This window comes from Aquarana catesbeiana, linkage group LG06 (assembly GCF_042186555.1).
Source record: "Aquarana catesbeiana isolate 2022-GZ linkage group LG06, ASM4218655v1, whole genome shotgun sequence".
Taxonomy (NCBI): Eukaryota; Metazoa; Chordata; class Amphibia; order Anura; family Ranidae; genus Aquarana; species Aquarana catesbeiana.
The window spans coordinates 39,586,993-39,731,171 of NC_133329.1; the positions used below are offsets into that span (position 1 = coordinate 39,586,993).

A 144,179-nucleotide genomic window follows, 5' to 3' on the forward strand; every position below is an offset into this window, starting at 1 on the left:
TGATAGGTAAGAGCAGAATGTCCAAATGTGCTCAAATGTGTACAGTGTGTATTTATATCTTTGTATTAGGGCATTTCTTACCTGTCCAGTGGGCTGCCAATAGTGTAACTAAGGAGGGGCTGTTCAAAGTAATACCCATTATTTAGGCATTCATCTCTCAATGAAGTGAATAGGGTTACCTGTCCAAGATCCCCCCCCCTATAATGTTAGAAATGGGCCATGAGAGGGGGGGGGGGGGAATATGATAGGTGTACCTTATACTTTGGTGTTGTAAAATTCCCCTTAATAAATGTTTTATCTGGATGTTGGCCAAGAATGTTTGTGTCTAATCTGCTTTCCATGTTTATGTGCAAAAATACTAATTTTCTTTGGTTTTCCTCAACAGTTTCCTTCCACGCCACAGGAATGGCAGACTGTGGCCTCCCACTTTGCCCAGCGGTGGGACTTTCCTAACTGCAGAGTAGGGATGAGCCAAACACCCCCCTGTTCGGTTCGCACCAGAACATGCGAACAGGAAAAAAGTTCGTTCGAACACGCGAACACCGTTAAAGTCTATGGGACACGAACATGAATAATCAAAAGTGCTAATTTTAAAGGCTTATATGCAAGTTATTGTCATAAAAAGTGTTTGGGGACCTGGGTCCTGCCCCAGGGGACATGGATCAATGCAAAAAAAATTTTTAAAAACGCCTGTTTTTTCAGGAGCAGTGATTTTAATAATGCTTAAAGTCAAACAATAAAAGTGTAATAGCCCTTTAAATTTTGTAGCTGGGGGGTGTCTATAGTATGCCTGTAAAGGGGCGCATGTTTCCCGTGTTTAGAACAGTCTGACAGCAAAATGACATTTCGAAGGAAAAAACCCATTTAAAACTACTCGCGGCTATTGCATTGCCGACAATACACATAGAAGTTCATTGATAAAAACGGCATGGGAATTCCCCACAGGGGAACCCCGAACAAAAAAAAAAATAAACAAAAAACGTGGGAGTCCCCCTAAATTCCACACCAGGCCCTTCAGGTCTGGTATGGATATTAAGGGGAACCCCGGCCAAAATTAAAAAAAAAAAATGACATGGGGTTCCCCCTAAATTCCATAAGGTATGGATTTTAAGGGGAACCCCGCGCCAAAAAAAAAAAAAAACGGTGTGGGGTCCCCCCCAAAAATCCATACCAGACCCTTATCCGAGCGCGCAACCTAGCAGGCCGCAGGAAAAGAGGGGGGACGAGAGTGCGCCCCCCCTCCTGAACCGTACCAGGCCACATGCCCTCAACATTGGGAGGGTGCTTTGGGGTAGCCCCCCAAAACACCTTGTCCCCATGTTGATGAGGACAAGGGCCTCATCCCCACAACCCTGGCCGGTGGTTGTTGTGGTCTGCGGGCGGGGGGCTTATCGGAATCTGGAAGCCCCCTTTAACAAGGGGACCCCCAGATCCCGGCCCCCCCCTGTGTGAAATGGTAAGGGGGTACTTACCCCTACCATTTCACTAAAAAACTGTCAAAAATGTTAAAAATGACAAGAGACAGTTTTTGACAATTCCTTTATTTAAGTGCTTCTTCTTTCTTCTATCTTCCTTCATCTTCTGGTTCTTCTGGCTCTTCTGGTTCTTCCTCCGGCGTTCTCGTCCAGCATCTCCTCCGCGGCGTCTTCTATCTTCTTCTCCTCGGGCCGCTCCGCACTCATGGCATGGGGGGAGGCTCCCGCTCTTCTCTTCATCTTCTTCATCTTCTTCTCTTCTTCTTTTCTTCTCTTCTTTTCTTCTTCATTTTCTTCTCCGGGCCGCTCCGCACCCATGCTGGCATGGAGGGAGGCTCCCGCTGTGTGATGGCGTCTCCTCGTCTGACAGTTCTTAAATAACGGGGGCGGGGCCACCCGGTGACCCTGCCCCCCTCTGACGCACGGTGATTTGACGGGACTTCCCTGTGACGTCACGGGGAATGCCACAGGGAAGTCCCGTCATGTCCCGTGCGTCAGAGGGGGGCGGGGTCACCGGGTGGCCCCGCTTCCAGTTATTTAAGAACCGTCAGACGAGGAGACGCCGTCACACAGCGGGAGCCTCCCTCCATGCCGGCATGGATGCGGAGTAGCCCGGAGAAGAAAATGAAGAAGAGAAGAAGAGAAGAGCGGGAGCCTCCCCCATGCCATGGGTGCGGAGCGGCCCGAGGAGAAGAAGATAGAAGACGCCGCAGAGGAGATGCTGGACGAGAACGCCGGAGGAAGAACCAGAAGAGCCAGAAGAACCAGAAGATGAAGGAAGATAGAAGAAAGAAGAAGCATTTAAATAAAGGAACTGTCAAAAACTGTCTCTTGTCATTTTTAACATTTTTGACAGTTTTTTTAGTGAAATGGTAGGGGTAATTACCCCCTTACCATTTCACACAGGGGGGGGGCCAGGATCTGGGGGTCCCCTTGTTAAAGGGGGCTTCCAGATTCCGATAAGCCCCCACCCGCAGACCCCAACAACCACCGGCCAGGGTTGTGGGGATGAGGCCCTTGTCCTCATCAACATGGGGACAAGGTGTTTTGGGGGGCTACCCCAAAGCACCCTTCCAATGTTGAGGGCATGTGGCCTGGTATGGTTCAGGAGGGGGGCTGCACTCTCGTCCCCCCTCTTTTCCTGTGGCCTGCCAGGTTGCGTGCTCGGATAAGGGTCTGGTATGGATTTTTGGGGGGACCCCACGCCATTTTTTTTTTTCTTGGCGCGGGGTTCCCCTTAATATCCATACCAGACCTGAAGGGCCTGGTGTGGAATTTAGGGGGACTCCCACGTCATTTTTTTTTTAAATTTTGGTTCGGGGTTCCCCTGTGGGGAATTCCTATGCCGTTTTTACCAATGAACTTCTATGTATATTGTCGGCAATGCAATAGCCGCAAGTAGTTTTAAATGGGTTTTTTCCTTCGAAATGTCATTTTGCTGTCAGACTGTTCTAAACACGGGAAACATGCGCCCCTTTACAGGCATACTATAGACACCCCCCAGCTATGAAATTTACAGGGATATTACACTTTTATGGTTTGACTTTAAGCATTATTAAAATCACTGCTCCTGAAAAAACGTCCGTTTTTAAAACTTTTTTTGCATTGATCCATCTCCCCTGGGGCAGGACCCGGGTCCCCAAACACTTTTTATGACAATAACTTGCATATAAGCCTTTAAAATTAGCACTTTTGATTTCTTCCATAGACTTTTAAAGGGTGTTCCGCGGCATTTGAATTTGCCGCGAACACCCCAAATTGTTCGCTGTTCGGAGAACTTGCGAACAGCCAATGTTCGAGTCGAACATGAGTTCGACTCGAACTCGAAGCTCATCCCTACTGCAGAGGTGCAATTGATGGGAAACACGTCCACATCGTCCCACCACCCAACTCGGGGTCGTACTATTATAATTACAAGGGGTTCAATAGTATTGTGATGTTGGCGGTGGTGTCGGCTAATTACGACTTCTTGTATGTGGACATGGGGAAGAATGGCCGGATGTCCGATGGTGGAGTCATCGCCCAGATGGAGTTTTACAGGCATCTCCAGAATGGCAGCTTGGACTTGCCACCTCCAGAAGAGTATGTGGAAGGACTCCCATTTGTCTTCGTTGCGGATGAAACTTTTGCGCTGGGGGACCATCTTATGCGGCCATTCCCGATGAGGACCCTCACCCCGGACCAGAGGGTTTTTAATTACCGGCTGGCCAGAGCCAGAAGAGTGGTGGAGAACACGTTTGGAATCATGGCCAGCCGGTTCCGCCTATTTCTTACACCCATCCATATGGCGGAGTATAAACTTAATCATATAATCCTGGCGTGCTGTGTTCTACATTACTTTTTATGCCAACATTCTGCCAACTATGCTGGCTCAGTTGGGCCTGAGGCCGGAATTATACATGAAACAACCCTGACGGCGCTTGAAAGTGGCCGTCCTGGCTTGCCCTCCCTGAGTGCCCGTGATGTCCGGTTAAGATACCTTGAGTTCTTTGTGGGTAGGGGGGCCATCAATATGCCAGACAATTTGTGAAGCCTTTATGAAATAAAAAAAAAAAAAAAGCAAATCTTTGGTGACATTTCCTGCTTGTGTTTGTTTTAGCTGACCCTGACAGAAATGTGGGGAGTGCTGAAAATGGCGTGATTGTGTAACCTTACAAAGCACTGTTGGATGTTATTTACTAAAGGCAAAGACACTTTGCACTACAAGTGCACTTGAAAATGCACTTGAAACTGCACTTGTAGTGCAAAGAGTATTTGCCCTCATGAAATAACACCCATTGTCACCGAAAGCACCAATTACATCACCACAAAAGTGTTGTAGCGTTGAGACAATGATCCACACATTCTTGATAAAAACAATCTTTTTAATACCTGCACAATCACATGTGCATTTGTAAAATGTTTTTAAAACAAATCAACATGTTTGTTGTATAACAATTTTGGGGGTCACATTATCAAAAATAGAAATGTCCATTTAAAGCGGAGCGCTGCCGAAAAATTTTTTTTTAAAAGTCAGCAGCTACAAATACTGCAGCTGCTGACTTTTAAAACATGGACACTTACCTGTCCAGGGCGCCCGCGATGTCGGCACCCGAGGCCGAAGCGTCTCTCCGTCCTCGGGTGCTGCCGCCTCCATCTTCGGTAAGGGAATCAGGAAGTGAAGCCGTGCGGCTTCACTTCCCGGTTCCCTACTGCACATGCGCGAGTCGCGCAGCGCAATACGGATGGTCCCTGCTGCCTCTGGGACCCGTGTGTTTCCCAGCAGGCAGCAGGGAGGGAGCAGGAAGTGGCGTAAATAACCGCAGATTCTGCGGCTATCTATGCCGGAAGTGGGTACAGATACCTGTATTATACAGGTATCTATACCCCCCTCCCCCCTGAAAGGTGCCAACTGTGTCACCGGAGGGGGGGAGGAATCTGATGAGTGGAAGTTCCACTTTTGGGTGGAACTCCACTTTAAGCTAAAACAGGCATGTGTAAAACCAACAAGAAAGACACAAATCTTGAACTTACAAAGTTCACATTTGGTAGAACTTGAAGGCAATATCAGACATGATTATTTAGGAACTGTGTTTGATATTGCGTTTAGATGCATGAAGTCACCCCAGGAAAAGCCAAATTTGGAAGATGCACACCAATTTACGAATGTCAACATGTGCTAGCTGCCATCACGGGGGATCAAGGGGCGTGTTTTGGGGGAGAAACCCCTTCCTCACAGCTACTTTATTGTTGAGGAAGGGGTTGCACCCCCAAAACGCGTCCATTGAACTCCCGTGATGGCAGATAACACACTGTGTGTATCCTCCAAATTTAGCTTTTTGAAAAATAGCTAAAACATTTAGAACATTGTAGCACACAAAAGAAGAAAGTGATTTGGAGGGGTTTTAAACTCTCCCCAAAACATCAATTCTTATTTTTTTGAATAACATCATTGATGTTTTTCTTGAGGTTTTCCAATTCTAAATTACACCCCATTATCTCCCCGATCAGGATCTGGGCACTTTCTGATGTGAAAGGATCTGGATCCACAACATCATGATCACCTAAAAAGAGAGAAAACAAACAAAGACAGGTATAAAAAATGTGCCGGCATCCATCTCTTACCTGAGCCTGTGGTCGCAGACACTCACCTGTTGTGGTGACAATTTCCACCACGTCTTCTTCCTCCTCCTGCTCTTCTTGGGTTGGGGGCATTTCCCCTTCTTCCAGAGGTGGGGGGTCTCTGGTCTCCTCGGATGAGGGGTGTCCTCCGAGTCTTTTCTCCCCTATGTAAAACAAAAATGCTATACTTAGCACACAGATATTTGATGGCAGAAATATAAATATGAAACATTGCTTGGAAGTGGGGTACAATTGTCAATTTTAGCAGAGTTCCAAAATGTAGCATTTTCAGTGTCCTTTGTCAAGCTGCAATACTTTACCTGTTTGGTACAAGCTTCACAGATGGAGACCCCCCCTATAGTATACACTGGAGCACCTGTGTGGCCCCCTAATAAAAATGGTGTTCTTGTGTCCCACACTAGTGCTCCAGTGTCCAGATGTGAAAACTGCTGCTGAGTGTCCTCTCCTTACACAGAATCTAGTTTGCATTTCATTCTAGTAACAAACCCATCTACACAACCAAATGAGTTTCATACAAGTAGGGCGTTAAAAATGTGGCCAAATGCATATGGCCAAAACAATGGTGTTTTATAGGCCGAAAGAAAAATGTTTGCTACGAACGAATAATGTGCCCATGAACATGAAAGTTGCCATTTTAAAATGTACACTTTTAAGAAAAGCACATGGAGCAGCACGAACGTAATAAACATAACGAATAGGAACACAGCACAACTACTTACTTTTTTGCAGCACTCTCCGGATCTTTCTGTGCTGCTCATGTTCTCGTAATTTGAGCTGATCTTTCAGCCGAAATTCCGGTGCAGACTTTTGACCACTTTCGCCATGATCTTGGCCTTTCTGACATTGGGGTTGGGGTAAGGTCCATACTTCCCATCATAGTCGGCCTTCTTCAGGATGTCCACCATCTCCAACATCTCCCCAAAGGACATATTTGAGGCCTTAAATCTCCTTCTGGATCGGGACGTGTCCTGATCCGGGCTTTCCTCCTCCTCCTCCTCGTTTATGCAATTAGCACGCACCTGCTGTCTATCCGCCATGTGCTCTTCCCCCACTGCGCAGAACGAAAAGGGGCGGGGAATAGACTAGAAAGAACGTCGGGGGCGGGCGGAGTTACATGCATATGCAGTGTGTATAAAGCATAACACGCATGCGTATTACGTACGATCTGTGAGTGGAGGAAGGAGCATTGGAGGCGCCGATCGTAATAACGAAGGTAAGAGGCAAACTTGGGTCTATACAGCTTCTAGATTGAGGCCTATATTGTACCAAGATTAGGAGAGTTTTGCCTGACATTAGGGTTTGTCTTGTGTTGTGTCTTGCAGTTAAAATGGATATCTTGAATAATACAGACTTCATGGCAATATTCATTGACATGTTCAGGGAGCTGCCTTGTCTGTGGGAGATCAACCACCCACATTATAGAAACCAAACAAAGAGGAAGGCAGCGCTGGATCAATTGTTGGAAATTGTGAAGCAGGTGATCCCCACGGCAGACATCACATATTTGAAGATCCTAATTGGTGGCCTGAGGAGCACATATGTAAGGGAGCGCAAGAAAGTCCAGGATTCACAGAGATCCGGAGCAGCAGATGACATCTATGTCCCCAGGATGTGGTACTACGACAGGCTGCATTTTCTGGCAGGCCAGACTGAACCCGGGTCATCACTCTCCAGTCTTCCTTCCACGCTTCCTTCCCCCCCAGCTGAGGCTTCTGACGCCCAACCTGGGCCTTCCAGGCAACAACATGTGGAGGAGCCCAGCTTGAGCCAGGTATAGCATTCTTCTAAATATTTCTGGTTGTCCAATCAATGATGTTAACTAGATGTTAGTTTGGAGCATGAATTTATGATTGTGATTGATGATGCAAAAAGTAAAACCATGTCCCTTTTTCATACACAGGGAAGTCTCAGCCAGGAGGTGGCCGGGCCGAGCAGGCTGGCTGATATGCAGGTCCCTCCCCTACACCTGCAAAGAGAAAGTGGCAGGAAGAGGAGTACCCTAAAGGAGGCTGCCATAGGCCTCTTTTGGAAGGCTACAGAGGCCCTGGGAGCACCACACACCGTGGAGGAGGACTTTGCTGCCATAATTGCCTGTAAAATGCAGCGGATGGAGGAGGGCCAACAACTCATGTGTGAGTCATTAATGTTGGAAGCTCTCAATAAGGGGTTGAGGGCCCAAATAACATCTGATACCCACCTTTGTGACCTCGCACATGGTCCTCCTCCTCCTCCAGGTCCTCCTCCTCCTTCTCCTCCAGGTCATACTAGTCCTCCTCCTCCTCCAGGTCCTACTCCTCCTCCTGCCACATCACCAAAAGCAGAGCCACAACCAGGAAGAAAGCGTGGAAGGAAGACCAGAAAGTGATGACCCTGGATCCAGTCTGGTCTGGCAAAAGATGCAGGCTCTTGTGGTACCACAGCCTGGGGACACAGATGTCATCTGCTGCTTTCTGGATCTCTGGGACTTCTGGACCAGACTGCACTCCCTTACATATGGACTCCTCAGGCCACCAATTTTGATGTTCAAGAATTGTCTGCCCTGGGGGTCCAAGGCTTCGCTAATTTCTGCTGTTTATCCAGCGTTGCCTCCCTCTTTGTTTGGTTCTGAGCCCTTAATAAAGGATTTTTGGTTTCAATTATACTTGCCTATGTGTGTTTTCCTTCTAAAAGGACAGTTTGTTTGTGAGGATTCAGGTACATTTCAAAAATACAATGTGAAATTAACAAGGGACACCAACACCAAACAATCTCCTTGAGATTAAATAATACAAGATAATAATGGTGTTGTGGTAACTTGACACACAAAACACACACAAAAATATTCTGGAGTAAAACTAAAACTAAAATAAAACAAAGATCAGCCTTTGAAAGAATACAAACCTAAACTAAAATAAAAATCTGCCTTTAAAAAAAAATCAAAGAAAAAAAAAACACAAAAATATTTTTGTCAGATGTGACAAATCAAAATATATTAAGGGAATCCCGATAAATAATAAAGAAAGAAGTTTGTGAGAAGTCTGTGTGAATATGAGCAGCAAAACTACTTCATTCTTGTCACATTATAAAGAAGAAGAGAGTGCGCTGTATTAAACCATTTTTAAAATTGCAGCGTGACGAAAGTGCTGTATCCATTGCGAACGCTAAGTTTACCAGACCCAGCTGTTCCATCCCGAAATTTCTTCTGAGCATGCGTGGCACTTTGTGCGTCGGAACAGGCCACACACGGTCGGAATTGACGCGATCGGATTTTGTTGTCGGAAAATTTTATAGCCTGCTCTCAAACTTTGTGTGTCGGAAAATCCGATGGAAAATGTCCGATGGAGCCCAAACACGGTCGGAATTTCTGACAACTCGCTCCGATCGGACATTTTCCGTCGGAAAATCCCGACCGTGTGTACGGGGCATAAGACTGGGATGCTATTAAAGTTTATGTGTGTGTAAAGGCAGGCGTCCCAATGGTAATGTAGTGTATATGTAAAAAAGGAGAGTTATCGCTATTGACTTATGGACTTAGAGGGAGCGCCAAGTTGTTATTGAAAACTTTGAGAAAACTAGGCTTAAGCCAGACCAGCTGAGCCTGTATGATCGGCTGTTATGAATACCATATTTATAAGGTTTATGACAGATAACGCAAAGGAGTTTAGAGAAAGTGTATATAAATTTGAGGAGATGGGGAGTCAAACGTTCGGTATACAAACAATTAGTAGATTTTATTTTAAATGTAAGGAAATTTGAATAATACCTAATAGTGTCCAGGTGCGGCCATATCGGTCAAAGGTATCATTTGCAAAACCTTGAGCTTTCTCCATCTTTGATACTTGATTAATCCTGCCACACCATTCAGTATGGGTTGGGAGGTTCAGGCCACATTTTTAGAATGAAAATGATGAAGTGTAGTATGGTAGAGTGAGTAATAGTGAAAGTAGCACTCTTTTTATTTGTTAGAAATGGTTACTGTATATTCCTTTAAAAGCCTGCCCCGCCCACACCTGGCTCTTTTTATAGACCAGGTGAAATCTGATTGTAGTAGTGATGGGAAGTCCGGATCTTTTAAGTGAATTGGTTCATTTCGAACTACTCACTGAAATGAACCGATTCAATGAATCGATTCTTCGGTTCACTTGCTGAGTCTACTGACAAGCAAGTGAACCAAAGCTCTCACTCAACCTTCTTGAATGATTAGAATCAAAAGAATTATTCTTCACAGAAGGTTGGGAAGTCCTGGAAACATTTACTTGTATTTAGTTCCTTGCTCAAAGCACAAGCACAATCCTATTGTCCTATTTTGTGCGTGTGAACCTCATTCTGATGGGCCAACTTCACAGTTAACATTGCTAGCCATGAGATTTTTCCAGGGTCTTTACAGCGCATGCACAGGAAAAATGATCGGATTTTACTACTGCGGGCGGGCGAAGTACCCACGGTAGTAAAATCCAATCGTTAGGATCCTTTCACACTTCCTTTCCACTCACACGTTAAATTTTTGCCACGATTTTTACCGTGACTTTGATGCGACTTGAAGCAATACCTATGTAATTTTGAGGTCTCTGCCTCAAGTCGCATCAAAATCGGACCAAAGTAGTGCAGGGACTACTTTGAAGTCGCTGTGACTTGAAGACACACAGATATGAATGGTACTCATTGGAAATCATGGGTACCACATGTCATGCGACTTTGTAGTCCCAAGTTGCAGGACAAGTCACACAAGTGTGAAAGTGGCCTCATTATGCACTGTAAAGTACTGGTGGTGAATCATGGTTCTTTCAGTGTACTGTGTTCTAACAACTCATATGATTCTTTAACTCAGTGTACTGTGTACTCTTGACTCGTTTTAAGTTTGTATCCAGTTCCTGAGTGTCACTGTGCCTTGAGCCGGCTGATTGGTTGCAGGGAGGGGCCAAGCTCTCTCACTCTAGGATCATATTACCAGGCCTGCTCTGCTAGTATTGAGTGCATACTAGTGAACTGTTTCAAACGGATCAGTTCACTCAGAGGAATCGATTCAATCAGTTCACTGAAAAGAATCGATTGAAAAGAACAATTCATTCATGAACTGGACATCACTAGATTGCAGTACAGAGAAGACAACTGAGAGTGAACAGATCATGTTTATGAAGAATAAGGTAAGTACAGTGTATTTTTTATGAATAATAGGGATGAAATTTGGGTTTGGTTCTACCATGGGTTTGAGGAGAACCCTGCATGTTCAAGGTTTGCAGTTCTATTGACCTAATCCAGGTTTTCACTGAGGTCTGAATTCTTAGTAACCATAATGCACTGGATTGCCATTGAACTTGGAACAGCTGGTTCTGGTGGGTCCTTAATGAGGGCTCAGTTATGTGCTGATCCCACTCAGCAAGGGTGTGTTATCAGTGGCTATTTGTCAGTAGGGATGAGCTTCGAGTTCGAGTCGAACTCATGTAACTCATGCAAGTTATTGTCATAAAAAGTGTTTGGGGACCCCGGGTCCTGCCCCAGGGGACATGGATCAATGCAAAAAAAGTTTTAAAAACGGACGTTTTTTCAGGAGCAGTGATTTTAATAATGCTTAAAGTCAAACCATAAAAGTGTAATATCCCTTTAAATTTCGTACCTGAGGGGTGTCTATACTATGCCTGTAAAGGGGCGCATGTTTCCTGTGTTTAGAACAGTCTGACAGCAAAATGACATTTTGAAGGAAAAAACTCATTTAAAACTACCCGCGGCTATTGCATTGCCGACAATACACATAGAAGTTCATTAATAAAAACGGCATGGGAATTCCCCAAAGGGGAACCCCGAACCAAAATTTAAAAAAAAAAATGACATGGGAGTCCCCCTAAATTCCATACCAGGCCCTTCAGGTCTGATATGGATATTAAGGGGAACCCCGGCCAAAATTTAAAAAAAAAATGACGTGGGGTTCCCCCTAAATTCCATACCAGATCCTTCAGGTCTGGTATGGATTTTAAGGGGAACCCCGGCCAAAATTTAAAAAAAAAATGACGTGGGGTTCCCCCTAAATTCCATACCAGATCCTTCAGGTCTGGTATGGATTTTAAGGGGAACCCCGCGCCAAAAAAAAAAAAAACGGCGTGGGGTCCCCCCAAAAATCCATACCAGACCCTTATCCGAGCACGCAACCTGGCAGGCCGCAGGAAAAGAGGGGGGACGAGAGTGCAGCCCCCCCCCTCCTGAAGCGTACCAGGCCACATGCCCTCAACATTGGGAGGGTGCTTTGGGGTAGCCCCCCCAAAACACCTTGTCCCCATGTTGATGAGGACAAGGGCCTCATCCCCACAACCCTGGCCGGTGGTTGTGGGGGTCTGCGGGCGGGGGGCTTATCGGAATCTGGAAGCCCCCTTTCACAAGGGGACCCCCAGATCCCGGCCCCCCCCCCTGTGTGAAATGGTACCTACCATTTCACTAAAAAACTGTCAAAAATGTTAAAAATGACAAGAGACAGTTTTTGACAATTCCTTTATTTAAATACTTCTTCTTTCTTCCTTCATCTTCTGGTTCTTCTGGTTCTTCTGGTTCTTCCTCCGGCGTTCTCGTCCAGCATCTCCTCCGCGGCGTCTTCTATCTTCTTCTCCTCGGGCCGCTCCGCACCCATGGCAGGGGGGGAGGCTCCCGCTCTTCTCTTCATCTTCTTCTCTTCTTCTTTTCTTCTTTTCTTCTCTTCTTCTCTTCTTCTCTTCTTCATTTTCTTCTCCGGGCCGCTCCGCACCCATGCTGGCATGGAGGGAGGCTCCTGCTGTGTGACGGCGCTCCTCGTCTGACAGTTCTTAAATAACGGAGGGCGGGGCCACCTGGTGACCCTGCCCCCCTCTGACGCATGGTGACTTGACGGGACTTCCCTGTGACGTCACGGGGAATGCCACAGGGAAGTCCCGTCATGTCCCGTGCGTCAGAGGGGGCGGGGTCACCGGGTGGCCCCGCCCCCCGTTATTTAAGAACTGTCAGACGAGGAGCGCCGTCACACAGCGGGAGCCTCCCTCCATGCCAGCATGAGTGCGGAGCGGCCCGGAGAAGAAAATGAAGAAGAGAAGAAGAGAAGAAAAGAAGAAGAGAAGAGGATGAAGAAGATGAAGAGAAGAGCGGGAGCCTCCCCCCATGCCATGGGTGCGGAGCGGCCCGAGGAGAAGAAGATAGAAGACGTCGCGGAGGAGATGCTGGACGAGAACGCCGGAGGAAGAACCAGAAGAGCCAGAATAACCAGAAGATGAAGGAAGATAGAAGAAAGAAGAAGTATTTAAATAAAGGAATTGTCAAAAACTGTCTCTTGTAATTTTAAACATTTTTGACAGTTTTTTAGTGAAATGGTAGGGGTACTTTTGTACCCCCTTACCATTTCACACAGGGGGGGCGGGATCTGGGGGTCCCCTTGTTAAAGGGGGCTTCCAGATTCTGATAAGCCCCCCGCCCGCAGACCCCCACAACCACCGGCCAGGGTTGTGGGGATGAGGCCCTTGTCCTCATCAACATGGGGACAAGGTGTTTTGGGGGGCTACCCCAAAGCACCCTCCCAATGTTGAGGGCATGTGGCCTGGTACGGTTCAGGAGGGGGGGGCCGCACTCTCGTCCCCCCCTCTTTTCCTGCGGCCTGCCAGGTTGCGTGTTCGGATAAGGGTCTGGTATGGATTTTTGGGGGGACCCCAAGCGGTTTTTTTGGTTTTTTTTTTGGCGCGGGGTTCCCCTTAAAATCCATACCAGACCTGAAGGGCCTGGTATGGAATTTAGGGGGACTCCCACCTCATTTTTTTTTTTTAATTTTGGTTCGGGGTTCCCCTTTGGGGAATTCCCATGCCGTTTTTATCAATGAACTTCTATGTGTATTGTTGGCAATGCAATAGCCGCGGGTAGTTTTAAATGGCTTTTTTCCTTCAAAATGTCATTTTGCTGTCAGACTGTTCTAAACACAGGAAACATGCGCCCCTTTACAGGCATACTATAGACACCCCCCAGGTACGAAATTTAAAGGGATATTACACTTTTATTGTTTGACTTTAAGCATTATTAAAATCACTGCTCCTGAAAAAACGGACGTTTTTAAAACTTTTTTTTGCATTGATCCATGTCCCCTGGGGCAGGACCCAGGTCCCCAAACACTTTTTATGACAATAACTTGCATATTAGCCTTTAAAATTAGCACTTTTGATTATTCATGTTCGTGTCCCATAGACTTTAACGGTGTTCGCGTGTTCGAACGAACTTTTTTCCTGTTTGCATGTTCTGTTGGGAACCGAACAGGGGGGTGTTCGGCTCATCCCTATTTGTCAGTGTGTGTGTTGGAGTAGTTTAGGGAGAGCTGACAGTCTGTGTATACAGAGAGCTGGATGCTGCTCTGTACCCCCATGTTTATAGTTCACAGACCCAACAGTCGTTTTCTACTACCTTTTAGTAGATAACAGCAAAAACTGTAGTTACTGTTAACTGCTGGGTTCCCCTTGACTTTTTTTCCCCCATTATTTATATATATATATATATATATATACAGTCAGGTCCATAAGTATTGAGACCGACACAATTCTAATCTTTTTGGCTCTATACACCACCACAATGGATTTGAAATGAAACAAACAAGATGTGCTTTAACTGGAGACTTTCTGCTTTAATTTGAGGGTATTTACATCCAAATCAGGTGAACGTTGTAGGAATTACAACAGTTTGTATATGTGCCTCCCACTTTTTAAGGAACCAGAAGTAATGGGACAGATTAACAATCATCCATCAAACTTTCACTTTTTAATACTTGGTTGCAAATCCTTTGCAGTCAATTACAGCCTGAAGTCTGGAATGCATAGACCTCACCAGACGCTGGGTTTCATCCCTGGTGATGCTCTGCCAGGCCTCTACTGCAACTGTCTTCAGTTCCTGCTTGTTCTTGGGGCATTTTTCCTTCAGTTTTGTCTTCAGCAAGTGAAATGCATGCTTAATCGGATTCAGATCAGGTGATTGACTTGGCCATTGCATAACATTCCACTTCTTTCCCTTAAAAAACTCTTTGGTTGCTTTCGCAGTATGCTTTGGGTCATTGTCCATCTGCACTGTGAAGCGCCGTCCAATACGTTCTGAAGCATTTTGCTGAATATGAGCAGATAATATTGCCCGACACACTTCAGAATTCATCCTGCTGCTTTTGTCAGCAGTCACATCATCAATAAATACAAGAGAAGCAGTTCCATGGGCAGCCATACATGCCCACGCCATGACACTACCACCACCATGCTTCACTGATGAGGTGGTATGCTTTGGATCATGAACAGTTCCTTTCCTTCTCCATACTCTTCTCTTCCCATCACTCTGGTACAAGTTGATCTTGGTCTCATCTGTCCATAGGATGTTGTTCCAGAACTGTGAAGGCTTTTTTAGATGTTGTTTGGCAAACTCTAATCTGGCCTTCCTGTTTTTGAGGCTCACCAATGGTTTACATCTTGTGGTGAACCCTCTGTATTCACTCTGGTGAAGTCTTCTCTTGATTGTTGACTTTGACACACATACACCTACCTCCTGGAGAGTGTGCTTGATCTGACCAACTGTTGTGAATGGTGTTTTCTTCACCAGGGAAAGAATTCTTCGGTCATCCACCACAGTTGTTTTCTGTGGTCTTCCGGGTCTTTTGGTGTTGCTGAGCTCCCCAGTGCGTTCTTTATTTTTAAGGATGTTCCAAACAGTTGATTTGGCCACATCTAATGTTTCTATCTTTCTGATGGGTTTGTTTTTTCAGCCTAATGATGGCTTGCTTCACTAATAGTGACAGCTCTTTGGATCTCATATTGAGAGCTGACAGCAACAGATTCCAAATGCAAATAGCACACTTGAAATGAACTCTGGACCTTTTATCTGCTCCTTGTAAATGGAATAATGAAGGAATAACACATACCTGGCCATGGAACAGCTGAGCAGCCAATTGTCCCATTACTTTTGGTCCCTTAAAAAGTGGGAGGCACATATACAAACTGTTGTAATTCCTACACCATTCACCTGATTTGGATGTAAATACCCTCAAATTAAAGCTGAAAGTCTGCAGTTAAAGCACATCTTGTTTGTTTCATTTCAAATCCATTGTGGTGGTGTATAGAGCCAAAAAGATTAGAATTGTGTCGATGTCCCAATATTTATAGACCTGACTGTGTGTATGTGTATATTTGGCGGCACAGTGGCGCAGTGGGTAGCACTCTCGCCTAGCAGTAAGAAGGGTCGCTGGTTCGAATCCCAACCACGACACTACCTGCCTGGAGTTTGCATGTTCTCCCTGTGTCTGCGTGGGTTTCCTCCGGGTACTCCGGTTTCCTCCCACACTCCAAAGACATGCTGGTAGGTTAATTGGATCCTGTCTAAATCGGCCCTAGTATAGGTATGAATGTGAGTTAGGGACCTTAGATTGTAAGCTCCTTGAGGGTATAGGGACTGATGTGAATGTATAATATATATATGTAAAGCGCTGCGTAAATTGACGGCGCTATATAAGTACCTGAAATAAATAAATAAATAAATAAATATAGCGGTGTGGTTACCACTAGTTACTAACATCCACCAATTCACCCCGCTGCCAGACTCCCATATATATCTTGCAGAGACAATGAACAGTCCTTTGCTGTTTTTTTTTTTTGTTTATTTGGGGGGTACAACTTGGTTGGGGAAAGGGGTATATGGGATGCCTATAGGATAGTTCATTTCACCATCATATTTAGAGGTTTTAGCTTAGCACATAGTTTGAGCCTGAAGAAATGATGTGCATTTTTTTAAACAGTTATGATCTTCCCCCTGCATCACCATGCAGACTATTGCTCCTCCTCTGCTCAACTCCCACAGACTATTGCTTCCTCACCCATGACCGTGTATGGATGAGGACATCACTCTTGACTGTGCCACATCTTCTTCTGTAAGCAGAATAAGGACCCACTCTGAATAGCTGAATTCCTTTAGCTGGCTCTAGTTGCTTGCTGCTACTAGGCCTGAGGCCTGCAGTACCTCTCCCCAGAGGCCTAGTAGTTTAAAAGCACATGTTGAGCGGTGGACTACTGTTCCCAGCTAGCCCAGCTTGCAAATGTGCCCTCAGGTCATATCCATTTGACATACATCCCCACAGTCTCTCCTCAGATCCAGGACTCCTCATCATTGACCATGTAATGACGAGGACTTTGCTAATGACCGTGTAGAGGCAAAGTTCGCTCACAGACTTCCTGGCACATCCAGCCCTCCACTGTGGTAACACTCACCGACCTTTCACTGCCCTGAGTCCTCGATGGAGAACTTGACCGGACCATATGTTCCGACAGCTTCACCTGCCCCTCTGCTCCAGGAGTTCTTTATCAATGACCGTGTGATGATAAAGACATTGCCAATGACCGTGTAAAGGCAAAATTCCCTCACAGTTTTCCCCGGGCCTCCTCCTGCAATCGGCACACCCCCATCTGCCCTCCTGCTGCTGTCTAGTATTCCATCCTCCAGTTCACTCAGCTGACAACTCCCCCCAGTGGCATGTTACCTCAGCTTATATAGGAGGCCCGCCCCCTGCCAATTCCAGTTGGGGACTGGTCAGGGCTCCCACATAAGCTGCCTGCCACTCCAGCTCTAGGCCCTGCCGCTCTTCCAGAACATTCTCCTTGGAATGAGGGGAGGCACCTCAGAACTAGAGCACAGGTGGCCACACCCACTGCTACTCTAACCACTCCCAGCCCCCAGATCAAAACAGACAGGCCTAGCTTGCAGCAGAGACCTGACTAAATTTGCCTGTGCTGACAGTCTCCTAGTAAAAAAATATGAATACTAGAACCTCTATTGGTAGAGGGTGCTATATTCATATATATATATATATATGTATATATATATATATATATATATATATATATATATATATATATACACTTGTTGGAAGGTAAACCTTCGGCCCAGTCTGAGGTCCTGAGCACTCGGGAGAAGGTTTTCGTCAAGGATATCCCTGTACTTGGCTGCATTCACCTTTCCCTCAATTGCAACCAGTCGTCCTGTCCCTGCAGCTGAAAAACACCCCCACAGCATGATGCTGCCACCACCATGCTTCACTGTTGGGACTGTATTGGACAGGTGATGAGCAGTGCCTCGTTTTCTCCACACATACCACTTAGAATTAAGGCCAAAAAGTTCTATCTTGGTCTCATCAGACCAGAGAATCTTATTTCTCACCAACTTGGAGTCCTTCAGTTGTTTTTTAGCAAACTCCATGCGGGCTTTCATGTGTCTTGCACTGAGGAGAGGCTTCCGTCAGACCACTCTGCCATAAAGCCCCGACTGGTGGAGAGCTGCAGTGATGGTTGACTTTCTACAACTTTCTCCCATCTCTCGACTGCATCTCTGGAGCTCAGCCACAGTGATCTTTGGGTTCTTCTTTACCTCTCTCACCAAGGCTCTTCTTCCCCGATAGCTTAGTTTGGCAGGACGGCCAGCTCTAGAAAGGGTTCTTGTCATCCCAAACATCTTCCATTTAAGGATTATGGAGCCCACTGTGCTCTTAGGAATCTTAAGTGCAGCAGAAATTTTTTGTAACCTTGGCCAGATCTGTGCCTTGCCACAATTCTGTCTCTGAGCTCTTCAGGCAGTTCCTTTGACCTCATGATTCTCATTTGCTCTGACATGCACTGTGAGCTTTAAGGTCTTATATAGACAGGTGTGTGGCTTTCCTAATCAAGTCCAATCAGTATAATCAAACACAGCTGGACTCAAATGAAGGTGTAGAACCATCTCAAGGATGATCAGAAGAAATGGACAGCACCTGAGTTAAATATATGAGTGTCACAGCAAAGGGTCTGAATACTTAGAACCATGTGATATTTCAGTTTTTCTTTTTTAATAAATCTGCAAAAATGTCAACAATTCTGTGTTTTTCTGTCAATATGGGGTGCTATGTGTACATTAATGAGGAAAAAAAATGAACTTAAATGATTTTAGAAAATGGCTGCAATATAACAAAGAGTGAAAAATTTAAGGGGGGTCTGAATACTTTCTGTCCCCACTGTATATATATAATATATATTCTGCTAGGTCAAAAAACATTTTTTTTTGCACATTTATGTGGTAAAGCAATGAGTACCAAAACACTATATATTTATTTCCCCTATTGCAATATTTGCCAATAAATTTTTAGAAAATCCCCTTTATTAAACATGCCAGGCAGGCCTAAAGTGAGAGGTAGATGTTCTGTATGTGGTGGTAGTAAGGGTCAAGGAGGTTCTGCAGAAGAAAGCTATGGTTGGGCTGTACCATGTAAGGGCGGGGCAGTCTGCCTTTTCTATCTCAGAGTGGCCGTGCTATTCAGCCACAGCATTCAGAGAAGGTAGTTGCCTGGCTGACAAAACCTTCCTCGTCTTCCTCCTCCCAGGCAAAGAACAGTCAGTCCCTGGTGATTGAAAAATAGCACAATGACTATAGAGATTGGTGGCATCAGGCAGGGAACAGCAAGAGCCAGTGACATTCCAGCAGCCTGAACTTACTGCCAGGTGGGCTCCAGCCTAACCCAGGCAGGAAAAAGGATTGCAGCAGATCAAACGTGAAGGTTGTCCATCCTGTAATATTGTTACAATGTGTAGAATTCTCTCTCTCTCTCTGAGGTCTTCTTTAATAGGATAATAACTGATGGTTAAAAGCGTCCGTTGTGCTGCGTTTACATGCTGCATTTACATTTTAGAAGCGTTTTTTGCATTATAAATGGTCAGTAATGTATCTCCATTGAAAACGCCTATAAACAAAACATGGCTAAATGTGAGTTATCGCGTTTAGACGTGTTTGTACGCTGTTACAAGCATTTGGTGTTTCAAATGCCAATAAACTTCCATCCTGAACGCAATTTTTTGCTTTAAAAAAAATGCCACTAAACTCAACTGCCTCTAAAGGACTATAAATGACCCTGTGTACATGTTAAGATAACATAGAGGAGAGTTCAGGGGCTGCTGAAAAAAATGCCCAACTGCTCCTAAACGTCCGTTTATCACTAGCAGTGTACATGAGGCCTTAAAGTGCTTCATGAAAGTCTACAGCTGAACTCTGGGATAAGCAAATATTCTCAAAAACCATTCATCATCTTCTTGAATCTTGGTGTGGTTTGTGTACTTCTTCCAGATCTGTGCAGTAATCCAGTGTGAGACTTTCTCTAATAAAGACCAATCACTGTTGCTCTCTTGGTTGATTTTGTCTCCACCCCTTCCTGTAGTTTTCTGCAGGCATCCTGTAGTGAGTGGGACCTGATCAGCCCCTTCCACAGCTTTACTCCCAACACAGGCTATATACAGCACACTGATCATTTACAAGCTAATATTGGGTTTGTAATGTCATTTGAGGTTTACAAAGTGCTTTTGCAGTATATGCTTTGTGGCTATTGAGCAATATATTCACATGAGAGTTTTTGTGCTCGGAGTTCAGCTTTAAAACATATATAGAAAAAAGTGTGAAAGGAAATATGACTAATGCCCCATACACACGATCGGATTTTCCATCGGAAAAACCATCCAAAACCAATTCTGATCAAGCTTGGCTTGCATACACATGGTCACACAAAAGTTCTCTGAACTTGTGACCGTCAAGAACGCGGTGACGTACAACACTACGACAAGCCAAGAAAATTAAGTTCAATGCTTCAGAGCATGCGTTGAACTGTTTCCGAGCATGCAAATTTTGCGCGTCAGAATTGGTACAGACGATCAGAACTTTTTCCGACCGAAAAGTTGAGAACCTGCTCTCAATCTTTTGCTGGCGGGAATTCCGCCAGCAAAAGTCCGATGGAGCATACACACGGTCGGAATTTCTGACCAAAAGCTCACATCGGACTTTTTCTGGCGGAATTTCCGATTGTGTGTACGGGGCATTACAGTGCCTTGAAAAAGTATTTATACCCCTTGACATTTTCCACATTTTGTCATGTTTACAACCAAAAACTTAAATGTATTTTATTGGGATTTTATGTGATGGACCAACACAAAGTGGCACATAATTGTGAAGTGGAAGAAAAATGATAAATGGTTTTAACAATTTTTACAAATAAATATGTGAAAAGTGTGGGGTGTATTTGTATTCAGCCCCCTTTACTCTGATACCCCTAACTAAAATCTAGTGAAACCAATTGCCTTCATAAGTCACCTAATTAGTAAATAGAGTCCATCTGTAAGTAATTTAATCTCAGTATAAATACAGCTGTTCTGTGAAGCCCTCAGAGGTTTGTTAGAGAACCTTAGTGAACAAAATGAATCCTGAAGGCCAAGGAACACACCAGACTGGTCAGAGATAAAGTTGTGGAGGAATTTAAAGCAGGGTTCGGTTATAAAAAAAATATCCCAAGGTTTGAACATCTCACGGAGCTCTGTTCAATCCATCATCAACCGAAAATGGAAAGATTATGGCACAACTGCAAACCTACCAAGACATGGCCGTCCACCTAAACTGACCGGCCGGGCAAGGAGAGCATTCGTTAGAGAAGCAGCCAAGAGGTCCGTGGTAACTCTGGAGGAGCTGCAGAGATCCACAGCTCAGATGGGAGAATCTGTCCACAGGACAACTATTAGTCGTGTTCTCCACAAATCTGATCTTTATGGAAGCATGGCAAGAAGAAAGCCAGTGTTGAAAGAAAGCCATAAGAAGTCCTGTTTGCAGTTTGTGAGAAGCCATGTGGGGGACACAGCAAATATGTGGAAGAAGGTGCTCTGGTCAGAAGTGACCAAAATTTTACTTTTTGGCCTAAAAGCAAAACGCTAGGTGTGGTGGAAAACTAACACTGCACATCACCCTGAACACATCATTCCCACCGGAAAAGATGGTGGTGGCAGCATCATGGTGTGGGGATGCTTTTCTTCAGCAGGGACAGGGAAGCTGGTCAGAGATGATGGGAAGATGGATGGAGCCAAATACAGGACAATCTTAGAAGAAAAACTGTTATGCCCTGTACACACGATAGGATTTTCCGATGGAAAATGTTTGATAGGACCTTGTTGTTGGAAATTTTCTATAGGAATTTCCGTCACACAAAATTTGAGATCTGGTTCTCAAATTTTCCGACAACAAAATCCGTTGTCGGAAATTCCGACGCACAATTCTGATGCACAAAGTGCCACGCATGCTCGGAATCAAGCAGAAGAGCAGCACTGGCTATTGAACTTCAGTTTTCTCGCCTCGTCATACGTGTTGTACGTCACCGCGTTCTTGACGTTCGGAATTTCCGACCAACTTTGTGTGACCATGTATATGCAAGACAAGTTTGAGCCAACATCTGTCGGAAAAAATCCCATGGATTTTGTTGTCGGAAAATCCTATCGTGTGTACAGGGCATAAGTGACTGCAAAAGACTTGAGACTCCAGCAAGACAACGACCCTAAACATACAGCCAGAACTACAATGGAATGGTTTAGATCAAAGCATATTCATGTGTTAGAATAGCCCAGTCATAGTCCAGACCTAAATCACATTGAGAATGTGTGACAAGACTTGAAAATGGCTCTCCATCCAATCTGACAGACCTTGAGATATTTTGCAAAGCAGAATGGGCAAAAATGTCCCTCTCTAGATGTACAAAGCTAGTAAAGACATCCCCAAAAAGACTTGCCGCTGTAATTGCAGAGAAAGGAGGTTCTACAAAGTATTGACTTAGGGGGGCTGAATACAAGTCACGCCACACTTTTCACATATTTATTTGTAAAATATTTTGAAAACCATTTATCATTTTCCTTCCACATCACGATTATGTGCCACTCTGTGTTGGTCTATTACCTAAAATCCCAATAAATTACATTTATGTTTTTGGCTGTAACATGACAAAATATGGAAAATGTCAAGGGGTATGAATACTTTTTCAAGGCACTGTATTCAGAGAAGGGGCTAGCATGTTGTTAGCCATACTCTGCCACCCCACCCAAGTTCATGCAATGACCTGTGAGGGTTTCACTTTTGCTGCTTTTGCAAACAAACCAATAAATTTGCTGTTCATGCAAACATTCTAAATTTGCCATGAATCCTATGTAGCGGGAACTCAAACCTCATTCCTACCGCTAGGAAGTGGGTGGAGCATCTTATGTGCCTGTTTAAGCCAGATCTTGCTTTCGTCTTTTGCTGGGTTGCCTAAACAGGGTCACCTTAGTGAGATCTGCTATAATACTAATAAAGAACATTTTTTTTTTATTGTAAATTTTAATTTACTGAGCAAAGGACAGAAAAAGACAGAGTTGTGCAGAGACAAGGTAAAAGTAGAATTTGCACATTATATAAGATGGGATAGGCTATAGGACAGGATAGAATGGCCGCACAATACCACTCCTCTTGACTTGTGTAAAATGCAATTTATCAAACTATAGCAAATTCAGGTAACTTTTCTTTGATTTTGCTGAAACATTTTCCTCTTTTTGATAACAAGCTTTAAAACGTTGAGTGTATATAAATTATTTTTTCTCAAAGAATAAACTATTGATGTGTCAATGGAATTATGCAACTTTGTTTAGAATGAATTGCTAATATAAACCTTAACAGAAATAAAGCGTTACTGTATCTACTGATTACCAACAATACAGGCCTGATCACGGATGTGGAAAAACAGGGCAATTTAGGTAACAGCGATCACAGCGATCACAGGTCAATTGGCTTCAGTATAAATCACACAAATAGGAAACATAAGGGGAATACAAAGATACTGAATTTCAAAAGAGCCAACTTCCCTAAACTACGAGCCTTGCTAGAAGGCATAAACTGGGATAAAATCTTAGGAACAAAGAACACGCAGGAGAGATGGGTTTGCTTTAAGAGCATATTAAATAAGGGCATTAGCCAATGCATCCCATTGGGTAATACATTTAAAAGAGTGAACAAAAGTCCTGGATGGCTTAACTCCAATGTAAAAATTCATATAAAAGCAAAGGAGAAGGCCTTCAAAAAATACAAGGTTGAGGGATCAACATCAGCATTCAGACTTTATAAAGAATGCAACAAGAAATGTAAGGGTGCAATTAGGACGGCTAAGATAGAACATGAAAGACACATAGCGGAGGAGAGCAAAAAAAACTCAAGAAATTCTTTAAGTATGTAAACAGTAAAAAAGGGAGGACAGACCATATTGGTCCCATAAAGAATGAGGAAGGACATCTGGTTACAAAGGATGGGGAGATGGCAAAGGTATTGAATTTATTCTTCTCCTCAGTCTTCACGAGGGAATCGGGGGGCTTCAGTAACCAAAACTGCAGTGTTTATCCTCATGACACAACACAGGAAGCACCTCCATGGTTAACAGAGGACAGAATTAAAATTAGACTTGGGAAACTTAACCTTAATAAATCACCGGTGACCAGATGCCTTTCACCCGAGGGTACTTAGGGAAATCAGTCAAGTAATTGCCAGACCATTGTTCCTAATTTTTACTCACAGTCTACTGACTGAAATGGTACCAGCTGATTGGAGAAAAGCCAATGTAGCACCAATATTTAAAAAGGGCCCAAAATACATCCCTGGGAATTACAGACCAGTTAGCCTAACATCAATAGTATGTAAACTCTTGGAGGGGATGATAAGGGACTATATACAAGATTTTAGTAATAAGAATGGTATCAATAGCAGTAATCAGCATGGATTCATGAAGAATCGTTCTAGCCAAACCAATCTATTAACCTTCTCTGAGGAGGTGAGTTGCCAGCTAGATAAAGGAAGGCCCTTAGACGTGGTGTATCTGGATTTTGCAAAAGCATTTGACACAGTTCCCCATAAACGTTTACTGTACAAAATAAGGTCCGTTGGCATGGACCATAGGGTGAGTACATGGATTGAAAACTGGCTACAAGGGCGTGTTCAGAGGGTGGTGATAAATGGGGAATACTCGGAATGGTCAGGGGTGGGTAGTGGGGTTCCCCAGGGTTCTGTGCTGGCACCAATCCTGTTTAATTTGTTCATAAATGACCTGGAGGATGGGGTAAACAGTTCAATCTCTGTATTTACAGACAGTACTAACCTAAGCAGGGCAATAACTTCTCCGCAGGATGTGGAAACCTTGCAAAAAGACCTGAACAAATGAATGGGGTGGGCGACTACATGGCAAATGAGGTTCAATGTAGAAAAATGTAAAATAATGCATTTGGGTGGCAAAAATATGAATGCAATCTATACACTGGGGGGAGATCCTCTGGGGGAATCTAGGATGGAAAAGGACCTGGGGGTCCTAGTAGATGATAGGCTCAGCAATGGCATGCAATGCCAAGCTGCTGCTAACAAAGCAAACAGAATATTGGCATGCATTAAAAAGGGGATCAACTCCAGAGATAAAACGATAATTCTCCCGCTCTACAAGACTCTGGTCCGCCCGCACCTGGAGTATGCTGTCCAGTTCTGGGCACCAGTCCTCAGGAAGGATGTACTGGAAATGGAGCGAGTACAAAGAAGGGCAACAAAGATAATAAAGGGTCTGGAGGATCTTAGTTATGAGGAAAAGTTGCGAGCACTGAACTTATTCTCTCTGGAGAAGAGATGCTTGAAAGGGGATATGATTTCAATATACAAATACTGTACTGGTGACCCTACAATAGGGAGAAAACTTTTTCGCAGTAAGGGAGTTTAACAAGACTCGTGGCCACTCATTAAAATTAGAAGAAAAGAGGTTTAACCTTAAACTACGTAGAGGGTTCTTTATTGTAAGAGCGGCAAGGATGTTGAATTCCCTTCCACAGGCGGTGGTCTCAGGGGGGGGGCATTGATAGTTTCAAAAAACTATTAGATAAGCACCTGAATGACCACAACATACAGGGATATACAATGTAATACTGACACATAATCACACACATAGGTTGGACTTGATGGACTTGTGTCTTTTTTCGACCTCACCTACTATGTAACTATGTTGTCATTGTTTGTGTACTAAACTGTTATAATGGATATTTTTTCTTCTTAGCCATAAATCACAAGAGTCCGACTTTAAAATCGATCTACTTCAGCGCAATTTCAAAGCGGCATGTGCGGCTTCATTTACACAGATATAGATGTAAGTTGTACATGAAATCGCACAGAAATAGAGCAGGAAACTTTTTCAAAGTTGCTGCGACTTGAGCGGCGGAGATTTGAAAGGTTCCATTACCACAAATAGGGTGCAACTTGTCATGCGACTTTGAACTTTCAACTAGCATGACAAGTGGCAGTGGTGTGAACGAGGGCTACATCTCCCAACAGCTGCATGTCATTACAAGGCTGAGAATGAATTTTTTTTTTGATGAAACTGTCACCTAGGAAAAACAGAACAACAGATGTTCTTTGTCCAGAACTTTCACAATATAAGTATGAGGTCGAGTTCACATATGTGTGACCTGGGTTTTCTAAATAATTATCTTACAGTTTTCAGATCCCCCCCCCCCAACACCTCTGTGACTGTTTCTACCTCTCACCCTCTCCTTTCCTTATCTTACTAACTATCCAGGTTTAACCACTTGCCCTCTGGAAGATTTACCCTCTTAATTACCAGGCCATTTTTTGCGATACCGCACTGCATTATTTAAACTGACAATTGAGCAGTTGTGCGATGATGCTGTACACAAATTAAATTTATGTAATTTTTTTTTTTTTTACCGCAATTTTTTTTTCTTTTGATGGTATTTGATCATCACTGCGTTTTTTACTTCTTGTGCTATAAACAAAAAAGACAATAAAAAGAAAAATAAACAATATTTTTTACCTTCTGCTATAAACATACCTAATAAAAAAATATAAAAAAATCTAATTTCTTCATAAATTTAGGCCAATATGTATTCTGCTATGTATTTTAGGTTAAAAAAAAATCCCAATAAGCGTTAATTGATAGGTTTTTGTGCAAACATTATAGCGTCTACAAACTATGGGATATATACTGGAACTTTGTTTATTTATTGTTTTTTTTTATTGTTTTATTTTACTAGTAATGGCGGTGATCAGCGACTTATAGCGGGACTTCGAATATTATTGCAGCAGATAATCTGACACCAACTGACACTTTTGACACTTTGTGGGAACCAGTGACACTAAAACAGTGATCAGTGCTAAAAATATGCACTGTCACTATACTAATGACACTGGCTGGGAAGGGGTTAAACATCAGGGGTGATCAAAGGGTTAAATGTGTGCCTAGCCAGTGTTTGTGTACGGTGTGTGCCGTTTTTACTAAGGGATCTGATGGATTTCTTTCCCTGCATTGCAGGGAAAGTAAATCCATTAGATCCCTGCTGAAAAAACAGAACTCTGTCTTGTTTACATAGGAAGTGCTCTGTTCTGTGTCTCTCTTTGCTGATCAGCGGGTGCTGGTGGACATCCATTAACCGGCACCTGCTGATTGGCTTATGCTGTATCTAATCACAGCACAGCTGCAGCGCTGGTGATGCGTGTACGCGCCCCCTACCCAGAAGTTCTGGATCACGTACTAGGGACATGATTCAGCACAGCATTACTATTACTATTGCTGTCCATGTTTGTGTTTTCTTTTTTACTGTTTAGTACTTTTTTCTCAGAGTTTGTCCTACTTAAAGCAGAGTTCCGCCCAAAATTTTTTTTGTTAAAAGTCAGCAGCTACAAAAACTGCAGCTCTAGTCTTTTAAAATATGGAACCTACCTGTCCTGGGCTCCCGCCATGTCCTCACCCGAAGCCGATCTGTCCCTCAGCTCTCGGGTGGAGGCGCCGCCATCTTCAGTAAGGGAATCAGGAAGTGAAGCCTTTCGGCTTCACAGCCTGGTTCCCTACTGCGCATGCGCGAGTCGCGCTGCGCGATCTTACTGGTCCCTGCTGCCTTCTGGGACCTGTGTGTCTCCCAGAAGACAGCGGGGGGCGGAGGAGGGGCTGGACGTTAGCGTAAATATCTACGGATACTTATGCCCAGAAGTGGGAGCAGATACCTGTATTTTACAGGTATCTGCTCCCCCCCTCCCCCATCCGAAAGGTGCCAAATGTGACACTGGAGGGGGGGAGGAATCCGAAAAGCGGAAGTTCCATCTTTGGGTGGAACTCCGCTTTAACATTCTGATAAAACTTTGAGTATTAGTACTGCTTGGACATTGAAGAAGGTAGTACACCCTGAACATTTAGACGTTAGTGAAAAGAGAAAAAGAATCATGGACAGTACTCAGTTGTTCTTGCTTTATCACCTGTAATTACAGCTAAATGTTACTTTTTGTAGGTGCTTTATTTTGGCATTAAATAAACAAGTCCCCTGGCTCATGAACCGTGAAAGGGTTGGAATGAACAATTATTGGCAGGATCGGTGGAGCTACAAACGTCATAAAGGAGAACATGAAGAGAACTGTGAGAGATATCTTGGTGAATGCTCTGGAGAACCTAGAATCCAGGAGCTTCGAAAAATTTAGAAGGAAACTCAATGATTATCAGGTTGATGAGAATTATTCTGTCATACCAAGAAGCCGCTTAGAAAACACAAACATGGAAACACTTGCTGATCTGATCAGGGATTTCTATGGTGACTCCTATGGGACTGAAATTACACTGAAAGTTCTACACCACATTGATGAGAGGCAAATAGAAGAAAATCTACGAAAAGACTTTGAAAAAGGTAAGAAAAGAGATAACATGGCAAATAGCAGTCATATAAAATGCACCTGGCTGTATAAACTATGATTTCATTAGACTTCTCTGCAGTCGGTTGAGCCAACTGGTAAAAACATTAAACACTAGAAAAGTACATCCAAAGCCTCCTGAATGGTAATCTACATGGGTTTTGTTATGTGATGCACAAGTCTAATTATGGAAATAAAAAAACTTCCTTTATCTTCTCTGGCTATATCCTCCTTCATACTTCCGCCTCGAGCTGGCGACGTCACACGCCGGCTCGTTGGAGGGCTGATTTAAACCGGCTTATCTGGCTGTCATTTCAGCTAGAGCTGGAGGGAGACACATCTACACTGTGGCCATCTTCTGACTTGTAAGCTACCATACAGCCTGACTGGATTATATACAATTGCAAGCTCATCTCCTCAGCCTTTGCCTTCTATCTTTTCTTCACATCACTTACTCGTTCACTGGTCCTCCACCTACTTAGTACCTCTCCCATCATTCGTGCTTTCACCTTCCATTACTAGGACACTTATCATGGGTGTTTTCTCTCCATCCCTCACTGACGTTGTATCCCTTTATTATAAGGGTGCTTTCCCTCTTTCCTTCACTGACGCTGTATCCCTTCACTATAAGGGTCGGTTCACACTAGGGGCGGCACGACTTGCAGGTCGCCTCACCGAGGCGACCTGCACACGACATCCATGGCGACTTGCAAAACGACTTCTGTATAGAAGTCTATGCAAGTCGCCTCAAGTCGCCCCAAAAGAAGTACAGGAACCTTTTTCTAAGTCGGAGCGACTTGCGTCGCTCCTATTAGAACGGTTCCATAGTACAGAACGGGAGGCGACTTTGTCAGGCGACTAGGTCGCCTGAGAAGTCGCCCCTGTGTGAGCCGGCACTAAGGGTTTTTATTGTGGAGTGTTTTTCCCTCCTTTCTTGTACTTCATTGCTTTATTTTTTGTTTACTCACCAATTTCTTTTCTTTGGCTGCTTTCCCTGGTGCACTTTCACCAAATAAATATTTCTTTATCTGATTTTTTATTTTTGCTTATGTTCCCCAAACTTCAAGTTTAGCTTATATAGAACTTTTTTATCTACATTGTCTAGTCTGCCCTTTGCAGCCGAGTCTACAGAGTTCCTTTTCAGACTCTATTAAGTGCACTTCCTTCATCGACGATTAGACTAACACATATTTTTTGTGAGTATTTATTCTAAGAGACGTTTGTCCCTCCCTTTTTCATTTAGTTACCTCTTCATTAGTTTAATTTTATGAATTTTCACTACTCTGTCCCCCTATCAGCCCTCTATGGCCGTGCCTATTTGATTCCCTTGGATCGGGTCCTTTGGGGTGTTGTCTGGGGTCCAGCTTGGTGGTTCGCAGGTGCTATCAGTTATTAGGGTAAGTGTCCATACTCGTGTTCTTTTTTGGCAACCAAGCTCATATTTAATCTAAATACTTTGTATTTATATTCTGATTGCATATTCCTAGATTTATGCTATAACCTGTTTTCTCATTTGTTTAGTGGTTTCAATAAAGTCTTGCACATCCCCTGAAGAAGCTAATAGCGAAACATGTCGGGCTAGTGTGCAATATTTCTATTTACAATCTACCATTTCTTTATTTATGACCACCAAATATCTGTGATTTTATATTGCTTTAAAACGGCATGTTCTTTTAACTATGTTATGTAATAAAATTGTGTTTTATTTTAACTCATAAAAGTCATACTTGTCCCCCTGTATTTGGCACCGCAAAAATCCCCTTATTCTCTTCTACTGCATATACCTTCTTTGGGATGAGGTGTCTAACCTAAGGGTGTTGCACCATCAACCGGACAAACACTATAATTTCTCCTTCATTTGTGTTTCACGTGCGCCCCCTCCCAGACACTGCAGCTCACAGTGCAGTGTCCCTCTGTTTTCACCTGGTAATCTGGCCAGTAACACACCTCCTGTATTAGAGTGCGCCTACTCTGAATGAAGGAGCAAATGGGGCACCTTTGGACAGCAACATAGTCAGTCTGGGAGGAGGGGGAATGTTAGATGGACTAGCAGGTTTTCCATAAATAAAAAAAAAGCTGATTAGATTTGTAAGCACCTCTGTCAGTGGTAAACGTTTTTTCTCATCCATGTAAGGCCCCTTTCACACTGGGGCGGTGGGTGCGTCGGTGGTAAAGCGCCGCTATTTTTAGCGGCGCTTTATCATCAATTTCACGGCGCTATTCGGCTGCTAGAGGGGCGCTTTTACCCCTCGCTAGCGGCCGGAAAAGGGTTGATTGATTTCAATGGGCAGGAGCGGTGGAGGAGCGGTATACACACCGCTCCTTCATCACTCCAAAGATGCAGCTAGCAGGACTTTTTTTAGTGTCCTGCCAGCGCACCCTCAGGGCTTTCACATTGGAGAGACAGGAGGGGCTCTTTCAGGGCGCTTTGCAGGCGCTATCTTTAGCGCTGTAGCGCCTGCAAAGCGCCCCAGTGTGAAAGGGGTCTTACTGGAGCAGAAATATTAGCTCCAAGTCTGGCTGTTAGTGTCCAGTGGGCCTTTCTGACCTCAGTGCAGATGAGTGATACTATCTGGGCTGCTAAAGGAGGTAAAGTTGTCTGTTTTTAAGTTTTTTGGGTTTTTTTTTACCAAATTAAAAAAACACACAATTGTCCCCTCAATACAAGACTCTGAATAATTATCTCTTCAGCAGGCATCGAAGCCAAACTTAATTTTGTTTATGCAATGTAGCCTCTGTCACAGTCTTCAGGGTTGGACATTTCTGGGAGTGTTGAATGGCTGCATACCAAGATGTCTGCAATGGTTCCTCCCACCAGCTCCTATGTCACTGTAGAAAACTGTTGTGACATAGGGGCAATGGGATGAACCATTTAGAACAGAGATAATACAGGCTACCCACACACCCAACAGTGTGTCCAATGTAAAGTCTTTGCCAGAAGCTATATCACTTGAACTCAAAAGAGTTGATATGCTTTGCCTGCTGTGAGATTATTCAGTATTAGGTATTCAGTGTCTTGTATTGCAGGGACCATTGGTTAGATTGTTTTTGGGAAGCATCAGAGAAATTTTTAGGCCTCATGAGCATGGGCAGCATCTGAGTACCATTAAAGGACAAATCTTTGCTTTGCCATCCTGTTTCAGAGACCTTTAGCCTCTCATTCTTTGGCTAAGGCCTTTATTGCACATATTGCTCCACCTATCAGATTCCCAATTACTTCAAAGGACCTTCATCTGGTGCTCTTGGCACCCTTCAGAAACAACCATTTGAGCCTATCAGGGATAGGTGAATTTTGTCATGGCTATCATCTCTGAGAAGTCTCTGAGTTAGCAGCCTTATCCTCCAAGGAACATCTAATGATGTTATACCAAGATAAGGTTGTCCTTAGGCCTAAGGTCTGTTTTCTTCCCAAGGTGGTATCCTCATTCCATCATAACTAGGACTTTGTTCTCAACGCCCTATGTCCTTTACCAAAACATTCCAGGGAAAATTCTCTCCACTGTCTGGATGCAGTACATCCCATGAGGGTTTACCACTGGGCTACAGACTCTTTCAGACAGACATATTCAATCTTTATACTTCCGGAGGGTTACCGCAAGGGTCTTTCTGCCTTTTCCATTCCATTCTTTACCCATTCCTGGGTAGATCAGTCAAATCCCCATTCGAGCCAATGGTCTGAAGGATCACGTTCCACTCTTCCTTGTCAAAGCACACTCTACCAGACTTGTTAGTGATTCATAGGCTTTTAAAGTGGTTGTATACCCATTTTTTCACTTTGCATGCAGCCGCTGATGTCAGTGGCGCATGCGCTGTGAATGCCCGGCTGAAAGTCCGGTAGGCGCTGCCGGACCTTGCCGGAAAGAAGACGTCATTACGGCTCTGGCCACTCTCAGCGCCAGAGCCATGAACCCGAAAGACACACCGAGGGCAAAATGTCAGCTCCCTCGGCGTGGACCGGGATTAGATATCAACGCCTCGTTCTAAGGTAAGTATTTCATAATGAGCTAGTATGCGGTAAATACTAGCTCATTATGCCTTTGCTTTACAGGTTTTTATTTTTTATTACTTTTTTTTTTCTACGGGTATACGACCGCTAGTAATATGCAGCAAGCCCTGTGCTCACATCTGTATCTGTTTGATTTTTCTTTGGCCTACAGATGTGAGCACGGGGCTTGCTGCCGCCATGTTGGTTTGCATATTAGGGCGTCTCTGTGGAGGGTATACACTGTTGGAAGAATTGTCCAAGACATCAGAATCGCTGTTTGTGAGCAAGATAAGGTTCCAATATGATGCTTTGGAAAGACATACTTACCCATACTTACCCTTTCTCCTATTCATTTTGCAATTTTTTTGCACTTTGTTCCAGATTGTTTCACTTTTTGGGACATTTATATATCTTGTGCACTATACAGTTTGCACTTTATATTTTGCACTTTATTAATCCCTGAGGGGATTTCACATTTTTGCACCTTAGTATCCTCTTGTGGATTTCATTTTAGTGTTTGAGTGACTGCTTATCACTGTGCAAGATCACTTTATATTACCGGTACTATTTGTTTATTTTGTGTATTGTGAACACTTTTAGGTTTTGCTGCAGGTTTTGCACATTATTATCACTTGTTTCTGTACTAGGTTACCTATTTATTTATTTATTTATTTATTTTTAGTAGCGCGAAGGACACTTTTACACATTCGCTTTAAGTCTGCCATCTTAGAGACTTGCAGGATTTCCACCTGGTCTTCTGTTCATATGTTTGTTAAGTTTTACCAGGAGAATGTTCAAGCCTCCTCTGATGCCAGTTTTGAGCTTAAAGTGCTTCAGACTGCTCTCTGAGCTTTGAGTCTTTTCTTACCCCATATTTATGTGGGCACGTGAACATTGTTTTTTGCTACGTTGCCCATCCTTCAGTTGAACTCCTTTGGGACATCCCATGGTTAAAGATTAATCAACCCACGTCTTGTACTGTGCGAATAGGAAAATAGGATTTTTGACTTACCTGTAAAACCATTTTCTTGAAGTAGGGTACATAAGAAGGGAGGACGACCACCATGCCAACCATCCACAATAATATATAAAGGATTGAGGCAGTGAATAACTGACTCAAAAAATAAAGGACTTTAGTGGGCACAACATGAGGCAGAAGGAATATATAAAAAAAATATATGTCTTACTTATGATTACAAAAATACAAAATTACATATAAGAATTACTTATAAGAAGAATAAACACTGGGTGACGTGGCCTAACTCCGGTCTGGGATGGACGCTTAGTCTCTTCTCTCCGGCACCGAGGAGCAGATAAAACAAGCCTTAGGGTGAAGGACACGCCGCATAAGCGTGGTGAAAGGTGATCGGAGCTCCTCAGCCTCCCGCGGACCGCTGGATACAAACCAGCAACAAGGAAACAACATCCCCGCGATGTTCCAGACATCGCAGGGAGAAGGCCCCAAAGCCGCTTGGCGGTTTGTGCCCCATAGCGGAAGGAGCGCATGGAGCTCCAAACCAAGCTCTTCAAGTGATGCAATCCTCCCAGCCCTCACAACCTCTGTGTCTCTCAGATCTCCAGGCAGTGGCACACGAGATAAAGGCAGCAATCACAGATCTTAAAGCGGGAGTCCCGCGAAAATTTTTTTTTTAGATGTCAGCAGCTGCAAATACTGCAGCTGCTGACTTTTAAAATAAGGTCACTCACCTGTCCCGGGGTCCAGCGATGTCGGCACCCGAGACCGAACCGTCCCTCAATCCTCGGGTGCTGCCGCCGCCATTCTCAGTGAGGGAATCAGGAAGTGAAGCGTTGCGGCTTCACTTCCCGATTCCCTACTGCGCATACGCAAATCGCGCTGCGCTTTCTCAATGGTCCCCGCTATCTCCTGGGACCTGTGTCTTTCCCGGGAGACAGCGGGGGAGTGCGGGAGGGGGTGTGACTCCCGCGGGAGTCTATTCCCGGAAGTGGGTGCAGATACCTGTCTTATACAGGTATCTGCACCCCCCTCCCCCCTGAAAGGTGCCAACTGTGACACCGGAGGGGAGGAGGAATCCTATGAGCGGAAGTTCCACTTTTGGGTGGAACTCCGCTTTAGGGCTGACATCCGGGGAATTGCAGCAAGGATGGGATCTGTGGAGCAGGCCTCAGCACGCCAGGCAGACGCCATTAAGCAGGTACAGGAAAAATCTGACATGCATCTTTCTCACATAATAGACATTCAGCGTCATTTAGAAGACCTTGATAATAGAGGAAGATGCCATAATATTAAAATCAGAGGAGTCCCAGAAAACACTGACCAAAATCCTCTTGAGCAAACTGCAGCAATGATTTTCAATGACTTACTGGAAAGACCCCATGATTCCCCCATCGACTTTGAGAGAATACACAGAGCTTCCAGACCAAGAGGTAGAGATACTGAACCCCGTAGGTACATAATCTGCTGCTTAGTCAACTTCCCACTAAAGGAAGCCATCCTCAAAAAAGCGAGGGAGAAAAACAAAGTTCTCTTTAATGGAAATGAAGTAAAGCTCTACGAAGATCTATCGAACATCACGTTACAGCAACGCAGGGCTCTGCATCCGATTTTAGATCAATTGCGCACTAGAGACATACCATACAGGTGGAAGTTTCCATTTTGTCTCTCAGCCACATGGAGAGGACACACTGCACTGCTTCGAACACCTGATGACCTCCGATCCTTTTGTGAAACATTGAACATCCCTCAAACTGAAGCTCCAGAATGGTAGGATTCCTTCATGTTAAATGAAACATGGATCGAAGTGACCAACAACTATACGCCAAGAGCTCAGAGAAACAGAGACCATCGACGCAGATCTCCTTCAGCTCCTCACAACAGCAGAGGCATAGTACAAGGAAGCCCTGGATACTCCCCTCCTAGACGCAGAGACCGTATGGATCATCCTGATCAAATGGACACCTGAAATCCTGCAAACTTATTCTCCATCGACTAACAATCGATAAACATCTTCTGACAATTTACCGATCGTTAACTAACCATCTGGTAACCAAAATGGAAAAACCAAATATGGCTGAAACAACAGCAAAGTCTTCTAATGCCGCGTACACACGGTCGGACTTTTCGTCTACAAAAGTCCGACAGCCTGTCCGACAGACTTTTGGCGGACTTTTGGCGGACTTGCGGCAGACTTTCTTACGAGCAGACTTGCCTACACACGATCACACAAAAGTCCGTCGGATTCGTACGTGATGACATACACCGGACTAAAATAAGGAAGTTGATAGCTAGTAGCCAATAGCTGCCCTAGCGTTTGTTTTTGTCCGTCGGACTAGCATACAGACGAGCGGATTTCTGGGTCCGGCGGAGTTACGACGTAAAGATTTGAAGCATGTTCCAAATCTAAAGTCCGTCAGATTTGAGGCTGGAAAAGTCAGCTGAAAGTCCGGGGAAGCCCACACACGATCGGATTGTCAGCCGGCTTTAGTCCGTCGGCGTCCGTCAAACTTTTGTAGACGAAAAGTCCGACCGTGTGTACGCGGCATAACAAGCAACTAACCAACCACTGAGTTCTAAAGTTCTACTCCCAAACCTATCAGTTTGCTTTTACGCCCCCCCCCCCCCCCCTCGTTTTTAACCTTTTTTCATTTCAGATATCCTTCCACAACACAGTGCAGGAACATCACTACCTTGCCTTCCTGAGCATCTGCTGGGCATCTGTTCGATATCTTCAACATAAAGGTATGAGATGTGCGCCCGGAACTACGATAAACCGCTTGTAAGTACCTCACTTGAACTTCACATGTAGACATGCGGTTTGAAAGGAAATGAGGTGCACATTTCTCATACCCACACCTAACCTGAACTGATCAAGATCTTTATACCAGGTACAATAATACCTCTAGCATCTGCAATCTTATGAGGCCATATGCATCAGTCTTTCAATGGTAGATTTAGGACTTTACAAGACTTTGTGGTAGATAAGCCGATCGTCATCTTAGGAAATCGAGAGTTGTACCTCACTTTTTTCCTTTTAAAAGGACTTATTTGTATGGTTCTATTTTGTTATAACCTACAAGGGAAAAAAAAAAAAAAAAAAAAAAGAAAAGAAGCTTTCAGATGATGTTTTACTACCGTTACTACAAGGACTATACAAATCAATTACAAGCGAAAGGCAAACAGATGGCTCACAATAAAAAACAATTCAATAATCAATATATCAAGCAATAAGCATTATGTTAAATTTCTTTAGACTCTCTCTTCTATATACTGTAAATAGAAGATATATTACAGTAACAGCACACTTTCAGGCTCTCAATCTGGTCTTTTTTCACACAACACATTATAATTGTGAGTTGATCACCATACCCGTCATGATGCCTTTCACGTGTACATCAGTTACTTCTGGAGAATATACATGAGTAGATATATAACACTTGTTAATTTTGGCTATTACAGCTTAAAAGAGTTATATTAGGATTATCGCAAGGTCAACCTACATTCAAACTTACTCATAAAATATGTATTATGTTCTCATTTCTCACAGGAAACATGTCTTGTCTTATATGTTGGCTCCCCCTAGTGACTGTTTTACATAACACCCTAAGATATTAAAATATACATACAGTTGTATAGCTCTATTCTGAATGAGAGAAAGAAGCTATTCTTATATGATTCAATTGAAGGCACTACCACATCAGTTAATAGAGTCCCATATATCTCCATCTCACATAATATATTAAAAAAACAGCTCAGTTATCTAACAAGATAATTCTCCCCAAAACTTATCTTACTCTCCTGAATCCTGAAACATTTATAATATATTAAGCTAACTGCTCCGCAGTGCCATTAAATACACAACAAAGAGAGTGGAAAAAGACTAAGGAAAAATAGATAGAAAAAAACGTCTCTTTCTTTGTTTAAGTACTAGATTTTGTTGCATTAGGATTCCATCTGGGCCTCTTTAGACCTCGAACCCACACAAAGGGTCATATAATTCTCACCCTTTGAACCTACCGGATCTTTCTTTTTAGGGTGGACTAGCAGGTCTAAACCTACCTCCAGAACACCTCAACTCCCATCCTACCTCCCCATTTCTTCCCTTGTTTTTTTTTTTTTTTTTATATCCCTCACCCCCCAGCTAAATTTTTGTACTATATTGAAACTAACCCCATAATTGAACAAACAAAACACAATAAGCTCCTAATTAACAAACACCCTAGACATATTCATCAGAAATTATGGATTTAATAAGTCAGACACCAAACTCACATCTTTGTAATAACTAACAACCAACATGCCCCCTGACAAACTCCAGTCCATTCCATTATGATTAAAATTTCTTTCAATAAACGCAAAAGGCCTCAACATTCCTGAAAAAAGAACCAAATTTCCTAATGAATTTCATAAGCATAAAGCCAATATCATATGCATTCAGGAAACTCACTTCAAAGCTGACAAGATTCCAAAATTCAAGGATAAAAGGTTTTCACTAACTCTTCATGCAACCAATCCGGAAAGGGAAAACAAAAGGAGTTTCAATACTAATTTCGAAGCAGACCCTATTCCAACTACTAGACTCTATGTTAGATCCTGAGGGGAGATACATATTTCTCAAAGGAAAAATAGGACCTCATCCCATAACCATAGCAAACATATATGCACCTAACTCAAAGCAAGTAGCGTTCTTCCGTGAAATAAGAGAGTTATTAACCAGTTTCACTTCAGGCATACTCATCATGGGAGGAGATTTCAATACCCCCGTCAACCCACTCACAGACACTTCAAATGGTACATCGAGCCTTCCTTATAGAGCACAGAAACAAATATTACAGAATAAATACAGAATATTTTGAATGGATAGAGGAGAAGTATGTATAATCTTTAGATTGTGGGTTCAGAGTTCTCCAGACATCATGTAGCATTAAATCTTGTAGTTGTATTTTGATGTCTGGAGAACTCTGAACCCACAATCTAAAGATTATACATACTTCTCCTCTATCCATTAAAAATATTCTAGAATCGACTATTTTTTTTATCCCAACCTGACCTCAAATTACTGAAAAAAATCAACAGTTGAAACCATGACCGTATCTGATCACCATCCTATCTCTATGACACTTACTTTCCCAGAAAAAAAATACCAAAACTAAATCATGGAAACTCAACACATCCATTCTGAAAGACCCCATAAACGTCCAACACCTTAATGACACACTAAAGGACTATTTCTCACAAAATGAAAACAATGAAACCTCATCACTTACACAGTGGGAAGCACACAAGTGTGTCTTTAGGGGAGAATTCATTTTCAAATTAGCTAAACAGAAAAAGGAACAACAATCGAAGATAAAGTCTTTGCTTGTTCAAATCCATAGATTAGAAGCAACTCACAAACGTACGATTGCGGCTGCGACTTTAGATGAACTAACAAACGTTAGAAAGACATTATCTGAGAAATTAAGCATAAAAACGAAAAGACAGTACATTCTACGCCATAAGATATATTATGAACAAGGTAATAAAAGCAAAAGATTGTTAGCGAAAGCAGTTCAGGATAAAAAAGTTGCCTCCACAATACACCAAATTAGAGATAAAAACAGCACTCTACATTCATCCAATGAGGAGATAGCAAAACAAATTGAAAATTATTATCAAACCCTTTATAATATTCCATCAAATTCTAAATGCCCCCATAACTCAGAAAAAAGATCAGAATTAATTAGGGAATTCCTACACAAATATAGCCCATCACAAATAGCAGTAAATACGGCCCGGGAACTTGAAGCCCCTATTTCGGGCCCAGAGTTTTATAAAGCCATCAAGGATATGAAAATAGGTAAAGCTTCAGGTCCAGATGGACTACCCTCACAATATTACAAGACATTCACTAGTGTACTAAAACCTAGATTCTTGAAATCCTTTCATTCCCTCCAATCTGAACAAAATCCACCAAAACAACTACTAGAAGCTCACATCTCCGTAATTCCCAAAGAAGGTAAAGATCCCAGTCAAGTATCAAATTATAGGCCAATTTCCCTGATCAATGTTGATGTAAAGATTTATGCCAAAATATTAGCAAATAGACTTCTCCCCCTACTAACCTCCCTTATATCCCTGGATCAGGTGGGTTTCATTCCCGGTAGAGAAGGACGTGATAACACGATCAAAGCAATAAACATAAACCACTGGCTTACAACTAAAAAGAAACAAGGCTTTTTTCTCTCCCTTGACGCTGAGAAGGCGTTCGACAGAGTGGCCTGGGATTATATCGATGCTGTACTAAAACACATTGGCATTCTACCTCTAATGAGAGCGTATGTTAAAGCTTTATACTCAAATCCAACAGCAAAAGTTTGTGTAAATGGCCACCTGTCGAACGCCTTCACTTTGCGCAATGGTACGAGACAGGGATGCCCCCTATCCCCTCTCTTGTTTGTACTTACACTGGAACCGTTATCAAACAGAATTAGATCTAATCCAAACATAAAGGGAATTCAGATTCATAACCAAACTTACAAAGTCGCAACTTTTGTGGATGATATGCTTCTCTTTCTATCAGACCCTCATATCCATACCCAACCTGATTCAGGATCTAGAGCAATTCCAACTAATATCTAACTTAAAAATCAACCATTCAAAATCCAATGCCCTTAATATCACATTACCACCTTGTTCAATTGAACGCGATAAGAAAAACTTTCCCTTCACATGGGCCAATAATTCCATAACATATCCAGGAATAGAAATCCCTACTAATTTGGATGATCTATTTAAGCTCAACTACACACCAATTTTTTAAAAGAATCCAAAGATGATCTAAAGAGATGGAACTAATTAAATGTCTCATGGTTTGGTAGAGCCTTATTAATTAAGATGACAATCTTACCCCGTTTTCTCTATGTAATGCAAACAATCCCCATTAGTTTACCCTTTATCTTTCTTTATTTCCTTTCGCCCAGCATGCTCATCTTTTATTTGGAGAGGTAAACCCCCCAGAATCAAAACTTCTAGACTAAACATTCCAAAAAACAGAGGAGGAATTGCGCTCCCCGATCTACGCAAATATCACCAGGCAGCCACTTCTAGCGAGAATAGTAGATTGGAACATACATCCAAATGTTAAAGACTGGTTTGCCCTAGAACACGCACAATTCTCCCAACCTGTTCGATCACTTCCATGGATACAGCCAAAACAATCACACAATAGACGCCAAATCCCACCCCCTCATTGGACCCACTCTAGAGATCTTTCAAAATACTTTTAAACCCAACAACCCCTCACCACGGATTGGTCCACTCACCCCTCTTAGGGATAATCTGGACTTTCCCCCAGGAACAGAAAAAAATGTTCTTACAACTGTCTGGCCGAATAAGGATATATTGACCAAACATTTCTAGACACTGCATTCCCTGCCACTGGCTTTCAAATGTCACTCCAACAAAAAAAGAGTGGTTTCACAGAATAAATAATATTGAAAAAATAGAGGAAATAATTAGCATAGCTCAGGAAAACATAACTAAATTCACTTCGATATGGTACAACTGGTTAGAGTTTAAAAAAACCCCAGCCTATAAATCACTCAAAATATAATAGATTAAAACATTATAAAGTAGCCTACAATAAAGATTCACTGTCACGTATTTCAACACTCTCAAATCATTGCCACCCCCTATATCGTTATTTTTATTTTCATCCTTCTCTCCCCCCCTCCTCCCCTCTCCCCACAAGCATATATTCACTTATTTATCAGATAACTGAGTCAGGAAAAAAATTAATATATATTTCTATGCTAAACATTCGCATAAACTGTTTATTTTCAATTCACCTGTTAAGATTTAACTGGCAAATCAATGATAACATCTTGAAGTAAAATTTAATACATTACCAATGTAATCTTATTACTTCCATGATACTTTGTCATTGTTACAATGTATGGTTTCAACTGTTTTTCTTTCATGATCTTTCAATAAAAACTTTATGGAAAAAAAAAAAGAAGAATAAACACTAAGATGAGACAAAACAACAACAACCTCAACTGGACAGGGTCAACAGATACCCCAATACCAAAACAAGGAGGCATGGATTATTTCGACGAGTTTTAGAACAGTTCATTTATGGAAAGAGTGCGTATATGAAGGTTTATAGTCCATAAACTCCTCTAAGCTGGTTATGTCAACGCGTTTTGCATTAGATTGCTTCCTTAGGACAAAAAATGGTTAGGTGTTGAATGACCCTGAATATCAGGTAATGAGCATCACCACACAAGACAGACTAAAGATCTAAAAACATTTGTTCAATAAGCTGGAGAATCTATAGATTATCAGCATTAGCATGCCCGTGTAGAGTCCCCAGATTTGGCGGATTCCGCCCTCTCTGGTAACCAAAGCAAAGACATTTGCTAAACGGAGTATAGTGATGAGAATAAATTAGAGCTCAAGGTTGTGCCCAAGGAGTGACTGACTTGAACACATTGGTTCAGATCTGAGTGTCATAGGTAGAGCCGAAATTCAAGGGAGCCATAAAAATAAGAATATCCCTTTAACCAGCACTTTTGGATATCACGTGCTAAATACCAGATATGGCTGAAAAAGCCTTGTCACTCTTATATTTGAAAAACTCCCTCTTGGAGTCTCATTAATGGAGCCAACACAAAACCCGATAGGGTGGAGGCACCAGGAAGTTCCAGTAATATAGGTTTCCCCTGTCGGGTACGGAACACAAGTTTCTCCCTTCTGTTCTTTTTGACTTCCCATTTTTTGCAACAAACCTGAAGAATGTTCAGAGGTGGAAGGATTATAAAGGGGATATTCTCTCCAGCCTTTTTCATGTCAGTGTCCAATCACCTGCCCAGAACTTATAGTTAAAGACTAAAATCCTTTGTCCCATACTATACTCCAAGTAAAAGAATTTACATGTAAGTCAAAAAACCTATTATTTTGCTCTTACCTACCAATATCCTGCAGCACGCCAGCTAATTCTGTCTCTTTTGGTCTGAAGATTTTCTAAATAAAGTCTCTAAATGAACCTTAGTGAAGACGTCTTCATTCCGGTTGTCTTCAGGGGACTGTTCCTTCTAGTCTTTCAGCCTGACTGAGGCATGTTCTATTACTTCCTTTCCTTCAGGCTGGGTTTAGGCGGAGTGGCTCAAAGTAGGGGTCTGGTGCGTCCCTGTTTACAGTTTCAGGTCTGATTTTGGTCCGGATTTTGGGCTAAATTCATACCTGAAACGGACCAGAATATGCACAGGACGCCTGTGCAACTTGCTCCACAGCCGTCCCGGAGCTGTTTGAACTGGCTCCATTGAGAGCCAGTCACAGGCTCCTGACATGCGAATTGGATGCGTGGAAACCTGCATCCAATTTGCAATAGTGTGAATCTAGCCTTAGACAACTTGCCTACTCTAGTCACCCCTGCTTGTAATTCAGCACATGAAAGCATATGCACCAAGACATTTCCTCATACAAAACTCTATTTTCCTAATAGGTACCACTCACTGTAATAAGTTCTCTCACATTCTCCATTTCATCCACTCAACAAATTTTACCTATAGAACTGATCATAAAATCAGCCTTTCTAAAGTACAAGCTTTTTGGCTCCAAGAATCAATTACATGTTTATGGTTACAGACAGAACTGTACATTGGGTCCAGGATTACATTCTTTCCAAGGTAGCATAGTTCTTCCATTTAAACCAAGAGGTTACCCTGCCAACCTTCTCAGATCCAACTGGAGCTAGTCATCCCTTGAACATAGTGTCTACCCTACAAGCATATTTGTAAGCAATGAAACCTTTAACCATCATCCCACATAAGTCAGAAAGAGACCAGGCAGCCTCTTCAAGAACTATAGTTACTTGGCTGGTAAATACAATACAAAAGGCCTATAAGTTAAAAAATCTCCCAACAACAAGTTCAGGCACAAGTCTACAAGAAGCGTGGCTACATCATGGGCAGCATACTGTAAGATTTCTCCCAAAACATTTTGTAAGGCATAAACTTGGTTGTCAATTCACACTTTCATGACTCTATTATAGAGTAGACCCAGCAGGTCTGACTAAAGATGACTTTGGCAGATCTGTCCTGGGCTGCTAAATCTTTCACGATTAATAACTTGTTTTTTGTGTTTTTTTTTTTTCTTTCATTCCTCCCAACTATGTGATATTTAAAATGCATTGGTATGCTACCATGGTGCTTCAGGTAACCAGAACATTGTATATTTACCTTAGGCAGCATCCATAGACTAAACTATTCATTTAGGGGAGTGGAGCCTAACCCATTGGTATGTGCTATAGCATGCACCAGGAAGGGAACATTAAAATTTGGCAATTTTCAGGTTTCTTTTCTTTTGTGCCCTTGTTAGAATAGAATATTACTTGATTTCTGTCCCATTAATATGACAAGGAGTTGTGAGGAAATTTCCATAATGGAAATGCACAGACTGCAAAAAAAAAGAGAGGGAGAAAGAATTTAACTCTTCCACACTTCATCTAAAATAAAAATGTTTGCTGGAATGAGCTTTTCATTTTCATTTTAGGAAGATTTGATGATGATACCCTCTGCAGATTTATGAAAACAATGTTTAAGGTGTACCAATGTTAATGGGGCTTTTACATTTTATCTTTCAGTCTGTCGCCCAAGCTTTTTTAAAGCAGTATTTGCAAGAAAAAACGTGGAGTTTCTTTCTCATCAGCTGTTTGGTTTTATCCTCTCATCCGGTAAGTCACAGTTAAATATCATTATGAATGCCAGCAAAATATATTTTCCCCTCATTGCAGGAAAACATTGAAAATACATGAAAATTTTGAAAATTCACAAATGCTTTATATAACAGGCTTCAGGCATTCCTTAAAGCCTAACTCCAGGTTTCTTTTCACTGTAGGATCACCCCAGGAGGTGCAGCTGAGAATGACACAGGTTCTCCCGAAATAGTACAGAGACTGCCAGTCACAAGCACAGTTCTATGGACATCAACAATACAGGCTCAGTCCAGGGAATGTCTTTTTAGAATGCGTGGCTGAATAATTTGAAAACAGGAGAGGGGCTCAGGTTTCAGGATACTCCAAAAATAATAGTAGCAATCAATAGGAGGACAAACTTCTAAATCCTTTTAGTAGCAGGCACACAAGAACAGGATAGTAGTATGGTTCGGGGAGGGGGGGGGGCTCGCTCGTCCCTCCTCTTTCCTGACCTGCCGGGCTGCATTCTCGGATAAGGGTCTGGTATGGTTTTGGGGAGGACCTCATGCCGTTGTTTTTTTTTTTTTTACATTTTGGCATGGGGTTGCCCCTCAGGATACCATACTAGGGCCTAGTATGGATTTGGGGGGGAGGGCTCTTGCGTTTGTTTTTTTTTCAACTTTGCATTGCTAACATTGCACACACTTGACCTCAGAGCACATGTCACAAGTCAGATCAGTTAAGATGGTGATCAGACTTGGATGCGACTTCCATTCAATTCTATGGGCTGAAATCACACCCAAGTTGGACCAGAGTAGTGCAGGAACCTTCAACCTTTTCGAAAGTCGAACCGATACAAGTCGGATCAGTTTGGACGGCTCTCATAGGGAGACATTGTTTTGGAAATGTCATGTGACATGTGGGGGGGGGCAAACAAACTGAAAAAAAAAACATCAATTGCAGCTACTGTGCCCATCAAATGCAGCCACTGTGCCATCAAGCGCAGCCACTGTGCCCATCAAAGGCAGCCACTGTGCCCATCAAAGGCAGCCACTGTGCCATCAAACGCAGCCACTGTGCCATCAAACGCAGCCACTGTACCCATAAATTACTGCCAGTGTGCCCATCAATTGCCGCTACTGTGCCCCATCAATTGCTGCCACTGTTCCCATCAATTGCCGCTACTGTGCCCCATCAATTGCTGCCAGTGTGCCCCTCAATTGCTGCCAGTGTGCCCATCAATTGCCGCTACTGTGCCCCATCAATTGCTGCTACTGTGCCCCATAACTTGCTGCCAATGTGCCCATCAATTGCCGCTACTGTGCCCCATCAATTGCTGCTACTGTGCCCCATAACTTGCTGCCAGTGTGCCCATCAATTGCCGCTACTCTGCCCCATCAAATGCTGCCAGTGAGTCACAGCGGCATCCTCCACGTCCGCGCTCCTTGATGTCTCCGGTCCTCTCTATCAGGCGTCCAATCACAGCGCCTGTTGTTTCAGCTAATCAGGTGACAGGTAACAAGACCCGAGCACTTGATTGGCTGAGAGGCGGGTCAGTGTTCCTAACACAACACTGAGTAAACAGCGAATGCACAGCATTGCGCCCGCTGTTTACCATTTTGGAAGCCTATTAGAGCCTATGGCTCTAATCAGGACGCCTATTAGAGCCCACGGCTCTAATAGGGCGCTTCCAAAAAAAATGGCTGCTTTAATTCAGGTGCCCGGCACCCGATAAGGGGCCGGACACCTGAATAGGGGGCAGCAGCGGCGACCATAGATAGATTTATGCAATGCATGAATCTATCTATGGCGAGAGAGAGGTGACAGGAGAGAGGGGGTGGTGTTCCTGCGCCCTTTATGGACGCACCGCCACTGGCTCAGTCTCTATCCAGCAACACTAACATATATCAACCACTCCTATTGAAATAATAAACAAAACAAAGTGACTTGTTGCAAAATATCCTCAGATAAATATAGGGCTGTAAAGTTCTGGCAGTTAGCCAGACATCCTTCCATCCACCATATAGTTCAGAGTGAGTGTGCAGACGTTCTGTGGGAAAGAGCATTGATTCTTTTGAATAGCAATATGATTGTGTCACGGGTCATCTAACAATGGCAATCCGATGCCACAAGCTGCAATGCTCACCTCCATAGCTTCACTGTCTCCATGTCATAGTTGATCAGTGTCAGGGCCATCTTTAATATCGATTGGACCCTGGGCAAACATTTACTTGGGCCCTCTCAAATCCACTTATCAACTATTTGCGGGCAGTGCAGGCTCAAGGTGCAGCTGCTTTGGGCCCCATAACAATGGCTGGGCCCGGGGCAGTTTCCCCTTTTGCCCTGCATTAAAGACGACCCTGATCAGTGTGCCAAGAGTGGTTAACTTACATGCCCTTGTGTACTGTCAGCTGTTTGCTCCAGAGTGGATGACGGGTATTAAGTTGCTTCTGTGATCCCAGCAGCCATGACTCCTTGTTAGTGGCCACCTGTCCTCTTTACTCGCCACTGCTCACAAAGAACAGCCTAAATTATAGTCTGCATGTCCGTGACTCTGTGGTGTGTAGCCTGAGGGCTACTATCAATGCATTTTCCCACCTAGTGTGGCTGCAGGCTTCCTCAGGATCAGCAGGGGGCGCACTCTCTCACCTCAATTAATAAAGTCCTATCCCTTAATGGGATCTTTTTATTGTGGGAGGCACCTCCTAAGTCTAATCACTCTACACATTACCACAAGAAATACAAGGATAGTCATGTGATCGCCCCAGTTAGGACAATCTGGCTTTAAACAGCCCCTCTTTTAAAGCAACATTAAATACAAAAAATGTACAAAATAGTACTTAGTACTCTTGAAAAATGAAATAATAATTATACAAAAATCACTATGGAAAACAAAAAAAGTATCAATATTTTTACCTTTTAAGAAAGCTCCAAAAAGGTAAATAAAATAGAATGAAAAACAAAATTAAAGTGTTTCTATATAACCCATTAATATGAAAATAGTTTACCCCCCCGTGCCCACAGCTTATAAATCTTCTTTTTACATTAAAATACTGTCACTATATACCTTTTTGGCTGATCTGTATACCACGGTCACATGATAAACTGCAGGGTCTGTCCCAGTGCTGAGTGTTCAGGTAGGAGGAGATTTCCACTATAGCCTGTGTCCTCATGCTGTTATGGGAGGCTGATCATCCATCAATCAAGATGTGACATCCCACCCACTGTTCTTTTTTTAGTTACTGGGTATGGAGAAGGAGGGAGGGACTGGGCTGTCATTTAGGATCTGTATACACACCCACATGTGTGATGTCAATACCATGGGACCTGAAAAGCTCAGCTCAACAAGGAAATATTCTCTCCAGCAATAGAGACCAAACTGAGCATGTGCAGCTTTACTACCCTCCATGTGTATTATCTGGAATTGCCAAGACATCCTGCAGGATCAAAGAGCCTTTTTACACAATGCAGAGGATTAACCCCTTAAGTTCCACAGTGAGTATAACAAGCATGCTATTCTGTATATACAGACTGATTTTTACTACTGTGGGTTTAGTAACACTTTACGTCTCAGTAAGATGCCTTTGAGAAAGAGGAGATATTTAGTCCTCAAGGAAAACACCAAGATTCAGTTCAGTGTTCAAGCCTACCTAAGTTTAAAATCCTTTAACTTAAAGTTAAAATCTTTTTTTTGATCTAGTGAAGGACCTTATCAAAGTCCCCCCCTCTGTTGTTACAGGTTCAGAGCATAGAAATCCTTTACCTGAAAGCCCTTTGTACTCCCTTTTGTGGACCTCTCTAAAACCATATGGTTAACTTTTTCACCCTGTTCTTCCCTTGGGCGATTTCTAATAATGCGAAGATGTTCACCTATGTGGACTTTTAGCTATCTTTTTGTTTTACCTATATAAAATTTCTTACAGGGGCACTCAATCATATAGCGTATCCAACTGCTTGAGCCTTCCTCTGGATCAACTGTGGGTATAGGATTGGGTATATGGGATTGTATGATATTTTTTTATTTTATTTAAAAAAAAAATTTATGGTTGAACTAGATGGACTTGTGTCTTTTTTCAACCTGACTAACTATGATGAAGCCCCTTATTTGGTAAGATCTGGATCCATCAGCATTCGTGAACATCTTTGTTTTTTTCAATGAACGGGCAGATGGCACAATGTCCACATGGGTGCATACCCATTATCTTTGGTAACCAAGTCTCCGGAGTGCTTTTTGTATATTCTGAATGGACCAATACATCCTTTAACTTATTCATTCTACAGGCAACCACTTGTGGTTTATTCCCTACCATTTTCTCAATTTCAGGATTCGAAGTAAGGACATGCCAATGCTTGTCCAGTATGGAGCTTGCCTCTTTTTATTGTGACCCATATTTTGTGATGAACCTAATCGGTTCCTGTTTCTCCTCTTTCTGTCTTTCTGCTGCCTCTATGTACCTATAGGAGGCTTTGGCATTCGGTACCCATAGCTTTCTTGAGTGCCCTCCTAAGCACTTAATGGCTATATTCATGTTCCCTGACCCTCCTATACATCATAGTTGCTTCCTTTCTGAATTGGGCTCTGCGTGATGACTTGTTGCATGCAATAGGGCATTTGCCGCAGTATCTTTTCTAAAAGTTTGTGTGCTAAGATGACTTTCCCTCCCTTAAGATGTATAAATGCAGGAAGTAAATTTCATAGGGATTTCATAAGGATGGTGCTTATAGGTCAATCTAATATTCAGTTAATTTCTACCCAGTTCACTAATTAACTCATTTAATTGCTCAAAGGACCCATTCCACGCCATCATCACGTCATCAATGTACCTTATCTATGCTACCACATGGGCAAGGTACATTTGCAAAATGGGATGGCTGTCAGGGCTGTTTAAACTGTAGGTAGCTGTTAGGTACCTGGTGTTGAGCCTGTCTTAGGAGGAGAAGACCTCTCTTACGACTCTGGTTCAGGGACCACTGGAGTGGAGACAGTGGTTTCATGAGCACAGCGGGGTAGGAGTGTCTGAGCAGGTTGCAGTGGCAGATGTGATGCTGGATGAGAACTCCCAGGAAGGTAGAACTGCAGCAGATGACTGGAAGGCAGCAGACCAGCGACCACAGGACCGGTGGTAGCCGAAGCAGCGTCTACAAGACTTGGACAGGACACAGCACACTTGGAGCAAGGCAGAAGATTAGTCAGGCAGGCCGGATCAGCACGGGTAGACAAGCAGGCTGGAGCAGCAGGCTGGAGCAAGGTCAGAAGGCAGGCAAGGTTCGGCAACAGAGATCAGGCAGAAGTTCAAAAGCAGGGTCAGACAAGCCGGGGTCGGAACTGGAGAGGTCAGAGAGGTCAGACAAAAGCCGGGTTGGTAATCACAGGAACAACTAGCAGAATCAGGAATGTGGGTGCAGAGCTGCAGATGAACAGCGCCGCACAAGTGTAGCTGAGCCCCTCTTATAGGGCCACTGGCACCAAACAACATTAGCGCACGCCCGTCACGCGCATGCACCCGTTGCGCGTGCCCCCATTGCACGCGCACCCGTACTCGTCGCACATTTGCGTGCGCCCGTGGCGCGCGGCGAGGCTTACACACACGCCGATACTCAGATTGACCAGCGGCGCGCGTGCGCATGCCTGTTCGCACTTCCCGTGCTGGTGGATCCCTGACAGTAGCAGCATACAGTATACAGAGATTTGTTTCAGTAGCGATACCAGGACTTCCTGTCCCATTTCCAGAACAAGACCAAGGTGAGCTGAGTGCTGCTCTTCCCTTCACAGGAAGCTTCGTACAATGCCTTGCAAAAGTATTCACTCCCCTTGGCATTTTTTGTGTTTTGTTGCCTCACAACCTGGAATTAACATGGCTTGTTTGAGGATTTGCATCATTTAATTTACAGAACATGCCCACAACTTTGAAGATGTTTTTTTTTATTGTGAAGCAAACAACAAATAGGACAAAATAACAGAAAAAGTCAATGTGCATTACTATTCACCCCCCTAAAGTCAATACTTTGTAGAGCCACCTTTCGCGGCTATCACAGCTCAAAGTCGCTTTGGATAAGTCTCTATGAGCTTGCCACATCTTACCACTGGGATTTTTGCCCATTCCTCCTCAAACCTTCAGCTCCTTCAAATTGGATGGTTTGCGCTTGTGAACAGCAATCTTTAAGTCTGACCACAGATTTTCTATTGAATTGAAGTCTGGGCTTTGACTAGGCCATTCCAACACATTTACATGTCTCCCCTTAAACCACTCAAGTGAAGGTGGACCTCCGTCCTAGCTTCAAATCACACACAGTGGTACAGGTTTTGCTCAAGAATATCCCTGTATTTAGCACCATCATCTTTCCCTCAACTCTGACCAGTTTCCCAGTCCCGACTGCTAAAAAACATGCCCACAGCATGATGCTGCCACCACCATGTTTCACTGTGGGGATGGTGTTCTTTGGGTGATGTGATGTGTTGGGTTTGTGCCAGTCATAGCATTTTCTTTGATGGCCAAAAAGTTCAATTTTAGTCTCATCAGACCAGAGCACCTTCCTCCATACATTTTGGGAGTCTCCCACATGCCTTTTCCCAAACTCAAAACGTGCCATTTTGTTTTTTGCTGAAAGTAATGGCTTTCTTCTGGCCACTCTGCCATAAAGCCCAACTCTATGGAGCGTACGGCTTATTGTGGTCCTATGTACAGATACTCCAGTCTCTGCTGTGGAACTCTGCAGCTCCTCCAGGGTTACCTTCGGTCTCTGTGCTCCTCCCTGATTAATGCCCTCCTTGCCCGGTCCGTGAGTTTTGGTGTGCGGCCGTCTCTTGGCAGGTTTGCTGTTGTGCCATGTTCTTTTTATTTGGTTATGATATATTTGATGGTGCTCCTAGGGATCATCAAAGATTTGGATATTTTTTTATAACCTAACCCTGACTTGTACTTCTCAACAACATTGTCCCTTACTTGTTTGGAGAGTTCCTTGGTCTTCATGGTAGAGTTTGGTTAGTGGTGCCTCTTGCTTAAGTGTTGCAGCCTCTGGGGCCTTTCAGAAAGGTGTGTATATGTAATGACAGATCATGTGACACTTAGATTGCACACAGATGGACATCATTTCACCAATTATGTGACTTCTGAAGGTAATTGGTTGCACCAGAGCTTTTTATGGACTACATAACAAAGGGGGTGAATACATACGCACATGCCAATTATCAGTTTTATGTATATATTTTTCTAATTTTACTTCACCAACTTAGACTATTGTGTTCTGATCCATCACATATAATTCAGATTTTTAAAAAAAACATTGAACTAAAGGCTGTAATGTAATAAAATAGGTAAAAAGCCAAGGGGGGTGAAAACTTTTGCAAGGCACTGTAGCTTGGCCCAAACAAACTATTTAAAGTAAAATGTAACTTGGACTTAGGCTTTAAAGTTTTACATGGTGTCACGGCACAGTACGATGTTTAACGACAGCCTTATCGACCGTGTACTCTGGCAGCACAATTTTTTTTTCTTTTATACTTAGCTCTGTTTACAGTAGCAGCATCCCAAGCTATCTTCCTAAATACATTAAATACATTAGAGTTATAGCCCCTAGGTTTAGAAAAATTAGAGGGGAGATTGTAACCGAAAATTGAACCCTACTTAAATCGATGAAACCCAAACTTAGCAGCTATCCCCACTATAATCTCTGGCAGGGAATCTTGATTTTAAATGCAAACATTATTTTGTTTAGTTTTAGATGGGGTACAGAGGGATTAGAGCACCTGTAAGTTTTAATTCGGCATGGGGACATTTAGCAATGTGAAAAAAATGAGAAAAAAAAAATAAAAAAATACAGTGAGAGAGGATCCTTTTAATGAGACTTTAAGGGTGACTTGGGAAGAAAAAAACAACCTTTTGGAATACTTGCTTAGGCGATGCCTTTAAGTTGTATGTGGGGTTACAGAACAGTACAACATTTTAAAGATAGTTTCAGCTAATTTTTTGGCATCACATATCTTAGGAGTTTATTGAATTTTTTTAAATGTTTACATTTAGCTTGACTTGCATACAACAGTGTCAGCCCAATATGATTTATTTCAACTTGACAAAAGGCTTCTTTAGCTAGCTTTGGTTGTGGCTCTGAATTCTTATCAAGCGGTAGCAGGCCTGCAATTACCAGTGGAAGTAGCAATAACAACAAATCAAAAAGCCATTGAAAAAGGCAAAACTTCTTTTTTTTCCATTTTGGATAGAGTAAGGGAAGGTTATAACCCTTGCCAGTTTTTCTGCCATCTGTTTCCCATTGAGGAGATTTTCCTTCACTTCAAGTCAAAAACAGGATATGAGACAAAATAACTAAAAAGTTATCACAAGATGGTATCTCCAGCCGGAGAGACTGGCCAAAATGTTCCACTCCACGGACCCCGGCTGCTTCAGGGGCTGTCTGCTCAGGGGTTCCCTGGCACATATCTTCTGGGAATGTCCAAGATTGAGGCCTTTCTGGTGCAGGATTTTCCGCATGATTAAGAAAGTTACTGGAGTCCAGATCCCGAGATCCCCCGCCTTAGCTCTATTAAACGATCACTTACCTAAAACACCTAAACTGGCACGTAAATTGATTCATTTCATTTTGCTGGGAGCTAAGCTATCTATTGCCAAGGCATGGAAACAACCTAGGGTTTCCTTCAAAGCGGCTACCCGCAAAATCTCTTGGATCATGGCCCAAGAGAAACTTGCCAGTACCCTGAACAACACCAAAGAGAAATTTGAAGCTATTTGGGAACCCTGGGCCAACTTCATGGGCATTTCCCTGATTCCAGGGATTCAACCATGATGCGTGGGGCTGCCTCGGGGTTGGGGGGGAGTCCTCCCGCGGATTGGCTTCTGACTACTCTTCTCTCTCCCTTCCTCTCTTCCCCCTCTCATCTCTACTCCTTTTCTTCTTCTTTCTTCTTTTTTATTTATCTGTTTGATTTAACAAGTTGATGAGTTGTCTGTTTTATTACATGCCGCAGTAGGGAACCCTGGGGGTCATTCCCCCAAGAAAAGCTTATGACGTAGGTTTTAACGGCTTTGTTAGACGCCAAGTGCCTTTTTATGTCTGCTGAGGGGGGGGACGGGGATGGGTTGGAGAGCTCCGTTCTAGCACAGTGTGTTCCCATTCGGGGTGCTGTCGGTCTCTCCCTCCCCCCCCTCCTCTCAACCAGCTCAATTCTCAAGGTTCTATGGTTTACGTGCTCGAACTTTGTACTAGAATGGTAGTATTGTACTGTCTCAGCCTAGAATCCTACTCATACCTACTCTCTCAAGTTTGAACTGTACCCCCTAGGGGGTTTGATTTTCCCTGCTGTGTACTCCCTCATTTAATGCTGATGATTTGTAAGCTTTTTCCTGAAAATTCAATAAAATACTTTGAAAGAGAAAATAACTAAAAAGTGAGAGAATCTGAACTTCACAATAAATTTGAGATCCCAAAAAGCCTTTTCTTCTCCTATCTTCAAATTAAGTATTTTTTTTGCTCTAAATCATCATCCCTGTCCTTGGAAAAGCCTAATGCATTCAAATTATTATGTGCTCAGGGCCCATGTCAACCCAGCCTTTTTTCATCCATATATAGAATTCTCCGTGAATCTACCCCGCTTACAGATGTTTCCCATACCTATATGCAGGAGTGGGCCAAAATTATTCAGACACGTCTTTCTCTCCCACAATGACAAAGAATTTGGGACTCAATATCCAAAGCTTAAAGGTGCGTGGAGCAGAGTGAGACAGCTTATAAAATCCTCTTGCTCTGGTACAGAACCCAAGAAGTTCTTCATAAGTATGACCCCTCCATTCCCCAGACCTGTTGGAGATGCCTTAAAGATGTGGGTACGCACTATCACATTTTCTGGGATTGCCCCATGATCCGATCTTTTTGGATCTCGGTGCAATCTCTCCTTCAGGAGCTTTTTGAGTGAGATTTTCCTCTAGACCAAGTTCATTATCTATTGAGTCTCCCAAGCCCGGGTGTCTCCAAACATACCAGGAAATTGGTGACTTTTATTTTACTAGCTGCTAAAAGAGTAATACCCACCTGTTGTTTATTCTCTAATCCTCCTACACAGTCCCAACTATTACAGACCATAGCTCACATACGCAGAATGGAACGTTTGACAGCAGTGCTTCATGACTCTCTATTCCACTTTTCAAATGTGTGGGATAATTCTCGATTTAACTCAGAAGCAATTCCCCCCACCCCTGATTGAACACTCTCCTTATTAGATTATCCCTATTTCTATCCCCTATTTCTATCCATATGACAGCTGTTTTGTCAAAATAAATTGTGTATCCCTTCCCTCTTTTTTTTCTTGATGTTCTTAAATGTTATAGTTCTTTATCATGTTGTACCTCATTGGCCTAAATGATGGAGCCACAATGGGGTTATGAGATATTCCCCTCGCACACTTAATCAGCTCCACTGGTCAAGTGGTAAATGTTCCTTTTATGACCGTTTATACCTTATTGTATTGTGCTGTTACATGTACAGCTTTATTTGATATGACATGCTTTTTGGCTATGTTCCTCTGATATTGTTCTTTGTATTGTTTTGGAAAACCCAGTAAATATACAATTATAAAAAAAAAGTGAGAGAATCCTTGGTTGTGACTATTGGCACCAGAACTAGTTTCCCTACTGGAAGATTTCCTCTATTTCTGTTCTGGCGACATTCCAAAATGTGGAACTTATTTTCACTTTTGGTGCTAATGATAAACAACACAAATAGCCAGGGTGAATCTTCCTAACAGGGAATAAGACAGTGATAAATACACAACAGGGATTCTAATTCATTTTCATTCTATCCAAAGCTTAAAAAAAAAGTTGTATGCATTAAAAAATAATAATTTGTAGAAATCGGGAAGCAACACAATGATAGTATAGTTTGTGAGATTTTTCACAGTACCACACTGCATTGTTTTTAAAAAAATAATAAAATGTCAAAACATAGTGTCCATAACCACAAGATCACAACCTGTCACATACCTGGTAGAAGACTGAAATGACAAGGGTGGGGGGTGGACTTGTATTTTTAGCCCAAGCACCCCTGAACGTGGGACAGATGGTGCTAAGGAAGAGTAGAAACATATGTGCCAAAAGATGTTGCTTGTAGGACCTTTTAGTCATAATGGACCAGCAGAACATAAAGGCTGAAGTGTCAGGCAAGCATTCAGTGAGACCACAGGAAGAACCAGCACTGGTTTAAAGAGAACTTTGTCATCCCAAACTCACTGTTTAGGTAGACAGGCAGTAGAAAATGGTTATCAAAGTCCAAAGCAGAATCTTGGAGCAGACCAGCATAGGCACTGGACAAGTAATGTGGGACCAAATCAGAGGCAATAGCAAAGTCACCGAGCAGGCAAGGGTTAGCAAAGAGTGGGCAGCGAAGTACCTAGTCATGAGCATGATCAAAGGCTGAGATGGAGCCAAAGTCAAAACCTGAATAAGCAATGCTACAAACAGAATCCAAGGGTAAGTCAGCAGTCAACTGGGTCAGGGAGGAAGAACATAGAGAACGCAGGTTGCAAAGTACAAGCTGAAGATCAGTCAGCATTGACAGTAAAGCAGGCTATTTTGTAATTAGGCACTATGGCACAACAGCTGAAGATGGGCGTTGTCACATCTGTTTTGTATCTGGGATCAGGCTTGGAGGCCAGTGGCTGTACCAGTAAAGAGGTTCACACAGTAATCAACTGGATAAAGCTGGAGAGACAGCACAATAACCTGGTAAACAGTAAACAGGGACATGGCCTAAACAGGAAGTTTATGGGAGGAGCAAAGAGTTCAAGGTTAATCAGAGACTAGGTGCCATGCAAGAATGTCCATGGGACCAGACAGGAAGTTGTCCAGCATTTCAGATGGCACAGAAAAAAGAGCCACAGCAAGACACTGCAAAGGTCCTGAGTGTACATTCATGTATATATGTACAATCATGTGTAAGCTGCGAAGTGTAGGTGTCTGCACAGCCTTGACTCTATGCACAGAACTCTAAAGAAAGATATGCACACTTGAAAGCTGGTTAAAAAGTATTCCTCAATATATTCACACATTACCTGAAGCCCCTCCGATTAGAAGTGTTGCAGCTGAGGTCAGGCTGCGGAAACATTGCGTGGTACATTTACAGTGGTGGAATAGACCCAGAAAGATGGTACTCATTGCAGGTGTGTGCTTTTTTTCAACTGGATGACACTCAAAAGTTTAGTCCTATAGCATCAGCAGTGGGTATTTTGTAGTCATTGGTAATCCAAGACTGGTTCATGGTAATGAAAGTCAGCCAGTCCATACTGTCAGTGGATAAGTGGATTAATCTCCTAACAAAACCTCCTGCTGCCCTGTAGGCACTCTCAGAATCCAGTGCATACTGGCCACTGGTCTAGCCTGGAAACTTAATAATCCATGTCTTCCCTGCATCAGCCCTGGACCAAATGTATTCAGCAATTATGTGGTTCAAGTGCTGCCTGTAAAATGGCATGGCCACTTTGGTTTAACCACTTCAACCCCAGAAGGTTTTATTCCCTTAATGACCAGAGCATTTGTTTTGCGATACGGCACCGCGTTGCTTTAGCTGACAGTTGCGTGGTCGTGGGATGCTGTACCCAAGCAAAATTGACGTCTTTTTTTTCCCCACAAACAGAGCTTTCTTTTGGTGGTATTTTATCACCTCTGCGGTTTTTATTTTTTGTGCTTTAAACAAAAAAGAGCGACAATTTAAAAAAATATATATATTTTTTTTTTAGTTTTTGCTAAAATAAATATTCCAAATTTTGTTTTAAAACAAATTTCTTCATCAGTTTAGCTCAATATATATTCTTCTACATAATTTTGGTAAAAAAAATATTGCAATAAGCATATATTTCTTTTTCTTTTTTACTAGTATTGGTGGCGATCAGTGATGTTTTAGCAGGACTGCGACATTGCGGCGAACAGATCGGACACTTTTGACACTTTTTTGGGACCATTGACATTAATACAGCCATCAGTGCTATAACAATGCACTAATTAATGTATAAATGTCACTGGCAGGGAAGGGGTTAAAACTAGAGGGCGATCAAGGGGTTAAATATGTCCCCTCAGTGTGTGTTCTAACTGTGGGGGGATGGGAGTGACTAGAGGAGGAGACTAATTTCTGTTCCTAACTAATAGGAACACACAATCTGTCTCTCCTCTACTAACAGAACTGTGATTGGTGTGTTTACACACACAGATCCCCGTTTTGTTTCTCGTGCCTGGGATCGCGGGTGGCCGACGGTCATTGCGACCGCCGGGTATGCGCATCGTGTCCCCCACCATTGCTGCTCCTTGTTTTAGTGATCAAAGAATTTTAGGCATATTGGTAACCAGAGCGGATCCTGCAACTATAAGGAAATGTGTGAAAGGGGCTCATGCACATTTTGTGTTCCCTCTGGGATAGTGGCAAGATGTCAGTCATATTAGTCTTTTATCAGGGTTCCAATAGGATAGCCACCGAATTGTGATCCCTCTCTTTGATGTCCCGAGTCCTGGAGTCCTTGCTCAGGCATTTGAGCACAAAAGACCCTTTTGCCACAAATTGCCTGTCATAGAGGACCCCAAGATTTCACTGTTTCTGGGGACAACATTGTCCTCAACAATCTCACTCCAACCAGTATAACTCCTAGGGTTTAAAAGGGTGAAATTCCCACTTTGAAGTCTGCCCATTTCCTTCTCTTCCTCACCCCCAGCACCCCAATTCTATTTCTCATATTCCTTTTCTGCCTCTACTTTACAGCAATGAAGGCAATAGGCAAAGGATTCTGCTGGCCCTGTTCTATCAGGCCGCTGGAGTATGTGATACAGGAAAAATATGAGATCAACTGCATCACTAATCCCAACCTCATTGTGACTCACTATTTTAGTTGCCTCTTTAAAAGGTGCCAAAATGTTATATATATTCTGAATGATGAGCCACTGATGTAGCAAAAAACACTTTAGTTAAGCCAGAGCCCGTTCTTTTACCATTGATGGCACGCTGCTGATTACCAACATTCAGTTCCAGTGTGTGGGAGTGTCACAGACCAGGTGTTTGGGCTGCATTTTTGCCAGGCAAACACTGGGGAGGTATGACCACCTAAGTGACCATAAACCCTGCTGACCCATTGAAGGACCTCTTGGATGACAAGGTACATGATAATGAACCACTGTACTGCCTAGTTGAGGTTGTACCAGTTGATGTATGATCTTTCCTTGGTAAAACAGGTTAGTGCTGGTCCTCCACCTTTCAGGCTGGGTCTGGAGAGTTGCTAAATTGTGGTCCTGTCCCTCAAGCATATGAGCATCAAAACATCATGGCAGTACTTGACATAAGAGGTTGCACTTGCTCTGGGGCACTAGGGAAGGACTACTGATCTGGAGGAGTCAGAGGGTAAAGCCACGGGGAAGGAGGGGCACTGGTGACTGCACTGTCACTAATGTACATGACACATGGAAACATCACCATTTCCAGTGGTGTGCCCCATCCTCCATGCTTCCCATCTGCCAGCATGTTGATCTGGTGCACCATGAAGAATATGTAGCATCCCTACCCATGCTTTCTTGATCATGTGTCTGTGGTCATGTGGGTTTTTGGGCAAAATAAGGACCGCTGGGTACCTGCTGCTGTGGTGTAGCATAAACTTGCATAAGTGGGCTAATTCTAGGAGTTGGATTGGGAGCATTTGCATTACCAGCAGTTTTTGCCAAGCTAGCACTAAGACATTGGGCATGAGGGTGGTTTGGGGACATTTTTTTTCTTCCATTCCAGCAGATGGAGAAGAGACACCTGCCCGATGAAGGATGCTGCTGCTGAAGGAGCAAAGTCTCAGAACCTTAGGGCACAACATGATAAGCAGAGAAGAAAGTCATGGGGCTCTCACAGAAGGGTCAAACAGAGGCTTGCAAAATTCTCCTAAACCTATTCCACTGTCTCTAAATGGGTATAGGAGAATTTTGCAAGCCTCTGTTTGACCCTTCTGTGAGTGCCCCATGACCCTCTTCCCTGCTTATCAGGGAAGAGGGTCATGGGGCACCCTCTTCCCTGATAGGTGCCCTAAGGTTCTGAGACTTTGCTACTACTTCTGAGACTTTGCTCCTTGTTAAAGTAGTTGTAAACCCAGTATAACAACTTTTTACTACAGGTAAGCCTATAATAAGGCTTATCTGTATGTACTGTGAATATCTCCTCAGCTTGCACTGTTAAGGAGATATTCATGTTATAGGCATGTGCCAACGTCATCGGCGCATGTGCACTGAAGAAACGGCTTGTTTGTGTCGTTTCTTCAGCAGCTGTGCTGTTACCAGTGGCTCCCGCGTGCATCCGGGGAAGTGACGTCATCATGGCCCCGACCAATCACAGTGCCAGAGCCCGCGAACCCGGAAGTAACATTCCAGAGACGTGGCTGGCCACAGCGGTGTACGGGGACCGCTGCAACAGCTTCATTCTAAGCTAATTATTTCATAAAGAGCTAATATGCAATGAATACTAGCTCATTATGCCTTTGTCTTGCGGGGGGGGGAGGGGGGTTAGTTTTTTTCGCCGGGTTTACAACCACTTTAATATGGGCTGCAGATGATGGGGTGCCTCTGACTTATGATTAGGTGGACTGGAATCTCATCCCTAGTTAACACTAGGGATGGGACTCCTGTGTGCCCCTTTCCCCTGTAGTGTAGTGCTGCAGTTTTCCCTCCGCTCCCGCTGGCAGCTTCTGAGGGCACACAGGTGGGTAATTGGGTTATTTCAGGGTGGTGAGCAAGGGGGGGGACTCACCATCCTCAATGAACACGGTGGGGTTGCAGATATTGCCTTCGTGCCACTAATCGCTTGAATGGGTCTTCTGCCATGGCTGTAAAGCTTAGCATTGTGGCCATTGCATTTAAGCAAAAATATAATTCAATATTTTTGGAGGAATGGGAGCCCTGTAAGGTAGGCTGTACAGGGCTCCCTGATTGCTATCAGTAGCCCTGGCACAACCCATTGCAGTCTATAGGGGCAAATACTTTAAATTGATTTATGCAAATTTTAAGGGCTAATAGGCAAAGTACTGTATAAAAAAAGGCATAGGAATCTAGGCATTGCCATGGGGAACATGTAGCAATGTGACTATTTTTAAATATAAAATTACCTACAGCATGTTTTTCAGTGAAATATTTTTTTTCCTTTTACAATTGGCTTGGCTTACATATGGCAACAGTACCCCAATCTGATTCATATAAGTCTTAAAAAAATGGCCTTATTCAGGTAGTTTTAAAGCAACACATTTTTATCAAGCAGTAATAGGCTGGTCTAAAATCTACAAAATCTAAAAGGCCATGCTACTCATTATGGTTTTCGAAAAATTCTCCCAGGAGAATATGTATATAATGTCCAATATGAACCATAACATATCCAAACTCACAGCTAGCTTTAGACCGCAAATAGGAAGACAATAGGGTGAAGTACTATATGTACTTTGTCCTCTGGGGAACAAAACGCATTAATGAAAAATCTAAGTTAGAATCCTTCTTTATAAATATGTGTTAAGTGTTGAGCACTACATTGTGATAAGGGCAAACGTAAGGTAGAGTTCAGACATGTTTTCAGAAGGGCTAAGACTTCTAAGAGAATTAATTGTAATTGTTAAGAGAATAGAAGTGACACCCCTGAGTACAGAAATGACAGGGTCAAGGAAGAAAAAAAGTAGCATTTGCTATTAAAACTGCCGAATATATATATATTTTTTAAATCATTGTTTTTTAACCACTTCAGCCCCGAGCCTCGTTTTGAAATCTGTTTTTTTCAAGGTAAAGTCATTTTTTTTTTTTTTTGCTAGAAAATTACTTGGAACCCCCAAACATTATATTTTTTTTTTTTCAGACACCCTAAAGAATAAAATGGCGGTCATTGCAATACTTTATGTCACACCATATTTGCGCCATGGTCTTACAAACGCAATTTCTTTGGAAGAAATACACTTTTTTGAGTTAAATAGAATAAGACAACAGTAAAATTAGCCCAATTTTTTTTCCATATTGTGAAAAAGATAATATTATGCCAAGTAAATTGATACCCAACATGTCACGCTTCAAAATTGCGCACACTCGTGGAATGGCAACAAACTTTGGCACTTAAAAATTTCTACAGGTTACCAGTTTTGAGTTACAGAGGAGGTCTAGTGCTAAAATTATTGCTCTCGCTCTAATGATCGTGGTGATACATGTGTGGTTTGAACACCATTTTCATATGCGGATGCGACTTACGTATGCGTTCGCTTCTGCGCGTGAGCTAGGTGGCATGGGGCGCTATAAAAAATTCTTATTTTTTTTTTATTTTTTGTTTTTACACTGTCCTTATAAAAAAAAAGAAATTGGGTCACTTTTGTAAACATTCCTTGTAATAGAATAAAAGCAAGGCAGGACCTCTTAAATATGAGATCTGGGGTCAAAAAGACCCAATAAGTGCAATAAAAAAAAAAAAAAAAATGTAATTAAAAAAATATATATATATTTCTCCTTTCCGCATTGGGCGGAAGTGACGTTTGACGTCGTTTCCGCCATCTAATGTTATGGAGCCAAGCGGGGGCCATCTTTCCCTCACTCGAAATCCAGGGGGAAGGACCCAATCGTCTCCGCCTCTACCGGCAAGTCTGGTAAGCGGCAGAGACGACCTGAGAGTGGCAGGAGGGGTGTGGCTTGCATCGAATCCGCCGCAGAGACTACTTTTATCTTACAGAACCGCACTCCGTTCCTGAAAATACCAGGGTTATGGCAGCTAGCTGTTGCCATAACCCCGGTATTTAACATTAAAGTACTGACATACAGGTACGTTAATTTCCGTGAAGTGGTTACGAGCATAATCACTTGCCTTAAAATATGGGTTTGTGTTGCCATTTGATTTCTAGCAAGTGAAACTGAGATGTTTTTTTTCTATGTATTAGGTACTTCAACAGGTATGCCTTCTCATTTCCATTCACGGTCAAATAAATCAGAAGAAGAGTCTCATTCAAGTTTAGGTAAGTAGGATATAACATTTTTATTATACAATATCTCACAAAATTTTTGTAAATATTTTAGTATACCTTTTCATGTGACAACACTGAAGAAATGACACTTTGCTACAATGTAAAGTAGTGAGTGTACAGCTTGTATAACAGTGTAAATTTGCTGTCCCCTCAAAATAACTCAAAACACAGCCATTAATGTCTAAACCGCTGGCAACAAAAGTGTTACAAGGTCTCAGGTGTGAATGGGGAGCAGGTGTGTTAAATTTGGTGTTTTCGCTCTCACTCTCTCATACTGGTCACTGGACGTTCAACATGACACCTCATGGCAAAGAACTCTCTGAGAATCTGAAAAAAAGAATTGTTGCTCTACATAAAGATGGCCTAGGCTATAAGAATATTGCCAAGACCCTGAAACTGAGCTGCAGCATGGTGGCCAAGACCATACAGCAGTATAACAGGACAGGTTCCACTCAGAGCAGGCCTCGCCATGGTCCACCAAAGAAGTTGAGTGCACATGCTCAGCATCATATCCAGAGGTTGTCTTTGGGAAATAGACGTATGAGTGCTGCCAGCATTGCTGCAGAGGTTGAAGGGGTGGGGGGTCAGCCTGTCAGACCATACGCCGCACACTGCACCAAATAGTTCCATAGTTACATAGTCGGTAAGGCTGAAAGAAGACAATAGTCCATCCAATTCAACCTGTCTCATTGTGTGCCCCCGTGTCCTTTTAAAATCCCTAGGACTGAATAGTTTATTTCCTAAACTGGGATCCCCATTGAGATATTTGTAGATCGCTATCATGTCCCCAATCAAGTGTCTTTTCTCCAGCGAGAATAAATTTAGTGTTTGCAGCCGTTCCTCATAATTGAGGTTCTCCAGTCCCCTTATTAGTTTTGTTGCCCTTCTTTGGACTCTCTCCAGCTCCAGCACATGCCTTGGGAGGACTGGTGACCAGAACCAGTAAATGGAAAACTCCAGATGAGGCCTGACCAGAGCTTTATAAGGTGGCAGAATTATAGTTAATAATTATAGTTTTGTCCCTGGAGTATATCCCCTTTTTTATGCATGCTAATATTCTGTCTGCTTTGGTAACTGCAGCTTGGCTTGCTGTTTCTCAATCTATTATCTATTAGCACCCCCAGATCCTTCTCCATCCTTGATTCTCCCAGCTGTTCTCTACCTAGTGAATGTTTTTCATTTGTTTTTTGACCTCAAGTGCATTTCTCCACATTAAAACTCATTTACCATTTGTCCACCCACTCTTTTATTATATTCAGGTCATTCTGCAAAATTTCTATATCCTGATGCAAGTTTATTACTCTGCTCGTCAAATTGGTCTGCATGGCTGTCGTCCCAGGAGGAAGCCTCTTCTAAAAGATGATGCACAAGAAAGCCTGCAAACAGTTTGCTTAAGACAAGCAGACTAAGGACATGAATTACTGGAACCATGTCCTGTGGTCTGATGAGACCAAGATAAACGTATTTGGTTCAGATGGTGTCAAGCATGCGTGGCAGCAACCACGTAAGGAGTACAAAGAAAAGTGTGTCTTGCCTACAGTCAAGCATGGTGGTGGGAGTGTCATGGTCTGGGGCTTCATGAGTGCTGTCGCCACTGGGGAGCTACAGTTCATTGAGGGAACCATGAATGCCAAAATGTACTGTGACATACTGAAGCAGAGCATGCCCCCCCCCCCCTTGGAGACTGGGCCCCAGGGCAGTATTCCAACATAACGACCCCAAACACACCTCCAAGGTGACCACTGCCTTGCTTAAGAAGCTGAGGGTAAAGGTGATGGACTGGCCAAGCATGTCTCCAGACCTAAACCCTATTGAGCATCTATGGGGCATCCTCAAATGGAAGGTGGAGGAGCGCAAGGACTCTAACATCCACCAGCTCTGTGATGTCATCATGGAGTGGAAGAGGACTCCAGTGGAAACTTTTGAAGCTCTGGTGAACTCCATGCTTAAATGGGTTAAGGCAGTGCTGGAAAATAACCATGGCCACACAAAATATTGACACTTTGGGCCCAATTTGGATATTTTCAGTTAGGGGTGTACTCACTTTTGTTGCTAGCGGTTTAGACATTAATGGCTGTGTGTTGAGTTGTTATGAGGGAACATCAAATTTACACTGTTATACAAGCTGTACACTCACTACTTTACATTGTAGCAAAGTGTCATTTCTTTCACATGAAAATATATCATAAAATATTTACAAAAATTTGAGGGGTGTACTTACTTTTGTGAGATACTGTGTGCGTGCAGATGTGTGTTTGTCGGTGTGATGTCTAATGGTAAGATGAGACAAAGTCTATGCTAGTGTTTCTAGTGTTTACCTGTGTACTAGTTGTAAAACAGATGTTAATAACATACAGTATAGTAACATCTACTGTATCAAGTTAAGATTTTGTACAGTTCAATATTATACTGATGGGTAGACCACCAGTGGTCATGTGAAAATTGAAAAAAAAATATGTGAAAAAAATTTGTGGGTGAGTCCACTGAAAAATATCATGCTTCAGCCTTCCTATCCCACACCCCAAAGCTTTTTTTGATTGGGTGGGGGCTGACTCAGTGATACTGGTGAGTGTTCCGAAGAATTGTAGCTCATTGAGTCTGCTGCCAGAGCAAGCAAAGGACTTATTCTTCCATACAATTGTAGTGTGGTGCAGCAGGGAGTCTGCTACTCAATTCACTATAATGAGGTCAAGTGAGAGTTGGCCTCATCTGTGCATAGTTCAAGTTGAAGTATCCCACTAATCCCTTCTCCTATCCGAGTTCTACTAATAAATAAAAAAAAAAAAAAAAAACAAATACCCTAGACTGGTCGTTGGATAAGGAGTGAGTGGGTGGCCGTGTGAAAATACCCAAGTGTCTGGCTGCAGGATATTTAGAAGGAGGCCCAGGGAAGACTATACTCAACGACCCCCATGGGGGCAGTGCTACATTAGCTTGCCTTTGAACTAGGCAGGACATTTCAAATATTATCAAGACACAATGGGAGAAGATCTGTATGGGGGCAATTAATTATGAGACTACTGGGATTTATAACAGATACAAAGTCAGTCCTCTCTCATATAGAACATTGTTTCCTGAAATGGAGGTCTAACATGGGTGATGTTAAAGCATTATACTCCTCGATCACAAAACAGTTTGCTCTAGTTGCTTTGAAACATAATTTCAGGATTTATAGTTACTATAAAAAGGAACTTCAGAATGTTTTTGGTAACATCAACTGAATTCCTATTAACACAATTGTGCATTTAATACAATCTTGAATGCGACGAGCTGCCATTCATCCCAACCCATCAAAGCCATGGGAGAATTTGTTAGATCCTGTAAAAACTGCATACATACAGAATTGTATTTGAAGGTATATAGAATAGTAAAGGAAAGATTAGGATATAGATGCTACCAAGACAGACTGAATTAACAGATGAGAGATAAGGCTAAGGAAAAAATGTTGCAAGAAGTCATTAGCAGGGGAACGGAGTATCATAAAGTACATTTAGTTACTACTTGTAGTGTTGAATATGCACAGATTATGGTATTTATTAAAAAGAATGTACCGTATATACTCGAGTATAAGTCGAATTTTTCAGCACATTTTTTTGTCCTGAAAGTGCCCCCCTCGACTTATACTTGAGTCAAGCACTTTTCTGCAGCAAAAAATTTTATTTTCCGAAGCGATTTTGGGGCCCCGTATCTCAGGGCCACTTGGTGCTAGAAACCCCAAATTTGGTATGCAAACCCAGTGGACCTGGTTCCACAACATATCCAAAGCTGAAGTTCCTAGCTTTAAGTGGCCCCGAGATACGGGGCCCCAAAATCGGTTTGGAAAATGTCATTCTCTGCTGCAGAAAAGTGCTTGACATTTTCTGAACCGAATTTGGGGCCCCATATCTCAGGGCCACTTGGTGCTAGGAACCCCAAATTTGGTGTGCAAACCCAGTGGAACTGGTACCATAACATATCCAAAGCTGGGGTTCCTAGCACCAAGTGGCCCTGAGATGCGGGGCCCCAAATCTGGTTCAGAAAATGTAATTCTCTGCTGCAGAAAAGTGCTTGACATTTTCTGAACTGATTTTTGGGGCCCTGTATCTCGGGGCCACTTGGTGCTAGAAACCTGAGCTGGAAATTTTGTGGTGCTAGTTCCACTGGGTTTGCACACCAAATTTGGGGTTCTTAGCACTAAGAGGCCCCGAGATACGGGGCCCCAAATTCGGTCAACTGTGTCTATCTGCAGCAATGTCATTTCGGGACCCTTTGGGTTCAGAGACCCCAAATTTTGGCTGCAGCTAGGAACCCTTAACTACTGAGTTTGAAGTTCGGGGGACCTATGGCTGCAAATGGGCACAGTGATGCTGCAAATGGGCACAGTGATGCTGCAAATGGGCATTGTTGACCCTCTTTTTCCACTTACAGTAGCTGTGCATTTCTCACCCTCGTCTTATACTCGGGTCAATACGTTTTTCCTATTTTTTTTGTGGTAAATTAGGGCCTCGACTTATACTCGGAACGACTTATACTCGAGTATATACGGTACCTATATTATATAGCAATTGAGAATTACAACACATTTTTTAGAGAGGCTGCCATTTTTTCCAAGCCGACAAGCACTGATTTTGGCTTCATTACTGTCAATATACAAGTTACAAAAAAGGTCAAACTTGGTTAAGGAAAAATATGGATTCACATGTCGCTGACCATCAAAAACAGACTAAAAGTCCCACTGACTTGAACAGTTTACCAACCACTGGAAATATGGATAGCAGAGATGAAAACAAAAGGGTAGCACTTCAGTACACAGTAAGGACTAATTGTGTAATGGTCCATGCATAAGGAGAGTTTCACCACTGACCAGTAAGGTGAAAGATAATGTTCCAATTTTTGAAATGAGGTACAACCATGGGCCCATGTGGAAATACGACTTGTCAATACTGTCGGATACATGGAGCAGTATTCCCCATAAAACTGTATAATAACTGCAATACAGTGACAAGAAAAAAGTATGTGAACCCCTTGGAATTAACTTGTTTTCTACAGTAATTTTCCATAAAATATGATCTGATCGTCATTTAAGTCACAATAGACAAAACCTAATGTGCTTAACCTGATAACACAAACAATTCTAATTTCTCGTGTCTTTATTGAAAGCACTCATTAAACATTCACAGTGCTGGAGGGAAAAGTAATTGAACCCATAGACTAATTACTTCATTGAAATCTAATTGGAATCAGTAGTTTACACTTGGAATCCAGTCAATGAAATGCGTTTGGAGGTGTGGTTTATCGCTATTATGATTGATAAAAGACACTCAAACATTTTAAGATTTCTGTTCATAAAAAGCATCAGCTGATGTTAACCATGCTTGCAAAAAGGAGCCTGTAAAAAGGATACAAAGCAATCTCAAAGTGTTTAGGCATCCATCAATCAACAGTTAGGCAAGTTGTCTATAAATGGAGACAGTTTCAAATGTGGCTAAACCTCTTAGAAGTGGGCACCCAGCCAAGATGACTCCCGAGGCACAAAGTAGAATCCTTAGTAAGGAAAAGTGGAACCCAATAACAGCTAAAGGCTTGAAGACATCTCTGGAATTGGTAAAAATCCCTGTTCATGAGTCTGCCATTTGTAGATGGCAAAACACCATGGAGGAGGTGTTGTCCAAAAACAAAAATTGCTGCACACCTGAAATTTGCACCTTGGAAAACCACAACACTTCTGGGAAAATGTTTTGTGGACTAATGAAACAAAAGTTGAATTGTTTAGTAAGAATACTCAGTAATATGTATGGCACAACTTATATCAGCAACATCAAAACATCATCCCAGCAGTAAAGTATAGTGGAGGGAACATCATGATTTGGACCTGCTGCCTCAGGACCTGGACCACTTGCTATTATCAAGAGGAAAATTAATTCACAAGTTTACCAACATATCCTACATGATAATGTCAGGCTGTCCACCAGCTGAAGCTTAGAAGAAGTTGGGCGATGCAGCAGAACAATGACCCTAAGCATCAAAGTAAATCCACCACAGACTGGCTTCAGAAAAAGAAAATGTGCCTTTTGGATTTTCCAAGTCAGAGTCCAGACCATAACCCCATAGGTATGCTATGGAATGACCTCAAGAGAACCATTTGCACCAAACATCCCGCAAATGTGTCTGAGCTGAAGCAGTTTTGTAAAGAGAGTACCTGTGGCAACCCTACTTCTCCCATGCCTGCTGTGGTCTCACAGGGTCAGTGTCTGGATACAGCATGCCCTGAGATACAAGGAAGTTCATCTCCTGCTGGTCAGCCCTTAGTGCCCTCTCCATGATGCTACACAGTGTGTGCTCCATCAGGAACACAACTGGAGTAGTGTCTCTGATGCATGCACAGCTCTGATCTCTGATGTCACAGCTCAACATTCCCGTTGCCTCCACAAATGATAATACAGTGCTTGTGTCCTGTATCAGCAGCCATTAGTATGGGGAAAAGAAGCCTAGCTTCTGTAAGCATGTCCTCATGCCATACTCACACAGGTACTCAATAGTCCTCTATTTTATAAGCCTTGCTTGTGTTTGTACTCTGGGTGTTTAGAACCTTTGCTTATGGAATTTCCTGTCTGTCTTAGGGTAGCCTGTGATTTTGCTGATTTTTGTCCAGTTTACTGCTGAACAGAGCCTTCTCATCTCAAGGGGATCTCAAGGGGATCCTACATTAGGCCTACTTCGATATGGTTTCAAGGCTTTTCTGCTCATGACAGTGTGGAGCATGGCTTTTGTTGCACAGCATATTGTGTCCAGAACTCTTTCACCTTTTGAAGTCTTATGCGATATTTGGCTTAATTAGCATTCCTTATTTTCAGGCTCCACTTTATTTGTAGCCACTGTCTCTGTGTTATCTGAACATGATCAAACAGCTCTCGCCACAGATGTCAATGGAAATATTCCAATTGGTACACTTAACTCATCTGCTATCAACGGGTTTTTCCACTGACAGCAGAATGTAAACAAGACAAGTGTCGGTTAAAAAAATGTTTAAAAAATAACAGCAGGCAAGATTTTGGGGGGAACCCCATGCCAAAATGTAAAAAAAACAGAGTGGGGTCCCCTCCAACATCCATACCACACCCTTATCCAAGTATGCAGGTGAGCAGGCCAGAACCAAACCAGGTTAGATGCCCTCAAAATGGTGGGGTGCCCCCCCCAAAGCACCTTGTCTCCATCTTGATGAGAATAAGTGCCTTTTCCCCACAACTCTGGCCTGGTGATTGTGGGGGTGCATGGGGTGACATTTCAGTAACTGGAAGCCCCCTTTAACAAGGGGCACGCAGATCTGACCCTCCCATGAAAATGAGTAGGTGGTACATAGTACCCCTACTCATTCACCCCAAAAAATGTCAAAAGTAAATAAAACACAGACAGGTTTGAAAAGTCCTTTATTAAAATAAAATATGTTACCCAATGTAAATCCAGTGTCAATCACGATGAATGCTGACCCATACGAAAAAAGCCCGCCGAACACAACTGGACCCGGGCCCATCGAGAGACACTCACCAAATGACAGGTTAACATGGAGCACGGTCACCCTGTGGCCCCAGGGGAGCCATTGATTGTATTAGGTCCTTCTACCCTGCACCAGTAATGATCTGTCCTGTACCTGGACCTGAGTGACCACGACACAACTGAGAACAGTTTAAATGGGCTTTAATATGGCAAAAGCTCTGAAATGGAAAAGTTGGGTAGGATCGTACCAAACGATGCAATATTACAAAGTCTGCAACAAATGAAGACCAGCACAATGAAATGTAGATAATATTAGTAACATTAAGGGCATATCATTCAAAAATCCCTGCCTACACCACTGGCCAGTGTAATTCTCTAAATGTCTGCTGGCGTTTGGGTCCTTGAGCTCCATGTTAAAGAGTACTTATAATCCCAAGGTAAACTCAACACAGTCCCCTTTAGGCAGAACTTTTTACAGACAGTGTACATGATAATGGTAACACGCTATGGTGGCCAGGAGAAACTGTGGTAAAGTTTTCCCAGTTGCCATTCAGTCTTGGGTGGTTGTGGAGTAGAGTAAAGTGCAGGCCTTGAGTGGATGAAGGTAATGAAATACCAGAACAACAGGACACAGGAATCACAGAACTCTGGAACAGCAAGATGCTGGAACTACAGGATACTGGAACAGTAGCATAGTTGCAGGAACCATAGCCAACCCCATACTCAGCTATACAAAAACAGCATAAGTAGCCTTAGGGCTCTTCAGAGTACTCACCATAGATGCAGCATGACAACCGCATGGCTCTCATCAGCAAATTTCTCTTTTTCCAGGCAGCAGATGGTCTCTCTGTCCCAGCTGTATGTGAACCTCTAACCGCACAATACCTCAATGCCTGTTTTTTGAAGCCAAAGTCTCCCACAGTGTTCTCTCTCTCATGCGCTCTCCAGCAACAGCTTGGATGGCCACATTGCATATGCCCTTTGTTTTGTATTCTTATTGAGGAGATTTAACTAGGATGGGAATGGGATACTCATGAGATGCTCAACTGATTGCAGAAAGATTTATGGGACCAACTATATACACCTCCCAGTATATACAACCGCTTTACTTCCAGCTCCTGCACAATTCTTGATCTTACACTCCAGCACTTTACTTAACTCTTGATCTCACTCTTCAGGACCAGCTAGCACTGAGAGATAAGACTGACACTGGCTCAGCCTGGCCTAAAGCATATACCCTTTACAGGCAGGGACCGCTGGCCTCTATTGTGTGGCAAAAAGTAGGTAGTCCCAGTGCTAGCTGTCCACGTGGCTACTGAGCTCAGTACTACATCTTCAGGCCCTGCCAACCCTCCTGGCTGCAGGTGCCTCTCTCCACTGCCCATGCCACCACAGTCCACTCCACTGGCTCTGCACCCATCCCAGACTGCAATCTCCCAGTCCTCTCAGGCCTGCCTCCCAGTCTTCCCGACTGTGTGTCACTCACCAGCCCTCCTGGCTGCGACCTGTTTTTCCTCCCTGAAGACTTGCCTGGCAATGTCCTCACCTTGCTCCCATTCCTCCTGTCCAGAACACCTCCATGTTTTCTTAGAAGGCCCTGTCCGTACCCGAGCCCGGGCCCAAGGTCACCCCCCTCCCCAGACTGGGGAACTCCCTCAAGGCCACAACAGCCTAGCACCCCATCTGCAGCTGCCTCCCGAACAACTCCTCCCCAGCTGGGCTGACCCTGGGTATTTAAAGATGCCTGCCCCCTGCCAGTCCAAGTTGGGTATTGGTCAGGGCTCCTCAGAATACCCCAGGCAGCTCCACCTCTCCTCTCCTCTTTCCAGAAGATACCAGAACATTCTTTAAAGAAGTGGGAGGTCTTGGTGATGCTGCCTGTGGGAAAAATGTCTCATGTTGTAAACCCATCTTCAATCATGATGCTCGCCACTCTCTAACTTGCCTGAAAAAAAAAACGATGACCTGGCACACATGACCAATCCCGACTGTACTCATAGCCAAATGCCAGCTCCCGAGCTGTAATCAGTTATATAAGGGAAGGGGAAGGGATGGTGGTGACATCATTGACTAAATATGGCCATTTTTAGGCAGTGATGTCACTGCTATCCCCACCCCTTTGCTTAAGTGGCGGGATTTACAGTGATGCCAGTGGTTCCTAGAAACACCATGGGTGCAAGAACTCAAAGCTTTCTTAGGAACCAGTGATAGCGGGATACCAGGAATCTGTCATATATATAGAACCAATAGAAATACTGCTTTTATATATGATCGGCTCCTGCTGAAAAGGGTGCTGAACTGACAGTAGTACAGATGTTTGTCTGAATGCCTGAACAGCCAAAGTTTTGATATGAACCATCTGCTCATCCCTACCTAGAAGAGGCCATGGCTGTTACATAGGTTGGATGAGTCATTCATTCAGTGCCCATGGCAAGTTTATCTTGAAACTGGAATTTGGATTCAAATTTAGAGAAGTGGGCATATCAGAACCCACTATCATAGGAGGCTGTGCAGATAACCTGAAGTCAGTTACCATGGGTATTACAGTCAGATATCTTGACAGGCCCTATGGCTTGTTTTTATTTGGGAACAGAATGTACTGACTAAAAGTGTAATGAGCAAGATTTCCCACAAGCCAGTAATTTGTGGGTGGTGGCAGTGCAGATATTAGTGTGAGTGTATTGTAGTTGTCATTTATTAGCTGTACCTTCGTCCTAGAACTCTGCGGTTCTTGTAATAATTGCCCGGGGTGCTGGTCAGTTTCTGAGGGTGAGCAATGGACCACAATACTTATTATGTATCTTTTTGCCTCCCTTGTCCCCATAAACTTCAGGATCCCCATCCATGAGCCATGACATTGATTCTTGTGCAATCCTATTTATTTTCTGAAAGTTACATGTGCTAATACTTAACAATATTTCCAACCAGGAAAAGAATTCAGGAAGCAAGAGAAAACACTACCAGGTCAGTATCTGACTAGCTGAGGTATGTAACAATATACAAACAAAAATGGCAGAATATGAGACATTTTGAAAGATTATTTACTATTCTATTGTACTACAAATAAATCCTAAATTAAGAATAAATGATTAGCTTGCAAAATAGCAAGATTCTTAGTGCATCATCAAATATTCATGTTCCCTAAGTGGGAATGGTGAAAATACAATAATGCTATTTCAGTGTTCCCTGAGTGGGAATAGTGAGCCATAAACAGTAATAGTGAAGTCCACACACTCAAAAAATGACATAACAGTCCAAATGAAAAAAACAATCCTCAAAATTTTCTGCAAAATAACATGAAAAACACCACTGTTGAATAAACGTTGAGACTGCAAGTGCTCTCCTCCACCTCAATATCCTAGCCGCTCACCTCACATTCTGACCCCTGTTTCACCAGAAGGTCAGAAAAAGCAGGTTCCCTCTCAGGGATGCAAACGGATCAGCTGATCATGGGGCTCCTATTCCGTCCGTGTTGCCTCCGGCTGATAAGATAAACACCAGCCAGTACAGATTCCCTCAATGGGGTCCGGTGCATATAGGACTAGAAAAGGCAAATCTCTTGCTCTCTGTATTCAAAGCGGTTTATTCCTCATTAAAAAGACATTAAAACATTACTCACAAACGCAGCACTTAAGCAGTGCGGACTCAGGATGCATAGAAACATCAAGATGCTTGCGGGATGATGCTGCCACTATGACTCCTCCCCCCTATACGCGTTACATCAAATGGGCGTGACTTCTTCAGTAAGGGGGCGGAGACTAGGAGTCTCACCAATGCTTATATAGACTAATACTCCCTAATCAGGTGCGCTGCATCACCACTCCCCAGTCCGGCCTACTATGCTAAACCAGGCCGCATGACACACCCATCCGGCTCACACCCAAAGCAGGAAGTGGCGAAAACGGCATCCGTACACATGGGGACATCTGACAAGGGGAAAAACAATTCCTACCAAGTCAGGTTTTTTAAAAGAAAAAACTTATGTGTAAGTGACCATAACTAAACTACACTGCTGGCAACACCATCCTACAAGCATCTTGACCATATTCCAATAAAATAATATAAAATTACACAAATACATCACATTTGCAATAAAAAAATTCCTTATAAAATAATAATATAAAAATGGATACCTAAACTCATAAAATACTAATAAAACAGTTCAGGTCAAAGTCCACGTTCAAACCTCTCGGCCAGAGTACCTTACTTTCATAAATCCAGAAGGATTCCCTTTTACTGAGTTGTCTAATATAATGACCCCCCTCCAGTGTTTATCCACCTATTCTATACCCCAAAATTGCAGTGAACTCAGAGCCTTATGTACTAATTTAAAATGTTTCGGGACACTATGGGGGGTGATACCTTTTTTGATATTAGTAATGTGCTCTCCTACTCTGATCTGCAAGGTTCTCGATGTCTGGCCAATGTACTGCAACCCGCATCCACGTTGCAGCATATAGATGACACCCGTGGATGTACAGGTTACAAAATCACGGATTTCGTTCCTTTCACCTGTACTGGTAGAACAGAATTCTTTTCTCTTTCTTTATATTCTTCATGTGTCGACAAGCCCTACACCTCCCACATGCAAAGAAACCTTTAAAAATGCCAAAGTAAGAGGCAGATGGTCTCTTCTGCTTTTTTGGGGGGGTCAATCACTCCTGGTGCTAATAGATCCTTCAAGGTAGGTGCTTTCCTATAAATAAACCCTGGAAGGTCTGGCAATTCGGGTCCCAACAGCCTATCTTTCTTTAAAATACCCCAATGTTTTTTGATTATTTTCTCCACTTGTCTAAATTGAACAATAAAATACAGAATGAGATTAAACTCACGACATAAGGGTTCATGTACTTTCTTATCTCATAATTGATCTCTATCCATATTCAATACCTCCATTTTATCTTCCTCATCTTTCTCAAAGTCATATCCTTTCTCCTTAAATCTGCTGGTCAGTATTTCTGATTGACTCAAAAAGTCTTCCTTTCTGGTACAGTTTCTAAGAATCCTCATGTACTGGCCCTTTGGTATATTCACCAACCAGGGTTTATGATGACAGCTGTCCATGGACAGGAATTTCTGTCAGTGGGCTTAAAATGGTTCCTTGTCAACAGTTTACCATCTCCCTTAAAGATCTCTAAATCAAGGAAGGTGATACATTCATTACTGACAGTCCAAGTAAGTTTAATATCCTTGTCATTCCCATCCATAGATTCTTTAAATGCTTCAAAGGATGTCACATCCCCTTTCCAAATAATTACAAGATCATCTATGAATCTTTTATATAAAATAAGTTCTTTAGGTCTGGGGTTGAGTACATCCATATCCACCCAATGGGCTACAAAGAGGTTCGCTACACTCGGTGCAAACCTCGCGCCCATAGCTATAGTCCTTATTTGTAAATAACAATCACCACTATACCAAAAATAGTTATGCTCTAAACAAAAATGTAAACATTTAATCAGAAACTTCTTTTGTTTACTGGGGAGGTTGGAACTCTCCAATGCCCATTTCACAGATGCCACTGCTTCATGATGTCCAATAATAGTATATAAAGACCCTACGTCCGCAGTGGCCAAAATGCACTGATCTGAGTGATGTAGTTCTCAATAAGGAAGAGATTACTCTTTTAGACAAAGGACTCAAATTTTCACTAATTAAAAATTTAAATAAGTTTGACACCTATGTCCAAATCCAGAAATATGTACGCACATTGAATTTAAAGAAATATTTTTTGTCAAAACCCGATCCGAGACCCCCACCTTATGCTAGTAGTTTTCACCACTCATCCCTAAAAAATAAATATGTTTTTAACCCCTAAAATGTTGATAATAAATTTTTAGATGTCTTAAAAAATATGGTAGTTGAGGATTTGGTACAATTAAAAAGAAAGAAAGGTTCACTACCCTTATTGGATTAAAAAGGTAATTGGGAACATTGAACAGCCTAAAGACGTGGGCATATGATATGCTGATAAAGGGGGGGGGGAGTCTTGGTCATTATGACCAAACAGTATTGCAAAACAGAAATGGAAAGGCAGTTAGGTGATATGGACACTTACCTCAAGCTCACCAGTAACCCTCTGCTGGAATTTAAAGTGGTGTTCTGACCGAAATTATACTTTTTAAATAAAAATACCCCTATAATACACAAGCTTAATGTATTCTAGTAAAGTTAGTCTGTAAACTAAGGTCTGTTTTGTTAGTTTATAGCAGTAGTTTGTTATTTTATAAACCAACAGCAGGTTGTGACCATCTTAAGTGTGGGCATCTGAAGCCAGACTGTATTTCTTCCTGGATCTCATCCTTGCAGATCTCGCACATGCTCAGTGCAGCACAAGCAGTGTAATAGGTTTCAGGTCAGGTTTCCATAGCAACGGCAGTGTCAGAGGAAGTTGCCGCCCCTTCCCAGAAGGCATTGCAAACAGGAAATGATGCGATGGGCCACGGCCAGGGAGGAGGAAGTGAAAAATGAATACAGCAGATATACAGTAAGTGCTCAGAAAAAAAATTAAAAATATCCAATTCGTTTACAGTGCACAGTTTAGTGAGGGATGCTGAAGAGTCATAAAAGTGGGTGGAACTCCACTTTAAGAACAAACTTGGGGAGGTGGAGGAAAAAAGGGAAATCCAAAGATATCTTGTCCGTTAAGGAAGCACAATATCTGAATCCCATATCTTGTCATACGCTTTTATGTATTTTCTGCCGAAAATGCATAATAGCACTACAGAGCCACCTGGGAGGCCAATTATAAACGGTATAGACTCAGTTTGTTCCCGCTTAGAGCAGTATATAGACACTTTCCTGCAACTGTTGGTGTTAAAAGTGATGCGTATGTCAGGGACACCAAGCATGTGATCCAGTGTCTTGAGTCCCTTGACAATTGTGATCAGTGCATTTTGGCCACTGCGGACGTAGGGTCTTTATATACTATTATTGGACATCATGAAACTGTGGCATCTGTGAAATGGGAATTGAAGAGTTCCAACCTCCCCAGTAAACAAAAGACGTTTCTGATTAAATGTTTATGTTTTTGTTTAAAGCAAAACTATTTTTGGTATAGTGGTGATTATTATTTACAAAAAAGTGGTAGGGCTTGTCGACACAAGAAAAAGAATATAAAAAAGAGAAAAGAATTCTGTTCTACCAGTACAGGTAAAAGGTACAAAATCCGTGATTTTGTAACCTGTGCATCCACGGGTGTCATCTATATGCTGCAATGTGGATGCGGGTTGAGTAGGAGAGCACATTGCTAATATCAAAAAAGGCATCACCTCCCATAGTGTCCCAAAACATTTTAAATTAGTACATAAGGCTCTGAGTTCACTGCAATTTTGGGTTATAGAATAGGTGGATAAACACTGGAGGGGGGTCATTATATTAGACAACTCAGCAAAAGGGAATCCTTCTGGATTTATGAAAGTAAGGTACTCTGGCCGAGGGGTTTGAACGTACACTTTGACCTGAACTGTTTTATTAGTATTTTATGAGTTTAGGTATCCATTTTTATATTATTATTTTATAAGGAATTTTTTTATTGCAAATGTGATGTATTTGTGTAATTTTATATTATTTTATTGGAATATGGTCAAGATGCTTGTAGGATGGTGTTGCCAGCAGTATGTTTAGTTATGGTCACTTACACATAAGTTTTTTCTTTTAAAAAAACCTGACTTGGTAGGAATTGTTTTTCCCCTTGTCAGATGTCCCCATGTGTACGGGTGCCGTTTTCACCACTTCCTGCTTCGGTGTCAGCCCGGATGGGTGTGTCATGCGGCCTGGTTTAGCATAGTAGGCCAGACTGGGGAGTGGTGATGCAGCGCACCTGATTAGAGAGTATTAGTCTATATAAGCAGCGGTGAGATGCCTAGTCTCCGCCCCTTACTGAAGAAGTCACGCCCATTTGACGTAACGCGTGTCCTAGTGGCAGTGTCACCCCGCGAGCATCTTGTTGTTTCCATGCATCCTGAGCCCGCACTGCTTAAGTGCTGCGTTTGTGAGTAATGTTTTAATGTCTTTTTAATGAGGAATAAACCGCTTTGAATACAGAGAGCACTAGATTTGCCTTTTCTACTCCTATATGCACCGGATATTTCCAGTCATCAGTGCTGACAGTTCATTCACAATAATAAAAGATCACTCAGTGCAGTGGGGCTGTGTGATCTATCTGCAGGTGTCCTGGATGTGTACAAGAAACTGCAGATAGACAACACAGTCTGACAGTGCTGTGTGATCTTTTACCTACAGTATATAAAAGAACAATCAGTGTTGTTGGGGCTGGCCCTGTGTACGACTAGGATTGCCACCTGTCCAGTTTTGACCTGGACAGTTCAGGTCTTGACACATGCATCCAGGTTTCAGTCTGCCTGAAACCCAGACACACATACCTCCTGTCCAACTGATCCAATGGGGGTTTCTGTGGGGAGCCCCTGTATTTCTGCCACTGACTCCTGTATTACAAAAGGGGGTGACACTGACCCCTGTATTATGAAAGAGGGGGTTGACATTGACCTCTGTATTATGGGGGGGTGACACTGACCTCTGTATTATGAGGGGGGTGACACCTAGGGTTGTCACCTGACCTAGATTCACCTGGACAGTCCAGGTTTTGAGTCGTATGTCCAGGTTTAAGTCTGCCTAAAACCTGGACACCTTATTCAGACCAGACTGTGGCTTCCCAAGTAACCGAGATAGTCACACACAAATCTGTTGCCATCTGTTAACTCAGTTTGGCAACAACAACCACTGTTCGACGCATTACTACTTTCCATGGTGCACTTAAAGGCGTCCCAGGTCTTTTACAATCCTACTACAACAAAAAATTTGCTACAGTATGCGCTGCTAAAGTGTTCGGGTTTGACTTGAAGTAAGGGTAGCAACCGTATGAATGACACAGCCCTCAATGACACTACAGTAAACAGGGTTGGGTATGACAGTGTGTGCAGGGTAGGAATGCAGTGGTATGAGAGTGAACAGTTTGTGCAAGAGAAGATGGTGGGCAGTTTATGAAGAGGTGTGGTGAAAGCATAACAGGAGGTGGTATGTGCAGGAGAGTAGTACATGGTTGAGTAGGATGATGGATAGCGAGCGCAGGGAAGAAGTGAGGAGAGTAGAATGGTGGGCAATATGTGCAGGAGAGGAATGTGGGATGTATGATGGGGTAGGTGTCTAGGAGAGGTGTGAGGAGGGTATGGCAGTTGACGCTATGTGCAGGTGGTATGGCCATGACCAGAATGTGAAGGGGGAGGGAGTACAGAGTGTTTTATGGTGTGCAATATGTGCCAGGGTGGAGAAGTTGGGTGGGTATAATGGGGGGGGCAATTTCTACAGGAGAGTAGTGTGACATTATGTCCAGGAGAGGTGTGCAGAGGATAACGCAGCAGGCAGTATGTACAGGACAGAAGTGTAGATGGTAGCAGAAGTGCAGCAGGCAGTATGTACTGGAGTGGAATGTGAGGAGTTTGGAGGGCATGACAGTGGGAAATATGTGAAGAAGAGAAGTACAGACAGGAATGACAGCAAGCAGCATGTGCAGGAAATGAGTGTGAGGGTTATGGTGTGGGGGAAATGTGCAGGAAATGATAGTAGAGGATATGTGTAGGAGAGGAATATGGGAGGTATAGCAGCATGCACAGTAATTCTGCGTACATACGATCGGGCATTCCGACAACAAAATCCATGGATTTTTTCTGATGGATGTTGGCTCAAACTTGTCTTGCATACACGCGGTCACACAAATCTTGTCGGAAATTCCGAACGTCAAGAACGTGGTTACGTACAACACATACGACGGCACCAGAAAAGGGAAGTTCAATAGCCAGTGCGGCTCCTTCTGCTAATCTTGTGTTACTAGAAGTTTGGTGAGAGACGATTCGCGCTTTTCAGCCTCATGCTTTTCACATCGTTACTGCTCTTCAGTTTGTGATTGTTGGTTCGTATCTGGTTTTCAGTGCGTGTAGTCAGTTCGCATTTGTTTTTCAGTGCATATTATTATAGTACGTATTTGATTTTGCAGTGCGTTCTTGTCTGCATGTTTCTGATTTTTCAGCTCACTCTTCTCAGGCCTTGCTGTTCTTCAGTGCATTCTGTTAGTTCGTTCTGACCAGCCAACCGTTTTGAAGCCATATTGCGTTTACGTACTCCTCGTAGAGTTTGTGCTATGCAGGGGCATGGTGTTGGGGTTCTTATTACTTTGACCCAAGCCCAGTCCATGAACAGGGCAGGGAGGAGTTCATGGACGAAGAATTGGTTACTCCAGCATGACCAATTCTCGCACATGCCTTTGTTGCGGGAGATCCAGGAGAATAATCCTGATGATTTCATGAATTATCTCCGGATGACGGACCCGTTGGCTTTGCTGTCCCCTTATATTATGAAGCAGGACACCTACATTCGGCAAGCCATCACTCCCGAACAGAGGCTCGTCACCACGTTACGGTGCTTGGTGACAGGGAGAAGTCTGCAGGACATCAAGTTCTCGACAGGTTCTGGGGATCATTATTCCAGAGACCTGTTCTTCCATCATTCAGGTCCTGCAGAAGGACTATATTAAGGTAAGTTTTCTCCTTTAACATCACATTATATGTATTTTAATGTTTGCTAATGTATTGTATTTATTTCATCATTCCCTAATTACCATGATTGTAATATGCTGTGAATGACCTCTTTGTCATCATGCATGCTGGAAGTTTTTAAAGTTATTTTTTGTCCTTCATGCATATTTGCCTTCACTAACCTCCCCAGCATGCTATCCTGGGCCCATACACACCTAGCCTAGTCACCTAATGTATTTTGTCAGCTCCATTGTAGTGCTTTACCCTAAAAACCCCCTAAAATGTGGCCAAATGTTATTTGTGTCCTAAATTCATGCAGAGTGCCAGAGGCTTTTTTTGGGGGTCCCAAAATCATTTGGAACCCTCCCTCCCCGCAACCGCTAAGTCAACCGATACCAATCCTCTATCTGCTGACTTTGCCAAACCCATACACATATTACCTACCTCTTTTGTGTTCATATTTAAGGATGAATTCACCAAAGCATGTAGTGAAAGGGCCTGCCTGAATACTTTCAACTCGTACTGTTTAAAATGTTGTTCTCCTATTATCTTGATAGGTAATTCCAGAATGTAAAAAAGTGCCTCAATTTGGACAGTGTGTATTCATATTTTTGTATTATGACACTTCTTACCTGTCCAGTGGGCTGCCGATAGTGTAAGTAAGGAGGGGCTGGCCAAAGTAACACACATTATTCATGCATTCAGCTCTCAATGAAGTGGAGAGAATTACCTGTCCAAAACACCCCCCCCAAATATTTTACAATGGGCCATCAGAGGGGGTAAGGAATCTGATAAGTGGACCTTATATTTTTGTCTTTAAATACTCCTTAAAATAAATGTTATACTGACATTGGCCAAGAATGTTTGTGTCTAATCTGCTTGCAATGTTATGTGCAAAATTACTAATTTTTATTTTTCTTGTTTGACTCCACAGTTTCCTTCAACGCCACAGGAATGGCAGACTGTGGCTTCCCAATTTTCCCAGCGGTGGGACTTTCCCAATTGCGGAGGGGTAATTGATGGGAAACACGTCCACATAGTCCCACCCCCCAACTCGGGGTCATACTCTTAAAACTATAAGGGGTTTAATAGTGTTGTGATGTTGGTGGTGGTGTTGGCGACATATGAGTTTCTCTATGTGAACATGGGGAAGAATGGCCAGATGGTGAAGTTATCGCCTAGACGGAGTTCTACAGATGGCTCCAGAATGGTGGCTTGGGATTGCCACCTGCTGAAGAGAACGTGGAAGGACTCCCTTTTGTCTTTGTCGCTGATGAAGCATTTGGGCTGAGTGATCACCTGATGCGGCCGTTCCCGATGAGGACCCTTACCCCGGACCAGAGGGTTTTTAACTACCGGCTGGCCAGAGCCAGAAGAGTGGTGGAGAATGCTTTTGGGATAATGGCCAGCCAGTTCTGCCTATTCCTCACTGCAATAAACATGGCGGAATATAAAATCAATCACATCGTTCTTGCATGCTGCATATTACGTAACTTTTTACGAAAAAATGCATCAAACTATGTGGCCTCAGTTGGGACATGCGGCTTTTGAAGCTGGCCGCCCTGGCTTGCACCCCCAAAGCGCCCGCGAAGTTCGCGAAAAGTATCTAGAGTACTCTGTGGGTAGGGAGGCCATTCATATGCCAGACAATGTTTAAGGAACATTTTAAAAATACATTTTTTTGTTAAACTGAAATATTATTTCCTTTGATTTAATGATTGTGTTTCTTTTAGCTGTCTCCTAGGTTCTCCAATGAGCTTTTCTTTTTGGCCATTTTCTTCAATAGTGCAAACGTACCTTATTTGATACATGAGGTGACAATCTCTTCTTCAACGAACTATTATGTTGGGGGTCTGCTACACACACCCCTTGTTTTTGTTGTTAATGTATGTAATGCATTAATGATAAAAAGAACCATCATTTTCAGCACCATGAATTAATTTTTGGGAGTCAAGAAAATGGCGCGATTGTGGCAAATTATAAAGCACTGTGGGAGTTATTTACGAAAGGAAAATCCACTTTGCACTCCAAGTGCACTGAAAAAGTGCACTTGAATATGCACTGAAAGTGCACTTGTAGTGCAAAGTGGATTTGCCTTTAGTAAATAACCCCCATTGCATTGTAAACACCAACTTAGTACCAAAACTGCTATTGAGCATTGAAAGAAGACGCCACACATTGTTGATTTTAAAACTTTTTACTCTGTGCACATTCACATGTGCTTTAGAAAAGGGTTTTTGAACAAACCAACATATTTTTGGAATAACATTTTTCAGTTTGACAGTACAAATAGCCTTTTTTGTGTTAAACAGGCATGTTTAAAACCATAAAACAATACACAACTCAGGAACTTACAAAGTTCAACTTTGATAAATTGAAGGCAATATCAGACATTAGTATGTCCAAACTGTGTTGATATTGCCTTCATCAGATGGGGTGATGCCACCCCTGTGAAAGCCAAATTTTGAAGATGCACACAAATGAGAGTCAAAATTGGGATTTCCCTCCTGATCCCATGCCTAATGTCAATATGTGCTAGCTCTCATCATTGGGGATCAATGGACGTGTTTCGGGGGTGCAACCTCTTCCTCTCAGCTACTTTAGTTGTGAGGAAGGGGTTGCACCCACAAAACGCATACATTGATATCCCGTGATGGCAGATAGCACATGTTGACAAACTGTGTGCATCTTCAAAATTTGGCTTTCAATACACTTCAAAAAGTTAAAAAAATATATATCAACAATTGAAGAATTTTGGTGTGTTTTAGATTCTGCCTAAAACATCAATAATGTTTTTGAGTCTTTTTTTCAACATCATTGATGTCTTCCTTGATCTTCTGTAAATCCGATTGCACACCATGATCTCCCCGATGAGGTCATGTGCACTTGCACTTGTGAAATGAGTTTCTTCTTCCACAACATCTACATCACCTAAAATTCAAAAACACATGATGTATTAAAAATATGCAGGCATACATCTATTACCTGAAGCTGTGGTCTCAGACACTCACCTGTTGTGGTCACTATTTCACCCACTTTATAAACCTTTCCTTCCTCCACATCTTCTGGTTGTGGTGTGGGGATTTGCTTTTCTTTCAGAGGTGGGGGGTCCCTGGTGTCCTCAGATGTCCCAAGTCTTTTCTCCCCTATGTGAATAAAAAAAGGTATACTATTTGAGGGCAGAAATAGGAATCTGAAACATTGCTTGGAAGTGTTGTACAATTGTCTTTATTGTCTTTTTGGGCAGAGTTCCAAACTGAAGGCATTTTTTTCCCTTTCTAAAGCTGGAATACTTCTTTTAATACAAATAGGCATGAACAAATGTAGTTATCCTGGATATGCCCCAAACATCGTATTAGTGGGCGAATGAATGATGTTTACTACGAACGATTACTGTGCCCACGAACCTGAAAGTTGCTATTTTAAACTGTACAACAGTAAAGAAAAGCACATGGAGCAGCATGCAAGTAATAATAATAATAATAATAATAATAGGAACACACAACAAAAACTTACTTGACAACAACTTACTTTTTTGAAGAACTCTCTTGATCTTTCTGTACTGATCCTGCTCCCTCAATTTCAGGTCTGACCATCATTTCCTCAATTGATCCTTGGATCGTCGTACCCCAAAATTCCGGCTCAGACTCTTCACAGCTTTAGCCATCATCTTGGCCTTTCTCACATTTGGGTTTAGGTAAGGTCCATACTTCCCATCATAGTCAGCCCTCTTCAAGATGTCCACCATCTCCACCATCTCTACAAAGGACATATTTGAGGCCTTAAATCTCCTCCGGGATTGGAACGTTCGTGGCTCCGGGCTTTCGTCGTTGCTGCTGCTGTCTGCATGCACTTGCTCTTTCTCCGCCATGTTCTCTCCCACTGCGGCGAAAGATAAGGGGCAGGGAATAGACTAGAAAGAACATCAGGGGAGGGTGGAGTTTCACGCATGTGCAGTATATATAAAGTGTAACACGCGTGCGTCGTACGTACGATCTGTGAGCGGAGGAAGGAGTATCGGAACAGCCGATAGTTAGAACGAAGGTACAATTTGAACTAGGGGCATCAGTGGTCTATACTGCTTCTAGATTGAGGCCTATATTGGGACAAGATTAGGAGAGTTTAGCCTGACGTTAGGGTTTGTCTTGTGTTGTGTCTTGCAGAGAAAATGGATGGCTTCAATGACCCCAACTTCTTCCCCATATTCATAGACAAGTACAGGGAGCTGCCCTGTCTGTGGCAGGTGAAAGATCCGCATTATAATCATAAACAAAAGAGGCAGGCAGCGCTGGAGAAACTGCTGGAGTTGGTGAAGCCGGTGGTCTCCACGGCAACCATTCCCTATTTAAAAGCCAAAATTGGTGGCCTGAGGAGCACTTATAATAGGGAACGCAATAAGGTCCAGGATTCAATGAAATCAGGAGCTGCAGCAGATGCCATTTATGTCCCCAGGCTGTGGTACTATGAGAGACTGCGATTTCTGTCAGACCAGACTGAAGTCAGGCAATCACTCTCCACTTTTCCTACCACGCTTCCTTCCATCCCACCTGAGGCTTCCGACATCCAACCTGGGCCTTCCAGCCAGGAAGAAGAAGTGGAGGAGCCCAGCTTGAGTCAGGTATAGCATTGTTCAACATATTTCTGGTCGTAAAATTAATTATGTTAACTAGATGTTATTATTGATCACTAATTGCTGATTTAATAAAGTGTTTTACATATCAATAGACAGTAGTGGCCAAAAATGTTTGGGACAAGAAGTAAAAATGCTGGGATCAGAATGATAGTCTTTTCTATTTGTTAACATTCAATTTGCAACAGTCATGAGCTGAAAATTGTGTGTGATTGATGACCAAAAAACTAAAACTATGTTCTTTTTTCATACACAGGAAAGCCTCAGCCAGGAGGAGGCTGTGGAAAGTGGCAGCCAGGAGGTGGCCTGGCCCAGTAGCCTGACAGAATCCCAGGTCCCTCTCCTCTGCCTTCCAACCAAAAGGCCCAGGATGGTCAGTAATGTGCAGGAGGCAGCACTTGGTCTGATTCGGGAGGCTAAGGTGGCCCTCAGAGCCACTAATAAAGTAATATAGTGCAGCGCTAATGAAGGTGTAATATACAATGAAATATTTCCAATCAAAAGTTAACATAGTATATCAATGTGCAAATCATATATACACAACAAAATACTCCTGGGTACCATGAATTCAGAGATGTATTGTTCTAAAAAGATTACATCCCACTGAAGGTGTAGCTCTGATGGCATGATATTCTTAAGTCTCAAAAAAAGACCACCTATTTCACTGTCACTATCAATGACCGTGAAAACCCCATCGGTATTAATCGTCCGTGTAGCTCTATGCTCAAAAACATCCATAGGCCGGTATAGCTTTTTTCGTATAGAGCAATAGACTGCTGCAGTTATGAAAGGAAAACAATGTATGGAAAAAATGTGAAAAAAAACGTGCTGTCTTATACAAATAGTGGTAGCTGTCAGCACATCAGATAGTCTGTAAATAAGTGAACGAATAAAGTAATATAGTGCAGCGCTAATGAAGGTGGAATATACAATGAAATATTTCCAATCAAAAGTTATTATAGTATATCAATGTGCAAATCATATATACAGAACAAAATACACAGCAATGGTGATAAAGTTACATAAACCAACAGTGTTAGTGCATATAAAGTGCATATAGTCCATATAATATGGCAATAAATAACGTGACTGTGAATCTCTGTGAACTGGTTGTAGATAATCCACCACCGTAAGGAAAGAGGCTTACCAGACAGGTTGAACCCAACTAGGCGTACGCCTGATGGGTCAACTGAGCTTTTAGTGTAACACACCCAAGGAGAGGTACAGCAACCACGACTTCCAATATAAACCAAATATAAATCTGGTAGGGATCCGTTACAATAGTGACATCAATGGGTATCCACCATAGGTATAGTGACTGAAATTCATGAGCGGTTCCTCTCAATATAACATATGGCAAAAGGAGTAAAAATTGGGCCACATAGTGTGATTCCGTTTTAAATATAAAACATTTATTGAAAATTATAAAATGGTCACTCACATTTGAGAAGACATTAAAAGCATATGGATAAAACGGAAAAAACGGAAAAGTAATGCAGAGGCATCAGCAGAGCCCGTCCCGACGTTTTGTCCTAATAAGACATCCTCTTGGGTGCTGGTCCACTGCAGCCACTGCGTATTTATAGGATAAATGATCACCCCAAATGAGGGCCAGCTCCATGACCGCCAAAAAACAAACTTCCGGTTTGTAAAGATGGCGCTTATGGCTTGCAAGTCAAGCCTCACTCTGATGTGTAACTCAAGCCTCAGTATGGGTGTAACCGGAACTATACACTGGACTGTTCTCTGCTATGCTAAATAAGCAGAGAACGTCCGAAAGCATAAATTGAGTAAAATGAAAATTAAGTAAGCCAAGTGTCGTTATATAGTAATGAAACTTGCTGTTATGATTACTATATAAAAAATAATGCAGCAAGAGAACGGAACCGAGCGCTTGCACCATAGGACGCCGACAAAATGGCGCCCGAGGCAGCAAGCAAAGTCCTCTATTGGACATCCCCAAGAAAATGGTGGTGATACCAAACAAGGATGGTCCAAGCCTCGTTCTGGTCTCCATTGATGAAAACTGGAAATGGTGAGTTACCCGGAAGCAAACCAATCATCAGAATAACAAAAGAATCACCCGGAAGTGAGCCAATCATCAGAATGACAACAGAGTCACCGACCTATCTGAAACCCAAAACCACTCAAAACAAGAGTGAAATGGATATGAATATTATTTAATTTATATATATATATATATATATATATATATAAAATCACCTATATGTGTCTCAGCTCAGAGCCACCCCCACTCCTCAAGAGTCCTTTGGCTGCATGACTACCAGCAAAATTCAGGAAATGGAGCAGGGCCAACGCCTCTTGTGTAAGGAAATAATGTATACAACCCTAAATAAGGAGTTGAGGGGCCAACTCACAACTAAAACACACCTGTGTGAGTTGGACCATCCTCCTCCGTCTCCTCCTCCACCACCTGCCACACCTCCAACACCACAGCCACAGCTTGGAAGCAAGCGTGTAAGGAAGAATGGAAGTAAGACAAAGTGATGGCCTGGGTTCAGTCTGATCTAACAAAAGAAGCAGGGTGTTGTATGACCGCAGCCTGGGGACAGATATGTCATCTGCTGCTGTTCCTGATCTTTTGTAGTCCTGGACAGGATTGTACTCACTATTATATGGGCTCCTCAGGCTACCAATTTTGGGTGTAAAATAGTTGATGTGTACCCTGGGGTACAAAGGCTTTGCCAATATCACCAGTTTCTCCAGCGTTGCCTTCCTCTTTATTTTGTTATGACCCAGAATAAATGGCTATTTTATTTTCACAAATACTTGCCTATGTGTTTTACTTCAAAAAGGACAGTTTGTTTGTAAGTAGACAGGTACGTTTCAAAAATACAATGTCAAATTAACAAGAGACACCAACACCAAACAACCTCCTTGAGGTTAAAAAAATACAAGGTAATTATGGTGTTGTGGTACCTTGAAACACAAAACTAAAAACAATATTATGCAGAGCACTAGAAAAAAAAAAAACGGGAGATATTGATAAAAAAAATAAACACTATAAAGAAAGATAAAATGCATTATTATGGAGATCTGATGAAAACCAAAAAAAAAATAATATTGAGGAGATTACAAGAAATAATTTTTTCTGAACTCTGTGTGAATATCAGCAGCAAAACAACTTCATTAATCTAGCATTATAAAGAAGAAGAGAATTTGCTGCATTAAAAGATTTAAGAATTGCAGCGCGATGAATTTGCTATCTCCATTACGAATGCTAGTTTTACCAGACCGAGCGCTTCCGTCTCGTACTTGATTCTGAGCATGCGTGGAACTTTGTGTGTCAGAATTGTGTACACACAATCGGAATTTACGAGAATGGATTTTGTTGTCGGAAAATTTGAAATCCAGATCTCAAATTTTGTGTGTCGGAAATTCCGATGGAAAATGTCCGATGGAGCCTTCACACGGTTGGAATTTCCGACAACAAGCTTCCATCGAACATTTTCCGTCGGAAAATCCGACTGTGTGTGCGGTATTATAGGGCGTACACACGGTCGGACTTTGTTCGGACATTCCGACAACAAAATCCTAGGATTTTTTCCGACGGATGTTGGCTCAAACTTGTTTTGTCTACACATGGTCGCACAAAGTTGTCGGAAAATCCGATCGTTCTAAACACGGTGACGTAAAACACGTACGTCGGGACTATAAACGGGGCAGTGGCCAATAGCTTTCATCTCTTTATTTATTCTGAGCATGCGTGGCACTTTGTCCGTCAGATTTGTGTACACACGATCGGAATATCCGACAACAGATTTTGTTGTCGGAAAATTTTATCTCCTGCTCTCCAACTTTGTGTGTCGGAAAATCCGATGGAAAATGTCCGATGGAGCCCACACACGGTCGGAATTTTCGACAACACGCTCTAATCGGACATTTTCCATCGGAAAATCCGACCGTGTGTACGGGGCATTAGTGTGAAGGGTATGATGAGGCGCAGTACGTGCAGATGAGATGGGAGTGGAGGGTATGACTGGAGTGTGGAGGATAGTGGAAATCGCTATCCTGTGTCATGGAGTCCAGGAAAAGTGGAGGTGATGAAGTGGGAAATGATGTGGAGCTTTGTTGCTGAGGAGTGTTTAAGCAGGAAATGAGGTAGTGGAGCTGAGATACAGTAACTATTGGACTAGAGTCAGTGAGAAGGAGACTGATATTTGGCATGATATATGGAATAAATGTAAGGATTATCAAACATGTGCTGGAGATCGGATGCTGGGATGGCTAACCCACATGTCCTGGGGATAGGGCACTGAGGGTTTATTTCACATGTAATGACAACTGGCCACTGAGGAGTTAACACATATATATAGTCAAGACTGGGTGCTGAGGGGTTAATATATTTGTTGGAGACTGTCCCCAGATGGGTTAACGCCTCGGTTCTGGATACTGGTGACTGGAGGATTAAAACATAAGCCACAGACTAGGAGACTGAAAGGGTTAAAAAATATGCATTGTGTACTTGTCACTGAGTGGTAATAAACCCCAAAACAAAAATGTATTATATTGCAGTTTACCAATTCGTAGAAGTATAGCCCCGTACACACGATCAGATTTTCCGACGGGAAATGTTCGATGTCAGGCTGTTGGCGGAAAATCCGACTGTGTGTACGCTCCATCAGACAATTGTTGTCAGACTTTCTGCCAACAAATGTTGGCTAGCATGTCTTCAAATTTTCCGCCAACAAATGTCTGTTGTCGGGTTTTTCCAAGCGCGTGTACACAAGTCTGTCGGACAAAAGTCCAAAGTACAAACACGCATGCTCAGAAGCAAGGATGAGCCGGAAGTGGTCGATCTTGTAAACTCGCGTTTGTAATGGAGAATTAAGATTTGTGATGCGGCAAATTATGAAATCCCCAAATGCAGCGCACAATTCTCTTCTTTAATGGGATAATAATGAAGCTGCTTTGCTGGTGATACTGAGGGAGTTATTGCAAACTAATTTTCAAAGACTTTTTTTTTCTAGTGATATCAAGTATAATATTATTATGTTTTTTTTTTTTTTTTAAACACCATTATCCCGCAGTTCAGATCAAAGATACAACTATGTTGGTGTCCCTTGTTAATTTTACGTTGTATTTTTGAAAATGTAACTGCCTCCTCCCAAACTGTCATTTTAAATAAAACACACAGCCAAGTATTATTATCCACAATTTTTTATTGTGCATTAAAAAAAAAAATTAAATATGCTATCTGCCAATAGAACTTGACCAAAAACTGCATTCTATGCATCCAAAAATATAGAAAATATACCAAATCAAATCATTATTATTCAACCAAAAAAATAAGGTCAAAGCAATAACTCCAAGGCCAATAATAAATAACACGTTATCTCCTCCGATTCTGCAACATGTCTGGTTCAGAAACGAATGGAAAAGCACAAAATGAAAAACGCGAAAAGAAAAGCGCGAATCAACACTCGCCAAACGTCTACTAACACAAAATTAGCAGAAGGAGCCCAAAGGGTGGCGCTAAAGAGCTGAAAACCCATGTAGTACGTCTAGTACATCACTACGTTTGTAATTGTTGGCCAACATTTGTGTGACCGTGTGTATACAAGACAAGTTTGAGCCAACACCCTTCGGACAAAATTCCACAGATTTGTTGGCCAACAATCCGATCGTGTGTACGAGGTTTAAGTGTTATTTTTTAACTTCCTTTAACCAGCCAGGCTGTCGAACAAAAGTGGTAGTTAAAGGGTTGGAACAAACAATTTTAGCACTGACAGGGGCAGAGGTGTATCTACCGTGAGGCGAACAAGGCCTTTGTCTTTGGGTGGCATTTTTCAGGGGGGCAGCGCTTGTGCAGCTGCAAGCATCACCCCAGTATTATTTTTAAGAGTCGGCGGTCGGCTCTCTTGTAATTGCAATCGGAGTGGCTTACTAGTCATTTGATTGTTATTACAAGCAGCAAGAGGGGACATCTCCCCCTCCAGCTGCTTCCCGTTACTCTCTCTGGCTCTCCTGTCCCATTGGGAGACCCAAGTGACCAGCCGGTGCGTCCCCCAGCTGGCCAGACAGCCAAGCAAAGCCGGGAATGGCTTTGATGGGCTGTTCATAACAGTAAACCCAGAAGCGCTGTCATGACATCACTTCCGGTTTACTCAGAAACCATCAGCATCAATTTTTACAAATCTAAAGCATTGAAAAACACAGATCTTGGTATTTTGAATGCTCCTCAGACCCCAGATCTCTCCATAAAGAGTACCTGTCACTGTGTCACTGCCTATTGCTGTCCCAAAGACGTTTACATTCCTTATGACAGCAATAAAAGTGCTACTTTTTTTTTTAACCACTTTTTTTAACCACTTGCTTACTGGGCACTTAAACCCCCCTCCTGCCCAGACCAATTTTCAGCTTTCAGCGCTGATGCACTTTGAATGACAATTGCGCGGTCATACAACACTTGATACCCAAATTACATTTTTTATCCTTTTTTTCCCACAAATAGAGCTTTCTTTTGGTGGTTTTTAATCACAGCTGGGATTTTTATTTTTTGCTAAACAAACAAAAAAAGATGGAAAATTTTGAAAAAAAAAAAAAATCATTGTTCATAGTTTGTTATAAAATTTTGCAAACAGGTAATTTTTCTCCTTCATTGATATGCGCTGATGAGTCTGCACTGATGAGCACTGATAGGCACAGTTAATGCGGCACTGATAGACACAAATAAGGCGGCACTGATGGGGACAGATAAGGCGGCACTGATGGCCACTGATGAGTGGCACTGATAGGTACCACTGATAGGTACCACTGATAGGTGGCACTGATGGGCACTGATGGGCGGCACTGATGGGCAGTGATGGGCGGCACTGATTGGCACTTATGGGCACTGGTAGGTGACACTGATGGGCACTGATAGGTGGCACTGATGTGCAGCACCATTGTTGAGGCACTGATTGTGGGCACTGATGGGTGGCACTGTGGGCACTGGCAGGCGGCACTGCTGCCTATTACTAGGTGGCACTGGCAGGGGGAACAGGTGGGCACTGGTGATCTGGCGGCAGATCTCCGTGATAGGGACTGATGTCCCCCTCACGGCCACCAGTGATCGGCTTTTTTTTCCTCCTCACGCTGTCAGCGCGAGGAGAAAAAATAGCCGATTACCAGCTCTGTTGACATCACATGATGAGCCGTCATTGGCTGACAGCTGATCATGTGGTAAGGGGTCGCGATCGACCCCTTAATCAGATCTGTAATCAGGCAAGTCTCATAGACTCGCTGATCACAGAGCACGCCGCACGCGCCCTGCAGGGGGCGCGCAGGCCACTCGTGCACGGAACAACGTCAATGGACGTAGTCCCGGCAAAGCAGGTTCTCGCTGTAGCCGTCATTCGGCTATAGCGCGGATCTCTAGTGGTTAAATGAATAATTTAAAAAAAGACGGAAGCGCCCCCGTCCTCCTGTGCTCGCACGCAAAGGCAAAAGTGCGTGTCAGCCCCACACGCATCCAAACAGCGATCGTCCCACACGTGTGAGGTACCACCTTGAACGTCAGATTATGGACAGTAATTCTAGCACCAGACCTCCTCTGTAAATCTAAAGTGGTAACCTGTAAAGGCTTTTAAAACATTGCCTATGGATAGTAAAATTTACGGTGTTTATCTCTGTTACACAGGCGTGTACAATTTTAAAGCAACTGGGATGGGACAAATTTAGATGGGGGGTGCTCAATTTTAGTCTTGCCTAGGGCACCACTGTGCAGGGGTGCTTACAATGATCAGCATAATTTGTGTTTTGGGAATGAGATCTCATTATTTAATACATAGTTAACAATATTTTCCAACAAAAAAGAATTCAGACAGGAAGAGACAATTTAACCGCTGACAGATCTAGGTCAGAATTTGACTGGTTTAAAGAATAAGTCCAGGTATCAGTATGGACCAGCTTGGACCAATTTAATTATGTATACCCCATACCTGGCCAATGCCCTTGAAAGCTGTAAATCACTGAACTAGACTCTGCTACTACACTACTATCTCCACTAGCTTCTGGGTCACATGTCAAGAGAGTGCTCTCCTGCATTGTGAACACAGAAGGTTGGCTGCTTTGAATGATTGCAAAGTGTTTTCTGACTGGAGGTCAGAGGTGGAAAACTTGACATAACCAGCCTGCCTCTCCACCTCTACACCTCATCTAATCAAACATTGCTTTGCATTCATTCAGAAAATGTAAAGCATTCTCTGAATGGTGCCCTTGCCAAGCAACCAACCTCCTTTGCTCATAATGCAGGAGAGCAGTTGCTCATAGTGGTACCCAAAAGCTAGTGGAGATCATAGGAGCAGTGGTGTCTGCTTCAGTGATTTCCAGCTTCAGGGGGCATAGGCCAGGTATGGCGTATACATAGTTACATTGGTCCACACTGGATCAGTGTGTAACTACTATGTATAATATGCCTATGCTGGGAATTATTTAAGTATGTGAAGAATATGGGAATTTTCAAAAGATTCATTGCATTTGTATCAACTTGCCTCATAGACTGATAATTGTAAGCCTCTTTTCCCTTTTAAAAGTTAAATGTACACTAATAATTTTATTGTTCACCAGGAGAAGAATTTAGAAATGAAAAGTCAACCCAAACTGAACCAGACCTAGGTCAGTATATGAATAGTATAAGTTCAGAATATGAAAACCTTCCTACACGCAGAGCAAAAATACTTTTTTTTTTCCATATCTCTTGTTTTCAATTAAATCACATTAGCAAGGTTTTTTCCACAGACATTTAATGCCCTAGTGACAACCTAAGGTGCCCTTACACTTATAGATTATTTTTTGTTCAGCCCAATGGCTGGATCTAACTAATTCCTCCATCCACACTATACAGTACAGATGGATTGTATTTTGGGAGCCAGCAGAATACCCAAACAGCAACTGAACTCTAATTGGCCAACAATTTTCTACCTGGCTTTGATTCTTCAGGTGAGGGATGTCAGGAGGAAGAAGGCCAACAGGGCCACCCACTGAGCAAATTTTGGCCAGTTCATAAGGAACCGGATGCAATTCAAACAGTGTATGTTTACTCAGTTTACTCAGTTCAGCTGAATCCTTTACTCAATATAACTCTTTCCAATGTCCTGGCACATTCTGCCATATGCATTAAAATTGTGATGTTTTACCACTCTTGGTGCATATTATGTACTACAGTTCATGGTCTATGAAATTTTTGAATGTCTAGTACTCAATTATGGAATGGGGTCATTGAGACCATACTTTAGATTTTTTTTCTTTTAGGTTCTAAAATCTGAAAGCCCTGTATGTAAAAAGAGGGTGACCATATATCTGGCCTTCTAATCTGCCCCCTTATTAGTAAAGGGCCAAACTACCATGGGTTTGGTTCGGTAGAGGTTTGCAGAATTTCAAAGTAGTTCAGATGCTGAACCCTAAACCCACTGAATGGGAGGAATAGAAGCCAATTTGGCCAAATTAAAAATGCCCATTTTCTGGGCTAATAGATACGTGGGTGTTAAAGGACCCCTTGTTTAAAAGTTATCTAAAAGACCCCTGATGTCTCAATAAATAGAACCTGTCACATCAAAATAGTATCTCATAGGGGACTTTTGAACCCCTACTGTATGTGATGAAAAATAAGGTTTAGTGTAAGAAAAAAAGTATAAGTAAAATACATTACCCTAGGCACTTTAACCCCCTCAAAAAATGTTGCGCCCCACACCTACGTGCACATATGAACATAAACACACATTATAGGTACACCTATAAATGAAAACATTGATTGTGCTACACATGTTACATATTGCAGCACATGTTGTGAGAGCAATAGTTTTATGCCCATTACTTATGGTTAGCGCTAAACTAATGTCCTGTAATAACTTTTAAAGCCTATGGAAAACTTAGGGTATGAAGTTTGTTGCCATTTCACAGGTGTATGCAATTTTATTTCTTGGCATGTGTGCCTAAAATTAACTTTAGTACATTTTTTACTACAATTTTGCATGGATAAACCATTGCACTAATATCATGAGATATAAAAAGTTGAAACTACCAAGATTTTTTTTCTCAAGGTTCTCTGCTTAAAAATACAGTGCATCATTTTTTGCAGGTTTTAAGTAATCTTTAGGCTTAATTTTTTTTTGTGTTCAAAAAAACGCAAACATTGCTCTCACATCAGAAGGGTTTAAGGCTTCAAAAAGCTGTTTGGAGAACCAATCTAAAGCCCAGATGAACATGGCCTAATTATCCTAAATGATGTACCTATAACGGACAGAGGAGAATGTACTTATAACAAGGCCAAAAGGTAGACAATTATATATATTTTTTTCACTTGTCTGCTGTGTTTGTCAGTTGGAAGCACAAGAAAACAAACAGAGGAAATGAAAGAAAGACTTCAACAACTGGAACAACAGGAGGAGAATCAGACCCCAACTGAAGAGATGGCCAACCTAAGAACGGCTCTTCAACGGATAGAGGAGAAATTGGAGTTATTTAGAAGACTGAATAATGAACAACCGGAAGTCACCAAGGAGAATGAAAGGGTAATATTAATGAATTTAATCTAATTTATTAGAACATAAATAAAAAAACTAAAAAATTTTACTTCTTAGGCATCTCATATTGGATGCCAAAATGCTTTAAGATTTGGGAACCATCTTAGACACAGAAGTGCTTAAATAGCACCACTCTGCACCATTTATGTGTGCCCACAGTGTGGCAAAAGGAAAGGACCAGAACCCCGCTTGTCAAGGAGAGAACATATTTAGCACCAGGGAAAGGAACCAGGTGAGAAGGGACAGCTGAGGTTTTTCTTATAGGGAAACACTTTCAGCCAGCTACCTGGAATCCACCTCCCACCATCAGCCTAATATACACCATGATCTAATGGGGACACAGAGCAACATAGCAATTCCAGTATCATCTCTCTAGGAAATCCCTTGTGCATCCAGCAAACTGTAGGCCTAGTATTATAAAGTTTTGCCTGAGAAGTGCCATATTTTCAGCCTGTGTCTCTGCCTGTATATGCTTTATATGTGACATTGCCATTTCAGTAGTTAAATGCATTCACCTACCTATATGACCAATAGTGATTGTCCCTCCAAATTATTGTGTTCAGGCATTTCCAGTTAACGTGATATTTAACCCTGCTGGGAAAAATAAATAAAAGTAGCTGCATACTTTGTCACCATTGCTTCTTAATCACAAAAAAACACAATGTACAGCCATCATGTTGTTCAGTGATTCAGATCCACAACAATCAAGATGAACGACACCAAATGCCCACCAAAAGAAAAAGATCCTGCCAACTTACCGATGCTGGACAATGATACTGTCTGATCCTGTCGCTGACAGCAAATGACAATTCCTAGAGCATCGCTGCTAAAAGCAAACAAAGTGGCAGGGTCTCCGGGAAGGCATTATTGACCAAATATGGTCATGGCTATATTTGTTGAATGTCATTGCCCAAATATGGCCATGTGACCATAACTGATCAGTGATGTCATGCCTGCTCCTTTGTATATATACTGTATATATCTGGGGACTCCAGGCCAGTAAATTTATGGGGAAATAGTAACATCACTGGTTGCCAAGGGCAGATTGGATGCCTGCACTCACTGCTTCCTTGGCAACCACTGACAGGAAGTAAGTGGTCATATATAGTAGTGGTAGAACTACCCATACTATATACTGTATGATGGTTGGCTCCAGCTAAATGAAAAGCATGTCAAAGTTTGGTCTGAACCTTGAGCCTAACTGTAAGGGTTTACAGTACATAGCCTTTAACAAATTAGAAAAGAATAGATGCAAAGAATAGGGATGAGCCAATGGTTTAGTCCCCTTTTCAGCGGGAGCCAGAAATCATATATATAGGCAGTATTTATAGTGCAATCCCTGCTACTTAAAGTGGTTGTAAACTCTGAAAAAAAACAAACCTGCAAGACAAAGGCATAATGAGGAAGTATGCAACGCATACTAGCTCATAATGAAATACATACCTTAGATCGAAGCTGCGGCGGTCCCTGCACACTGCTGTGATCCGTGACATGTCTCCTGGAGTTATTTCCGGGTACGCAGGCACCGGCGCTGTGATTGGCCGGAGCCCCAATGATGTCACGGCATGACGTCATGCATGGGAGCCGCCGGTCATGGCACAGCTGCTGAAGAAATGGTACAAGCGAGCAGTTTCTTCAGTGCGCATGTGCTGATGACGTCGGCACATGTGGATACAGTGGATATCTCCTAAACTGTACATGTTTAGGAGATATTCACAGTACTTACAGGTAAGCCTTATTATAGGCTTACCTGTAGGTAAAAGTTGTGTAACAGGGTTTACAACCACTTTAAGCAAAGGGATAGTAGTGATATCACTGTCCAAATATGTCCACTGGCCACATTTAGGGCAATGATATTTACCAAATATAGCTTGCCATATTTGGTCAATCATGTCACAGCCATTCCCTCCCGGTCCCTTGTATAGCTGTTATTCGGCTATGAAGGCCATAGGATTGGTCGTGTGCGTTGGGTCATCTGTAGGGATGAGCTTCGAGTTCGAGTCGAACTCATGTTCGACTCGAACTCATGTTCGACTCGAACATCGGCTGTTCGCCAGTTCGCCGAACAGCGAACAATTAGGGGTGTTCGCGGTAAATTCGAAAGCCGCGGAACACCCTTTAAAAGTCTATGGGAGAAATCAAAAGTGCTAATTTTCCAGGGCACATGGATCGATGCAAAAAAGTTTTAAAAACGGACGTTTTTTCGGGAGCAGTGATTTTAATAATGCTTAAAGTGAAACAATAAAAGTTCATTGATAAAAACAGTCTGGCAGCAAAATTACATTTCAAAGGATAAAAAGTCATTTAAAACTACTCGCGGCTATTAATGAATTGCCGGTCCGACAATACACATACAAGTTCATTGATAAAAACGGCATGGAAATTCCCCACAGGGGAACCCCGAACCAAAATTTAAAAAAAAATGACGTGGGGGGGTCCCCCTAAATTCCATACCAGGCCCTACAGGTCTGGTATGGATTATTGGGAACCCCGGCCAAAATTTTTTTTTAAAAAGGGCGTGGGGTCCCTCTCAAAATCTATACCAGACCCTTCAGGTCTGGTATGGATTTTAAGGAGAACCCCACGGCAAATTTTTTTTAAAAAATGGCGTGGGGTCCCCCCAAAAATCCCTACCAGACCCTTATCCGAGCACACAACCTGGAAGGCCGCAGGAAAAGAGGGGGGGATGAGAGAGCACCCCCCCTCCTGAACCATACCAGGCCACAAGCCCCCTAAAACACCTTGTCCCCATGGTGATGGGGACAAGGGCCTCATCCCCACAACCATTGCCCGGTGGTTGTGGGGGTCATGCGCCCCTTTACAGGCATACTATAGACACCCCCCAGGTACAAAATTTAAAGGAATATTACACTTTTATTGTTTCACTTTAAGCATTATTAAAATTACTGCTCCCGAAAAAACTGCCGTTTTAAAAACTTTTTTTTTGCATTGATCCATGTCCCCTGGGGCAGGACCCAGGTCCCCAAACACTTTTTAGGACAATAACTTTTGATTATTCATGTTCGTGTCCCATAGACTTTAACGGTGTTCGCGTGTTCAAACAAATTTTTTGCCTGTTCGCATGTTCTGGTGCGAACCGAACAGGGGGGTGTTCGGCTCATCCCTAGTCATCTGGGGTTTTTTTTTCCCAGTGATTAACAATGTGATTAATGATGGATGTACAATGAGGGATTTTTTTGGGGATTGTTATTTTTTAAATAAAAGAATTGTCAAACGTTTGGGTGAGTCAGTTTTTTTTGTGATTGAGTACCCCTTAATTTTTACATGGAGAGGATTATCTAGGGTCCCCCTTATTATTAAAGGTAGATTCCAGATTTTCATAAGCCCCCTGCCCGTAGACCACTGCAACCACCTGTCCACCCCCCGCCTATTAGCCAAGTAAATAGGCATTTTTAATTTGACTGATTCAGCATCCATTGATAAGAAAACAAATGTTATAATGCAACCTCCATATATTGTGTTTAATTAAAAGTGCTTTGTCCCCTTTGATAAGAAAGAAACAAAGATGATAAATCATGATATGAGAAAATAATTCATCTGTATTTGGAGTAGATACAGTGGGGAGAATAAGTATGTGATACACTGCCGATTTTGCAGGTTTTCCTACTTACAAAGCATGTAGAGGTCTGTAATTTTTATCATAGGTACTCTTCAACTGTGAGAGGTGGGATCTAAAACAAAAATCCAGAAAATCACATTGTATGATTTTTAAAAAATTAAGTTGCATTTTATTGCATGACATAAGTATTTGATCACCTACTAACCAGTAAGAATTCCGGCTCTCACAGACCTGTTATTTTTTCTTTAAGAAGCCCTCCTGTTTTCCACTCATTACCTGTATTAACTGCACCTGTTTGAACTTGTTACCTGTATAAAAGACACCTGTCCACACACTCAATCAAACAGACTCCAACCTCTCCACAATGGCCAAGACCAGAGAGCTGTTTAAGGACATCAGGGATAAAATTGTAGACCTGCACAAGGCCGGGATGGGCTACAGGACAATAGGCAAGCAGCTTGGTGAGAAGGCAACAACTGTTGGCGCAATTATTAGAAAATTGAAGAAGTTCAAGATGATGGTCAATCTCCCTCGGTCTGGGGCTCCATGCAAGTTCTCACCTCAATGATCATGAGGAAGGTGAGGGATCAGCCCAGAACTACATGGCCGGACCTGGTCAATGACCTGAAGAGAGCTGGGACCACAGTCTACAAGAAAACCATTAGTAACACGCTACGCCGTCATGGATTAAAATCCTACAGCTCACGCACAATGTCCCTCTGCTCAAGCCAGCGCATGTCCAGGCCCATCTGAAGTTTGCTAATGACCATCTGGATGATCCAGAGGAGGAATGGGAGAAGGTCATGTGGTCTGATGAGACAAAAATAGAGCTTTTTCGTTTAAACTCCACTCACCTTGTTTGGAGGAAGAAGAAGAAGGATGAGTACAACCCCAAGAACACCATCCCAACCGTGAAGCATGGAGGTCTGCAAAGGGGACAGGACGATTTCACCGTATTGAGGGTTGGATGGATGTGGCCATGTATCACGAGATCTTGGCCAACAACCTCCTGCCCTCAGTAAGAGCATTGAAGATGGGTCTTGGCTGGGTCTTCCAGCATGACAACGACCCGAAACACACAGCCAGGGTAACTATGGAGTGGCTCCGTAAGAAGCATCTCAAGGTCTTGGAGTGGCCTAGCCAGTCTCCAGACCTGAACCTAATAGAAAATCTTTGGAGGGAGCTGAAAGTCCGTATTGCCCAGCGACAGCCCCGAAACCTGAAAGATCTGGAGAAGGTCTGTATGAAGGAGTGGGCCAAAATCCCTGCTGTAGTGTGTGCAAACCTGGTCAACAACTACAGTAAACATATGATCTCTGTAATTGCAAACAAAGGTTTCTGTACCAAATATTAAGTTCTGCTTTTCTGATGTATCAAATACTTATGTCATGCAATAAAATGCAAATTAATTACTTAAAAATCATACAATGTGATTTTCTGGATTTTTGTTTTAGATTCCGTCTCTCACAGTTGAAGAGTACATATAATAAAAATTACAGACCTCTACATGCTTTGTAAGTAGGAAAACCTGCAAAATTGGCAGTGTATCAAATATTTGTTCTCCCCACTGTAGATCTTTATATTCATCTTTCATTTATCTTTACTGACCTATGTACTGATTGTTTCTGTGTCTACAGGAGCAGGATTTGTACATGATGCAAGAATGTAAGGAGCAAGCTGAGAAGTATGATCACATTAGAGTGCTCCACTATGAGAAGGAAAACAAAGGTATCTTCACAAAACCAGGTGAAACCTTGAACAGGTTGTTGCTAGTGATGGGCAAATCTGTCCAAGTTCAATCCATGAAAGGTTCAGTGAATTTTGTTCAAAGTGTGGCAAACCTAAAATTTAAGCTGGATCCCATTGCATTCTCTGGGGGGGGGGGGTAGTTCAGTTCTTGCCATTTTTAGAGCTAATAGGCAATATTAAAGTCAATAAAGTTATGGGAAGCTGGGCACTGCCATAAGGGATATGTGCCAATGCAGTGTCTGCCCGTGCATTGTGGGCGCCAACCCCCAATCCCTGACACTGCCTCTCTATCCATGCGGCCCCTTTCAGGACGCCGGACACATTAACACAAATGGCGGGGGGTAGGATGGGGTGTTTTTTTTAAAACACCTAATTAGAACCAGAGGCTCTAATAGGCTTCAAAAAAGGGTGGGCTCGGGGCGCAGAGAGTGCTCCCTGATCCCACCCAATTGTGTGACCATAGCAAATTAATTTTCTCTATTTTCACACAACAGTGCCTCTCCGCCAATCAAGAGGCAGGTCAGTGAGACCTGTTTCCTGATTGGCCAAAGTGCCAGGCAATCCTATTGGATGCCCAGCTCTTTAGCAGAAGAGGAGCAGAGGAAACATGAGGAGCGGGCACCACCGCCGCCGCTGCTGCCTGGAGGAGAGGACACCAAAGCCTGGTAAGTGCCGGACCTCCTGTCAGCCACGAGCCACCCGTGGAGGAGGGGTTTGCTGTGAGTGTGCTGCAAGCCACGGAGGTGGTGTGGGGTTGGGGGTGCTGGCAGCTGCAGGCCACCTGCAGGGGGGGGGGGGCGGTTTGCCGCGGGGGTACTGTCAGCCGCGAGCTACCTGCGGGGGGTGCTATATACTATCTGTGGTGCTAATCTATATACTATCTGTGGTGCTGATCTATATACTATGGGGATATGGGCTGGTTCTGCTCCCAGTACATCCTAGGGTAGTGGTGTTTGGGCTCGAAATGCAGCTAATTAACTGATAAAGGTAAATATGTCCTTATTCTGGATGTATTAATATTATATTAGAAGTTATGAAATACACTGAGGTTTTGGGTTCTTTGTTCGTGATACTTTTTTTATTTGCACTAACATAAATTTTTCAGGACAAGCTTTGGGGGTATGTCCCCTTCTTCAAGGTCCAACCTTGAAGAAGGGGACATACCTCCAAAGCTTGTCCTGAAAAATTGTATGTTAGTGCAAATAAAAAAAGTATCACAGACACCTTGAAGAAGGGGACATACCCCGAAAGCTTGTCCTGAAAAATTGTATGTTAGTGCAAATAAAAAAAGTATCACGGACAGTACTCAATTTTCTCTGTCACAATTGCACTAATAGGGCTACAATCAAATCAGGGTTCTTTGTTAATAACCAGTCAGACTGGATAGCGTATTAGCCAGAGATCAGGCCTAAATTCTTTAATGTTATCCATTAGCCAGGGTAAGACATTTTATTACAGTCATGTATTCCAAATGGGTTTAATTACCCTGTATATTATGTGTGACAGAACTAAAAGATTGTGTTATAGTTTTACAATGGCGACCAATTCCAGCTCCCTCAGAGGTAGCAGACACTTAGATAATAAGCCAGTCCTGACTGAGTGTTATGTACTTCCAGATCTTTTGTTTATTATTTACCTGCTACTAGGGATGAGCTAGATGTTCAGGTTGAATATAAGTTCAACTCGAACACCGGTTGTTCGACTGTTCGCCGAAGAACGAACAATATGAGGCATTCGCAGCAAATTTGAGCGTCGCAGAACGCCCCATAATGCACTGTGAGATTGCAGTGCATTGCTGTATGATGATTGGCCAAAGCATGCACCTGACCTGCATGCTTTGGCCAATCCCAGCAACCTCTGCTAAAAGAGCCATAATTGGCCAAAGGCAGGGTGTCTTTGGACAAGCGTGGCACAGGGGGACTAAGTCCACGCCCCACACTATATAAGGCTACCTACAAGGCGGCCATGTGTAGTGTCGTTGGTGTGGACAGAGAGATAGATTGATTTAGATTAAGCAGGCAGGTTATTCAGTTAGTGGCAGTGTATTTCATATAAATACATATATATATATGTATATATATATATATATATATATATATATATATATATATATATATATATATATATATATATATATATATATATATAGTCAGTCTAGTGTGTGTGTGTGTATATATATGTAAATATATATTCTGCATCCAGTGTAGCCTATATCTACAGTGCATTCTGTGGTGTACTGTTTCTACTACTTTTCTGGTGGTGCACACAGTACACAATTCAGTGCAGCCATAGTGCAGTTGCTACTACACTTCTGGTAGTGTACACAGTACACAATACAGTGCAGCCGTAGTGCAGTTGCTACTACTTTTCTGGTGGTATACACAGTACACAATACAGTGGAGCCATAGTGCAGTTGCTACTACACTTCAGCGGTTCTTGAGCAGGTACCCAGGCTTACAAGATCTCCTGAGGCAGGCCAGAAAAGTCTGTGGTCATTTCCGCCGGTCATACAATGCCAGTGCTCGGCTGGCTGACATTTAAAGGGAATGCAACCTGCCCACCAACCGTATCATTTGTGACATGCCCACCAGGTGGAACTCAATGAGTACCTGTGTGAGTATGGCACCAGGACAGGTTTAGGGGAGCTTGGCTTCTTTTCGCCACACCAGTGGCTACTGATCAAGGATGTATGCACTGTCCTGTTACCATTTGAGGAGGCCACAAGGATGGTGAGCAGCGACAATGCATGTATCAGTGATACTGTCCCTATTGTCTTCCTGTTGGAGCACACGATTCATGGAATAATGGACAGGGCACTTGAGGCAGAACAGCAGGAGGAAGAGGAGGACATCCTTACCTCTCAAGGCCCCCTTAGGCCCCCAGATAGTATTCCAGTGGGCCCGCCAAACACACAAGAAGAAGAGGAGGAGGAGGATTGTGTCAGCATGGACGTGGAGGATAACACTCAGCAGCAGTCTTCAAGGGATGGTTTTCAGTCCCCAGAAACCCAAGGAGTTGTGCATGGCTGGGAGGAGGTTGTTACGGATCATGTGATCCTTAGTGACCCAAAGGACTCAGAATCGAATGCCTCTGCAAACTTACACTGCATGGCCTCCCTGATTCTGCAAAGCCTGCGAAAGAACCCTAGGATTCCTGGTATCAAGGAGAGGGATCATTACTGGCTGGCTACCCTTCTTGATCCACGTTACAAGGGTAAGGTTGCAGAACTCATCCTGCCTTCGCAGAGGGAGCAGACGATGAAACATCTTCAGGAGGCCTTGAAGAAAGGTTTGTGCAATGCATTTACAGACTCTGGGAGGTTACAATTAACTGGTGCTGGACAACGTGTTGCTGAGGCTTCGTTCACTCAGAGGAAGAGCAGTGGAAAAGGTGGCCGGCTGACCAATGCCTTCAGACAATTTTTCAGTCCTCAGCGCCAAGGTCTGATCGGTTCAAGCAACCATCGCCAGCGTCTGCATTACATAGTACACGAATATCTAAGGGCAAGAGCAGACTTGGACACCTTTCCAACAGAGCATCTACTGGGTTACTGGGTCTTGAGGATGGACCACTGGCCAGTACTTGCTCAATATGCAATTGATCCAGCGTTCTTTCTGAATGCACATTCAGTGCTGCTGGAGGGCTTGTAGCAGATCATAGAGTGCGCCTGTCCACAGACTCCGTTGATAGGCTCACATTCATAAAAATGAATTGGTCTTGGATCAGCAGCTATCAAGCCCATAATGCTGATGTAACTGATTGAATTTTCTATGGATGTGGGGTCCCTTGTGACTATCCTATTCCTCCTCAATCTTGATGATGATAGCTTCCAACAATATTTTTGGTTTAGGGCACCACCACCACTGCCTAAGGCGCAATATTTCTGCCCCTGTTTAATAGGGGCATGTAATTACAATTTTTGATCTAATATTTAATAGCAGGGCCTGTTCCTGCGTCCAACAAGAGTATCTGTGAGAGGTTACAGTGTTGTGGTACCACCACCACCAAAGGCCCAATTTTTCTGCCCCTGTTTAACAGGAGCAAGTAATTACAATTCTTGATTTATTATTTCACAGCAGGGCCGTTCCTGCGCCCACAAAGAGTAACCGTGAGGGCTTACAGTGTTGTGCCACCACCACCGCCAAAGGCCCAATTTTTCTGCCCCTGTTTAACAGGGGCATGTAATTACAGTTTTTTATATAATATTTCACAGCAGGGCCCGTTCCTGCACTCACCAAGAGTAACTGTGAGGGCTTACAGTGTTCTGGTACCACCAACACCCAAAGCCCAATTTTCTGCACAGTATATAGGGCAGGCCGTATAGTATATATACTGCTGTTCAGAGTATATAGTGCCTGGGGGACTCCCACGCCATTTTTTTTAAAATTTGGGTGCGGGGTTCCCCATAATATTCATACAAGACCCAAAGGGCCTGGTAATGGACTAAGGGGGGGGCATGCCCTTTTTCTCAATGATTTTCATCTATATTGCCGGGACCCGACAATACATTACAGCCGCAAGCAGTTTTACATTACTTTTTTCCTATAGAAATGTCATTTTGCTGTGTCATTGTTCTAAACACGGGAAAAACTGCGCCACTTTACAGGTATACTATAGACACCTCCCAGGCATGATATTTAAAGGAATACTTCATTTTTATTGTTTCACTTTAAGCATTATTAAAATCACTGCTCCTGAAAAAACGGACGTTTTTAAAACTTTTTTTGCATTGATACATGTCCTGGGGCAGGACTCAGCTCCCTAAGCACTTTTTATGGCAATAACTTGCATATAAGCCTTTAAAATTAGCACTTTTGATTTTTCACATTCGTGTCCCATAGACTTTAATGGTGTTTGCACGTTCGAACAAACTTTTTGCCTGTTCGCATGTTCTGCTGCTAACCGGGGGTCAGAGCTGCTTGGTCTCTTGTTCAAAACAGAAAAAGACAATAACAATAAAATGTTGTGGCTGACTTTTTGGGGTGCTGAATAACATGATTGCCTGTTTGGGTTTGCCAGTCCACATTAATAACACAGGGCTGATCTCCAAATGCCAGGATGATGGCCTTCTGTGCATGTGCAGGAGTGACGTCATCCCCCACTGGCCAATGAAGAGGCCCAAAGATTGGCACTCTGAAAAAGATGCCAGTGCCGGTGCAGGACCACGTACGGTTTGAGACCTTAGTTCTACTTTAAAGATGAATTCAAGGTATGGATAATTTACACATAGTTACATTACACATTTAATCATTGTAGCGCTTCCCCTAAGGAGCCGTAAGTAAGCTGGGATCCCCCACCATGCATAGCCAGGCACACCAAATTTTCACAGGCACACTTGAGTTGGAGAACAGTCTGTGACTTTGCTTTTGTTATTTATTGAGGGTAATAACTTGGATAGGAATGGGAGGTTATGGGATGCACATTAATTTCAACAACAACTTCAGGGACAACTTCCTATATACAGTCTCTATATAAAGCTCCACTTCTTCATCTAGTACTCATTTGCTTGCAGAACCAGCTAGAACACTGAATATCAGTCACTCATTCAGACTAAAGCAATGGCCCATTAGAAGCAAAACCCAGAGGCCTCTTGACTGTGTAGCAAAAGTTCAGTGTCCAGCTTGTTACACTCCTGTGGCTACTGTTTCCAACACCACCTCTTCAGGCACTGCCAACCCACCAGGCTGCTGCTGCCCTTTTCACTAGCCCTCCAGGCTAACTTCTCCCCATAGTCCTCCAGACTGACACTCACCGGCCCACTCGGCTGACTCTCAGGAGATCTCCTAGGCATGCTGACCTGCTTCCACTGTCCTCTCTCCTTGCTCTTGAGCCTCCAGAAAGGGTTTCCTCCATGTGTTTTAGGGGGAATTTTTCAGCACCCTAGCCCCAGGCCAGAGGCCACCCCCTAGACTAGGAGGCACCCTCAAGGGCTGCTGACAGCCTCCTCAGCTCTCCATCACCATCTTCCACCCGACTGCCCCTGCTGGCATGTCTTGTGTCTATTTATGAGGTGGCCTGCCCCCTTCCAGCGGCTTTTTGGTGGGGATTGGTCGAGGACCTCATAACTATGCATGGCAACCCCTCCTTACTCCCACCCTCCAGCTCTGGAAGTTTCTACCAACTTCAAGACCAGGAGGAAGTGCCAGAGAGAGCTGCCTGATGAGTCACCCAGCCCTGACCTGAAGTAACCCTGACCCAGATTACCCAGCTCAGGCTTAGCCCTGAGTCAATTATGTTTTTCCTACACTAAGTGCCGGTTCACACAGGGGCGACTTGTCAGACGACCTAGTCGCCTGACAAGTCGCCTCCCATTCTGTACAATGGAACCGTTCTAATTGGAGCGACGCAAGTCGCTCCGACTTAGAAAAAGGTTCCTGTACTACTTTGGGGGCGACTTGCATAGACTTCTATGCAGAAGTCGTCTTGCAAGTCGCCCCGGCAGTCGTGTGCAGGTCGCCTCGGTGAGGCGACCTGCAAGTCGTGCCGCTTCCTATGTGAACCGGCTCTAACAGCAAACCTATACTAACTCCAACACACTTCTAAAGGTTACTACACTATGTATATATCATACCTGGCCAATGCCCCTGGAAGCTGAAAATCACTGAATTAAACACCACTAAGGATGAACTCCGGCCTGTTCGCACACTCCACATGCAGAGTCCACCAGGAAATCGGCATTGTGCTGCGCTAATCACAGGCAGTGAGACATTTCCCAATCTTTGCAGCCCCGCATCGGGACAATGTCTCACTACCTGTGATTAGCGTAGCGCAGTGCCGGAGCTTATCCTTAAACACCACTACTACAGTGATCTCTACTTGCTTCCGGATCCCGTGCTGAGTGGCTGGTCTGCTTTGTGTTTTCTAAATACTTTGCATTTATCAGGCTGGTACTCAGCATGGGACCTGAAAGCTAGTGGAAATCACTGGAGTAGCGGAGTGGTGTCTAATTCAGTGATTTCCAGCTTCCAGGGACATCAACCAGGTATGCTATATACATAATTAGTTGGTCCAAGCTGGACCAATGTAACTATGTAAAAATATACCATATCTGGAATACTTCTTTAAAGCAAGTAAAGTGCAAGTCAGAATGGACTGAACTGCAGGTCAAATGTGTTGTCAAAGAACTCTCAATGATCCCAGAAGCATCTTTAAAGGATAACCACACTTTCACTGAAAAAAGCAAATCAAAAATCTAATATAGCATTTACAGTACAATTACTACACAAGTTGCATTGTAATTTAACATTATTGAAAATTTTCATTTCAATCTGCAGCCACTGTAACTTTCTGTAAATGCAATGCAATATGGCAAATTTGAGGCATTCTATAGACAATTGGTGTACAGAATTTCCCCAATGTCATTTCCTGCTTGTGTGATTGGCTCACTGATTTTCCCAGAAATCTGCACAAAGATACGTGATAAGTCAGGTTTAGGCATCCTCTGCAACAAAATTTTCATTTTTGGTGAAATACTCCCTAAAGGTTAAATAATTCTAACAGGATGCAGACACTGCAGCTTTCCTCATCAGAACATTGAGAATGCACCAACTGATTATAATGAACCAGACCCTCCCTTTCAGAATCAGTGTGTAAAGACATCGCTAAAATACAGAGCAGAAACAGGTAGGTAGCAGGTTTGTTAAAATCCCTGCCATGTACAATAATCACCCATATGGGATTTTTTTCTCAGCAAAGGTAGATTCACGCTTTAATTTATGTCAAACTGATGCCATCAACACAAGTCTGAAGCTATGTGTTACAGAATCCAAGGCCCAGTTGCTGACTGAATGTCCTGGGCTTAGTGCTGTCACTGGCATCTTGCAGTTCCAGAATTGGACCTTCAGGTGTTGCTGAGTCTTTGTGCTGTTTTTTTAGAGGTGCTCTGACAAATAGCCAAGGTCCTAGCACTGTTTTTAAATGGTACCTCAGCTATTTTAAATACCTGAGTAGTATACTCCAACATATACATGTCCTTTTAGTTTTAGCAGCTGTCATCAGTACATGAGGCTTTTTCTGCCAACCAGACATTTCGGGCTCTAGTAATATATGAATACATTTATGCTGTAGGTATATAGAGTGAGCATTTTGTTCCATACCCACAGCCCTGAAGTGCCCCAAGGTTCTAATCTTGCCTGTCTTCTAATGCCCTGTACACACGGTCGGATTTTCCGATGGAAAATGTGTGATAGGACCTTGTTGTCGGAAATTCCGACCGTGTGTGAGCTCCATCACACATTTTCCATCGGATTTTCCGACACACAAAGTTTGACAGCAGGCTATAAAATTTTCCGATAACAAAATCCGTTGTCGGAATTTCTGATCGTGTGTACACAAATCCGACGGACAAAGTGCCACCCATGCTCAGAATAAATTAAGAGACGAAAGCTATTGGCTACTGCCCCGTTTATAGGTCCGACGTACGTGTTTTACGTTCAGAATGATCGGATTTTCCGACAACTTTGTGTGACCGTGTGTATGCAAGACAAGTTTGAGCCAACATCCGTCGGAAAAAATCCTAGGATTTTGTTGTCGGAATGTCCGATCAATGTCCGACCGTGTGTACGGGGCATTAGAATGTTAAACAGCCATTGCCTATAAAACTTAACTAATAATCTCAGTGGGTTTCCAAATCCAGGTACTTTGATGGCCTTGTATTTCTCCAGTAATGCAGATAATTTGCATAGGTTTTCAAGGTAGAAAACCATTCAAACTCACAATCATTGTTTTAAATCATTTATATTGGCAATGCTATGTGTTAGGTTTTATGTTAACATTATTCTTCTTTTGCAGACAAAGCTAAGGTTTTCCATGAACTTCTTGTCAGTTTAAATATGGAGCGTTTATCTGATTCCAAACTGACATTGAGCCACATCCTAGAAATTGGAGCAGAGACTCTGAGTGATGTCCATCCCCAGACTATTCAAGATGTACCATGGCATTTTCTGAGAAAGCTGATGGCCTTGAACAGAACTGCACTTAATACTCAGTATGGAAAAGATACACAAATAATCAATTCAATTAAAAACATGTTTGAGTCGATGACTGAAGAAGAAAATAGTCCAAATGAATCTATTCACCCCCTGGATGTCCTATGTGTTCTCCTCCATTGTTCAGACAGTTTTCTACAACAAAAGATAGTAACCAAACTGTCCATGTGTCAATTTGCCATCCCTCTGCTGCTCCCTGCTGGTGACGGGTCACAATGCACCCTCCTGCTTTGGGCAATGAGGGACATTGTGAAAAAGTGGAGACCTCAGTCACTAACAAACAGTAAAGGGTTCATTGAGGAAAATGTGGTGAATATTTTCATGCCAATTTTTTCCTTTATTCGATTGGGTAAAACTAAACTATCCAAATCTAAAATTGCGAATCAAGTTCTTAATCCAGCCCAACAAAACCATACCTTTTTTATACACCATGATATGGATGGAGGACACATTGAGAGGAAAATATCTGATGGACTGGTGGAAATGTCCTGGTATTTTCCCTGTGGCAGATCTAATGTTTTTCCAGAACCCATCGCAGTGACCAACCTACGAGGAGACCTGGAGTCCAACTGGGACCAATTCACGTTTCTGACGCGAGTCTCATCAGCTGTATTTATATTCATTGAAAGTATTTCTGAGATACAATTCAGACTGTTATCATCCTTCAGTAACACTGACACCCAGTTTTATCTTATTGTTACTCCAGAAAGAGGTAAAGAAATAAACCCAGAGACCTCAAAGCACATAAAAAATCTAATGACAATTTTAAAGATGAGTGCAACCAATATTATTCCCAAAACCAGCACAGAAAATGATGCAGCATTGGTGAAAAAAATTCAAAATGGAATTGAGAATGTTTTAAAAACCTGTCAGAAAGAAAGGAAAAACCTGTGTGGTACTAAATATAATATTGAAAGCCTTCATATCTTTGTTGATGAGAATTCTGTTGAATGTCAGAAAGCAAAAGAGAAAGCAAACCAAATTACTTCTGTAATAAAAGATGTGGAAGGGTATAAAAAGGAAACGCTAAAATTACAGGGAGATCTGTGGAAAGAATTGTCAAAAATAGAAAAAGAACTTTGCAGAATGGAGAAACAAGGAGAAAAAGATGAACAAGAATATCAATCTGAGCTCCAGCAAAAGCTTAAATTACTCCACGAAAAACAATACCAGCATGATGTTCCTGTAGGCATATTATATTTTACTGAAGCAATAACTGTCCTCTCCAAGGCTGAAAAACATTATTTCTTGAAATGGATTAAATTTGAACTGGATTCAATTGCAAGAAATAACATTTCCTTGTTGCAGTCTGAATACAAGAAAAAATGTAATAATAAATCAGATACCTCAGAACTTAAGCAGCTGGATAAGAAGATCTCAGACAGTTCTTTAGGAATAGAACATTTCCTACGTGAGCTGGGGCAGTTTTATGAGGCCGAGTATTTCACAGTTTATACCAAACAGAATAACAAAACTACAAGACATTTCACCAGATTTCCAGGAATTGCTGCTGATCTCCTACTAGATGGATTTCCATTGGAGTTGATTGATGGAGATACCTCTAATATTCCTTTACAGTGGATAACTGATGTTCTGACTGAGCTAGACAATAAAACAGGAGGACAATGTAAAATGAGAGTAATAACGGTGCTGGGAGTGCAGAGTACAGGGAAGTCCACCCTTCTGAACACCATGTTTGGTCTACAGTTCCCGGTGGCCAGTGGAAGATGCACACGAGGAGCCTTCATGACTCTTCTAAAAATGAAAGAGAACTTCCAGAAGGAGCTAGGCTGTCACTTCATCCTGGTGATTGACACTGAGGGGCTGAAAGCTCCGGAGTTGGCCTCTTTAGAGGACAACTATGAACATGACAATGAACTGGCCACACTAGTGGTTGGGTTGAGCGATATCACCATCATCAATATGGCCATGGTAAACACATCAGAAATGAAGGATATTTTACAGAATGTGCTCCATGCCTTTCTTCGCATGAAAGAAATTGGGAAGAGACCCAGTTGTCAATTTGTACATCAGAATGTGAGTGATGTGTCTGCTCATGAAAAGAACATGAGAGACAGGAAGAAATTTCTGGAACAACTTGATGAAATGACAAGAGTAGCTGCAAATATAGAAAAGAAAAATGGAATTACATGTTTCAGAGATGTGATGGATTATGATCCTGAGAAGGACAACTGGTACATTCCTGGATTGTGGCAAGGGGTTCCACCAATGGCTCCGGTAAACTTTGGCTACAGTGAAAATGTTTATGAATTAAAGAAGTATTTGCTGAGATTTTTAAAATCACAAAACTCTAATAAAACGCAATGTAAAATCCCTGACTTCATCACATGGGTGGAAAGTTTGTGGAGTGCAGTAAAACATGAGAAATCCATATTCAGTTTCAGAAACAGTCTGGTGGCTGAAGCTTATACCAAATTGTCTATGCAATACTCTCAGTGGGATTGGGAATTCTCCAAAAAGATCCATAGCTGGATGATCACCAAAGAAACTTACATCAGAAATCAATCTGCAGCCAGTCTCAATACTGATATGTGCAACCAGTTTAAAGGAGATCTTCAGAGTTTACTGTTAGAAGAGGAAAATAAAATGCTGACGCTACTAGAAAAATATTTTGACAGCAAATGTGAGAACGTTCATCTCATTGAGCGATACAAGGAAGATTTCTCCATGAGTGTGAAGTTCCTAAAAAAAAAACTGAAAAGGAATGTGCTTAATAAACTCAATGAGGCGGTTTTAATCCAGAAAGGTAACTATAAGATTCTGGATATTCAGAAGACATCTCAGAAACTGATGGAGGAAGAAATAACAAATCTTCTAAAAAGCTGCAGAGAAAGAAATTGTGAACTTGATGACATAGATGTAGAGAAAGAATTTGAAGAGATGTGGAAGAAAACACTGTCTGATATACAAATAGAGGAACTGACGAGACGTAACATTGGACAAACAATTCTGCAGCAGCTTAAGAATGAAATGGGTGTAAAGGGAGCCGGTATTAATGAAAAACTATCCAAAGTTATGAGCTTGGATAACTATGGGATCAATCCATTTGTTACTGACAAAAGCCATGTTGAGTGGACAGTTTTTTCCAAAAATCGCAATGCACTCTATATAAGTCAGGCCCACCTGGACAAGATAGAAGGTCTTGCAATGAATTTAATAGAGATGTGTGACACATACATCAGAGAGAAGGCAGACAACACAAAGGATTACAGTGATACTTACTTTCAGGAGTTGCTACACATGATCGATGATAAACTCAAAGACAAAACTACTGCAATTTTTTGTTTTTCCTCCAAATTTGAGCTAGATATAAAACTTTTTATCTCTCGAAAAGCATCTAGAGCATTTCAGAACTTACATGAAAGGTTCATTGAAGAAAATGACCCCAAAATTTGCCTTGAAAAATTAAAACCTCAATACTTGGCCACATTTAAAACTGACATCTCAATGAGAAATAGACGTGTCAGATTAGTGCCAATATATTCTGTGAGGCCTGCCTCAAGTCCACACTAACTGATTATATTGGGCATCTCAGCAAAGAAATCATTGCTGACATTCCATAACATTCTGACAATGGTATATTTACCATCAGAAATATTTTTCTGTTAGCTGAGTGAGGAAAGGGATGGTCGGCACTATAGTAGTTCTTTATTAAACATGTACAAAACTGTAAAACCAGCCCACACGTTTCGGACGTTATTCCTTTAGTCATGGATGATAAAAAACAGAACAAGTAACACTTAAATAGTATATAAAAATGCCTCACGTGCAATGGAACATTACACAGAAGATATAGGCATATGAAAAACCAGGCATATAAAAAGTGACCCACAATAGCATGCATAGTTTATATTATTCCAAAATAGAACACCCTAACATTAGTGGGTGCTTCATAAAGATTCCAGATAATAGGGTAATAGTACCGCGCCAATCCCAAGGGTCAGAAGCAGCCAACACAACAATCAGACAAATTGTGCAGTAATATGGAGTAAAAGTGTGGCGCTAAATGTGTAAAAATAAACAGGTGACTAAAACATGTGTAACAAGAAACGGCCTGAAGTGACGCTCCAAGGTTCCAAAAAAATTAATATAAGGAAATATATACCAATCTGCAACAATACGACCTGGCCAAGGCCTCAAGTTGCACAAATTTTAAAAAAAGTGCAATATGTGACCTCATGTATAAATATAAGGGTACACCAATATTGATGAAAATACCTGTAAAGCTAAATCAGAGTGAATGTGTAGCTCTTATTATAGCAAATCGCATATGCGTTTCGTCCTCAAAGACTTTTGCTGAAGTCTTTGAGGACGAAACGCGTAGGGTCTCTTTGCTGATCCCAGCCACTTTTTCGCCATGCTGTTTTAATATTTTGGAATCAATTCTATTGTCATGTTTTTGGATTGAATATTGGAAGATCCGTTTTTTTAATAAACCCTACATTCGTTTTTTTGGATTTACACCATGCGGAGGCTCTCTCTTTTTTATTCCATACTCTGAATATTGCCCTCTTGATCGAGATGCTTGCATACACCTTGGAGTAAGACGACAAACAAGATAACCGGACGGATGTCCAAGTTCCCCTTCCAGCAGGAACATCCCATCGCTTTGGACCAGATCTACACCGCCATCCACTATATGGCGGTTTAAACGTTTTCTGACTCACCCCTTATGGCCTGTGAGTCCACCATTGCTGGTAAGAGTACCTCATCTTTTTCTATTGTTTGGGATTACCATTGTGAAAGAAACCATTTGTATATCATCATGCCACTCAGAGCTGTTTGAGAAGCATATGAGAGATCTGTGAATACTAATATCTGTATCCCTATGAACTCTCCTCGGTGTTAGCAACACGCACTTTTTTGTGTATGCACCCATCGATTGGTGCCTATAATTTATATATATCCTGTATTTTTCACTTATGTTTATACACTTTTTGCAATCTAGTATGTAAGTCTTCTTGCCGTTTACATATGCAACTTTACACTTATTTTTTGTTCACACCCTCCATGTATGTGTGGGCGATTTGCTATAATAATGGCTACACATTCACTCTTATTTAGCTTTACAGGTATTTTCACCAATATTGGTGTACCCTTATATTTATACATGAGCTCACATATTGCACTTTTTTTAAGATTTGTGCGACTTGAGGCCTTGGTCCAGTCGCATTGTTGCAGATTGGTATATATTTCCTTATATTAATTTTTTTGGAACCTTGGAGCGTCACTTCAGGCCGTTTCTTGTTACACATGTTTTAGTCACCGCTTCATAAAGATTATATTGCTTAGACACTAAATTAATAAGAATCATTTAAGAAAAGCATCACAGGAAAAAAATAAATAGTTTTGTAAGCATATGAAAATCCAGGCATATAAAAAGCGATCCACAATAGCATTCATAGTTTATATTATCTCAAAACAGAACATCATAACGTCAGTGAGGGCTTCATAAAGATGATACAGCCTGGACATTAAATAATAAGAATCATTTAAAAAACACATTAAAAAAAAAAAAAAAAAACGTATGCATATGAAAAGCTAGGCATATGAAAAACGATCCACAGTAGAATGCATGGTTTCTAATCCCGACATGACTCCATGTAATAAAACACAGAGAAAATGTAGACATATGAAAAGCCAGACATATAAAAAGCGATCCACAATAGCATGTATAGTTTATATTGTTTCAAAACAGAACCTAATTACATTGGTGGGGGCTTCATAAAGATGCAGGACTTATACAGCGCCAACAGTTTGTGCAGTGCTTTACAACATGAGAACAGACAATACAGTTACATTACAACACAGGAGGAATCGGATTTAAGAAAAAGATCCACATCCCACCTGTGATTTAGTCCCTGTGGAGTTTCAGGTTCTCACCTCCCAACTTTCTGAGATGGGAATGAGGGACACCTATTAGCAAAAGTGTGTAGGCATAGGACACGCCTCTCATTAAAGGAGAATTGTACAAAAAAAAAAAATTGGTTAAACCCATAATAGTTTTTTTACCACTACTATTCCTTTATATTGGCTTTTGGAATGTACAAATGCAGAAATTTAAAAATTAGCTGAAAGGTTTAGCACTGGGAAACTCTTTTTGATAGATAAAAAGTGCATTTTATACACAACTATATAGATCAGACCAAAATGAGAGACAAATGAGGAGGGAAGAGGGACAGAGGGACATTGCTCCAAATCAGGGACAGTCCCTCGAAATCGGGGACAGTTGGGAGCTATGATCATCCTGTGTATCAATAAACTTCACATGCTAAAAGTCTGTGATGTCTATCCCTATCCCCCCCGCAGGTAAAATCCTCTCTACACCACAAAATATAAAAAGAGGACATGTCTCTCCTGTGTACATCTCTGAAATGTTTCCACACATTGGAGAGATTACTCGCATTGGGATTCGAACTGTCCCAGTAATGTTCGGAGATGTGTGTGCTGATCGTTCTGATCATTAAGAATCAGAAATGGCATCAGAGTTATGTATTTTTATTTTTTGCTTGTTTTTTTCCGGGAACATTTTTTAACGTATCTAAATAGCATTTTTTCTGCATGTATCAAAAAGAGGTGATAGCAATGAGCAAAGAAGTAGCTCTTCATAAAAAGGGAGTTCATATACGATCTCGTTTTAACACCCCCCACACCCATTGAAAAGCCAGATTGCCATTCAAGTGCGGGGTCCTTTTCTGACTTGCCGTGTGATCTGCTGAAGTTTTTTTTTTTTTTTTTTTTTTGTACAAATAGGTTAAAGGTATTGTAAAGTATACAGTAGTTTTTTTTTGTTTTTTTTTTATTGAAAATAATAAACATGTCATACTTACTTTCTCTGTTGCAGTGGATTTGCACAGAGCAGCCTGGATTCTCCTCTTCTCGGGTCCCTCTTCTGTGATCCTGGCCCCTCCCTCCTGTTTTGAGGCAGCTTGCAATGGGAACACCCAAGCCGATTCCCAGCTCCCTGTGTCCATTCAGGCATGGAGCTGAGGCCCGGTCCCACCCCACCCCCTTTCTATTCTCATTGGCTGTCTGACTTTGATTGACAGCAGCAGGAGCCAATGGCGCTGTGCTGCTGTCTCAACCAATGAGGAGGGGAGTCCCGGGCAGCCGAGACATTCCTGCAACATCGCTGGAGCTAGAGGGACCTCCGGTAAGTATTGAGGGGGACTGCTGCTCCCAGAAGGCTTTTTATCTTCATGCATAGAATGCATGAAGCTAAAAAAACCTTCTACCTTTAGAATCACTTTAAGTTGGTATAAACTACCCAACGAAAATGAATGAGCCTATCAAACTCCCTACCTATCTGGAGTCTGTGGTGACTTTATACTCAATGTAGGCTAATAAGTTTCAGATGATAAGCTATTCAGCTTGATAACATTGTATATACTCCTTAGTCCCCTTTCACACTGGGGCGCTTTTCAGGCATTTTAGCGTTAAAAATAGCACCTAAAAAGTGCCCCTCATGCCTCCCCAGTGTGAAAACCCGAGTGCTTTCACATTGGGGCGCTGCGCTTGTGGGACGGGAAAAAAAGTCGTGCAAGCAGCAACTTTCGGGCGGTGTGGGAGCGGTGTATACAGTGCACCTCCATCGCACCTGCCCATTGAAATGAATGCACCGCAACACAGGCGTATTTAACCCTTTCTTCGGCCGGTAGCGGATGTTGAAAGCACTGAAAAGCACAGCTAAAACGACGGTGAAACACGGCTAAAACTAGCGGCGCTTTACCACCAACGGACCCGCCGCCCCAATGTGAAAGGGATCTTAGGATAGAAATTTATGTTCACCTCCATGGTTAATTCCAAACTAGTAGAGCCCAATGGACATGCACTCCTACATTACAGTGGCTCTATGGTACCGGATGGATATCTGTCTGACTCATGAAATATTCATACATTGTCCCATAACTTATTGGCATTCTTAAAGGGGTTGTTAACCCTTCAAGGTTTTCCCCCTAATGCATTCTATGCATTAAGGTGCAAAACCTTCTGTCACTCAGTAGCCCCCCAGAGCCCCCCGTTTTACTTACCTGAGCCCCATAATTCCCACGACGGGAACAAGCACACCAGCTCCAGCCGGTGTCTTGTGTCCTCATTGGATAGATTCATAGCAGCGCAGCCATTGGCTCCCGCTACTTTCAATCAAATCCAACGACGCGGGTGTCGGGGGGTGGAGCTGAGTTCTGCTGTCTGTGTCAACAGACGCCCCAGCAGGACACAGAAGCGTGCCCGCACAGGTGCCCACGAAGGAGAGCGCTTTTCTGATGAGGCACTCGAGAAGAGGAGGAGCCACGAGCGTTGCTGAGGGACCCCAGAAGAGGAGGATCGGGCCACTCTGTACAAAACCAACTGCACAGCGGAGGTAAGAATGACATGTTTGTTTTGTTTTTTTTAAAAAACCCCGAACCTTTACAACCCCTTTAAGGATTGCTCACTGACATATTAGTCACCCAGTGGAGAAGCTTCATTTTGTTCTATTTTTTGGCAAACCTTGCTTTTCATCTCTTACCAATGAGAAGGATTATTTTTCCTCACCATTCTTTAGTGATACATAAATAATTTCTCTAACTATATATTCACTCATTCATGCAAAGTTCTAGAACATTTGTGGCAACCGTATATAAGATTTTCCACATACCTGTTGGGACTCTGTGTCTCATACAGTATATGTCTATATAGAGGGAGGGGTTCCATTCTTTCATATTTTGAATCATGATGCACATACTGTACACTTTTAACCACTTGCTGACTGCCCTATTGCAGATTTACTGCTACAGGGCGGCCCTTCTGTGCATAAACACGTATACTCTATATACGTAATTCTGCACTTCCGCACGGGGGGGGCGCGTGCGCACACCACCGGCACACTTCTGTGATTAAATCAGACTTTATAGGCAAGATGGACGAGAGTATAATAGAATTGGTACTTTATTAACAATGAATCATATCAGGCAAGTCAAGTAAAAAAGAATTAAAAAACATAGAGTAAACACATAATGGTCGTAGGTATATGATGTGAACAGAAGGTTGATAACAAATAGACAGCAGTGAGCCCCTGTGCGTCAATGCGTTTCACTATTTTGCTTCATTAGGACACACTTGGGGGTAGTTGAAAGGAAAAGGTCTCACTATCTTGTGGGCATAAGACTATCCCCACATGGAGACCTCCCAAACGATCATCAGAGAATCACCATGTAGATAGGGAGGCAGATTCTACCAATGCTTGCAAGCGTGTATTGGGCTGATAGCACAGAAGTATAGGTATAAATATCACCTCATACACTTCACCGGGGGTAAACCGTAGAAATTGGAATCATTGGAGCAGGAGGAAGAGGAAGGAAAAGGGAAAAATAGAAAACATTTCCAACTATATTTAGTCCGCAATATCAGGGACCTAAATATTTATCCTCATGGACATATATATGTCCCTTTAAGACTGAATTTATCGGTCTCTCCTACATCTATCCCAAGTAAGTATGGCTATATAAACTCCACAGATGTATTCAGACAGGCATTGGTAACATAAGGTTCATTATATCCCCCGGGAAGGCATCGACCACCATGAAAATTTACCCTAAATTTACGTTTATACGGAATGTGGCCTTAGGAGTGTTATTTCAATTTCTGCTGTGATTAGTAACCCCTCCCCTCTTACTGAAATAACTTGTTAATTGTCAGGCCTCCATAATGCATTGTGTCCACTGTATATGCTTTATTAAAAAAAGCCTCTGTATACCTTATTTCTACTTATACCTTATTTCCTCACGTGACCGGCCGCCTCTCTCCTCCTCCTCCGCCTCTCTCCTCCTCTATTCGCTTCTCCTCCCGAATCCCGATTAATGCCACTGAGGGATTCTCGGCCCTTCCCCTTCAGCTGTCAGATGGGGAGAGGGCAGAGGCGGCCGGTCACGTGAGCGGAACTAGGAAATAAGATATACAGAGGCATTTTTTAAATAAAGCACATTCAGTGGACACATTGCATTATGGAAGACAGGGGATTGCCTGACAATTAACAAGTTATTTCAGTAGGAGGGGAGGGGAGGGGCGGGTCCTGACATGAGCTGACAGGAAGGGAGGGATAACCACTTTAATGATGCAAAGTGCCTTTTGATGCATTTTTTTTTGTTTCCACCTCTGGATAATCTTTAGTCCTGGGACTGGTAACATTATTGAATGCACATGAGGGTTTTTGGGGAGGAATGGTGGGTTTGGTTTTAATAGGATTTGGTATACCATGGTTATTTTTACATTTTCTACAGTAAATTTATTGTATGATGTGACTTCAGTTTTGCAGAAACACACTACAGTCCACGTAACATGGTTTCCCATGGATGTAGTTCACATCTGTGCATTTTATGGACAGGGCCAGGGACTTTTTGGTTCCATAGACCTCAGTGGATAAAAAAATGAGTATTGGAAAAACGCAAAATGCACCTGGAATATGCAAACTGAAACCTGCATAGGTGTGAACCAGGCCTCACACAGCAGGACTTAGGCCCGCCACAGCAGCAAGAGTCAATGGCTGCCATTTACATAGGGAAGGGGGCACACTGAAACTGAAAACGTTTTTTACCTTAATGCAAGCAATGCATTAAAGAAAAAAAATGTTTCTAGATTTAGTATCACTTTAAGGTCAGGGCAGACAGTGAACTAAGTAAGTTACAAAGCAGAACTCAATAATCATAGATACAAGAACTCTGCAATATGGGGGGGGAGGGGGGGTCACTGGGTAACACAGGACGTTCTGGTGACATGGGATGCTCTGGGGTAACTGGTGACACAGAATGCTCTAGGGCAGGGGTCTCCAAACTTTCTAAACAAAGGGCTGGTTTACTGTCCTTCAGACTTCAGGAGGGCCAGATCGTGGCCAGCGGGAGTGGACATTTTTCTGCCATCAGTAGGAGCAAATATCACCACATTTGGTATTAAGTTAGAGGAACAGTGCCCCCATCATTGGTATCATAAGGAGGAATAGTGCCCTATTATTAGTGTCAGTGGGAGAAATGGTGCTCCATTGTGGGTGTTAGATGGCAGAATAGTGTCTCGTATCAATGGGAGGATTAGTTTCCCAAGGGTTGGATAAAGGCAAGAAAAAGGCTGCATCCGGCCCCCGGGCCGCCGTTTGGAGACCCCTGCTCTAGGAGGACACTGGGTGAGTGACACTGGATTCTGTAATGATGGGAGGGCATGGGGGGGGTCACTAGTGCAATTGGAAACACATGGCCACTAGAGGCACAAGGTTGTAGAGGTCACTGGAGACACTGGGGGTCACAGGAGAGCACAGGAATCACAGAGCTACTGGAGGCACAGGGAACACTGGAGACACTGGGATCACAGGAGAGCACAGGCATCACAGAGCTACTGGAAGCACAGGGAACACTGGAGACACTGGGATCACAGGAGAGCACAGGGATCACAGAACTACTGGAGGCACAGGGAACACTGGAGACACTGGGATCACAGGAGAGCACAGGCATCACAGAGCTACTGGAGGCACAGGGAACACTGGAGACACTGGGATCACAGAAGAGCAGAGGACTGAAGACAGGAACTGGGAACAATCAGGTCCTGGGGCCTGTAGCCAGGGATGATATCTATTACTCAGTCAATGGATGGTGGAATGAGCACAGCCTAAATAGAATAGCTAACCTGCGACATCGACACAATCCCTTTTTTGAAACCACCTACTGTATTTGATAGTTTCACAGCTCTTGCAGCAAGGAATCCTTTACAGCCTAAAATGACACTTTTCATTTAATCTCAATTGAAGATTATTCTGTGTCTATTCAAAGTGTATCTAAAGCCAATCATTTGGACAGACAACAAAAATATAGGGGTTTTAACATTTCCCTACTCTGTACAAAATAAAAAAGTACAAAACTAAAAAAAAAATTTTTAAAAACGTAAATGTAATAATGTCAAAAGGTTTTCCACTTCATTTACAGTGTGGGATCATCTCATATTTACTTTAGGTGTTTACATGCCTTTAATCCATTAACAAATTATTTGACCCCAGACTTTTATAAATCGATGCTGTTATTAATGATTTTCAGTTCTAGCTAGCTACCATTTAGGATATAATTTTTATTTTTTATTGTATATTATATATGGCCTTTAGCAACTCCTCCCTTATCTTTTCAACATTAGCAGCAAAACAAACATGTCTATATTTACATTACTTTTATAAAGATATATTACAATGGCTTCACATCAATTTATTGATACCAGATCAGTCACTAGAAAATCTTTAATACATAGAAACAATGAAATGATTGAGCTTAGTTCTTCCAGAACTCATGGATGTAAATATTCTGGTCCGGGTACATCCGTTAAAATTATTTTGTGCAGTTCTCCCTGAACTTTATCACTGTTTGTCCCAGGCAGGATATTTGCCATATGTGACATCATAATACTTTACATCAGTGCTGCCATTGTAATTGCATTCACTAAACCCAAGTGAGATATTTATTACAATTGCTGTCCTTTGTCTCCTAACAGCCTAGCATTGTCATTTTTTAGGAGCTCTACATGTTAAGATGTACTATTAATAACAATGTTTTTCTTTTATGTGTGTGTGGCGGGGGGTATTTTTTTTTTGTAGTGTTTGTCTAACTATCTTTAGCGATATGATGCACTATTTGATGTTAATGCTTTGCCAGCCTGATTTCTTTCTCAAAGTTTCTTACCTATCTTTTGTAATTCTGGAATAATACAAGTGTTTATTTTTATGCACTTTTTCGTATTTGTTCGCCTTTTATACTAGAAGTAACCCACAATAATTTGTTCTTAATCTGTAAGACTATTGCACATAACATTAAATTGTGCAATGTGTTCACAATAAAGTTAGATTTGAACCTTCTAATTTGTGTTGGATCTTTTGTTTACAATTTTATCTCCTAATCTATGTGCTGAAATGAAACCCTCAAAATGGGTAATTTCTGAACACATAATAAACATAATTTAATACATTTATGTAGTCAGTAAAAAAAAAAACAAAAAAAAATTTCATTAGGCTAAATTTTAATTACAAAGCTGACGAGGATAGGGATACCTAATTAAAAAAAAAAAAAAAGACAGCTATTTTTATCCAAGTAGATTTGAAAATATAGTCATAAAGCTAAATTTACAATTCTTATCTTTGTGTTTAAAGTTTTGTGAATTGAGCCTTATATATTTTACATACAACTAGATTAAGCATCGGTATTTGTCTTGTTGTCAGCCTCCTGTAATCCCGTACAGCAGCAGTCAGACTGTGAGAGGGAGGGGCAGCACTACAAACCAATCAGGAAAAGCAGCACATACATGTGTTCATAGCTGACATGTTTACAGACAGAGAGACGAGGGAGGAGCTCATTTGTGTGCTGCTGTTCCTTCACCGGCCAGTCAGCAGGCTGGGGTGTGTCAAGCAGTGGCGTCTCCAGCTTTCATATTTAGGGGGGCACATGGGGGGACAGGGACAAAAGTAGGGGGCAACTAAAAAATGCAATTATTTATATATATATATATATATATATATATATATATATATATATATATATATCCTGGGGCCCTTTACTACGATCCCACAACGGGCCCTTTCACATGTTCTGCAGTGAGCTCCCTTCCTACTGTATTGGGGCCCCCCAGGGTGGCAGAAAACAAGAGATATATGTCACCAGCATAGCAAGAAAATATAAGAGTCCAAAGCAGTGGGAGAACTATCAGGGTTGCAAAGGTTGTCTTGCCACCGGGCCCTGGTGTTCTGCCACTGTGGGGTTCCCCAGCCTCCTCTTGCTGTCCTGCCCCTGCTATTGACAGCTCTGGTCTGGCATCTCTTGGAATTTACAGGCTGGTTCTCCTGTCCTAAGGATGGGAGAAATCGGTCTTTTTTTTCAGTAACTGAGAGTCCTGGTGGAGTCCTTCCTGCAACTCGCTCTTCTCCCTGCCAATGAGGATGCAGGGGAAGGAGCAGATGGGACGGCCGTGGTTGTGTGAGCGCTCGCATTATGCAGTGTCAGAGAGTAGAGGGAGGGGGGAGGAATCACCCGGGGGGGCTGACTGGGGATGCTCTCCCTCTCAATAGAGACTATGTTACTCCAGCGGCGGCGAGTAAGATGCGGCGCATCTGCTACGAATGCAAACAAAAAGACATTTCCTTTTTGTAAAAAAAAAAAAAAAAATTTAATTGGGGGGCACATGGTGGGGAACAGCATAATATTGGAGGGTGAGGGCCCCCTCTAGACCCCCCCCGGTGACACCATTGGTGTCAAGGTCGAGAATAAGGCTCAGAGGTCAGTGGCTGTAGCAGTAGTTGAATAAATAAGCAGAAAGACTTATGCGCTACTCTGTGTGTGAATTACAAAAATGAGTGAAAAATGAAAAAAGTATATTAAAACAAAACTAAATAAAGATGCCAATTCCTATAGTGTCGCTGCACCATCAAAGGCATTTAGTTAATAAGAATGGAGTGGCGGTATATCAATCAATAAAGTGAAATATACATATAAACATACAAAAAATATATAAGCACATCTGATGACTACGTATATCAAATGTAATTGATAATACCTGTAAAGTAAAAAAAAAAACGTGGATATAGATGTCATCTGAACAAAATGAAAGCCAGTGTCAGTCATCTGACTCCACCTATACCATATAAATGCACAAAAAATACACATTTGATGTTCAATAAAGATTTATAGGGAGCTGTGCAACAGTTTTTTTATATTTTTATTTGAATGTGAATTGCTCTGTTGAAAATGTTTTTTTTTAAGTAGTGTGACTGGCACAGCACCAATCAGGGCTGGCCAGACACAGACTCACACTGTAGAGAGCATATATATTAGCACAGTAATAGTAGCCCCTCCCCCAAGGATCTTTCCCTGCAGATGCCAAAGAACAGGGAAAGGTCATGTGACCACACAACAGAGCTGCAGGAATAGGGTACGAAAAAAAATACAGTGGCATTATATATATGATTTATGTGAATGAATTCTGGCAATTAACCCTTCACTGTTTGTTATCACTTTATACCCCGTACACACGGTCGGATTTTCCGATGGAAAATGTCCGATCGGAGCGTGTTGTCGGAAATTCCGACCGTGTGTGGGCTCCATCGGACATTTTCCATCGGATTTTCCGACACACAAAGTTGGAGAGTAGGAGATAAAATTTTCCAACAACAAAATCCGTTGTCGGAAATTCCGATCGTGTGTACACAAATCCGACGGACAAAGTGCCACGCATGCTCAGAATAAATAAAGAGATGAAAGCTATTGGCCACTGCCCCGTTTATAGTCCCGACGTACGTGTTTTACGTCACCGCGTTTAGAACGATCGGATTTTCCGACAACTTTGTGTGACCGTGTGTATGCAAGACAAGTTTGAGCCAACATCAGTCGGAAAAAATCCTAGGATTTTGTTGTCGGAATGTCTGAACAAAATCCGACCGTGTGTATGCCCTATAACTCTGTAATGGACATTAAAGCGGAACTTTACCCATAACACCTTGATAAAAAGTAATGTTCTTAACAAGGAATATACATTCCACATTAATAATTATGCCACCAAAATAAGTGTGTGTTGTAAATTGCCTCCAGCATTGCTCCGGTTTCTTCTTGCCAGAGGCTGCCATTTTGCTGAAGCCCAGAGCCCATGAGCAGCAGTAAATCTTTAGGCGGTCAGCATATCGGCTTCCAGTGGCTCTGATTATCAGCACAGTGCAAGAATAGAGAGCAACTGAGGCTTTGCAGAGCAGGGTGAGGAAAAATGTAATATATTGCAAATTTCCGGTCATTAGATGTGGTGGCTACATTTGTATCCTTTTTTAACTGGTTCAAGACTCTAGATATGCTACATACGCCCCAAAAATATCATTATAGTACACAGGAATAGTGTAGCACATCCAGTTCTTTTGACCTGCTGCCAGAACCCCCCTCACACACACACACACATTCCCAGCAATTCTCAGCTCTGAATAATTAAAGCAGGAGTAGGAGTTGCTATGTACTCAGAGTAGCTCCGGCAGCTGCTGCTATATAAAAAAAAAAAAAGGCCAACTGTTTAGACAGGAAATAGAAAGATACAAAGTAACAATGGTTATAAACATTATTCAGACAGGAAATAAAAAGATACAAGGCAGCATTGTTACATTTGTGTCTATTCTGCTTCATTCATCTGCAGATCAGTTAAAGCAACCTGACAATAAAATGTTTTTCTGTTGACCCTTATAACCCTCTGTTTAACCCCTTATAATGCTTAATTTATTCTAATCAGTTCTAACTAACTCCTTATTCTCCTTCCCCAGTGCGATAGCTGAAAAAAAAGTGTATTGATGTTATGTAACATGGCTGGGATTGAGTCCATTGACACACAGGTGGATGGAAGGTGAAAGGAGGACAGGGAAAAAAGGGGGCGGAGGGGGAAGAGGAAAGAGGGGGGGAGAAAAGGAGAAGGGGGGAAAGGGAAAAAATGTGGACAAGGAATGGGAAAAGTGGGAGAAAAAGAGTGGGGAAAAAAGGGAAAGAAGAGGGGAAAAAGGAATGGGAGGGGGGAGAAAGGGGGGTGGGGGGAAAAAGTGGAAGTGGGGAGAGTGAAAAATGTGGGGGAGAAAGGTGGGGGAGGGGGAAAAAGGAGGGGGAAGGAGTTGAGGAGGGGGAAGAGAGAGGGGGGAGTGGGGAGTGTGTGAGGAGACGTGAGTGAATTAATTTGCAAAACATATAGAGGATTACATTTTGGACCTACATCTCTGGAGGCTCCACTATCTTGTGGGGCTCCCACTGTTTAAGTCTGTATTATCTTGCTCTTGTATGCAATCATGTTTTTATATATTGTTTGTATCAATGTGTACTAAGTTGTTTTTCTATAATAAAATATACTTTTTATATTCAATTGTCCAATCCCTGGGTACTGAGATAGTCCATTAATTCTTTTTATCATGGGGCATTTTTCTGGAGTAGCTCCTGACATCCCTCATACCTTTTCACCGTTAACACAAGGATGATGGTACCCGCCCCTATTTCTACTTACCAATTTAGATTGAGACACTCTCTTTTACTATGGGCTATCTGTGGAATAATTCCACACTGAGTATCCACTTTTGCCTAGGTCTCTGAGTCCACTGAGGACATAATGGCCAGCTATAGAACTCCCAAGACACTGGACCCAATAATACAGCTGGCCTTTAGAAATGATTTGTACCTCCATAAGTATAGGTTTAAGCGTCATCATCTGGCCAACCTCAACCCCAGAGATCGCCTGTCATCCAGTCTACTTTTCTTCCCTTCTTCAGAATGAACTTATACAGAGTGATACTTCTAAACCAATATAGTCTGAGAGCATATAGCCCAGGTAAAGTTATCTTTTTATAACTTCATATCCCTCGTTTTATGATTTGCGCTACTTCCTGCCCCCCCCCCCTGTCAGTACTCTATGTTGGCAGAGCTGAGTAACAGCCACATCCCCATCATGTGTTGTTACACAAACTTCTATTGCAGAGAAGGGGAGAGGACATGTCTGACCAGGTCTGTGTGAATTACTGAGAGCACTGGGTCTACCCAGTTATAGTTAGACACCGTGCACAACTGCTGTATTAGGAAAGTTGAGGTATTAAAAATTGAGTTTGTTGGTACAATGACTATCTGAGTGCATGCCTCTTCTATGTCTTTAATAGAGCTTTAGGAGCTGGATTTAGGGTTCGTGGTGACAGGGACAATCTTTTCAGCAGCAGCCCTACCAAGCTGTGGGTAAACATCAATGCCTAAGTAAGCCTAAGGAAACCTATCTACATACAGTATATATTTCTTTTTTCCTGCTTTTTTCTGCTTCTGTAATGCCCTGTACACACAGTCGGATTTTCCGTTGGAAAAAGTGCGATCAGATTGTGTTGTTGGAAATTCCGATTGTGTGTGGGCTCCATCGGACTTTTTCCGTCGGAATTTCCGACACACAAAGTTTGAGAGCAGGATATAAAATTTTCCGACAACAAAATCCAATCGTTTAAATTCCGATCGTGCGTACACAAATTCGACTCACAAAGTGCCACGCATGCTCAGAATAAATGAAGAGACGAAAGCTATTGGCTACTGCCCCGTTTATAGTCCCGACGTACGTGTTTTACATCACCGCATTCTGGACGATTGGATTTTCTGACAACTTTGTGCGACCGTGTGTATGCAAGACAAGTTTGGCCCAAAATCCGTCAGAAAAAATCTAATGGATTTTGTTGTCGGAATGTCCGATCAATGTCCGATCGTGTGTACAGGGCATTACTCTTTACTCTTCCTACCATTTTCAACGCTGGAAAGTTAGTGCAAATTATTATGAATCATTTGTTTGTCAGGTCCCAAGACATACCATATATACTCGAGTATAAGTCGTTCCGAGTATAAATCGAGGCCCTAATTTACCACAAAAAAATGGGAAAAACTTAGTGACCCGAGTATAAGACGAGGGTGAGAAATGCACAGCTACTGTAAGTGGAAAGAGGGTCAACAATGCCCATTTGCAGCCTCACTGTGCCGATTTGCATGCCTCACTGTGCCCATTTGCAGCCATAGGTCCCCCGAACTTCAAACTCGGTAGTTAAGGGTTCCTAGATGCCCCCTAGCTGCAGCCTAGAACCCAAATGGTCCCGAAATGACATTGCCGACTTTGGGGCCCCGTATCTTGGGGCCACTTAGTGCTAGGAACCCCAAATTTGGTTTGCAAACTCAGTGGAACTAGCACCATAAAATATCCAAAGCTGGGGGTTTGTAGCACCAAGTGTCCCCAAGATACAGGGCCCCAAAAATCAGTTCAGAAAATGTCAAGCACTTTTCTGCAGCAGAGAATGACATTTTCTGAACCGGATTTGGGGCCCCATATCTCGGGGCCACTTGGTCCTAGGAACCCCAGCTTTGGATATGTTGTGGTCGACTGGGCTTGCACACCAAATTTGGGGTTCCTAGCACAAAGTGGCCCTGAGATACTGGGCCCCAAATTTGGTTCGGAAAATGAAATTTTTTGCTGCAGAAAAGTGCTTGACTCCAGTATAAGTCGAGGGGGGCACTTTCAGCACAAAAAAATGTGCTGAAAAACTCGACTTATACTCGAGTATATACAGTACCTTTAATCCTCCATTCCCCTGCTTCCTCCCCTAAAAGTCTTAGCCAGAGATAATGCTCCTTTGCATTCCAAAATTGTTGTTGACGGATGTAACAGCAAGCTTTGATCTCATCTCTTTTTTATTGTTTCATCACGTCAATGGTCCTGGAATTTGCACTGGTCATTGTGCCTACCTCATATAGTTATCTACTAGATAACTACAGACACGATGTCAACTTATATAGGGAACCGTGTTCAATGAATTCCTTCTTCACCAACATAAGACATGGCAGGCTTTCTTGCCACATTTAGCTTACTGATCAAGAATAGGGATGGGCTGGATGTTCGAGTAGAACGTAATGTTAAGTTGAACCTTTAAATAAAGGACACCAACCCCAATAGAGCTGCATTCGTCTCATGTATGTTTACTTCAGAATATGCACTGTACATACAGCGGATCACATCTGAATTGATCATGATACAGATTACAGAGTGGTTCAGACTTTTACCGTGTTTCCCCGAAAGTAAGACAGTGTCTTACTTTCTTTTTATCCCTAAAAGCCCCACTATGTCTTACTTTCGGGGTATGTCTTATATTGGGAAAAAAATTTTTTTTTTATTCTTTATTGCAATATGTGTTTTTTTTTTGTTTTTTTTTTTAATCAGCCCTGTTGGGGGGCTTTGGTGAGATATCAGGGGTCTTAACAGACCTCTGATATCTCCCCCTTGAGACAGAGAAAGAGACAGAGGATAGAGATTCCCCAGTCCCTTTCTCTGCAGCGTCAGCTGCACTGACAATGAAAGGAGAGAAGACAGCGGCTTCTCTCCATTCATAAACTGACACATTGTAATCACAGGAGATTACAATGTTTCAGTTATGTGAATGGACAGAGTCAGCTGACTCTGTCTATTCACAAAGGAAGGAGGGGGAGGACGGAGGAACGGAGGGGGAGAACGGAGGGGACAGAGAAGGAGGGGGGAACGGAGGGGACAGCGGGGAGGCACAGAGGAGGAAAGCGGAACGGAGGGGGAGAACGGAGGAGGACAGAGAAGGAGGGGAGAACGGAGGGGACAGCGGGGAGGCACAGAGGAGGAAAGCGGAACGGAGGGGGAGAACGGAGGGGGACAGAGAAGGAGGGGGGAACGGAGGGGACAGCGGGGAGGCACAGAGGAGGAAAGCGGAACGGAGGGGGAGAACGGAGGGGGACAGAGAAGGAGGGGGGAACGGAGGGGACAGCGGGGAGGCACAGAGGAGGAAAGCGGAACGGAGGGGGAGAACGGAGGGGGACAGAGAAGGAGGGGTACCGCACTTCACTGCAGGCAAATCCCCCCGTGTTTCCCCGAAAGTAAGACATATGTCTTACTTTCGGGGTATGGCTTATATTAGCTGACCCCTCTGAAACTCCCGATACGTCTTACAATCGGGGGTGTCTTACTATCGGGGAAACACGGTATAGAAACTCATAGCATTACATTCTATGCCGGGCAAAAGCCCAAAGTTACACGTCACAAGTACGCATTTCACCAAGTATTTCAACACAGCTTTTGGCCAGTTTTCTGGGTCACCTTGACCTGACTATTTTTAAGTGACAAGTTATTTTGACAAAAGGGAAGAATAATTATAACAATAATTATTTGGAAGAAGTTAATTTGACTTTTAGACAGGGACTTTCTATGTCAACATCTTTCCATATCACATCTTTTCCGAGAATTGTGTCAGGTCATTGGCAGAACATTTAATGTCAACTGGTCAGCCACATGTGTTGCAATACCAAAAGAATTCAGAAACATCTTAGAGAAAAACAAGAATAATAAGAAATAGCAGAAATACATATTCATGTTGAAGAGGAACTCTGGATACATAGAAAGATATGGTTCATATATTTCATATCTTCACAGCCCCTCCTGTGTTTAGAATTCTTTCGGTATCCCTTTTAGGCTTCTTCTGTGTCTTTAGGTTGATCTCCAGGTATACGGACCACCATCTCATGAGCAGTTCTGACTCGAGACCTTAAAGGCTCAGAAGAACCAATATTAGTACCAGCACGTGTGATTATCTTCAAACAACATTTGCATAACATAGGTGCGCATTTAACTATTAGGATTATGAGGACTATAATTCCTACAATATATAGAATACCATGTAAAATTCAAAAAAAACCATCCTGCAATACCAGAAAACCAGTTGAGAGGATTGAGCCAGGAAAGCCAGCTTTCCCAGCTACCCTCAACCCAAGCAGTTTCGGTATGTTCTTTGCAAAATTTAACCTTCATTTGTTGTACCTTTCCTACATGCGAAATGATGGCATCTTCAGTCTTCGTATCATTTCCAATGTAGTTACAACAAGTAGTTCCCACTATGGTGCATATTCCTCCTTGACTGGCTGTGAGATAATCCAGCACCAGCCGGTGCTGCAAAACCTCTTTTTTGATCATCTTTAATTCTGTAGCAAGGGCTATAAAGTTTCTATCATACAAGGCAGTAATGTTATCCATCAGGTCTGCCAAATCAATGATGAAACTGAAAGCCTTTTTAATACAACATCTATTTACCCAAGGAATAGAAAACAATGGTTTAATCTCTCTGTCATGTGATTCAATATTTGTGACGTTATCATCTGACTTAGGATAAAATGTAGGCCTATCAGGAGAATTGTCATTTTTTCACATTAATTTCAGAGTCTTCTTCTTCTTCTTAAAAAAAAAGAAAAGAAGGATAGGGGTAGTGCCGGGGTATCCTGTATAATTGCTAAACCGTGCCTCTATACTCAAAATTATAAGGACCACTTGTAAATAAAACCATAAAATTAAGTGTAAAAGTGATACCCTAACAATAACGTGGAGAGAGATCCTCCCATCAGAATCTCCCCCAACAGACAATATAAATAGTTTAAATATATGTGTGCACCCTATAAAGTATCTATTAAAGTGATACTAATAAACAGTGTCCAACAGGTGAACCATATATGATCAGATTGAACTAGAGTCCATTGTAACCAACAGTCCCATCAGGCAAACATTGTGAAAAAAATAATAAAAAATGGATAATAGAAAAAACTCGAAAGAAAAATGTGGTGAAAAAAATACAGATGTGAAGCTCCAAAATGGCACAAAGTTCTTGTAAATGGTGACTTTAGCCAGAAAACTCACACTCCAGATGAGAAAAACTTGCACAGTGCGCCTCAGCCCTGCAAGTTTTTCTCATTTTGAGTGTGAGTTTTCTGGCTCCTCTTGCATGGGGAGTTCAGACTGATTTTATTGGCTGTTTATTGGCTGTTTTTTAAATAAATATTCGGTTTTAAAACTTATCACACTATGGGAGCCCTGTTTTTTCCTATGAGGACGGTAATTAGAGACTGACGGAACATCTGCTATCTGGAGCTGAGACACCTGGTGACGGCTGCACTGGATCTAGGACACCTTTTATCGTCTGCTACTACATGCCTATTACCCCTGCAGGGGTTTAAGGAGCTGGTGAGTGGGGATCCTTGAGGGGGAGCACTAAAGTCACTGGAAATCATCAGTTTTTATCACGAGAGTCACCATTTACAAGAACTTTGTGCCATTTTGGAGCTTCACATCTATATTTTTTTCACCACATTTTTCTTTCGAATGTTTTCTATTATCCATTTTTTATTATTTTTCACAATGTTTGCCTGATGGGACTGTTGGTTACAATGGACTCTAGTTCAATCTGATCATATATGGTTCACCTGTTGGACACTGTTTATTAGTATCACTTTAACAGATACTTTATAGGGTGCACACATATATTTAAACTATTTATATTGTCTGTTGGGGGAGATTCTGATGAGAGGATCTCTCTCCACGTTATTGTTAGGGTATCACTTTTCCACGTAATTTTATGGTTTTATTTACAAGTGGTCCTTATAATTTTGAGTATAGAGGCACGGTTTAGCAATTATACAGGATGCCCCGGCACAGGTAGCGCCACTACCCCTATCCTTCTTTTCTTTTTTTTAGTACTTATCTCACCCCCTTGGGGGTGCGATTCAGGGGAGGCTGCAGACCGGTTAGTCTGTTAGCGTGGAATTATTTGTGTTTGTTCTTCTTCTTCTTGTCCTCCTGGGGTTTCATCTTCTCCTGGAGCTGACTGATCAGTGAGGTCCCTTTTCACAAGCTGCACAGAGTCTTTTTTAAGAAAGTGTATAGGTATTTTGTGGAGCTGTGTTTCTTGAAAGTCATTATCCTCCATATACCAAGTAGCAGGTATGACTCTACCAAAGTATCAAACCCCATTAGAATTCAAAGGAGCCCAAGTATATGCTTTCTTTCCACATATGAAGTAATAACCTGGTGGGGCAGCACAAGCTTTATTGAAATTATATCCTTGCAGGCACATCAATGGCTTCATATTGTCCCAATCGGTCGGGTAGTACTCTGGTAACCCTGAAAAAGCAACTTAGGTGTATAGGTTCAAGTAAAGTTAATGCAGACTGCTGGTTTTCTCAATGGAGCATTTGTGAACAGTAGAAGTGAAATAGCTCTGTCAAACATTGTTCTACTGACTTCACCAAAGTGTGTACTGTCCTTTATTTCAGCTAAAGTGCTAGGTATTCCTAACAAAGGTATAGTCTTATGAGAAACAGGTGCATGTGTGCATAACCAGCAATTAGTGATATTCAGTTTCTTGGCAGCTTGCAGGTGCATAGATACAATAGAGTTATGGAAAGGCTCTGCTAGTTTGGCATGATATTCATGTGCGGCTTCCCTCCGTGCTCTTAGATCAGTATCTGAAACCGGTTCACGTTGTGACATTTCTTCCATTTCAGTAGCATTAAAAAGAAAAGTGTCTTGTATCCTACCCTTTTCTTCTTGTATGTCTATTCATATGCCATGACTGTAATCCATACCACCACTCCACCGCAGAGGATAACACTCAAGAGCTTCACATTCATCTTAGGCCTAGGAGATTCATTCTGCAGTCTTCTTGCTCGAGCACGAGTCAATGGAGGAGACCTGGAAGGTAAAGGTACAGAACAATTCTTGCCAGTAGAAGACCGGCTTATATTCTCTTTTGGGACCACAGACTTCTTACAGTGTGAACCATGCACCAAATACTTATAGTCTTTCAGCTTCACTGCAGTAGGAGACACAAGAATGACCTGAAATGGTCCTTTCCACTTAGGGGACAAAGTAGTCCGGGGTGTGTAATTCTTGATATACACCCAATCTCCTGACTTTAGTCCATGAGTTCCTTCACTCGTGTCCACAGGTTGTCCTGCTTTGGCTCTGGAAAAAGTATCAGAAAACACATTTGCCAATTTGCGAACATATTTGATCATGGAATCTTGACCATTTATTAAAGTCACTGTCTCTGGCTGCACAAGAGATGAATGTAGTCTTTTAGGCGGTCGCCCAAACAATATGTCAAAAGGTGACAGTCCATGTTTCTCTTTAGGGGTAGTCCTAATGGTCGCCAAGGCTATAGGTAACGCTTCTACCCATGTGCTTTGTCCATTAGCAGTTATTTTGGCTAAATACCCCTTCAGGGTTTGATTGCTGCATTCCACCATCCCACTAGCCTGAGGTCTGTAAGGAGTATGCAATTGCTGTTTCATACCCAAAATATTCACTACTTCTGCCATGAGTTTATTATCAAAATGTGTACCTCTATCTGAGGAAATTATTGACCCTATACCAAACCTTGGGATCAATTCCCTCGTCAGACATTTTACCACAGTTCTGGCATCATTTTTCGACGTGGGCCACTCCTCTGGCCAGTTCGAAAGTTGATCAATGCAAACCAAAAGATACTTAAATCGACCACAAGGGGGCATATCTGAGAAGTCAATTTGCACAATTTGAAATGGCTCCTCAGTATGTGGAATATGCCTCATGGGAGTGGGCACTGACTTTCCAATGTTATGCATTTGACATATAGAACATTCAGTAACCTTTTTAGCAGCATATGCAGAAAAACCTGGAGCCCACCAATCTCTGGCTACCACTCGACACATCCCTCCTGTTGAGACATGGCAAGGCCCATGGCTTAAAGCAAACAAAGAAGGAAACAAAGTCGGAGGAGCAACCAGTCTGTTTTTTAATCTCCATAGACCATCTGCCCCACAAACAGCTCCCTTTGTGGTCCAAGAGGATGTATGAGGCGAGCTTGCCTGCAGGGCTGATAGGATATTCAGATCCACTTGAAGATCTGTGAGCAGGAATATTGGAAGCGCTGTAGTTGGCTCATAAGAACGTAAAGCATTTTTAGCATAGCTATCAGCCAAAGCATTCCCAAGCGATATACTATCATTTGCTCTGGTATGTGCTTTACATTTAATCACTACAACTTTAAGAGGCAGCTGGACCGCTGCCAATAATCTAACAATTAACTTTTTATGCTGTATAGGAGTTCCTGCTGCTGTCAAATAACCCCTCTCTTGCCAGAGTTGTGCAAAACTATGCACTATACCTACAGCATAGGCTGAGTCACTATAGATATTTACAATAGCCCCTTCTGCTTGGGGTTAATAACTTGCTGGCATAAGGAGCAAATCTAAAGTCTCACTTTACTTCAAGTATGTTTTACTCCTATTCCTTCAGTAGTAAAACTATAGTTACTCCTATATTTATTAATATACCTCTGTCTAGCAGACTGCCAGGGGAGTATGGCGATAAAACAAAAGAACATTTATGACAATGACCTCCCATTCTTACCTATGGGGGCTTAGTGACTTTGGCAGTAATTACATCATTACTTACCCCAACCAAAATTACTTGCTGATTCGAAGTGGAAAAATTGGCATCACATACTGTATATTTAACAAACTCTTTGAATTGCCTTTATCTATTAAACACAGGATAGATAAACCAATAACTGACACATCAATCATTGATTCTGTATTTTGTCCCAAATTCAAGGCAGCAAGTTCAGGGAAGGAATTAAATTTTCATTAATCAAATCACCACACTCCACTATCTGCTGAACCCGAGCCCCCACTCTTGGGGCATTTCTAACATACATCTTAGTTCTGCTAGACTTAGGTCATCTTTCCCTTCTAATTTGAACAGCTTAGACCTGCACCTTAATACTTTCCATATGCAGTGCTGCTTTTCCCGGTACGGGAACTTGTTATACATTCATTATTATTTATATTTATCTCTATCCTTATTAATCTCTCAGATTCTGTCAAATTCAATATTCATTAGTTTTAGCGATAGCTTCTTTCTCCTGCTTTTATAGGTTTGGGAACTGGATAGATAGGAGTGTTAGCAGAACTCCTACAAGGAGTAAGAAGACCCTCCTGTTGTAACTCCTCTATTACTGGCTTAATACCTTCAACTGATTCAGGGGATAACGGGTATTGAGGTAGTCTAGGTACTGGTAGTGTAGGGTCTCTATTTAACCGCACAGGGGCAACTTTCATAAGGCCAGGAGTGTTTGCTCCTTTTACCAATATGGAAGGGTCAATTTTTTGTTTGGCCTCTTCTGGAATTCCTCCCTCCATATCAGCTACTAATAAAGACATGAAAAACAGATCAGTTGCTTCCTCTTTTAACCTATGCGGTATGTCAATGACAGTTTTACCCGGAGATAAAGCAATGGTTACCCCCATTTTAGAGTAAATCTCGTCCTAATAAATTACAGGGGGAATGTGGAGACAATACAAATGAGTGTTCTGTTGAATGCTCTCCCAATGTCACCGGTACCAATTGTGTAACCCTTGCCGAGATTATATTATTACTTACTCCAACCAAAGAAACCCTTTCATTGGAGAGTGGTAAGTTGGGGTCAAAGACATTCAAAAGGGACCGTGAAGCCCCATTGTCTATGAGACCATACAAATCAATACCGTTTACATTTATTTCAACCATTGGCTCATCAACAGAATCAACTTCAATTACAGCTAAAGCTTGAGAAATGGGTCATCTATATTGTCACCACATTACACCTTATCCTAGCGCCCCCTACAGTCGCGTGCTATATGCCTACTCAATCCACATTTGAAGCAAGTGGGGAAGGCTTGAGGCTGAAGGGTCGGGAGTCTTACTCTGTTTGGAATGATTTGTTGGTATTGGGACTGAATTCTAGGGTTTATGCGTTGTCCCTCATTTTGTCTCCAATTATCACGCTTTTGCCGTGGTGCCCCATAATTAGAGATATATACCACTCCCGAAGGTGGGTAAGGGGGGCCGCTACCGGTACACCCTGAGGTGTTACCTGTACTGTATATACTGGTACCCCCTTGGGCTCTGGGACTTTTTCCTTAACTTCTGGTAGTTGTATATTCATCATTTTTGTTTTCTCCTTCTTTTCTACCTTGTCTTTCCTTTTTTGTAACACTTTGTAAGCTATTTGAGCAATCTCAACTAACTCAGGGGCAGGTTTCTTTCTCCATCCCACTGTACGAAGCTCTATTTCTTCCCTAATCTCAGGCAACATTCCACCCACCAATACATTCACCAACTCTGGTCGTTTCATATCACTTTCATCATCTGGAATCCAATCAGTATGCTTCTGAATAGCATCTTTGAATCTATTCCAGTAATCTAATACATCCTCACCTTTCTTTTGCACAACATCCATCAATGCTCGCATATCTTGCAAATACATTCCATACATCCACATACTTCTCTAAAACAGCACAATCAATCAAAATCCACATATTCATATATGTAGCCTGATGCGTTTTCTCTATCCACATCAACTTTTTATACCATTTCTTTGGACATTTCTGTAAGTTGGGCAGATCAGCAATAATTGCCATAATTTCATTGGGTTTCCAGGGGACATAAACTTTTCCTATTCTTGCGGTATACTTACCCTGGCCATCTTCTTCCCCGGTAAAGCTACCTCTCTCAAGGGCATTTGTCCAAATGGTAATTTGGATTTAAAATACTCTTTTGTCCTTTGTCTATCTTCTGGGGTACGCTGGGGTAGTAATCCCAACTGTTTTACCTGTTGCCTAGTTAACACAGGTGAGGCATGATCCCTAGAATCCCCTGCTGGAGAAGTATTAGTATCCAATTTACTTAATTTATTCAATCTTGCTAAGGCATCTGCTCTTGCTGGAGTGTACTGCCACAGTTCCCCATCTTTTTCAAATGTCATTGTACCATCTACATCATAGAATGGTTCCTCTCTACAGTAATGTGGGGAATACTGTTTATTAACAAGTTTACCTATGTGTTTACGCTGTGGGGTTTCTGTCATAATACTTGAAGTGGCCTGCTGATAACCAGATGCCTCTCCTATATCATCACTAGCTGACTCCCCTCCTGTAGTTTCCACTTGCTGTACCATAGGTGCAGACGCTCCTGATAATTTCCTTCTTATTGAGTCATAAGGGGAAGCCCATGCATTGGGCATTTCATCCTCATCTTCTACATGTAAAGCAGCTTTCTCTGAGCACATTTTATTGGGGGGCGGTTTTATATCCTTCCTGGATACTTCTTCCCAGGCTGCTAAACATTCAATCCCCCCACAATCAGACATTTTAAAAAGCAGAATAAACAATGCATCAATTGTAGGTGTATTAAGGGACCCCTCTGGCGGCCACCATTTAGATGGGTCCTTCTTATACTCCTTTTTTGTTAGTTTACACCATTTCACATGATGTTTCAGGGCATCTGGGTCTCCACTCACCATCATTCTGATGATAGGAGCACTTGGTTGTAATTTGGCAATACTTAGCCCTGTTGCTTTTGCTATTTTCAATAATTTTTTTGCCCTATCTTTTGTTAACCCAAATGTATTCATGACAGGCAAAACATTTTTTTCAAGCAAATTTCCCATATTTATCACAATTTCTCATTAATCTCTTCAGAAATTACAATAATTTGGAACTCCGGGACCGAGAGCTCCACCGTTTATCTTTATGGCTGTGTACCAGCAGCCCAGTACATAAATTGAGATAACTTGCTCGTTCTACTCTCAGAAGGACGTCTCCTTTCTGAGTAGCAATAGGCTAGTCCCTATCTAGACTCCCTATTCCAGAGAACATACAGCAGGTCATTCACCCATTTGTGGATATCCACTGAAGGCAAACCTATCCGCCTTAGGACCACAAACGTTCAAAGAAAAAAAATACAAAAAATTCAACACCACCAACTTCTACTCACTCTTTAGAAATTGTGGTACCTGCACTTATACATCCCTTCACAAAATATATATATACATTGTCATTTCTGGAGATAAGGAGAAAAGGCAAGCGCTTAAAATGATCATTCTTTAGCATGCTTTAATTATAATAGGTACCTTTAACATTCTCAGTAATCATGCAGAGACAAAATGCAGGCAAAGTCAAATAGGAAACGTGTTTACCTTCTGTGGCTGCACTCCCCCAACTGACCCCTCAACACCGCACAGAAAAGACAGTATATATCATGAGAAAATAAAAGTTTTTTCACCTGAGGCCTCTTTGTTACTGTCCGTTCTGGAGAGGGTGGGGAGTCAGTGGTGGAGATGCAGACAAGAAGACACGAATCGGGGTCACCAAATTGTTAAGTTGAACCTTGAAATAAAGGACATCAACGCCAATAGAGCTGCATTCGTCTCATGTATGTTTACTTCAGAATATGCACTGTACATACAGCGGATCACATCTGAATTGATCGTGATACAGATTACAGAGTGGTTCAGACTTTTAAAGAAACTCATAGCATTACATTCTATGCCGGGCAAAAGCCCAAAGTTACACGTCACAAGTACGCATTTCACCAAGTATTTCAACACAGCTTTTGGCCAGTTTTCTGGGTCACCTTGACCTGACTATTTTTAGGTGACAAGTTATTTTGACAAAAGGGAAGAATAATTATAAGAATAATTATTTGGAAGAAGTTAATTTGACTTTTAGACAGGGACTTTCTATGTCAACATCTTTTCATATCACATCTTTTCCGAGAATTGTGTCAGGTCATTGGCAGAACATTTAATGTCAACTGGTCATTCACATGTGTTGCAATACCAGAAGAATTCAGAAACATCTTAGAGAAAAACAAGAATAATAAGAAATATCAGAAATACAAATTCATGTTGAAGAGGAACTCTGGATACATAGAAAGATATGGTTCATATATTTCATATCTTCACAGCAAGTTCAACTCGAACATCAGCTGTTCATTTGTTCATAGAACAAACGAACATATGGGGCGCTCATGGCAAGTTCTCCTGCCGCGGAGTGATCCATAATGCATTGCGAGATCGCAGTGCATTGATGGCTGCTGATTGGCCAAAGCATGCACCTGACCTGCATGCTTTGGACAATCACAGCACCATGTGCTGTGAGTGCTATGATTGGCCAAAGGCAGGGTGCCTTTGGCCAATCATGGCTCAGGGGCTAAGTCCATGCCCCTCACTGTATAAGGCTGCTTACACAGCAGCCATATGTAGTGTGTTGGAGTGGAGATAGCGTAGGCAGGTTAGTTAGTGGATAGAGCATGTAGTCAGTGTAGTATATATAGAGTGCAGGCACTGTAGAATATATACTACAGTGCAGAATATACTGTATATTACAGTGCAGTCAGTGTAGAATATATATCACAGTGCAGTCAGTGTAGTATATATATTACAGTGCAGCCAGTGTAGAATATATATTACAGTGCAGTATATATATTACAGTGCAGTATATATATTACAGTGCAGTCAGTGTAGTATATATTGTTCTGTCTCTGGGACAGTTAGCTAAACTTTCTTATCCCAATAACTTTAGATACCATATTTCTTTGATCTCAGTTTTATTAGAACAAGCCAGGTGAAATTTGACAAGTCCTTGGGTAACTAACTCTTTTGGCCAGGAACTTGGCAAAGTCTACAGTAGCCTGATTGGCATTGGGGTAGGCTGCTGGTGTATTGTGGTGCGGTGTAAAGGCATACCTGGTAAAAGTCTCTTCTTGAGGCGCGCTGGGTTCAAACTTACATAAGGTTGGCAGTTCGTACCGGCTCATTGCATACACCTTTGGAGTGAAGACTGGTGTTTGATGCTTGTATGAAGGCTGGGTACCTTGTGGAGTAGAAAGTTTGGTTGGAACTGGAAAGTTTGGAACTATGTCAGATTTTTCTTGGTTGTAGCACTGGGGTCAAAGGTCATCTTGTTGCTGCTTTATTTGATGTGACTCACTGACATCATGTTTAATTTTTTGCTGTGGGATGCTGCTTGGGTCACAGTGCTGGTAGACATAATCTGATGTGCATTGTGAAGAATCTTGTTGGTCCTCTTCTAGACCCGGTATGCTGCTGCCTACTCTTGGCTCATCGTAGACGGCTGCTTCTAAAGTTTCTGCTTTTGCAATGGCGACGGCAGTGTCTCGATCCACTGCCAGCTTCTCCATGTTAGCTTCTAAGATAGCTTGCTGCAATTTCAGAGATGCTTCCTGCTGGGCTAGCTCTTCCTCCAGGCGTATTCTTTCCTTCTCTCTCTCTTGCTCCATGCTTACTCTTTCGTGTTTCAAGTGTACTCTTTCCTTCTCTCTCTCTTGTTCCTGTCTCACCTTTTCTGCATCAAGGCTGGCCTTTTCTTTTTTCATCTGCAACTCTTGGTCTGCGAATGCGGCCCTGGCTTTTGCTGCTTCGGCTTTTGAACGGGCGATAGCTGCTGCATTTGCGACAGATGACTTAGATGAGCTTGCTCGTGAACGTGTTTTGTAAGAAGATGTCCCACTGTGAGACATAGCTGCGGGAAGCTGTCTTGCTGTATAGAGACCGTTCTAATGTCGATGCTGCTTGACAGAGCGCGTCTCTGTGTAGTGTGGCTGCTTGCTTCGCCTGCCGCAGGCCTGTATGTTTAAGGCTTCTGACTGTATGAGTACTGTGTAGCCCTGGGCTGTACAGACTTCCGAAGTCAGCTTATCTTCCTTTAGAGGTCAGCTTAAAAATTTCACTGTTCTGTCTCTGGGACAGTTAGCTAAACCTTCTTATCCCAATAACTTTAGATACCATATTTCTTTGATCTCAGATTTATTAGATCAAGCCAGGTGAAACTACAAAATAACATAAATAGACCCCAATAAGTATAATATTGCATACAATACAGCATACATTGCATAAACAATAATATGTGTTGAAAAGAATGGTGACTGGTTCACTTCCTGTTTAGATTCTACCCAGAATTCCCTGCTTGCTGACAGCTTCCTCAACTACACATACAGTAAACAATTAAACAGAACTGCAGCAATACCAAAAAGGAACACTAGACAGAGCCTGCACACCACATATGATTATCTTAAGTAAATTACACATTTTGCATGTGAATTTAATAACACAGGGACAAATAATCAGCAAGACATCTGGTGACAGAACACTCCCCGCCTGACATCAAGTGATGTCACTAACAGAGTCCTCCGTAGAAAGCAACAGAATAAGTTCAGTCACTGGCCTCAAGAATACATTAACCTCATTCTGTTGAAAGATCTTGACCTCAACCTTATGGACACGATTATCCTTGCTTGGCAGTACTTTGGTTATCAAACCTAAAGGCCACATATTCCTTAGTGTCTGGCAATCTTTCATGAGCACAACATCACCAGGTTTAAGATTAGGCTTTTCAGTGTGCCACTTTCTCCTTACTTGTAGAGTAGATATATATTGTTCCCTCCACCGGTTCCAGAAGGTATTGGCAAGGGTTTGTACTTGTCTCCATTGACGTTTGTAAAGATCCTTCTCACAAAACTCTCCAGCTGGAGCACCGACACGACTAGTCTTTTGCGTAAGTAACATGGCAGGTGTGAGGACGACTGGATGTTCAGAGTCACTTGAAATGGATGTCAAAGGTCTGGCGTTAATGATAACTGTAACCTCTGCCATAAATGTCACTAAACATTCGTGAGTAAGCCTTGCAGTTCCTACTTGTAGGAAGATAGAGTCAAGAATTCTGTGGGCTAAGCCTATCATCCTCTCCCAAACACCTCCCATGTGAGAAGAGTGAGGTGGGTTGAAGATCCACGTGCAGTATTGTTCACTCAAGTATCTTTCTACTCTGAGAACATCCAAGTTAGAAGGAATTTGAAGTTCTTTTAGTGCTCCTGCAAAGTTAGACCCTCTGTCCGAGCGAATAAGTTTCACTGGGCCTCTGATTGCAATGAGTTCAGCTAGCTCTGTGGCCAATACTGCAGCACAAAGTTACAGCCTGGGTATAGTGTGTTCAGGAAGTGGTGTTTTGCTTTCCCCATTACAAACCCTATGTGGCGTTGTCCTTTAGTGTCTATGGTTTTCAGGTAAGCTACAGCAGCAATTGCTTTAACAGAAGCATCTGAAAACACACAAAATCTTTGCATCTGAACGTCTGCAGATGACAGGGGAGCATATGGTTGTGGAATTTTAAGGTTGGATAGAGCTGTTAGTGAGTCCTGCCACTCTAACCATAGGTTCTTCTTGTCGGTGGGGAGAGGGTGGTCCCAATCTAGCGACTCACAGGTTAAGTCTCTCAGTTGTGCTTTACCCTGGATGCTGCAAAGCCTAAGGGATCATATAGGCTGTTTATGGTAAACAGGACACCTCTACGGGTTTTTCTTCTGTGTTTACTTGGAAAGTAAACGTGTCAGATCTTAAGTCCCAAAGCAAACCAAGACTGCGTTGCATGGGAAGTGAGTCTGTGCCTAGATCTAAGTCCTTTAACTCGTTAGAATGATCTTGGACAGGAAAGGCTTCTAAAACTTCTCTACTGTTGGAAGCAATCTTGTGGAGTCTTAAGTTGGAAAACACAAGCATTGCCTGAGTTCTTTTGAGGAGACTGATTGCGGCTTCATTGGTGGGTAGTGATTTCAAGCAATCATCTACATAGAAATCCTTGTCCAAAAACTGTCTGACATCTGACCCATACTCTGACTCTCCCACTCTAGCAGAGTGTCTAAGGCCACATATAGCAACTGCAGGGGAAGGACTGTTGCCAAATATGTTCACCCTCATGCGGTATTCTGTGATGTCTCCAGAGGGGTTGTTGTCCCTAAACCAGAGAAACCTCAGAAAGTTCCGATGTTCTTCTTTAACAAGAAAGCAATAGAACATTTGCTGTATGTCTGTTAGAATGCGACTGAATCTTTGCGAAAGCAGGAGAAGTACTCCTAATAGTCTGTTGTTAAGGTCAGGGCCAGAGAGGAGGACATCATTTAGAGAGACACCCTCATGCTTGGCGCTAGAATCGAACACCACTCTTATCTGCTCTGGCTCCTTAGGGTGATAGACCCCAAATATGGGTAAGTACCAGCATTCCTCTGAGTCTTTGATGTTTGGGGCTATTTCAGCATGACCATTCTGGAATATTTTCTCCATGAAGGAAAGAAAATGTTCTTTCATCTCTGGTTTCCTTTGAAGATTGTGTCTTAGGGAAGTGAGACGTTTATATGCTATTTCTCTGTTGTTAGGCAAACGTCGTCTTTGTGGTCTAAAGGGAAGAGGTGCAACCCAGCTATTAGTCCCGTCTTTCTCCATACTCCTTTCCATAACTTCTAAAAAGAGGCTATCCTCCATGGACATTGCTACCTGGTTATCTTCCTTTGTTCTCTGGAACACTGTGCTTCCTAAGTCGCTTTGGTCGTTGTCATAAGTATTGCTGTCACAGAGGGGATGTAGGAAGGGAAGAGGTACAGGCTTGTTGTGTGGTAGCTCCTTTATGAGGATGTGATTTTGACAGGGTTGGAAAAGAGTAGGACAACCATTCACGAGGGTACTAGTGAGCAGGTTATTAACAGATGCCGGTTTGTGTGCACCTCCCAGGCAAACATCACCTATAATGACCCACCCAAGATCCAGTTTTTGAGCATATGGGGCGTTTTTAGAACCATTGATCAGTTTTCTTACTTTGTGGACTTGCAAGATATCCCTTCCTAGGAGTAAGATTATCTGAGCCTGATCATCTAGTTCTGGTATGAGATGTGCTATGTGATTCAAGTGAGTCTGGTGAGCTGCTGAGTCTG

The 144,179-nt window shown here is 42.5% G+C and overlaps 2 protein-coding genes across 2 annotated transcripts; both read left to right on the forward strand.

The window, feature by feature from the left end:
* The first annotated feature begins 10,605 nt into the window (after positions 1–10,605).
* On the forward strand, positions 10,606–61,727 carry LOC141147946 (pyrin-like). Its single transcript, XM_073635104.1, has 4 exons — positions 10,606–10,720; positions 27,704–28,093; positions 43,686–43,775; positions 61,645–61,727. The coding sequence occupies exons 2-4, from the start codon at positions 27,817–27,819 to the stop codon at positions 61,725–61,727; spliced, it is 450 nt and encodes a 149-aa protein (XP_073491205.1). The 5' UTR covers positions 10,606–10,720; positions 27,704–27,816.
* A 16,880-nt stretch (positions 61,728–78,607) lies between these two features.
* LOC141147947 (up-regulator of cell proliferation-like) lies at positions 78,608–112,757 on the forward strand. The gene is made up of 5 exons (XM_073635105.1): positions 78,608–78,782; positions 94,705–94,895; positions 100,125–100,215; positions 107,120–107,218; positions 109,027–112,757. Exons 1-5 carry the CDS (start codon positions 78,608–78,610, stop codon positions 112,755–112,757), a joined length of 4,287 nt encoding a protein of 1,428 aa, XP_073491206.1.
* Positions 112,758–144,179: the final 31,422 nt, after the last annotated feature.

Excerpts from the sequence above, each read along its gene's own strand:
- LOC141147946 (XM_073635104.1), top strand. The coding sequence starts at position 27,817 with ATGAAGAGAACTGTGAGAGATATCTTGGTGAATGCTCTGGAGAACCTA. Across the intron at positions 28,094-43,685 it reads ACGAAAAGACTTTGAAAAAG|TCTGTCGCCCAAGCTTTTTT; the intron begins GTAAGAAAAGAG and ends TTTATCTTTCAG. Across the intron at positions 43,776-61,644 it reads TGGTTTTATCCTCTCATCCG|GTACTTCAACAGGTATGCCT; the intron begins GTAAGTCACAGT and ends TCTATGTATTAG.
- LOC141147947 (XM_073635105.1), top strand. The coding sequence starts at position 78,608 with ATGGTAGCAGAAGTGCAGCAGGCAGTATGTACTGGAGTGGAATGTGAG. Across the intron at positions 100,216-107,119 it reads CTATGAGAAGGAAAACAAAG|GCTGGTACTCAGCATGGGAC; the intron begins GTATCTTCACAA and ends TGCATTTATCAG. Across the intron at positions 107,219-109,026 it reads CTTCCAGGGACATCAACCAG|ACAAAGCTAAGGTTTTCCAT; the intron begins GTATGCTATATA and ends CTTCTTTTGCAG.